Source organism: Suillus plorans (assembly GCF_016647745.1).
Source record: "Suillus plorans strain S12 chromosome Unknown HD556scaffold_50, whole genome shotgun sequence".
Taxonomy (NCBI): Eukaryota; Fungi; Basidiomycota; class Agaricomycetes; order Boletales; family Suillaceae; genus Suillus; species Suillus plorans.
The window spans coordinates 217,867-339,174 of NW_024537434.1; the positions used below are offsets into that span (position 1 = coordinate 217,867).

Consider the following 121,308-nt stretch of genomic DNA (forward strand, 5'->3'; position numbering starts at 1 on the left):
CCAGAAGATACGAGAAGAAGCTCTTGCCTGCCATAACATCGCTATGCAACGAATGGCAGAAAGGTCTCGCCATGAAAAGTACCGACCATGGAAGACGGGAGATAAGGTATGGCTCTCGGCCACCAATCTCCTGACATCATTACCATCCAGGAAACTTGCGCCCAAGAGATACGGACCATTCCTTATCACCGCAGTCTTATCTCCCATCACGTTCACCCTGAAACTTCCAGAACAATGGAAGGTTCACCCCACGTTCCACGCTTCCGAACTATCCTCCTATCGCGAAACAGAGATACACGGGCCGAACTACACCGAACCACCACCTGACGTTATCAATGGCGAAGAAGAATATGAAGTAGAAGCTATTCTTAGCCATAAGGGCACGGGTAAACGAAGACGCTATCTGGTATCATGGATAGGCTATTCCTCCGGAAGCAACGAATGGATACCCGAGGAAAACTTGCGGAGTTCGAAAGAACTCTTAACCACGTATAAGAAGAGACACAAGTTGAACTGAACGAATTATTCTCTCTCCCACAAACAAATCCCAAGTAACATGACTCCACCTTTGACACCTTCCCCTACCGGATCGTCATCATCCTCGCACTCCCTCGGAAACTCATCGTACAAAAAGAACATCCTTAACCTAGACGACGACGCCATCGTCGAGACCACTCTGTTATCCCTTCCCCACGCAGTTGAGCTTGAGAAACAGCTCGCTGAAGCACCCGCGTCCGCTGCCGCCCCCGTCATATCCCAGATTCACATCATACGCGCCACCGCCGCCCTTGAACTCAGATTCAAAGAAATTGAAAACGATGCCCTCAGACTCGCCTGCCAGCACCTCCAGAGACAAATACGCAGCCTTGAGATTCAGCTGCTTCCTTCTGCTTTTAGCACTATCTGCAAGTCAGTTATACAGACTGTTGAAGAGCGAAACCAGACCGAAGTCGGTCGCCCGCCAAGCCCTTTTACTAGCGCTCCCCCCAGCAACGTACCTGCTGCAGTTACGGCTGGAGAAGAGACTCAGCCTGTTGCTCAACCGACACCAGTTGAAGAACCACTCCCCATCCCCGAACCCACCGTCGTCTTCAAACGAAAGACCCGTAGAGGGGCTACCGTGCACGGAGTGTCGAAGACTAAAGCTTCTAAGGGAAAGAAGCATGAAGTCATTGACCTCACCGAAACCCCCGACGTCATCACTGTAAAACAACCCCAGTTTTCCCCAGGCAATTTCGTCTGCCGCGTCTGCAAGAAACTTGGGCACTGTCACAAGAACTGCCCCGAATATTACTGCCGCATATGCCAGGCCCAGAAACCCGGCCACTTCTCCATCTATTGCCCTTACGCTGCGAAGAAAGAACTGTTCCCATTGGTTTATACCGATGACGGCTTCTATGAAGCACTAGCGGCATGGGAGGCCAGGAAAGACGAAGAACTTCAGGAAGAAATAGAAAGGGCAAACCAGGATTACGCCACCAGGTATAATGAACCAGAGTTCTGCAACGCTGACGCGGATCCCATCCACTACGACTACATGGACGAATACTGCAACACCGAAGAATATTGAAGTCGGAGACTTCAACCGTAACAAGGGGGTAATGTTACAGTAACATTTAAAAACCCCTATACTCATTTTCCTTTCACTTCCAAACAGGCCGTCCGTACCACGCTTATCTCTTATCATGCCTATCTATTATCTTGACTCTTATCTTGACCAAGCGGGCTGTCCGCCTCTTTTTGCTTCTATCTTGATAAACGCATTTACAAGCTCCGCTTGAACATTGGTATATAAACTTACCTACCTACGGTTGTATTCTTTACTTTAATCTACTGGGTTTTACCTGGAACATTGTCCTTCAGCAAGGTCTCCAACCTTGCTGCCTAAGAACCACTATTCTAAGGGAGTCAGCGACACTCGCCTTAGCCAGAACACTTGACCTCTCAATCGAGAGCAGACTTACGTCTATCTGGCATCCTGCCGATTGTCTACTCAGACAAAGATAGCTCGACTCATCCCAGTCGTAACAGCCGCTGCATCGGCGCTCGGCTGTCGTGAAACCGGCGGTGCTGGATTGGAAGTCGAAGTATCCAGTAACACGAGTTGGCCAACCTAATCGAATCATCACCATAATTTGATGTTCTGGTAAGAGTACCAGCGCTTTTGTAAATTATATACGCATGGTCGCTAACTACTGAAGTTTTGTTTACTAGTTATAACGTGTATTTTCTAGAAACCTCTTAATATGTGGGTGGCTGTGAGTCAAGCTCAAGCTTCGAGTCGATCAGCAGTCACGGTGAGCCGCTTCGAGTCCATTTCGATCTGAACCAGGATCTGAACCAAACCAATAGTAAGTGCCGCTACCAGTAAAGCTTAGGCGATAATTCAATGAGCCCTAGACGAGTCTTTGCTAATCACAGCGGGAATTAATCTGAACTTCGTCAACAATTTACATTGGGGTTTTCCTACCAATTTAATTGTTCAGGAGCCGGCCTCGAGGTACTAGTAGTAAGTGCCAGCAGCTTCGAACGAGTAAGCATGTTGTAAAAAAGCTGACCACGTTAGGATCATATCACGATAATGGATCACATCATGATCAGCGGCTGCCAGTGGTATGTATCAAATATTAGCTTGAACCTCCGACACTTGTAAGTTGCAGCAATCTTGCAACCATTTATTTCCTCCTGTCTTTGAAGAGTGCTCCGAGTTTGTAACGGACTCCCATCCCAGAGTCGCCATCTCCAACTTGATTCGAAAATTCCCCTCAAAGCAACGGTTATTACATAGTAAGCAATTCATGCTATCCTTATCAGGGACTAACCGCGCACACTTAGACAGAATGGCTCACTGGCACGGCGGCCGTTCAGGCCAATGGCCCGAGTATCCACCTACTAGTCACGATGAAGGTGACCCATCCATGCACTCATCACTGCCTCAGCCGGGGCAGTGGAACACAGTGCCGGCAAGCAGCCTCAGTCATCCTGCGGGGAATACCTTCCCCTTGCAGGAGCCCGCAGGTGATAGCCAGCACCAGCCCGGCATCATAACGCCCGATTCTTCCCACTCGCAATATCCTGCGGGGAATACCTTCCCCTTGCAGGAGCCCGCAGGTGGTAGCCAGCACCAGCCTGGCATCATAACGCACGAAACTTCCCACTCACAATATCCTGTGGGTGGCAGCTACCAAACTTTGGAGCCGCAGTTACAGTTTCCTACAGGTCACGCGTTTCAGCAGGAAGCTTCCAACCAGTTTCACCACGGTACATTCGACGTAGCTCAGACCACCCCCCAGGGACCAACTCTTCCCCAAACCTCCCATTATCTGACCTCGTTTAACCCGACTACAAGTCAGGGCAATGTTGACTACGACTATCGTAACCCGCAGTACGCAGCTACCAGCCTGCACGAGCCCGAGTACTCTAATTACCAAACTATGCACTCGCAGGGTCCCGCACACGTCAGCCACCAAAATCTGCAGTTCGAACCGCAGTCTTCTATGGTTGGCTCATATCAACCATTCGTGAGCCAGGACTTTCATGACAGCTCCGTACCCCATCACACCTTCCAGTTCCCAACCGCTCTTCATCCGACTGACCCGAGTACGAGTCAAGGGGCTCTAACTCAATCGACTTTTCCGGCTTTTGGTGCTGACACGTCACACGACCGAGGCCACCCCCCTTCTTCTCGTCCTAAGGACTTGATTAAAATGCTGGTCGAGAAAAGACCGGTGCACCAGAGGGTTAAACGCGCACACCAAGAGATACAAATCATGAGCTCTACTGCCCCCTCAGCGACGCGGTCCACTCGAAAAAACTCACCCTTGCAGATCGACTCTTTGTTGGTTGACTACTTGAAGGAGGACTCCGCAACTATGATGAATTCGTTACTATTTCAGAATTCCTTATATCCCGCTACAGATGCGATTGATACGTTGGCAGATAGAGCGCTTGACGATGCGATCGCCAAGCACAAGGACAATGGTATTCCTTCATCTTCCTCGCATACATTCTGTGACTCATGGAGGACATAGCGAAAGAACTTAAAAAGTGGAAGTCGAGGCAAGAAGGCCAAAGCACTCTTGGACGGCTGAAAGGGCTGGTTAAAAAGGTCCATAGGGACTCCCAGGGCTGTGCTCGGGGATTAGTGATTGGAGTTTATAACCTATCCCTTCAAGTTCTATTCAAGAACATGGACGACGTTGTACCATCACGCAAATGGGACGCGTCAGTGTTGCTATTGAATGATGATTACCTTGACTCAATCGTTCAGGTGAGCATGTGTCTTAATGTTACTCCGCTCATATTTGATTTTCAATTCAGCGGATCACGAACGATGGGCAAGTCCAGTCAATTCGCATCCCATTCGGGAACGCTGCCGTCATTGGCACTGCAGAATACATACTGATCGATCAGGGGTATCATCGTTACATATTCCTCCATGCGCCTGACTGGGAAGTTGCCCTCAAGAATATGTTTGCCCTCGCCGCAGCAATCTGTGACTGGGTAATACGGCGATGTTCCAGGGATGGCTTGTTCCAGAATGCTGATTTTCACAGTCTGGAAAGCGAGGTATCCTATTTGAGAATGACAAATCGGATGGAATCACTCGTCGGCAATGACAAGGTCGAGTTTTACGGACTGTTATTCTCCATTCGTGAACTAGTGTTATCATTTCGGAAGCGTCGTCGTAGGGCTACCTCCTAACGTAACAGGCATAGTAGTACGTATATACGTAGTAGATCTTGGTTGCGCTGTGATTTGCTTTCGTTTGGCCCGTTCTTATAATATGTAGATAACGATACAATCATTTCAATCAGCTCCAGGGTGATGGCGTCTATAGAGTTTTACTCGGAATAACTGATCAGTGTAGTACGAGCGCGTGACATACTCCCACCGTTCAGGTACGATTTGATCTCCGCACAGACCATTTGAAAATTTATAGCACGCCGGCATACCCGAAGTGCTAGCTTCTGCAGCCCGAGCAAATCAACGCCGTGGTCCGGATCAATCATCCGACCTCTACCTCCCTCATCCGTCTGACCAGGCCAGTGTACCTGAGCCAATAGAGAACCCATTGGACCTTCAGGGATCTGGAGAAAACACTGTCCATACCCGAGATAAGGAAACCATTAGAGCTGGAGGACAGAGAGAGTGAAGCGTCTGACTGTGTCTCCCGCTCACCAGCGGCAGCTGCGCTCGGCGGACCAGCCGGACATGGGAAACGAACATCAGGCAATCTGTACGTTACTTACACTATTCCAAACTGACAGTCGCTAGGATTTCAGCAATGTTGTTGCATTTGTTCGCGCATGCCATTTTTTTTGTTAACGTCAATGCACTTTCTTCACCCCGGCATGTTACATTTTCGGCGTACGAATTTGGACACTAACTTAAAGGGTGAATAAAGCTTTCCCTTATGGGCGCACATGTCTTTTTGCAGCTGACTTTGCCGATGACTATTAAATGAAGCAGAAGTCACCTTGTCTCCAACTCGTATCATCTTCCCGTAGGCTCATCACTGCTTATGTCCCAGGCGGAGGACAGCCCCCATGCTTCGATGTCGTCCCAGGCGGAGGAAAACTCGCAGCCTCCACTATCTTCCCTAGCAGTGGCTACGTCTGAGAGCGCTCGTCAGAGGCGGAAGATTGCTCAATTGGAGGAGAAGCTCCAACTGCTCGAGTCGGGGCAGGCGATGAAGCAAAGGTATGTATGCCACCGACACTAACATCTACATGGTGCACTCACCATCTTCAGGGAAACTAACTACTATATGTCGAAAGGAAGAGCTATCAGGAGAATCGTTACTTTATATGATACCATCGAGGACCTGATCAGCGAGAACGATAGGAGGTGTGACAGCAATGACGACAAGGTGACTCCCGAGTTAGTGTTCCTCCTCTGTCTCGTAGGTGCTACTCATGGGTTGCATTAATGCAGGCAGGATCGCTTGCAAATGGGATATATAGCTCTCAACAACGCTCTCCCCTGGTTTCATGAAAGGGCGACAGAGCTGGAGCACGATGAATACGTGCATATGTTGAAAAAGGTGCGCACAACTAGTTTCAAGATTTGTTTTGTGCTGAATTTGTACTCAGCTTAGGCAGGGAGCGGACAGTGCTCGAGGAGACGACACCTCTAAGCTCAAGAGTCTCGTCCCTGACTGGATCAATCGGGAACTCAAGCCAAATCCCCCAATTGACCGCGAGGATAAATACTGTCGTGGATTCGTCAACGATGCATGCGGCCAACTGCTCTGCCCGACCGAACTAGACTGGAACAATCCAACGTAAGTACTGAACTCAGGATCTTGCGCGATACTAACTATGTGTCAGTGTCAGAGCAGGAATCAGGGATCGCCTAGAAGGTTACATCGTGACAGAAATGTCCTGGCCAGCATTTCTTTACCAAGGGTACACTGCTGATGCGAACAACCTGGAGGAGGGTCTCTTCAAAAGCAGACTTTTGGTTCAGGTTCGTCGTATCTATGTATCTCAACAAAGCTCATTTTTGGTTGGCAGGCGTTTAAAGCCATATTCACCTCTCCCTCTTCCGCAAAGGAAGTGGCCGCTGACGGCGATGGCACCAACATCACTGAAAACAATAGGCGTGCTAAGAAAGATATTTCTGGCAAGAAGGTCAAGACCCACGTCGCACAAATAATCAAGATGTATAAAGTCTCGCCTCGATCGATCGCTTATGTAGCATGTCAAGTAAGTGTCGGTTTTTCCATCTACTTATCGGCATTAACAACCCGCTATAGTTGCGATTTGCGTTATCGTCGGTAACTTCGTGGCGCTCGATGGACGGTGACTTCGACTACGTCCAGTTCTGGTGCAATGTCGTGAACTTTTTTGAAAGGGCCCCTGGTCGAGCAGCGCAGCGCAATGTTGACTGTCTCCTGAAATGGTGGACTAGGTATGTCATTTATAATTTGAAGATGTTCAATTTATCTGTGTTATACAGGAAGGTCTTTGGAACTAGTCATTGCGCGGAACTCAGCGACACGGCGAAGGCTAAGATGTCCGTAAATGCTCTCGCTATGCAGAGGGCGCAACTGGACGACGCCCTTTTCGATTCAGACTAGTCATATCATATTAACCATAATGTTGTCGAGAATATCTCAACTGTAGCTTGATATCTTTTTAATATCATAATGTGATTCAAACATTTTCACATGTGAGGATCTATGACATTGCATTCCCACCATAAGTTATCAACAGAAGCATCCGACTTGCAGCCCTACTCATGATACAGGGATGAAGCCAAGACGTTCTCCATTTATGCACATGGCAACGATCACTGAGGTATACTGGAAGGTGACAAGAATTGTCAAAGAAGTCGAAACGAGCGCTCCGTTCGTGCGTATCGGAAAATTCGAGGAATTCCGTCAGCCTATGCATGGGTCAAAAATTGCTGAAGTAAAGTATAGCCACAGAATTTTGTGAAAAATAGCGAGCGTCGTTACAAATACCTGATATCGCCTTTCAACGCCTGTACGGTTAGATGGAAAGACTTAGTCACCAGGGTCCTAATTTCACTCGCATGAAATTTCGCATCGTCTGCGCAAAGCTACGACTTCTGCAGGACGAGCCGTAAGTGGATACAATTGCCAGTCACTGGGCACTTACACAAGGTCACATGAAGATTTGAACAAAGGCGTAGGTTGGTGCTCATTGACTTGAGTATCCAAAAGTTCCGAACGGGAGAGGTCAGCAATCGGTAAAGTAGAGCGGAATGACGTCGTTACAATACCTAATGTCACCTAATAACAACTTTGTTGTTGGATGGAGCAGCTAAGCCACTGAGGTCGTGAATGTATGTACACAAAATTCCTCTCGTACGGCGCAAAAACACTTAATGTTGCTGATCGGCGTGGCGCAATATCTAAGGTCCTTGTAAAATGCTAAGTAAGGTACCCAGGTAAACTATTACTCACTGCTTTCTACTTCTGCGCCAGGGTACCACACCTTACGGATACTGTATCTGCGCGATGCTATGACTTCTTCGTGATGTGTTGCGAATGAATACAACTGTCAAGTTATGACACGGCGAAGTGGAAGGTTCTCGAATGGCAAGCACATGGTCTGAGTGAAAGATTGTCCTCCACTGTGAATTTTTTAATTGACTTACCGCATGACAAATATGCAACGTTCATCCCCTACTATGACTTCAAAATAACCCATGGCAGAGTATGTGGGAGGGTCCTTGGATGGTAAGCAAGGCGTCCGTGCGAGGCGTGGTCCTAGACCTTGAAGTTACCTATCAAGTGACTGTGCAATGAGCACTCAGCGTCTGTGCACAGCGTAGCGGAAGGTCCGAGAGTGGTAAACACAGTGTCTGAGTGAGGTATGGTCCTGGGCTGTGGAGTTTTCTACCGAGCTACTGTGCAACAACTAAGCGTATCAGTCCATGGATATGGCTTCTTGGGGTGCAATCAAGAACAATGTACCGCTGCTAGTTGTTATTCACCTAAATCAGATTGACCAAGGGCTCCAAGCATGGTATAAATGCATTATTTCCTTCTTGGTAAACATGTGCTGTGCTGCTGTAAAATATACAGCATATTCTCACCAGTTCCCAACTGATATATAGCTCGCAATAATCACCCGTATGAATAAGATGACTTTGATAGCTAAAGTAGGGCGCAAATTAAGGCTTTCTGGCTTGGCGGACACGCTCTGGCCTTCTGGAAGACATGAACCTTAGCTCTCAGTTTCAAAAATGTTGGCTTTACTTCCAAGGAAGCAGCGCTGATTCATCTAGGCTGACTACCAACTTATACTCCATCTCTCCTCCAAGTTTGAGTGTGAGCGATATCGCGGTGTCTTCCGCATCATAAACCTCTGTAGGGCAATCACGAAGTGTTCTTTCCTCTATAAGGCCTTCGATGACAATGTGATCCCCCATAGCAGAATTATGTTGATTCTTGTTATTCTGAACTATATATCGTTATACATGTTCTTATCAAAACTTCAACGGTTCACTGATGTAGTAGTGACATATTAGGGCCACTGACACCATCGCTATCCGCTGACAAATCGCTGACAAATCTACAACCGAGGTCCCTTCTCCATAGTGATGTGCCGGCCTGGCTTGGCCTGAAAGCCGCGGCTTTGGCTTTCGAAAATCTCAGGCCAGGCTGCAAGCCAAAGCCAGGCCAAAGCCATGGCTTGGCTTTGGCCCGGCCATGGCTCATAGTGGAGGAAAGTTAGAATATACATTTAGGAACTACTCTAGACTAGTAATCTGACATTTCAGATACAGATATGTCATCCAAGTCATCACTGTCGTCGTCGTCGTCGTCGTCTTCCAAAACTAATGTGTCCCAACCCTCTTCGTCGTCTGCAACATCACCCACCTTCTCTGAAACACTGGCTTCAGTGTCAGAGTCATTGAACTCTTCTTCTACGAGTGACGATGGCCCGGCCTCGCGAAACAAAAGATCACGACGTAGTGAGCATTTAAGACTTTGGAGCGCTTCCACTATATCACCTTTGAGCCGGTTCCGATGTTTACTGATTGTGATTCCACCTTGTGAAAATGCTCGTTCACTTGAGACGGACGATGTCATGATGGAGAGATAGTCGCGTGCAAGTGATGCCCACGTTGGGTACCTTGGTGCATTAATCTTAAGCAACATCAACATTAGTAACGAGTTTCAGAGTAGCATATGATATACTCACACCCCGTGTATGAGAGAAGATCTGCAAATTGTCCAACACACATCCACTCAGCAGTCGACAGCTGTAGGAAATCTATCCGCGATGAGCCACTCAATCGCAGCTTTTCGAAACAACTGGTGAGAGTAAGGGATGACACGCTCCGAAATCTTGCGCTCTGTCACATGTGCATCAATGGTTTGTTGTGCTTGTGCGACCTTCCTTTTTTCCGCAGCAACATCACCAGGCAATTTCGACACAAAGGAACTGGCCTTGGCCCATTTCCTATATTTCCCTGCAAATCGAGCTTCGGCATGTCGACGGAGTGTAGTTGGCTCGTTCACAATGATACAGTGACCCCTGCAAGTAATAGAACATGTAAGGTTAATGATACAGATAAACACAAAAGATGACTTACGGGCAAACGGTGCATTTACGGTGTTTTTTCACTGTTCCATTGGTACCAGTACGCTCAAAAGGTTTGCCGAAGAATCTGTCAAGGTCGCGAGTCTTGTCCTCTCGTAGGGGACCAGGGTCAGTAATCGGCTGGACATCGACGTCAGCAAGAATTCCATCCTCGTCAACATCTTCTTGATCTGCTACAGTGGCTCGACGGACTCGTTTAGCTGCTTTTGAATGAGTAAAATAGATACATTGATAATAGCCAAAGAACTCACATTTTGGATTCGTACGGGCATTTTCACGCTCGTCGTCGTCATTTTCAATATCAGTATCAACAACATCTTCAACTCGTGCCCTTTTGCTGTTATCAGGAGCAGGTGTAGATGCTGTCATGGTGGTAGTATCGGGGGAACATTGTGATGAGGGAGCAGCAGAAATTTCGTTTTCGTCAACCAGTTGGCATTCAGCAGCAAGCTTTGCAGCTTCGGCAGCGCGGAAGTCCTTGATTGCTTTCATTTGGGAGGGGAGGGCTGCCCTCTCTGAATGCTGGAGAAGGGCAGCTGTAGGTTTCGTTTTGCGCACTGGGCGCGCAACAACACGAAGTTCATCTTCGTTGTCCGTGTGGATTGTACCAATCATCAGAGGCCTCAGACTAGTAGGTAGGGACAGAAAGAAATATCATTTTGGGGGCGCGTGATGCTGTCACGAGCAAGTACTTAGTAAACTAGGATAGAAACATTGAAAATTAGCGTATCATAGGAATAAAGATTCACAATATGGACAAGCACGAGCCGGTGTCAAAGCATCACTCGCTCATCCTACTTTTGGTTCTGCTCGTACAGCTTCATTCTCCCATCATACCCATCTCGGATCCTTCGGCGTTTGATATGGTGGATCGTTGACGAGGAGGTTGTGAAGCAAGCCAACTCGGATAACAATAAATGCACCTATGACACGAAAGTAAGTTATGATGATGTGGAATTGGCGACTCACCGTTTTCTGATATGGCGTGATATGAAAATGAGTCGCAGGTAGCAACAGAAACATCGGAGAAACAAAAATAGATGTGAGGTTACTAACTACGCTTACTAAGTACCAAAGCCGTGGCCTGGGCCGCCGGCTTTGGCTTTTCAACATCCTGGGCCAGGCCAAAGCCGTGGTCAGGCCATGACCTTTGGCCTGGCTTGGCCTGGCCTATTCTGGCCTGGCCTGGCCTGGCCCACGGCCTGAAGCCAGGCCACGCACATCACTACTTCTCCAGCATAGCTCTTTCAATATACAAGAACAACTGTGGTCAAATGAAGGAAAGTCGAGCTCCAGAGGTCGAGTTGGCAAGACTATGGGCGTGGGAACAATGATCCCAGCAGGCTTACTCTCCCATACCATAGTACAGGTGGCTGCTCCATGGAAAACGACAAGAGAGGTACTGATACGCAAGTGCAACTAGACGTCAAGCAGTTATTCTACGAGTCCATCAGGAAAACATCGAGTCCCTTAGTCCCTTAATTTCCTTTGGCAACTCAAAGTTTATTTAATTCAAAAATTCTGATTTCGGGATTTATATTCTCAAGGTGAAACGGAGTACGACGCTCGTTCCAGGTTCAGATAACGAAGACAGATGTACGACTCAGCTACACTTCTCACACAATCATTACCCACTTTTAGATCCACGTGCTGCGTGCATCAGACGATCAACACGGGTTTGAATAAAAAGCACATAAAATTACAGTCATTGGTTCAGTGGCGTTTGTATCACATACATTCCAAATCCCTCGTTCATTTCTAATCCTTCGCAGGAAACCCCTCTAGGCTCCAGAACGTCCCGTCCCTCATATACTCGTCAGTCAATCTCGCGCCCAAAAGGAAGAACGATCCATCCAGCGCCTCTGCGCCCTCCAGTTCCGTATCCTTGAAGTAGGCCTTAGGCCGTGCGCCATAAAGTGAAGAGAAATGTGCAAATGCGCGCTGAATCTTTGACACATGGTCATTTGGGTGCATTATCCCAGACTGGACGATGTCGAGGAATGGGTTATCGACTTTGTTTTCTGATGGAAGATGTGAGGTGGCGCTGAGGAAACCTTGAATGTCCAGTCTAGGGAAGCCGCGTGTGACATGCAACCCAAGAATCGTCGCAAAGTATCCACGAAGTAACAGAACTTGCGAGTCTGTTGGCAGGTAAGCCAACAAGGATGGAAGGAAGAGACTTGAGGTGACGCAATGCATGCTGGAGCACCCCAAAAATCAATATTGTTTCGCAAATGGCAGATTTGACGTCACTCACTAGATGAAGTCTGCTGTGAAGCTTCCGTCCTTGTTCCATCCTCCAAGGGTGTAGAGGATACTGCTTGTCCAGATACATTCTTCCATCTTACGTTCGATTTCACCTGGCTGCGACGGGTCGATCGTCCATTGTTTAGCGTAGTCCCATATAGTATCGCCGTGCTCGGACATCAGGCCATCAAAATTTCTAAAATGCTTCTTGATCTCCTTCGGTGTGAATTTCGGATCTTGCATGATCTTGGCGAGAACGGAGAATGCATGGTTTTTTGGCGGTTGTGCGACTTGAGAGGGCGCAGTAGGTGCCTTTGTATTAAGGAAAAGCGAGGCAAGTTGAGTTGTGGGCTCTTCCACTTCAGTCGTGCCGCTGTGCTCGAAGAGATCCGATGGTAAGAAATTATGCCCATGCACGCTGGTCAATGCAAGACCTTTAGGTGTCTGTCAGGGACTCGTTTACAATGATGTGTCACGTTCCTCGCCTTCGACGATCATGCCTGGGATGCCTAATTCCGCGCCGTATCCTACATGGATGAAGGCGTGTAAAAAACCTCCAAAAAAGCGCGCCAACATCACCGGCTGGGCGGATGCGTCTCGTCCCTCTATAAAGTTGTACTTCTTAGAGAATATGTATTCCTCTAGCGTGGCACTGAGGCTCTTTTCCTCGATAACCTTGATGAAGAAGGATTTGTACGCAGCGTAAAAGCTGACAAGAAATCAATTGAGTAGTGCGTTGCAGCATCAATTTTAAACTCACTTTTCATCACCTATATGTTCGATAAAGTTCTCTTCTGTGATAGCCTCGGGAGATCTGACTGCTGGGCGCTGAATGGCGCTGTCTTGCTTATAAAGCTTTTCGATCAAAGGTCCACTCGCGCCCATAGCGAAAAGTGCCAGCGCGCGATGAGTGATATGGCTTCATCGACGCCCGAATCAGCAACATGAGACGCGGATCAGTTAAGATACATACGCACTTATGAAACTGCTTGTAGTTGAAGAAAATGTGGTACTTTGTATAGTTATCCTTCAAGACATACGACAAAGCTGCAGCTGCTTCTGGGGTAGCACCAGGATGCCGCGGAGGGGAAAGCACGTTCGGCGGGGAAGATGGGGAGGGGAATAGGGCATCGAGTTCGCTGCCGGGATCAGTCTGTTGAACTGCAGCCATCTTTGAGCAGGACAGCCAGAATACAGAAAGGCGCACGCGCTTGGATGCATTCTTACATTTATATCCTTGTCCTATTGTTACAGGGCCTGTGATGCTCGTGCATTTGCGGGATTTCTGCGCCCAAACACCACATGTCAAGTAACAGCTGACAAAGTCTCCGCTACTGTTAAGGGCGCATATCGACGCCGCGGCAACGCGTGTTAGGTACCCAGGTCATCCGAACGATGTGGTGCCTATAATGTACACGTCTGCCAAAGTCCCGGCTATCATGGCTATGGACCTGATAACTTGACGTATCCCATCACTGCGCAGTATTTCATCATATCGGAGAGTGACAAAACTGCGGCAGTACTTGGAACTGAAGTCAGACATGAAGTTGGGCAGATGCGTCTCTTCAAAAGTCTGGACTGGCGCGGCTAGTTGCAATGTGCCTGCCTCTGGGCCCCAGACGGAAGCTGGTGTTAACCTACGGCAACGCCCGAAGACTCTACCCTACTGACTAAGCTACGCAAATGGTGGCAAACAGTGTCAACCGCCTGCGCCACCCCCGAGGGGTACCCCACTCCGACGGAATACGCAAACCTACTGGCAGAAGTTCTCTACCGTAAAAACTAACTCGGGCAGCCATGAGGACTCTCTTTTTGAGCAGCTAGTTTGATGTGGGCTATGCTGCAACTAATTGGTATATACTAGCGAGCAGCTTCGCCGTGCATTGATATCGACATTCAATCACGATGATCTGAGAAGTGGGCGATCGACTGAAGGATCCATTGAAACTTCCGTGATAAAGTAACTGGCGCCCAAGATATCTACCCAAATAGGACTGCGACACGTTATACGTGGAGAATTCAGGTAGGTTGCCGGTGTAAAAATAAGCTCACCGAAGAAATCGTGCGTTTTGTGACGCGAACTTGGATAGTGCATATCGTTTGCATACTAAGTACGTCATAGTGATTCGACCCACTGACGCGACGTCTCGGACTCGGAAGCTAGGCTAACTATAGGAAGGTATGAAAACGTTCCCATTGCCACTGGCTTCGATGATGAGCCAATGATTCGGAACCGCGGCAAGGTCACTGCCACTGAATGCAGCTAGCAACCGTTGAGTTTCGTTATGTACCTAAATGTTGGATGTCAGCTCTTCAAGCTTCATCGCAGGGCCTAACTGTTATTACGACGTGAAAATGGAGGGCAAAAATAGCGGCACAGGTGAGAATCCAGCGATTGGAATCTGTGAGACTCAGGATCACCACAGACTGAGTTCAGCTGGAGAGTACCTGTCAGGCGTTGTAACTCTGAAACAAAGTCACGCATTGGCGTGTGTTTACAATAAGAACAACAACAAAATGGAAGGCGAAAAATGTTAATAAAAATGAACGACCTGGCAATATTGTCCCACAGCACCAAGATTATACTTAGTCTATGACTTCGCCGTCATCTACAGCTTCCATCTTAACCCACATACCACCCTACGAGGCAGAAACTGATTAGACGACTGTAAAACCCCTCGGAGTAAGACTTACCATAGAATAAAGTGTCAAGTGGTTTCTCGGCCTGAATTGCTCGATAGCCTGCCGACCACCTTTTTCAGCCCACCACGCAGGTGGGCGCATCGCGGGCTCGGGGGATAGTGTAATCGCAGAAAAGTTTTGCAGTAAACGAATGACCATGAACGACATTTCGTTGTATGCAAACTGAAGTAGAAATGGGGGTATGAGATGTGTGGCATTAATGAATGAGCGACTTACTTGTTGCCCTAAGCAAATTCTGGGTCCCGCGTTAAATGGCAGGAAAATGAAGGGATTGGGAATCAGGTATTTCTTCACGCGCTCGTCGAGCCATCTATCCGGATCGAACTCCAATGCTAGAGCACGGAGTCGGATTGAATCAAAAACGCATATATAAACGAATTACATTGACTTACCATCTGGTCCCCATAGATCAGTTCTCCGGTGCATAAGGAGCACTGAATAGCTGAGCCTAAAATTGTTCAAGTAATTATGCAATGAATCTAAATGATTGAATATGATGCATACATGGTCCCCTTTGGGATAAATAGCGGCTTCTTCCCATCTTCGGGGGATATCCACGTAGTGTCACATATATTTTCCCTAAAAGCTCATGGCTCAAGTCTAGTATCTTCGAGGAGCCTAAGAACATACCTTATATCAAAGGGGCTATGCGGTTGGGGTATGAGGCAAGGTACGTATGAGTTCAAATTCAATTACTTACACAGCAGGAAAAAGGCGTAGTGTTTCTAAAATAAGTGAGCAACATCCCCGCGATGAGAAATGAGAATATGCACCATTGAGGACAGCCCTGAGATACTTCATCTCTTTGATATCATCATAAGTGGGTCTGCGGGTTAGCCCAACCTTCGATATAATTTCTTCCCTGAGCCGAGTGAGGAACTCTGGATGCATTGCCAACAAATAAACAACTGATGTTAATGTTGAGGCCGTCTATTGATTATCCTTCGTTATATACTAGGTTGATTCAAAGGTAAATGCAACTTACCGTATCTCTTCCGGCCAGTAATATATTTAATGTCTCATCTTTAATAATTTTGAAGTCTGAAAAGGATATTTCAACGACAGAAATTCCGTGATAACATGCTTCTCACCTGACGTCAGATTTACGAGATGGTCTACAAGGGTTTGGTCGTCTGCGAACTCCTTTTTGTCAAATTCGACAGTGGTGCTACGCTTCTCCAGAGCGTCTTTGAGGATCGGATCTAAAAACGCGTTTACGACTTTCATATGCTGCGCGGTGCCGTCGGCGAGAATCTCAACCAGTGGCCAGGTCTGCCCGATAGAAACACGCCGATTTATTGCCTGTTGAGCTTGAGAGAAAGCATATGCGAAGGCTGCAGCAGCGTTGTCTCCTTGAATAGCATCTGTGGATTCTGTCGCGTTATGGGGATAAGGGAGTCCAGCGGAAAGTGAATCGATACAGTGTCCAAATAGGAACTCCGATGCAGAGTCAAGTGTAAACCTGGATATGAGATCCTGTGATGGAATCAAAATATGTCAAAATGCCAGCTTGGAAGAGCCCGTACTTGGAAGTCAATTGCCAAGCCCGTTCTGAAACGTTTCTTCGCCAAAGCGATAGCATGATCCGCATGACGGTCAAAGATCTCAAAGTGACTTATCCGATCATGAGTGAAGAAAGGCCGTGTCATGGTTCGGTGAAGCCTAGAAATACATCTAAGATTCCCCATCGGAGGTAATTCTCAAATATATGGCTTACTTCCAGATTTCACCTGGTGGCACAACCAATCGGTGAATCGGACGCAACATAAAAGGCCCGCTAATGCATGCTTACCATCTGAATTGAATACGCCCGTTCCAAGGACAGAATCAACTGCTTCTCTGAATTTGGCACCTGCATCGAGTCACATGGTACATGTCAACAGACGGCATCTAACGTAAGGTGCATACCTTTAACATAGTTATCGAAGTCAGTTGCGAGAATTGTCTATGTGGCGTTCGATTATAAAATATTTTCTAATATATATATTGAAGCTTGCCTTGATGTGTTGTGGCTCCGTAGTTAAAATGAGATCCTCCCAGAAAAAACGAAAATTGATGGTCGGCCCGAGTACCTTTATCTCATCCTCTATAGGTCGTCCTAGACAAAAGTATGATTCCGTAAAGCACGTATACGTGAGATGGAAGCTGTACCTAGGTATTCATTCTCGTTCCTCAGGACCATGTTCACTACCTTATCCAGATTTCCGGGTAATTTTCCATGGATACGAGGAACAAGTCTGGCACCGAGTCGGTAAGCCTTTCGTTTTTGCGATATCCCATCCGCAAGAACGTAAGCTGCAAACCCGAGAGGCGCTGCACCCAAAACCACTGCAGATATGAGCCAGGGAGAAACTCGAACGCCTTTTAGAGAGGCCAGGCGAACTACGATAATGACGGAGGATGCGGCCGGAACCACGACGGAAAGCAAGCCCCGCGCTAAGTAGGCCACGCCAGGGCTAAGCCAAGTTCGAGACATAGTATTAGGTCAACCGAAGTTTGTTACTAGTTGGTGACCTAGATAAGCAAATGAAAAAAACCTTGAATTGCCACCTACACAGATAATATGATTGATGGTCACTACCAAGTGCCGTTTGAGCGCCAACCAAGTGTTCAACAAACTGCGGTGACAATTTCACAGGGGCGTAATTAAACTATTTATAGTCACATCAGGTACTATATACTTTTCCGCAGTTGACCGGTCGACCAGCTCCCACGTGCACATTGGTTCTCTTAGTGCAACTCGTCCCCACAAACATTTTGGTCTGACTGGAGGTTTTCAGTATCATGCACATCACTTTGGAAGTGCCAACTTGTGCTAGATGCAGCGCTGCTGGAATTTTTCACAATTCTGCATTTTATACTCACGATATTAATTATGATTATGCCAAGTTTTTTTTTGCCTGCAGGTCCCATGTGGCGGTCCCATTACATCATCATCGTCTCATCGATGGGGCATGCATGATCCGAGTCAACTACGCCACTAGAACTCATGGGTTCCCTCATATTTCCATAGTAAGCATGCATATCTAGTAAATATTGTGCTTACTAGTACGAATATTAACTAAACTTGCGCTGCCAAGCTCACTTTGAAACTGACCCTATGGGACATGTGGAGTGCCGAGAGGGATAAACCTCGCAGAGGCAACCCCTGACTCCGATCCTGTGACCGGTCACTAGTTCATTGCTAGCGATGGCTTTCATAACATCGGGCTCCGAAGACAATGCCCGAGCATCTGCCCGATCGCTCAAGGCCAATCCATCCTAGTATTTGCTTTGACAGTCCAGAGTAACCGCATTGTGTTTCAAGCACTGCCAGTGGCACGTACGGAACCTTCCATTCACCCTGAGTGTTTGACAACTCAGCTTAAGGTAATTGTCTCCATGTATAGTCGATGGGAATGAAACCCACCCTAGGAATAGATCTTTCCACTGTCATGTCCATGATGAATGTTGTATCACGTCACTTGAAGTGGGTAAACAAAATCAAATGTTTTGCAACACGGTTTTATATCCGATAGTTTTTCGTATTGGCTCCCACAACTCTTGTTCATCCTCCCGAGTCGCACCCGGATTTGAACTTGCCATCTTCTCACTTGCCGCCGGAAGTAACTCAATATGATCACACCCGGAATCTCTTTCCTTGGTCGCATAGTCCTATCGGCAGGCTCTATATATTTAGGCACCGTCTGCTTGGCGCGATTCGCGACAAAGTTTGGTATATCCTTGCCACCATGGATTTTACTACTGGGTGCGACCAGTAGTTTACCTATCGGGTTTGCATTGCGCATCCTGTATTTCCGTATCATTCACCGCCGACAAGCTGCAAGGATGGGTGCCCGCCTGGCGCCCCCTATCAGGGGCAAACAATTCGGTAACCTCGACGTCATGCTCAAACTGGTTGAACGATTTGATAATGGCTATCCTGGTATAACTATCCGCAATCTCCGCACATTTGATTTTGTATGAATTATTTTTCCAGGTGATGGACTGGCAGAGACCATCACAGAGTTAGGAACGTGCTTTAACCTCAATGTCATGTTCGACACCGTCCTATTTACCGTGGAACCTAGTCACATCAAGGTATACTGATGTTTTTTCTTTATGGAAGGTATCGCACTGATGCCCGTTGATTCCCAGACTATCTTAACCTCCGAATTTGAAAACTATGTCAAAGGTGGATGAGTTGATCACATCTCCAGTGATCGGCGCCTTCTTAAACGTTCTATGCAGGAGATAAGTTTAGGCATACGATGTCAAGTGTCCTCGGGACGGGTGTTTTTAATTCTGACGGTAAATGAACTTCTACTCGGTTCCCAAGCGACTAACAGCACACTAAAACAAATAAGGCGAAATGTGGAAATTCCATCGTTCTATGACAAGGCCCTTCTTCAGCCATGACCGAATAGGTCACTTCAATATCTTTGATCGTCATGCAGAAGATGCTATCTCGCAGATGAAGGCTCGTTTCCGCTCTGGATATCCCGTCGACTTCCAGGTCAGCTTCATGCTAAACATATACATCGTACATTGACACAAAATCATAGGACCTGATATCGCGTTTCACGCTCGACTCCGCCACGGAATTTTTGTTTGGCAATTGCGTGCACAGTCTTTCCGCAGGACTACCTTACCCCCATAACGTCGCGACGAAGGAAGCCCTTACTGGGAAGGCAAAGATAGCTGAAAACTTTGCTCAGGCGTTCGCAGATGCACAGACAATTATCGCCCAGCGTCCCCGCAAAAGTTGGGTCTGGCCCTTGTTCGAGATCTTCGAGGATAAAACCACCGAACCTATGCGAATCGTGAACTCGTTCATTGATCCGATCTTGAAAGAGGCTATTGCCAAGAAGCAAGCGCATGTCAATGACGAAAAGGATGTTGATAACGAAGATACGACATTACTGGACCATCTTGTCCAGATGACAACAGGTAGGGTGCCAGTACTCTCGCGTATCACGAAACTGAATTATCTGGTAATAAGATCCCGTGGTACTGAGAGATGAAATCTTGAACATCCTAATCGCCGGAAGGGACACGGTAAATCTACTGTTTACGTTCCCTTGAATATCAGCTAATTATCATGCACGTAGACTGCTGGGACGCTGACTGTTGCCATGTATCTACTTTCCACGCACCCGCATGTGATGACCCGCTTGAGAGAGGAGGTTATGACACAAGTTGGACCTACCGACAGGCCGACTTACGATCAGATTCGTAGTATGAAGTACCTTCGCGCTGTTCTTAACGGTATACTCGATTATTGTAGCTTGTTTTTATCAGACCTCTGACGTGTTCGCTTTACAGAAACTATGAGGATTTTTTCTCCTGTGTAAGCTATTTGAATCAGGAATGAATCTTTTACCAATCTAATTACGTCCTTCAGACCTTTCAATGTTCGGTACGCTCCACATCCTACATTCTTACGAAATACTCACATCATGATAGCGCAAGTGTCAATGCATCCACTCTACCTGCAACCAACCACATGGATAAACCAATATACGTCCCTCCAAAGACAAGGTACAGTAGTGTTTTCCTCTCAGAATTTCCAACGTAACGCAGATGATGGATTTAGTATCACCTACTCCGTTTTTCTAATGCATCGCAGAAAAGATCTTTGGGGTCCTGATGGTACGCACGTCACTTACTGTTTCGAATGATCAATTTGCACGCACTAACATCTTGCCAGCCGATGAGTTCGATCCCGACCGCTTCCTCGATGAACGGTTACATAAGTATCTTACACCTAAACCTTTTATCTTCCTCCCCTTCAACGCCGGCCCCCGCATCTGCCTTGGGCAACAGGTGATACTCCTATTCATATTCCTCACTTCGAAATTCTCCTGACCTCAACTCATAGTTCGCTTACAACGAGATGTCATTCATGCTCATCCGCCTCCTCCAATCCTTCTCTTCTATCACTCTCCACTCAGAAGCACAACCTCCACACACTCTTCCGCCTGCTGACTGGGCTCAAGCAGAGGGTCGCAAATCACGCGAAAAGTTCTGGCCGAAAGTACATTTGACGATTTATGCCCATGTAAGCACTGTGCTATCCTCCTGCCTCGTTTCTGTGTTGATACCTTCATTGAATAGGGTGGTCTATGGGTCCGCATGGCTGAAGCTGAGAACGCTAATTGAATGATATAATGGCATGTCGGAGAAGTGTATGTACTATCAGCACCGTAATCGTGAAACTGTCTCGAAAATAATGTGTACTATGATAAATTCACTGTCTGAGACTGTAGTCCTCTCGAATGCTGTCCTTTCCTTTCAATAGTGTGACCTGCGACGATTCGCAGAATCTTCGTTGCATCAGTGCTACCATGGATATGTGGTATCGTAATGTAATGTAAATATCGTTGTGTAAATAGCATCTGACGAGTCCCGCTTCTCCCACCTAAAAGAAAGACTCCACTCCACTCCAATGTCATTCAACTCCACGTGCTAGTGTCTACGCCCCGTTCATCTTCCACCACCCCCTTTACCTGACGATGTTGCGCATATTAATAGATGTGTCTCCGTAGTGTGTGGCACGGCGGTCCCAGCGCCCATGCATCGGATCGTGGAATGCCTTATTGGCAATTGCGAACAGTAATGACATCACAAGGAGGGCCAAGACGAGGAGCCAGCCTAGCCAAGTGAATGCAAGCAGTGCAGTGAGGATCCTGCATGCGCTATACGCCCAGCAGGAAGAAAGGTTACCCCACTTGACGTCGACGTCAGGTGGGTTGCTGGTGTGCTGCGCCGTAGCGTGTGAGTATCATGAATCATAGGGAAGCGGGTGGGATGACGTACTGTGGCAACGGCAGCGCCGATGAGCCAAAGGAGGAAAAGGATGAACAACCCGACGAGCTCTGCGGTGAAGCTGTTCATCCTGCGATGTTCGTGTCTGCCGTGTATGGTTCGGGCACTGATGCGAGTGGGGTTAAACTTGGAGGAAATGCAGTGGGTGACATACTTACATAAACATGGACCAGAACATGGTGATGATGGATGTGAAGAGCAGTTCAATCACGATGTGGTCTTGACGAGGTTGAGTGAGGGATCGGACGCCTGTATCGTGACGATCAACATACCATAAAATCGGACGCCTCCGTTGAGAGGATCACGTGGCGACAAGTGTAAGGTGTAGTGCAGCCTTACTGCGCACAGCGACATAAGGACGGCTGAAAAAATAAACTGGACGCTGAAATCAGCATCTCGAAAGACATGCCTTGGACTTGCGACTTACCAGGAAGAAGTATACCAAGACTCGTACGAAGTGGATCATGGCGGTGGTGTGCAGAGAATGACTCGATGAGGTGTGTTTGCAGATAGGCGGGGCTTTATACGCTCGACAAGGGTAGGCACGAGGCAGCGGTCTTCTCTCTCACCTGCCTAATTGAAACCATGCGGCATGGTTCCATTCCCGCTGACGATAAATTACAAATAAGTAGTGGGGCCTTGCGTCATGTGCTTGATGGAATGCGCGGCGATGGAGACATTGTGAACAAAAACGAGACTGCAGCGAATCGAGGGAGCGGTGAATACTTCACATCCATGGAGAGCAAGCTATGTTTGATCGCTGGACAGGCCAATCAAGTTACCGGACGCAAGGAGTCGAGAATTATGCTTCTCGGAGGTGCTTGCCACGTTCATTCGCCTCGAGGCCTTTCAATAGTGGCCTCGTTGAGGTCATGCGCCATTCCACGTGAATCGGCAATTGTCATCATTTGCGTCATTGGTTTTGTCCAGTGATACAATAAATGTACTGTGGATATCAGGTTTGTTGTGAAACCAGTTGTTGCAATTCTCGCTTCAACGGTAGTCTGTTGAGGAGCGACATCGATTCGATCGGCTTGCTCTCCGAGATGGGAAGATCAGAGTGAACCTCAGGTGGCTCACAGTCATTGACAATGCAGTGGTTAATTGCAAATATGATATATGACGGCCCGGATAGAAGCTCACATTTGAGTTCGACGAAGCATCATGTATTTCTAGAACTGTGCTCGCCGCTGCAGAGGACATATGATGAAATTGCGCCAAGGATGAATTCACTGAATGTAAACCTTTCATACGTTACGACTCCTTTCTTCAAGTTCCTGCTCTCGCATGAGTAAACGATCTTCTCGTACCTTCAATTCTTCTTCTCGAATGTTCAGATCCTCTTCCCGAAACATTAAATCCTCTTTACGCAGCCTCAGACCTTCTTCTATCGTTGTCAGACCTTCCTCTCGTGCTATGACCTGATCCTCCCTGAGTCTCAACATCTTTTCAGCTACTTTTAGCCTCTCCTTTAGCACTTGGTTGTCGTTATCAGATACATCACCTTGATTCATCTGGTTTTCCTGTTCATACATATTATATGTCAACGAGGATATATAGGCACACTGAATGAACATACCAAATGGCGTGATTCCCTCAAAGGAGCTTCAGTAGCATGAGTGTAGATAGTTTCCTGATCACTATTGGAAGACATGGTGGGATTAGTGAGCAACTTGAAGCAGAATTTGCCAAGGGTTGTTCCTGATCTGATCTAAACCCATTTTAGATGTTTTATCGTAATCTAAGTTACTGGGAGATTTCGTTGCCACGTCGCTAGTGAAAACAGTGGTCTATGTACTGTGCGTACTAACTTCAAAAATATCCTACGGCAAGCCAACAGCGAGCTACAAGTTTCTGTAGCCTGCGTGAGTCTCAGTCACAATCTTGAAGAACATATTGACTCATTGCATGTACTTTTAGTGCCAGCGCGTGGTTACACGACTCTTGCTGGTTATCATTATTCCCCCACATATCATTCACGCCAGCGCATACCCTTCAGTCCTGTCATTACCGGCCGCCTAATCGTTAACATTCGTCATGCCTGTAGTCTGGCAGAGACATCCTCGATATTTCCTCATCGTGGCTTTGGTTCTGACAACAACTTTCTTCCTACTAAGTCCGTACGAATCTCCGCTTTCCACCGACTCGTATGCTGCCTATATCCGTGACAGTACCCTTCCAGCACGACTTGAGCGAGCAGAAAGGGTCTATCAGAAAGTAATAGCTGGTCGCAAGAACCTAATACACAGATATGGCACAAGCTCTCGCGATATTGTCATGTACGTTCTGCTAGCTCACTAGTCCTGTTGTGGAGGGTTGAAGACGTTTCAGGTTCCCGCCAGACAAGGATCCATGGCCAGCATACACTGCCTGTGAGTTTGGTCGATGAAGATTTCCGTTTGCCATCAGGCATTTACCAACATTCTCAGGGAGCTTCTTTCCTCCGTCTTTCGACTGTCCGCACGAACTAGAGCGCATAGGTGCACTAGGGGATGGCGGAAAGTGGGCATGCGGCATATCCCGACTGGAGCACAAACCCGACTGTATCATATACACTTTCGGTGTGCCTGTCCATTTCATTTCATTTCGGACTAGCACTCATTTACTGCGTAGGTATGAACTATGAAACGACATTCGAGGCAGAGCTCCTTGAACGGACGCGGCACTGTCAAGTCTGGGGATACGACTATCGCTCCAACTCATTTGGATCCCACATCAAGCCCAACTACCGTACACACTTCTTTTCATGGGGCCTTGCCAACTTTGATTCTCATGAGCCGCACAATAATCCTAAGCTATATACTCTCAAGACACTGCTTGAGATTAACAGTTCGTATGCGCTTTTATCTCCGTTCTATTTCTTGCTAATAAAATGTTCTAATCAGAGCATGACCATATTGATTTACTCAAAATCGACATAGAAGGTTGGGAGTTTGAGACACTCTCGCAGATCATCCAGCCGTACATCTTGTCTGGGGAACCACTACCATTCGGACAGCTTATAGTCGAGATTCATGCCTGGGACAAGAAATTTGAGGATTTCTTGCCTTGGTGGGAGATGCTAGAGCAAGCTGGGTTGAGACCATTTATGAACGAGGTACGTACTGATCTGCGCATCCAATATCCCATCCAACATCGTATTATTCAGATAAACCTGGTATACCAGAACTACAACCGAGGAAAGGGCACGGATCTCGCCGAGGTTTGTCGCGCCTCGACGTTCCTGCATAAGAACTAATTAGCCCCGCAGTATTCCTTCATCAACGTCAAAGGAAACAATATCTTCATCTCGGACCCACAAGGTGCTCCTGGGTATTCGGGTGTTACATAAGCACGGTGCTGATTGCACCTTGCGGTGTGCACACGGCTGAAACTCTGCGGTGGCGCGGATATGATGACATAGTGGACAGTTATTGGTCAACTTTGTGTGAATACACACTATGGATATACGCATATATTAATGATCGAGTACATGTTGCAGGTTGTGTAAGACAGCGCTGTGGTGCTCCGCTTTAGCTGCGTTTTCGTCGAAAGGTACTGACCGCAGTGTGAGCGGATTTCATGTGATGTTCTTGGTGTGTTTCGTAAGTGGCAATCCAGCATGTCGGGCTTTCTCCGGGCATCGCCCTTTCCCGAATCATTCCGCCCAGTGATTTAATCATACCAAGCAACGGTCATGTTTTGGAACTCAGATAATGGCCGGCAGGCTGAAGCAGCAGGCTAATTTAGGCTAATATCCAGCCAACGACACCACCAAAAAAATTGGTCATGACAAGGGTGTCCGGGCTCTGCGAGTCTGCGACGCTTATCAAGGTGCTTTCATGGGGGTCACCTTTCTTTGGCATATTTCTTATTCACACGCAGTGCCCATTGTAAGAGTCATGGGAATCAGGTGCTCTGCCATCCGAACAGATGAAAGCCTTGGCATCAGATTTTGGTCAAGCACAGTTAATTTTTCGGCGACTGCGCACAACAAATGCATAGTCAGCCAAGTTCAGGATTCAAAGACACTAGTACGGAGGCCATGAGGTGAGGATTTTCCCGACGATGAGAGGAAATGTCAACGGCGAATGTTATTTTTAATTTGACAGGGTCAAGTGGGTATTGGGCGCCAACTCGCTGATAATCAATAACCTAGGGTCCGGCTGGACCCCCGTGCAAATCGCGCCAAAAAAGATTTAATATCTTTGGCTCCTTTCCTCAAGCTTCTCCCATCGTGGATACTTGATTTGTTGGGACCTGAGCGCTCAGCCCCCATATCATAAATGCCTTGTGGTATACAGCCCCTTCAAAAACGTTTTCTTCTTCATCTCTCTGTATACTGATCGTTTGCTATGGTGGTGGACATTCACGATACGTTTGGTGAGTATCTTGTTCATATCTTTGTCCCTAGGGGAGCAGCTGACCTTCTTTCAGGCGCAGGGTTTATCGGAGGTATGGTGACTGCCATGTGCGTCGATAATCCGTCTCCTCCCGCCAGAACTTGACAATGTGACTGGATAATAGCTTGTATGGTATCACAACTCTGCAGGTATGTCGTATTTCGTCTGTTGAAGGTGGTAACGCTAACTGATTATCTGCGAACCTTGCAAGACATACTTGTATTATGTATATTATCCCAGTGACTCCAATAGTGTGAAAGTATTGGTATGTCGGGTCTAGTTTATGTTGGATTTTGACCTTTTACGAAAGTGTTATAGGTTGGGTTCATATGGTGATCTTCTTTGCGTTTGATGGCATGTGCTTTCCTGATTGCTTTGTAGGGTCTTAGACACTTTACACGTTTCCTTTAGTGAGTGGTTGATTGGCATCTCAGTTGACATCTACTGAATTGCTCCCCGTCCAAGTGTGTCATGCTCTGTATTACTACCTTGTGCGCATTGACGATTGGATCATCATGTTTACGATTTTAATTCAGTATAGGTAACGAGTTTTGGTGACCCGAATAACCTTGGAACGGGAGTTTGGTATGTACTTTCCGAAGACCGCAATGAACCAGTACTGAGTCGTGCACCCCAGGTCCCTTTTCGTGAGTGCTTAGCGTTGTGTAATTCGACGTCTGACATATGGGAATTGAAGATATCGCTCGCTCTAAATGCAAGTCTTTTCCGTCTGAGAGTCTTCCTCAAGCTAACGTTGGAAGTAGCTTTGCATGGCTGTGCTCGTGCAAATGTGCGTGGCCGTTCCATCAGTAGTTTGTAGATTTGTATCCTGAATGTCTTTGTCAGGTACTTTACTCTTCGAATATCCTACCGTAAGCGTTTCGTTTCAGTTGATTTACTTGTCTTGAATCTTTCTGGGACAGTAACACGTTCCAATATCCGATGGTGGCTGACATCCTTTATTGTAAGTTGAAGTTGAAGCTCTCGGGTTCGTATACTGGTTTGATACTGAATGGTGGTGTCTCGTCATTTCAAGATGTTGTTCGTTATCGCACACTTCGGTAAGACTCCGTATATGACTCATCTAAACAGCTCATTGATCTGAGACTTAGCCTTTGGATTAGGTGGGCTTCCTTTTTTCATCTTACTCACACGATGCGCTGAGCCAAAGTAGAGACAGTCATTCTCATGTGAGTACTCTCTTTAATCAGTATCAAATGTAACGAATCCTCTCAGGTTCATCAAGAAGGAATTCAGCGCGCTTTCGCAGATCACTGTATGCTGAAAGACTAGTTTGACTGGGTGTCCTACTGACAGTTTTCAGCTCTATGCTGCCACCCCTTTCGCTGTCACTGCTGTTTTGTCCGACGTCTTCATTGCTGCTTCACTGTGCATTCTTCTCCATGGCAATCGCGGTTCTTATGTCGAGTAGGTCTCGATCCCGCATTGCTGACATCGCTGAGATTGATATTGTCCACTAGGACCAATGCACTTGTTAATACATTGATGGTATACGCTATCAATCGTTGTCTACTGACTTCGTATGTCTCTTGTCTGATAGACATGGGTGATGTTATTCACCTCGCTTCTTATCTTCTAGAGCCGTGGCCGTGGCCGAAGTTATCGCAGTAAGTTCAGGCAAACGAGTTAGGCCAATACTTCTAAAGCTAATATTTGTTTGCCGCACAGTTTGCCATCAGCCCAGGTAGTCTGTGGTTCATCGCGATAGATTTCGTTATCGGAAAGCGTGAGTGCAGCTCCATCGGGTGATAACACGTGGAGTCCTCACCCTTTTATTCTGTAGTATATGCCAATTCCCTTCTTGCATCCTTGAATAGCCGAAGTGCCTTACGAGGGCGCAACCACACTCACAATGACACTAGTTTCCGTGTCAACACCATCAACCTAACTGGCCTACAGTCCTCAAGCGACAGCGCAGGCACGCAGAGTAAAATGACCACCAGCACTGTCTCCCCTCGTGCCCGTGTGAAATCAATTCCAGGTGGAGATATCGACGAGGTGAGTTTTTACTGTTTTTACTCTGCTTCTTCGGTTTATCTGATCAATTAACGACGGAGATGAAGATAGCCAACTCGGGCGAAGTCTGATGCATATGTTTGTGTTTTGCTGTGCATGATTTGTAATATGCTCCTTGCCTGCCGACCTAGCCCCGTGGGCTAGAATTCCAGAATGCTTCCGAGTCGCACTTCGCCATCATCATTGTTATTATATTCACCCTTCATCTTCATGACATCAATCTGACTACTCTTGACTACTCTTACTTGTATCCTTGTATCTTACTACCCTGCAAAGATAAGTTTATTTTCATTAACGAGGTGAGATTAAACCAATGTCGAGAAACAATATCTAGTGTTGGATCCTCAATGATCCGCACCTATATGGCTTGCTCTGGTTCTCAAGATGCTCACAAAATAGCAAAATCAGCTTTCTACTCAAAGTTTGATGCTACTCGCAAGGCTAAAGATGTACCCCCACGAGGAAAAAACATGCAGGATCTGTCAGGGGGCACCTCACACGGCGTTACTACCAGAATACAACCAGCAAGGCCGACCAGTCGGCACAACCTTTTCGCATCACTAGTTCACTTACTAGGGCCGCCCATGCCATGGTGGCAGTTGCTAATCCAAGCTCAAGTTACTCAACTTCCAGCGAATATTATTCTTGGCGAATTCCGATGGAAGATCTCTTTGATTTCTCTCGTCCTCAAAATTGGCTTGGGATCTTTCTACCAAATGGCTGCATCCGAGGCTTGGATTGAGTTATATGAGCTGTTGAATTTAGATGCCAAGGGTATTGATGACAATTTCCGCGGGCGGATGAAAGTTTGGATGAGAAAAACTATGCGTTTAGGATGTGATTATGTAATGTTCGTAGTCGGCCAATTCAAAATCATTTATCGTTCGGGCCGCAGTCATGGGGACCATTCACTGACTTCTGCGAATTTTCGGACTGGAAGAACACTGCTTCCGAATGGCTGGAGGATATCAAAACATCAACATTGCAGAGATACAGCCGCAGTGCATGAAGTAAATGGTACACCACGTCAAATCGTGACTATACTACTACGTACTAACAACAACTTGAAGTGGAACTATCTACGATATATGTCGCAAAGACAATCAAAATGTATAATTTTGATTGAATTGACATTCGTCTTCGTCTCGCAGTGAAGTATGAACAGCATCATCTCACTTCAAATATATACCTGGGTGTATAATGTTGAGAGTATACATAGCGACGGCGACGAAACCCCCGTCGAACCAGTCTGTTGACAATCAATATTCTGTCGGCAACATGTGAAGATAGTGCCGCGACGTACTGAAGTAGGACTCATTCGCAATCACTACCCCGAACCACCCATCGGCGAGCTCGACTGTGCGGTACACGGATCTAAGGACGAAGTTAGCGCATTATAACTATTGATAACGATATGTCCAGAACGCTGACCGAATGAAAATGCAGATGGTGCACAAGCTCATCCCAAAAATCATGCGATGCACATATTTACTCATAGCGAGTTGATCATTCTCGAATTTCATAGTCTGGTGGCGGAAGGGTGTATTATATATCCGACGCAAGAAAAACTCGGCCGCCAAACTGATGTAGACCAATATAGCAACTAAAGAGCGAAGGGAATGAATGTCAGTGAGAGAAAGGTCACAGCGCCGCGCATCACGCACAAAGTTGAGCAGAAATCCCTCCTAACATAATGTTCCCGCCCTGTTTGCATGTAGCAAATGCCACAAGGTACTAGAAGTGGCACGTACCAATGTGGGGTCTTTGTTCTCATTAACGGCTTGTGCGGATGATGCGCCCCCGACAGCTTGTACGATCAAGCAAATAGCATCCTATATGCACCGGAGAATATGAAATATTGGCATCACTTGTACATGTGATACTAACAAATGAGCAAAAAACCACGGTATCTGCGCCAAATCAGTAACTTATAGCCAATATATCAAATTAACACCAACACATATTTGGGGTCAGTCGGCTGAACTGAGATCCAAATTGATTGATTATTTTGCCAAGGATAATAAAGTTAGCTGCAACTAGTGGAGTGGGTGCTAGAACCGTGCCGACGAGCCTGCAGCGAAAATATTCGAGTGTGTATATGAGCGATCCCTTATCGATGAAGACTCACTGCATCTCAAAAGGCGTCAAAAGCTCAGGACTCTGGCTCGACCATAACCTCGCACTCCATCCAAATACTTCCAGGATGCCCGCAAAGGTCGCTGTGGGAATCATCCACCAGAGTTTATATTTGAGCGCCTGGACCATATGGATGGCTGAAGGTGTCAAGCTATGGCACGACTATGCACCGTCAAGAGTAGAAATTCATACCAGTTGAAATGCTATACAACACCACGAACTAAGGAAAAATGTGAAAGGAATGTGAGAGCTCCAGATGATATGACTCACAGAAACACAGATCCACTCTGTAGGGACATAATTGTATGGGCCCACAATGTCCTGTGCTGTTGACCACACACTTGTTCATACATGTCACAGCACAACAATATTGCGGCACTTACGAATCGTATAGGGCACTGAGCTGATGAACATCGTAGCAGAAAAAGTTGCTTCTTGAAGTCAGTGTTGAGTCAGTGCCAAGTGGGTATCGAACAATGGAAGAAGCTTCAAGCAAACCCATTTATACTAAACACAGACAACCTCGGACCGCACAGGGTTTCAAATTAGTATTTTGGTTTGTTGATGATACTCATGGCTACCACTGCGATGTGCATTGTGCATCGTTTTCAATAATCGCTGCGAATGTTGCGTAGGGACCCGCTACGCCACACCTTCGTAATCTAGTACATAGGGACATACCATAACCTCCCAAGCACAAATTCGATGCTCGACGCTATGCAGCTTACTTAGGGCTGGACCCTTACACGTCAATTGGGCAAAAAAGGTGCTTTGTGTACAATCAGCACTTACGTATGTGGAGTTCTGGAGTTCGATGCAGCACATTTACGAATTTGACTGTGCGAATATGTGGTGCGGATAAGTGTCAATGGCAGCGAACAGTCAATGCATACATGGGCTGGAGCACAATTGAGTCGGACCTGAGGATTTTTTGGTCCATGTCACCGTCGAAAGGAATATTGTTCAAGCGTCAGAGGATGGGTCACACCGTGACGTCACAAGTGCGTCGCGGAGGTTCAATAATACGAGCGCGGGGATTCTACTAGTATCCATTCGTTCATGGCGCGTTTACGACGTCTCAAAAGTCGACCACCGAGTACTGAGTACTAAAGCATAATCAGTTTGCAGTTAAGCAGCTTGAAGTCCTTGCTATTGCAGAACTGGCTACAGCGGCAGAGTACGATGACGACGAACTTGTCGACGTTGCTCTCGCAGCCCTTGCAGCAGACTATGGCATACACAGAAATTGCGAAGCAAAAAAATGGAAACACACACACATTCGATACTCCTGAGTATGTATTTTTGGTGGGGAATGTCTACAGGAATTCATCATCCATGACTGTCGGCGTTGGGTTTCGAGCGCTGAGCCTTCGAGCTGCCTCGTTCATATTCTAATCTCAGCGCTCGCTACTGTACGTCGGGAAAAAACGCTCGACCTCAATTAGAACACATTTTTATTTCTCTCACTATCACAGTCTGTCAATCGCAAATTGCCTGTAAAAATAAAATGAGCGAAATAACTCGTTCCCCACGTGCACGACGCCGCCGTGTAGACAGTGTACCCATCAATCTCGGATCATTTGATTGTACCCAACACCTCGTATGCGACATCACCAAAGAGAAAGACTCGGTAAGCTAGGAGCTCACAACTTGAAGTCCTCCATGTGCTTATTCGCGCACCCTTAACCAAAACTGGTTGTGGAGTGGGAGAATATATCCTGAACATGGCTGCACCCAGTTTTAGCCTTCGTTGACACTGTCACTATCGGAAAATTCGACATATTCGATTAGAGAATTTGAGTTGATGTACAAGTTATTTTGTGTGTTATCTACTCGCCCCGATTGTATTTTGATATTGCCGTGTGACGAGTGTGATTATCTTTTGAAATAAGTAGAATTGACCATTTGTGGCACAATGACGAGAACAATGATTCCTGCTCAGGAGATCTGTAAGCGGCAGTCACCCCTTGCCAAGAAGTGGGAGATTCTCACCAAGAAACGGAGAATTGCACTAGAGAATACTGAAAGCCATCTAGAACGGCTGCTCCGCTAAAGTTTCAGAAATCTTGACAACCAACTCATCACGAGTTCGCAATTCAGCAGCGAAATAAGCCTTTACCCCTCCAACACCTCTGCATTTCACCACGCGGACGATATCATCATACGCGTTTGTGTTTCCAGCTCGTTGAACAGTGCACATGAAATCTTTCTTTTTGTTATATATTAGCAAGCCGCCCAAACCCATTGATGTCGCAGTCGGAGATGACGGATCTACGGGTACTTGCACCTTGATGATCATAGACTTCTGATCAAAGGACATTCGGGTAAACGGAGCGTTTTTGGACGGCTTGGACTTGGGACTCGAAAGGCCGAGAGCTTTGCGAGTGATATCAGCACGAGATATTGTAGATGAGAAGTCGCTATAGCTTGGCTTCAGCGTGACCGTGGTTGATGTGGAGAATGGCTGGCATAACGGTTTATGGGCTTTCCAATGCATACCTGGCATAAATCACGTCAGTAAAATACATGGACATGGCAATAGCTTACGCTGGCAGTCAGACGAGCAATATCGGACTGTGTGACACCGTGCACACTGCTTCAGGCCTTTCCCTTTTTTCTTGCAGTACTCGCATTCCTTCTCTTCCCATAGTGCTTTCTCCCCTGATCGCTTCCTTTCCCACCGGCGAACCGCCGCCGTGACTTGGGGGCCAAATACAACACATAACGCATGGGGAGAATCACCATTTCCGTCCTTAATGTCCAGATCAGCGTTGTGCTCCATTAATAAATCTAGGATCGGTATGTCTTGTCCCTGGAACGGGAAGAAGAGAGGAACTTCACCATAACGGTTTTGAACATTTGGGTTAGCTCCACCTTTGAGAAGTGCCCTGGCGAGTTCAAGATGTCCAAGCGGAGGAGTACATGCATGGTGGAGGGCTGTGTGACCGGATATATCCGGCGAATCCGGTGGTGCACCGCACTGGAGGAGATATTTGATAACGTCAAGATGCTTGAGAGAATTTGGAGCGGCTCCTCTGATTCGCTGTGCGCCGAGAACAGTAAATGAAAGAAACCCAATTTTGAAGGGCGTTTCCGCTCCTGTTATATCTGGAGCAACGCCTCCACTGACTGCCTTGACTGGGGAATCAGTATTTCTGCCACGACATGGAGATAGAGACGAACAGCTTTGACGTCTTGAATTTGCCCAGTCATGCATGCGAATGCGAATGGTGAAAGTTTATTAATATCCAGTTCGCCGAACTCTGCATGTTCGGCGTTAGTGTTGTTCTCAGATGGGCTGGAGAGCCTGTGACAGCTATAAGCCGTCAATCAAAATCCGAGGGACTCACGTGTCTGAAACATAGTCCTAAGTTTCTCGCTACCCATTTTAATGCTAATATAGCCTGGCTGCTTGAGGATATCCTCCATTTCCGCCGTCACTTTGAGCCCGCCATGACCTGGCGTGTCATGGTTTATCAAATTATCATGGTGCTAGTGAGAACATAATTTAAGAATCTGTTAAGAGTATTCTCACCTCGTTCCATATCAACCAGCTGTGTCTCCGTTCAGTTGAAAGTAGTGCACAGAAGGTCGCCGACGCTTGGACGGAGTAGCTCACTGGCAAGTCGCTAATTCAAAACCAAACTGAGTGTGGACATGATTTACGTAAGTTTAACAAACTTGCTTTTGCAATTGCATCAGGTGCAATTACACATCATCACCATCACTACTTAGTATGATTCAGCCTATAGGCACGGCCCTATGAAATCGAACAGCGAAAGTAAGTACTTAGGGTCGAGTATCTGGTGTGTGGTTTTTTGATGGCGGCCCTGCACACTGCCGGCGCGCGCACTGGCAGGCACAATTCTTAAGTGCTTCTTTCGTCCCCCTCATTCTCATGAACTCTGAGTCTGTCCCATGGCGAGGCTTAAGTATTTTCCTCTATCACCGGTCGTCCTTACGACGTCAGCATGGCCTCCGAGTCTTACTCCACGGACACTCTATCTCACCCGCGACCCGGGACAACAAGCATTCTTTGTTTCTCCGTCGCCACCAAGGGCACTTAGCTCGCACCTCTAAAATGGTTGTACGGCACTCGCATGCTATATAACATTCCCCATGATCATGGAATACTGGTACGTACGCCGGCCGTGACCGCAGCAGCGTAGTCTAATCTCGAGTAGTCTATTGGCTTATCAATGTGTGTCAGCTTCGGGACCGAGTTTTGTAGGTCAAACAACCAATGGTCACTGGTTTTATTCAAACTCTACGTCATACGTCTTAGAACATAGACTCGTGGAGGTCCCACCTCGGTGCGAATTTCTACAAATTCCGACGAACGACTGGCAGGTGCGGTACGCCTGGTAAAATGTGCGGCACCCTTTCATCATTAATCCCGATGATGTTTTTGCCATTGGCGTGATTGCAATGGAAAGTTGTTTACTAATCACATTGGTTCGGATGCATTGCAGGGTCACTGGGGAATTTTTTGCAACATTGTGGCGCCATATTGCCGCGGCAGCCAATAATTTTTATATTCGGACAGCGTCATTCCGGATGGTGTATTTCTCTCTTTCCGACATGTAAACGAAATTCGTAGAATCCTAGGATCAAGACCGAGATGCAACAAAACTGCCTTTTACTTGTTGCCGTATCATCTTTCGGTCCAGCACCTAGCTGTGATGTACAAAACGGGTTCACCTGTTTTTGCCACCGTTTATTTTTGGCGTGATAGTAAGTACATTCTCTTCAGCCGAATTCATTACGCAAGGTTATGCAACCTCTCTTTAGGCGTACCAATTGAGTTTGATGTCCCCTGGGCCCTGGGACATTCGCTGATACTCGCGACAGTCTAAGCGACAATGTCATGTTTTCCAACTGTCAGGGTGACAGCCGGTCGCCTAGATCCAATTGTATCGCCAATCGTATCATGGTAAAGATACTTAGACGAAGTCTGAAAAGAAGATGAGTCGGTCGCATTTGCCTATGACATATATAAATGCACCTATCACTGATCCCAGCCACATCTAGGGTTGCTGATGATGACTCGAACTGCTGTGAGACACCTGTCATCATCAGGATAAATTTGAATATGTATCTGCGCAGGCAGGTCGGCGCACAAGATTCTGTACTACCTTTGTCCTCCTCACTTATGTATTGGGGGGCGGTCTTAGAGAGAATGATGAACCAAGCGGTAGCAGCGCTTAATTCGTTGTCCCTCTCCCGGCTCGAAACTATTTTTTTGGAACGCTTAATTCCTCACAGTGAGCTTCGACATGTTCTCATGTCCCTTTTTCCAAGTGCTGGTTCTGGGCAGAGTGTCACTCGACCGGATGAATTACGTCACCTAAATTCCTATCCGCAGCCTTAGGCCAGTTACCCATTCATCTTAAACATTCATATGATACCGCAGTCACAATCACGATGTGGTCAGAATTGAACTCAATTACCATGTCCCTGTTGCGGAAGTCTATTTCAAGTTTGCTGCGGAGCTTGAAGTGAAGAACTAAATCTTATTGTGGCGCGCGCGGCAAAAGCAGCTGTTTCTCGCAAGTAATTTCTGGTCTCAACGGTTTCGTCTTTCGCGCAGAAATAACCTACCAGTCACGAGGTAAAACCGGCGCACCCTGAATCGGGTTCCCACGTCAACTGTACACTGGTGATTATTAAGCTGCTCAACCTGTTCACTTTTCATCTTGGTTGTAACTTGTAGATGAGTCTCGGCGCACCTCAGCGCGGTAAATCTTTCTCAGATGAAGCCATGGATTGCACCAATTCAGCCATATCATCGCAGTGTCAGCTCCTTCAGAAATGCTACCGTTCCAAACATGGATTGATAGCAAGTCAGAAGCCACGTCCTAATCCTTCGACATAATTCAAGTCGTTATTCAGGGGTAAGCAGACCAGTTGGGATTGCACTTGTCATCATGTAATGACAAAGTTGACAGACTATGAGGACATTCACTAGGCGTGTTCTGCCGCGATGGTCCTAATTCTGGACGTTTGACGCAAGGACCAATCAATCAGGACGGTAGTTCAATGATATGATCGCGGCAGAAGATGTCAATCGCATGTCACTTTGTTGGAACAAACCAAAGCTTCGGCATGCTTATTCAATGGCAGCCTGATTCACCCGACTTTATTCGTGGGGAATCTACGTGGATGACTACTCAAGTTGCAACCCACTCTCATGTAGGACTCGGATGCCGTGTTTGTGTGTGGCAACATGATACTCAACTTAGCTACGTCTATTGACCTTCTCTAGAACATAGTCCATGCGCTGAGTCGTTCGAATTGACTACGAAGGCAAATAATATCACACGAGCTTTGCCGACCACTTGATTTTGGTACGTGAGAAGGTTCGCCGATCTATCTTCTCTACCTATTTGGACGATCGGCTGATCGGTGCAAGGGGTGTTTTTATAACAGGAAGAACTTTGGCGCGCGAAACGCTTTGGAGCGGGTACCTGGTTGTGGGTCGTCGAAACAAGGTTTGTTCGTCTCATGTCAGGACTTTGTTATCCACGTTGTTCGAGATCTCCGTTCCCGCTTAGTGTCCATGGCAAGCTTGCCTGAGACTATAAAACCCTCTCGTTTGAATGGTGGTTTGATCACTATCTCAGATCATACTTAAAATGGCACACTATTCCAATTCACCTGTTATTCACAACGGACCTCCGACGCATCCTGCTTTACGTGAGTCATCATCTCCTCCCTAGTGGCTCTGTCTTACGAGTTACAAAGATGTCCGGGATGCCAAAGATGCGCACGTTGTCCTCGAGGCCGTGCGCCTCAACATGTTACCGTTGATCAAGCGGCGACTTACTGCTTCAGAAAGAGATCAGCTATCCTCTGGGAACGTCTTCGTCTGGGAGGAGGCCGAGAACGATGGAGGACTCCTACGCTGGACAGACGGACGTAGATGGTATTCAACATTGCCTTCTACGTAGATGTTGTCATGACCTGTGTCTCCTAGGTCGCAAAGTCGGATGCGTGGTGACTACTTATTCTACGAGGAGAAGATGGAGACAACTCAGGAAGAGAAAGATGCTAAAGCTGCTTTAAGGTTTGTCATTTGAATAAGTATATTTTTTAGTGTACTCACTGCATCGTAGAGCGCTTCGTACTGCGGATCCACTCGCCGTGGCTCCTCCAACAAACAGACGAAAAGATCGTCCCAATCGTCCAAACGGTCTGACAAAACAAACTTACTCCGCATTAGTCTACCTTCCGGGCTCAAGTCTCCCGCGTAAATGGCATGTCGTCGCATACTTCACAGTAAGCTTGGTCTTCACGATTCAAGAAGAACTCTTGTTCATTATCGCAACAGGGGGATGACTATGCTCAACTTCCTGTCATCGAGAGTTACGATTACCTTCGAAATTTGAAAGTTCCGCCTAGCGTCTTTGTCTCTAGCAAAGCCAACGGATCTCGCACCGATCGCTTCTCTTATACAAGCGATGGAATGGAGCCATACAATTTGGCAGGTCATCTACATGGCCACACAAGTCAGCATTCTATGCTGCAAGGAATTCCCCGATCCCCAATGTCTTCCTCGTCCTCGTCATCATCAATGCCTTTATCTCCTACCAAGCATCATTCAAGACCTCTGCCATCACCAGGCGCTGCCATAGGGCCTGGGCGTGCAGAGACGTCACTGCCTAGCATTTCGATTCTAACTGGTCTACGTGATACTCCAGAATTTCGACAACATCATCCCTCACAATCTGCACAACTCGGACATCCTTCCTCAACGACTTACACCCCCTTATCCGCGGAAGACAGACGAGTACTCAACAGGTTCAAAGTCGTATTATAGTCCTCCCCCCCTCTTTCGTCCCGAACAGTTTTTTTTTTGCCTCAGACATTATAGATATCCTGCATTCATTTTTGTCCCTTGGTAACCGTCAGTATTTTTCTCACTTATCTCTTGCTGTATCCATACTCTTCCCGACCGTACCAACGGCCGGCGTGACAAGGCATTGTAAAGAACACATCAGCGGCGCTCAGTCCTCGGATAAGTCCCAAAAACCAGAACAAAGGTAATGGATATTTCATTTCCGTGGGTCTCCACGTATCGTCAAGCCCCACACTCAAAAGTAGGCAGGGTAGAAAAGAAAAGGCCCTGATTCTGTTCACGAGCTTTTACGTTGGCAATTACGTGGTCCAGCTCCGGTATACCAGAGTTACATCTTTCACATGATTGATTATAATTATTCACCAGTCTACAACCGTATCACTCGCACGCTGAAGCAAGCGCTAGAGCTAATAGCGCTGGCCTCCACACTCGCTTAGATGTTTAACATACTCGGCCATCTCCAGCACCGTGGCGTTCTATCCTGTTCTATTGAGTCTCTTCACTTTTTGCGCTCGGTCTAAATCTGTACGAGTCATTTGTGGCTTCGAGCATGTGGCGACAATGCCAGTGACGATAGTGCGCTTCTTACATCTTCATTTCCATCTGGTGCACATGCCGTGCGCATGCATTGTACACACGACTATGCTGCGCTACCACGCTGGAGATGAGCCGAGGTCTGGCATCTGGGCAACGACGGTCACAAGTAGCCGATGTAGCTTATGGGAACTTCATGGAGCAGGTAAACTACAGACCCGGACTGATCCTGGGATGTTCCAACTTGGTACTTTTACTATGAATGAGTAATTTCTGACGAGTCCGCAGCGAGAAACAGGATGCTATATGAAAATTTCCTCGTCTCTATGTCATCACTGCGGATTCGTATGAATTTCGATTACATAATATTCAGGCTTAAGTTGAAGCAACTCTAAAGTTAAGGCCTCCGAGTCGCGCGCGGCGAGTTTCCTCGTAGTATCCCTCAGAATAATCTCCACATGTCGCTTCTTTCGAACACTGCCAAATTCACTGCTCTAAAAGATTGTCCTAAACATTTTCGGCGGGTTGTCCCATGCTTGCTTGTCAATGTGTGAATCAACGACCAGGATCGGGGCCCTGAAGTTCATCCTCTGTGTTCGTGAATTCTGCTTTCAGTGAGTAACTGTTTGTCTCCGTGGATCTTTGAATGGCCTTCAATGACACGCGGATGTTTTGAATGAATGCCTGCGATAGTTATTAATATTAATAATGGCCGGATCATGAAGAGGCCCTTTTCATTCGACGACTTTCTGGTAGCCTCGGCCTGACGCCAGCTGAGTTCCTTCCGCGGATTGTTTTTCATTTGTTCTTTCATCTGCATAGAAGAAATTGGCCAGCCTTCTGTGCGGACAGAAATGTTCAGGCACACTGGTTTCAATCACCTATGATACGTTTCATCGTTGTGACTCATGCCTAAACTAATTGGCCACAGCCAATCAGACTGCTCGTTATACCGGTTGTCTTGGAGAGCTTCAGCTTGCAGATAAGGCTCGTGATTAGCTAACTGGCAGAGAATGATATCATATTACGACGCTATACGATGAATCTCATCAGACCTGCTAGATATTACAACACTTGGCGTGTACAACGAGATACTGAATCAGGCCTAGGCCTCAGGTTGGGAAACAATCGCGACTCCGCGATGGCTTACACTTCGCCATGCATTATCCGTTTGCCCTCTTCCACTTTATCCTCCTTGCCAGTCATCTTCCCAGCGATTACCTTGGCCTCACCTCGGAGTTTATCCAGGAAACTCACTCGATGTTCCTTAGAGCTGTCTGCAACGCTCGCTGGAGGCGCAGATGCCGGCGACACGGGAGAGTCAGGCTGAGCTTTCGCCTGGCTCGTGCTTTCACCAACTTGAACGGGCGGCGGATGCAACTTTGCCGGGTGGTAATCGGTATCGTAACCTCCCGTGCGTGCTCCAGCTTTATGAGTGTGTTTGATACCCTCATCGCTACCCCTGTCACCGGTTGCCTTGCCTACATCGCCCGTCCTATTCTTGACGTCTTGATTCTTTGTCAACTCTTTATCCCCAGGCTGCTGTGGCGCGGTTGCTCCCTGACCCCGTGCCGGAACTTCCTTGTTATCGCGAGCTTTGTCCTCGACACCCGCTTGTACCGTGATTAGCTTATAGAACAAGTGTCAATCGATATGCACATACCTTCATTCGCCAACTCACCGGCACCTCCTGCACTTCCCACAACGGCAGTTTTGGCTGCCTGACTCTCTGTTGTCTCGCTTGGTGGTTGATCACGTATTTGAGCCGCTCCTGTGGCAGTTCCGCCAACACCAGCTGTCTCAGTCTCGAGCGAACGTTGCTCTTCCAGCACTTCGTGCTTTGGAGTGTTATCAACAGACATAGACTTTGGATCAGAAAGCTTTGCGGGATACTGATCCGTTTGCTGAGTAGGTGATTTGTCCAGTTGCTGAGGCTCCATCTGCGTCCCATACTGGCTGGACTGAGCCCGAGAGGACAGCTCCTTCGAAAGAATAGAAGGCTACAATGAGGTCAATCGTCGTCAGATTCCAAGCACAACAACTAGGAGGGAATATGTATAATAGACAAACGAGCAAGTCTAACAAAGCGTGGCACTCAAGAAGAAAATCCCGAAGTAGAATATGATAGATAAACATGGCATAGCCAACCGTCCCCGCATCAAGTGCAAGTGGGTTGGAGTCTGAAACATCGACATTTGAAGGGACAATCCGAAAAGTAGGAGGGGAAATTGAAAATACATAAATTGTCATGACTGAATGTCACGACCATAGAATGACAGGAAATGACTCGGTACGGTCATGATCGAACCTGTCAATAGCTCCGCGACATCGACGTCGAAACCCAAAACGAGCATGTCAAAATCCGGAACACGCCAGCTGCCAAAAGGCAGTACGACAGAAAGAATGAGGAATGTAAAGAGAAGTAAAACAAACTAGCCTAATTCCTCATCCGCGGACAATGCACATCATTACAATCTCCCGGGCCGAGTCAGCGCTGCAGTGCACCATGGTTTGCGCCAACTCGCCCAAAAATAAACATCGCGAAGAAAAGGAAGAGACATCAAGGTGGAAACAAACATAGTCGTACTTACCTCTGGCTTCGCAGCAACCGCAGCAGCACCGGAAGGATAGGCGGCACTCTTGGCCTGGTTATCACCTTGTGTTTGAGACTCGTCCTTTGCCAATTTTACCGGTCTTTGAGCATCTTTCTCTGCCCGTTCATCGGGTAGTAAGGCGACACTTGATTCTGAGATAGTTCCTGGCAGGGAACCAACACCGCCAACGTGTTCATGAGGCTGGGCGCCCTTTAACTCTGAACTTGGAAGAGAAGTAGACAGATGTTGGTCCAACTCAGACTGAGTCGCTTTAGGCTGAGAATCTTCCTCGTTCGCTGGTAAAAGTCCGTCAGGACAACTCGAGCACAAGATAGGGGGCACACGCACACCAGTAGGAAGCCACTGTTTTCTTGACGCCCTGAGGAATAGGAATGTATGCAGCTGCTGTCTTACTAGCATAGTCGACCGTGCGCCCCACAGGTTCCGGCATGTACTGCTTCGCGGTTTGAACAACTGAGGCGCCAGCCGCAGGGCCTTCAGACCCATCGCCGCGGGATTTCTCTTGCTCGAGTTCCCTGGGATATGAGCCCGGAAATTCGTGACCTGGGGTGTTCAAGTTCGTCGTGGTTGCGACTGGGTGTTGTCCAGGCTTGGGCGTCGTCCTCATAGCGGGATCAGGGGTAACAACGTCAGACTGGAATATGGACTCAGTTTTGCTCGCCCACTCGGCAGGAGGCGTGCCAGATGGTACAGGTGTGATTTTCGGTGGTAAGTTGCTCGTCATTATTGATAAAGTTGACGAGTGTGTCAGAGCGGAGACGAGGTTTTATACTGGCAGCCAAGAGTGACGTCACACCGCGGGGACCAATAACCAAACTTCGATCACCAAGCCTAAACTTGAACTTTGTGGCCCATGATATTACTCCCTGCTTGACTACTAAAGACCAGATCGTTCAATGTTAAAATACATACAAAATTGTGAGTAGTGAGTTAACAAAGTGTAGGCTACATGCCAAATCAAACGCACGTAAAGACATCCCTATGCTCTATGTGGTCTGCAAGGATTCTAGTTTCGCCTGTGTTTCAGCCATTTCCTCCTCCCAGGCTTTCCAGGCCCGCGGCTCCTTTTCCCAATGTTCATGACATTCATGGCATCGTATGTAGTAAGCTGTGGTCGTAGCGCCATACCCTAACAACACGCTAGAGAATTAGAGATACATTAGGCGAAACCCATCAGTCGAACATCATCATGCACTTACAACTCAGGCAGCACTTCGCCGACGGCATCGATCTCCCCTCCAGGCATACAGTCTTCGCAGAACGCTTGTGGGCATGTTTGGCACCTACACAATATTAGATTGGGTCCTTGTTGAGGATATTTACGCACCTGAATAACATTCCTCCTGCTTCAGCGGTGGAGCGACTGCAAGCTGAGCAGCTGTGTTGGGGACAAGGGATCATATGTAGCCTGCGGAGTTGCGCTTTGGTGATACCATGACACTTGGGGTGAAATACTGGTGATCTGGTGTCAAGAGCAAGCCAAACCACATGCTCGTTTGGTCTTACCTCGGGGACACGAGGTACAGAGGATGACGTCGCCGCCATCTCGACAATAAATGCACCAATCCTCTGTTTCATGCTTTGCTTTCGACTTCTTTCTCGAGGCCGGACTTATTTCCTCCGGCTGATCAAGGTACGAGTCAGTACATCTTCCTTTCCGCAGATAACACCACACGAACCGCGCTCTGGCCCATATGATCGGCGACGACTGTGATACCATCTACCACAACCGTCCTGTCTATGCGCGCCCGTTTCTGCAGTTCATGCCACTCCTGCGCAATCTGATGATTGTTTTGATTGCGTTTAATGAGCTTGCCCTCGAAGAGTCTGCTCTGAACCTGAGCGATGCCACTAAGAAGCTTTCGCTCCTCTTCCTCTGCATCGAGCAACGTTTTCTCATCAATCTCTTCGGCAGTGTCATGTGAAGACACCGTCTCTTTCTTTAGCTTGGCATCCCTTACTCCTTCCCGCTCTCGTGAGTCGTCGAGAATTTCTTGGATTGGTGCTTTGAGGAATGTCCCCAAGTCCATACCTACATCCGACCGGGACAAGGCGCTACTACCCTTGCGCAAAATGTCCAGGAGCTCTGTAGTCTTCAATTGGGTATTATCCTCGTTGGGAGAAGATGATGACGTTGAGGAAGACATGACTTTTAATGATAGGAACATCTTGCGACGAATACGGTCGAGCATCTGATCTTCGACGCTTCCGCGACAGACAAGGCGATACACCTACAGGAACAAGATTTGTAGGGCGAGTTGTGACATAGCAGCGGACACACCTTGACGGTTTTCGTCTGACCAATGCGATGGGCCCGAGCAATAGCTTGTAAATCGTTCTGTGAATGTTTTAACGGACATCGTGTAGACCTGCCACAGAACGCTCACCTGAGGATTCCAATCACAGTCGCACATGATGACAGTTGATGCCTTTGTAAGGTTTATACCTACCAAAGTGTAAAATCAGATCTTTGCGAGCAAAACTTCACGTACCAAGTCCGCCCGCTTTTGTTGAAACAAGGAAGACTTGATATGCTAAACGTTTTTCAGCACAAAAATAGAATGATTCAAACTAAGACCTTACGAGATTTTTCTTGTTGAAACTATAGACAGCAGATATCAGCGAGCAGCTAGCAAGGCAAGAAAATCATCCCACCAGTTTGATATCAAGATTCCGCCGAGGGCGGGTTGTTCCACCATCCAGCCGAGCGTATGGTATTGACCGCAATTCCATGTAATCTTCCAGGAGATCAAGCATGCTAATACCCTTGCATCAAAGCGTAATCAGCGAGAAGTGCAATTGGCCTTTACCTTGTCCATTGCTACGATCGCTCGTTAGTGTCGGACTGGCGCAGGTATTTTTGTTTCAAAAAACTCACAGAAAATATCAAGACACGTTCCCCTTTGGGCAGGATATCGGCAAGAACCTTGTCAATGACAATGAGTTTTGAGGAGGAGGCAACGACGTGTTCGCCAATAATATACGGTGAAGGAGATGCGTCTTTCAGCAGATATGGACTGTCATCTGATCTAAGCAGCATTCACAAAGAGACCAAAATATGACCTACTGATCACAGACTTTACGTAGCTGCATCAACAGATTCATGAGCTTCCGCCATCCTTGGCGTTGTAAGCACGTGATGACGATGGGCAAGTAAAGTTCGAACTCACTGTTTGTCTCTCCAGAAACATTCCGATTTATCGCTGACGCGATGTGCGAAAAGACTTCCTTGCGTCCCTCATTCAGCAGGCCATCCTCCTCTGTAAATATCTCTTTTAGGTCCATTGTATCCATTTGTGTCAACAATCTATAAGTCCAGAACCTCTGGGCCTCCGTCATGGGTATGAATAAAGTAAGTTCTTCGCGTGGCGGTACGGCTATATCGACGTTCGCTTTGGTGCGGCGCATCATAATGACAAGCAAGAGCTCCTGCGCAGCCTTTAGGAATGGTATCGAGTACGACCCACGAGAAAGGTCGAAGGATTCGTGAAATAATCGCTGTGAAGGCGGAGTGAATATGGTTGGGTATAGCCAACTCAAGAGGCCCCATAACTCGACCAGATTGTTTTGCACAGGCGTGCCCGTAAGAACTAGCAGGACACGCCGGTGAGATGACAAAATCCAATGCAAAAGGAAACGCCTTACCGAGTCGGTACAAGGAACCTACGCCCCGGATTTTGCTGAAAAGGTTGGTATCAGAATTCTTGATCCTATGTCCCTCGTCAAGAACACAATAGAACCATCGTCGGCTCTTGAACCAACTGTCCTCACAAACATACGCCTCATAAGTTGTGATGCATAAATCGAATTTCATTTCGTTGTTCCTGACGCTGTTCTTGAGTCGATCTCTCTCTGACTGAGTGCCGTGGAAGCGAAATACGCGCAATGAGGGTACCCAACGGGCAGCTTCCTAAATATATGGCCAACATGAGACATGGTTGAAGTTAGAACGACAAATCTTACATTTTGCCAGGATGACAAAACAGAAAGAGGGCAGATGATAAGATGGGGATCATGACGGCCTTCACAGATCCTTAGCATTTATTAAAACAGAATAACTATAGGTGTCGTACCCGGTTCGTTCTCTTGAATATGTGCAAAGAGGGATAGTGTCTGGCACTATGTCAGAAAAAGAATACGGACTCGAAGAGGGGAAGTACCTGTAGTGTTTTTCCAAGGCCCATTTCTAAGCAAATCGTCACGACGGATAGAATGAAACAGAAGAACGAAAGATTTACCATCACCCAATATACAGTTCATTCCTACAAACGATCTTAGTCCCTAGGATTCATCATCGAGCACAAAAACATACCGTTCTTATACATATAGATAAGGAATGCAAGGCCTTGAAGCTGCAGAGGAGTATTCAGGTAAGCGCTGTGAGGCAAAAATGTACTATACATACTTGATAATCTTTCATTTCACCGCCCTCTACCAACAAAGGCTGTGTCATGAGGACGCAAAGTGGAACATAAGCCGTGTCTCCTCCCGTTTCCTTCATTTCCTTGCGCAACGTGTCGAAGAATGAAGTCGAGGGCAATAGTGGTTGAAATAGGTCATGATGGCGGTACAGCCATCTTCTGCGGGCAGATTCGAGTTGTACCCTTCTTGCATTTATGACTATAGTATTCTAGATGATCGATTACAATAGTATCATCAGCATCAGCCCCACAAGACAGCGATGAACCCTACCGCTTTCTTATCTTGTATCTTCTGCCTTTTCTGAGAGTTCGCGCCATTGTCTATGGCAGAAAATGATGTTGTTCTGACGCGCTTTCCCGCCATCTGAATATTTTCTCCGCTTCGTAAATCATTCCGGGAAGGAGAGACACGTAACCTGATGGTGAGTTTCTCCTCTTCGACTGGGGGTGACCCGTCACCAATTAGAGTGGTACTTGACCTGGAACTGGCGATAACATCCAGCTCGTCGGGTTCTGCATCAAGCAAATTGACTGGCCCAAAGGAGTGAGACATGGCCAACTATCGGCAGACTGCAGGATGTCCGACAGAGCTTCTCGAGAGGTTGTGAATGGCTGAGACTTACTCAGTGCCACTGCAACTTGAACAACGCGGTTCCACATATTGGATTTAGGGCCGGTTATTACGCGCTTCTTGCAATGAACTTGTTCGTCTTCCTCAAACAACCAACATGCATGCAAATGAATATTAGGATAACTCGTATGGTAATATTCTACTCGACTTGGGTTTCATCGGTGTGCTGAAAAACCTCGTAAGTACTCAGTTTTATAAAAAATATCATTCGCGTGTCCGACAATAATAACATGTTGCTTCAGCTCACGCGTTCACAAGTCATCGTATGTCTATTTCAGCACGCTACAACTCTATATCAATCGACGACGTCCAGACTCTAGACTCGAAACCCCATATTAGAGATTTCCTAATGTCAACCACTTTACCATCAACGGCAAGGACTTGGACATCAGTGCCACTGTCACCGAACGTCAGCAGCAGTTGGATGCAGCGTTGTACGAAATCACAGACCTGGAAACCATCATGTATAGTGTAAAATGCAGCTCGTCGACAAGAAGAAAAGTACCCGGCCTATGAATTTTCACAAGGGGCTTGTATTGACTCTGGCGCTTTCCAACCGAAGTCATGGCTCAGATTCCTCAGTGTCTCCCCTAGTAGCCCATCGTCTCCGGGAACGTGGTCATTCGTGGCCGTGCCCAGACCGAGATGGACATGCCCAGTTCGTGGTGTAGACTGCGTTTGAGAGAGTGCGGAGACTGGGAGCGGGTAGCCTTCTGTTATAACCCATGGCTCAACTCGAAGCGATCGCGAGGATTTCCGCTCTTTCTAGAATTTCGTGTGCCATCATGATTGGCTCACGGGGGTGACGAAACCAAACTACAAAACATCATTCAGCCTTATATCTGTCAAGGTCTACTATGGAGCCAATCCCGAACGTCTGTTGAAAGATATTCCAGCTCTTCAGGTGCTCATAATCAGGACATATCACAACCGTATGTCAATTAAATTCACACTGCGAAGTTTCGAGATAGTGGGGCTGGACCTCACCCTTACGCGACGCAGCCCCATATTCATACAATTTACCAACATCGATATCATCTACTCTCCTCCAACCTCTCCTCGTTTATTCTTTGTCTAGGATCTGGGCTTCCTTGTACATCATCAATGTGTGCGCACTACCTGACCTACTTGACGCATTCTCGCTTCCTGGGTTTGAAGGTCAAATTGTTCATTTTCCACGCTGAAGTAACAACAGATCAGCTGCTGCAGGAGAGTGTAATATATTGCTCTCAGGCTTTCCGTTGACATAGCAGTAGATCCCAGTCTGCGGATCACCTTGGCATCATCAGAGAGAGATGAGCTGAAGCAAGATGCCGAGCGACAGCCACCACAGCAACCAAACAGAACGTACATAATTTTGTTTTAGTTCACAAATGCGCCTAGAAGTACAAAGCACTCTATAATTGGCTTCTTGAACTACTTGTATTTCAGAACAAGTACAATGGTGAGGGAATGCTACTGGTACCAACGCTCGCGCAGCCGTTTCCGTTGCACCATAGGCTTCGTCACCATAATCGCAATACCCAAACCAGCAACCGTCAGCACAAGCTGCACTTTATTGAAATTCTCACTGAGAACGTCAAACGTGCCCGAAGGCGCGATGCGCGTGAAGAAGAGGTCCAGGCCGTAGACAAAGACCAGCGATGTGGACTCTAGCAGAGATGGAGAGGTAACGATGCGGCGGACGTTTGCGACCTGTAAAACACGTGAATATTGCGTGCTTCAGGGTCCGAAATGAAACGAACCTCGTAGTTGTGTGAGAGCACGAGTCGGGCATCGTCTGGCAGTACAGCATCATACTGTACGAGCATCTCCTCCTGCTCCTCGCTGGTGGGCTTGTGTTTCGGCCGTCTTGGATTAAGCAATCGGCGAGGAATAGACTGAATACTGTTCTTGCGATTTGCAACTGCGCAATCACCATTAAAAAAAGGCATCGCTCAGTCACAAGGGAATCGCACCTATGATGTCCTTCGTTGATACTCCAAACTTCGTCGAGGTTGGCGATATAGCAGTGATGCCGTGAGGCATGATAAACGATTGTTCGTATGTGCTGACATGCAGCGTCTTGTTGGAATACGATGAAAGCTCGGAGCTATTTCAAAACGTCAGTCTCATACCCGAAATTCACTAGCAAAAGGGCCAACCTTCTTATCTTGTCATCTGGTCCATCACCCTCGTAAAACTCAACAGAGACGACACTATATCCTTTGCTCTGCCCAGTCCCAGAAAAATCGTCGTCAAAGTAATGGTATACCAACCAGTTCTCAGTGAGGGTCGCTTGCACGTCGCACACGCCACTGGCAGCAGGGACACTAGCATGGTAAATCACACTGCCTTTGACCACGTCCAACACATATATCCCACACGTGCTAGACGGCGCGGAAGACGTGAGGACCAATGTCAGGTGGGGGTTGAGATACTTATACAACGTCATTCGGTTTCCGAGGACCTTTCCAATCGATGCAACGGGACCGCGTGTATTCGGAATGATATTGTTGATTTCCTCTTTTGGGGGCAGCGAAAGTGTCCATGTTGGATAGGCGACATAGAACTGGGACAGCTCGAGATTGAGGGCTAGTTGATGGCCCAAGATCTGGCGCCGGCCAGAAACATCCGCGCGGAGAGCGAGATGTACGGACGGGACGAATGACTCAAACTCAGCCTGAGCTGATGGAGTGTCTGGATAAAGGCGCGCCTATTGACCGTCAGACTCGCAGATTCAAGCAAAGAACCACAACACACCTGGAGGTATTCATCGAGCATGACTATGGTCCTGTTCTCATTGGGAAGCATGAAAACATCAACTAATGGTCCCATGACAGCATCGAGGCCTTCCAAAGCAGTTCCAGGAATAGACTGATGCTCATCTCTGACGTCGTCTCCCGTAAGTGCATTCACATGGAATAGCACGGTGTCAATAAGAGACTGAACCTCATCAACGTAAATCTTGGCACAAAAGAGAATGTGGCTCACATTGTCAGCCCGACGTTGTGTGACGAGCACTATTTGAGGTCCTTCTGGATCGCTCACTGTCCGTGTGACGAACATTTTGATGGGAATTATTGTCCCGCCAACCTTTGCTGCCCAGCCAAGGCCAAGCACGCGACTCCATAAGACTCGACCATTGCTAGAATCAATACCAAAGATTTTCCCATACGCTGTAGCTGCCACTATGATCTGTCGGAAGCCAAAAGCGTCGCGCGTGAGCGTATCCTCATCCGAGGAAGATGCAGCCGACGTAGTCACAGTAGCATATGAGCCAGTCGCAAAGCGTCGGGCAAAGTTTGCTAAGTATTGAGGAAGGTTCTTGAAAAAACTTTTAGCGCGAGCGACTTCAATATACGCGAACCTTGTACCTTGGCGTCAGATAACTGACGCTGAAGCCGCTCAAAGTAACCTTCCTCATCCACAACAGCATGGGACATAACAGCCTTCTTCTCAGGAAGTTCCACGAACTCTGCGACTTGGATGGATGCCAGAGCTTCTTCCCGAACCCACTGCATTTTGTCGTGTTGCCAAAGCTGTATTGAGCCTGTCGTGGTGGTCAGCAACGTACGAGTGTTCTCGTGCGTATTCCCCGTGCTCGAGCCATCAAACGCCACCTAGATCCAACTCAGATCTGACCCTGGAATAATTGTAGAGTGGACTCACGTGCCGGATGACACCATATTCACGCGTCTCGAAGGGGAACGCAAAACCAGAGGCAGAGGCTTTGCCCTCAGATAAGTCGATGGCCAGAGTTTGGTGGATGACTTTCTAAATTTCTAGTTGCATAGGAAACACTAGTGGATGCAGAAGGATCTTACATTGTGAGCGTTCGACCAATAAACACGCGCAACTTGCGGTTGGCCATCTCGGCTAAGACTTCCTACGAAATGAGAATCCGATTGAGCCTGCGAAGGGGCCTGAGGTACCCCTCAGTAATTGATGGTACGGAGATGGATTGTGAAACATACCGCGTCACCGAATTCCCAGATTGGCCGAAGTGAAGATGCCTGTACGTCAAAATGCATAACGTGCGCAGCACCTCCTTCCTTGATCGCGAGAAATTGTCCGTTATTCGAAAGGCCGAACTCACTAATCCTAACGTACTTGACGCCCGGAAGAGCCATAACTTGACCCTTCAAATCAGGCGTTAATATGGCAGCTTTAAGAACATCGTCTTCAAGCCAGTTGACGCAGACAGTAGTTGTAGGTCCTATCTGAGAGCTAACAGCAACGAATTTGGATGTTTCATCTTTTATGTTCGCCGGAATGTTGACGGACGCGATGACTTCGCCCGTGTTCGCTGACAAGGTCGTTACGTGCAGAGTGTAGGACGCAAATGATTTCGCGAGTCCCACAAGATACACGGTTGAAGGATCGGCAATGATGTGAGAATACAAAACCAAGGACCTGATTAATCGACATCAATGAAGTGAGAACTGTATGATACAAAAAACACACGCTTGGTCGGGAGAGTTCCATGACCACAAAGTCTCCCCAGTCTCATCCAGACGGGTGACAGAGTCTCCATTTGTCAATGCGAAGTAAACCGTTGAGTTAAGGGAGGGGTCAGTAGAACGCAGTAGCGATATTCCAAGATTTTGAGGTTCGTGAAGTCGACCATCTACCGGTTTGTGTAGTTGTTTCTCCAACGTGAGGTGGCCTGTTTTCAGGTCATACGTGCGCAAAATTGACCCTCCCGGTCCAGATAGAGAAGACACGCCTAGTACCATGTTTGATCCGTAAACTTACTTGAAATTAGCATCATGACGCACTATTATCACTGTGGCTGAAAGCCATGATCGGATCCTCCGTATCATATATACTTCTCCATACTGCAAACGCGTTAGTAGAGTCAGAGTCAGGATGGGACACACACCTATAGAGCCATCCGTGGTGTTCAACGCTGCCAATACATTGTTGTTCGTAGCAGTCAGAATATAATCACCATAGAATGCAGGTGCAGTATGTGGAGAGCCATGAAGCGGTACACCGATCAATTTCGTATTCCAATCCACTACACCCACGTCGGATTCGTGTAGAGCCCATGCTGTGACACACAGCGAAGCGAAGGAGAGTTGGCGCAGGCAGCGCATGGAAGAAAGGATTCAAATTCGCGTGGGCAAATGGATTCTAGTGTCGCCAGAGGGATGACCAGCTTATAAGAAATGGTGAGAGCACCTATGTAAGCCTTTGACGTACGTCTAGGTTGCACTTGGGTTGCACGTTGACATTTACTTAGCAGGTTAGGACTTGCTTTCTCACGACCTCCTTTAGTTCCTTCTGCACGATCCTTCAGCTAATATATTGTACAGCACAACACCGAGTCAGACACGACAATAAATCATCTCTAATATTTATCATCTACATGCCCTCCTATAACCCTGACAAATGGATAGACCAACTCATGGAATGTCGCCACCTCCCAGAGCCCGATATGAAAGTCCTTTGCGACCGTGTTCGCGCTATACTCATGGAAGAGTCGAATATTCAGCCCGTTTCGAGCCCAGTCACCATCTGCGGCGACATTCATGGTCAGTTCTGGGACTTACTCGAGCTGCTACGAAAGGGTGGACAGGTCCCAGAGACTAGCTATATTTTTATGGCACGTATGTGTGCTTGTGATTCGAGGGTTGAACATGCTTAATGTCGATCAGGGTGACTTTGTCGACCGAGGGCATTATAGTTTGGAAACCGTGTCCTTGTTGCTGGCACTGAAAGCTCGGTATTGTCACCGATAACCAATCGCTGTATCTGTATTGAATTTTTTTTAGATACCCAGATAAAGTCACTCTCCTCCGTGGAAATCATGAAAGTAGACAAATCACACAGGTGTATGGGTTTTATGGTGATGCTCATCGGCGCAGTGCTGCTTTCCTGATAGTACTGATAATTTTGTTGCATAGATGAATGCCAACAAAAGTACGGTAGCGCTGCTGTTTGGAAAGCATGTTGTAGTGTATTCGATTTCCTCAATCTTGCTGCTGTAAGCTTCGCTCCAACATATCCTGGAAACGCTCAAATCTTCTATAGATAATAGACGGAGAGACTTTGTGCGTGCATGGTGGCCTATCACCAGACATTCGAACTCTAGATCAAATTCGTGTCCTCTCGCGTGCCCAGGAAATCCCTCATGAAGGTGCCTTCTGTGGTCAGAACTTATTGCTGTGCGCTCGGCTCCTCCTGATTTACCTTCGCAGACCTCATGTGGTCTGATCCGGAAGACATCGACACTTGGGCTGTCAGTCCACGCGGAGCTGGTTGGCTATTTGGCAGAACTGTAACGCGAGAGGTCCGTCCATCTATCCCTAAATCTAATGTCACCCTGACCCTTCTCAGTTCAATCATGTTAACTCTTTGAGTCTCATTGCTCGTGCACATCAGCTTGTGCAAGAAGGGTACAAATACATGTTTGATGACCAGCTCGTTACTGTGTGGTCCGCACCAAATTACTGCTACCGATGCGGTAACATGGCGTCGATACTAACAATAAAGGAGGATGGAAGTAGAGATTTTACTGTTTATGATGCCGCCCCCGAGAATGAGAGAGATAAGGGAATGCAAACAAAAAAGATGGTGAGTAGATACTCGCTTCCCAGAAAACTATCGGAATACACGCTAACGGTTTTACCCGCAGAATACAATGCCCTACTTTGTATGACATAGTGTATTACGATGTTTGTGTACAGCGCTATCATATTGTCATTTCAGTTGTTCGTCCAGTAGGAGTATCGCCGGATGGTATACAGGATGTTTTACCGACCAGATTGCGCCCAGTATGTTGATTACTTCAAGTTTTTCGTGGGCCCAGAGCCGATTTCAACATCTTCATAGTCCTGCAATAAGTATCAATGACCTAACGTTATTTTATCCTTTTTGTTTAGATCTAGCAAATGTCTTGCATCCATGCACTATGCAGGTAAACAATATTATTCCCAGTACTGCCCTCAGTGGAAAAAAAATAAGTTGCAAGATGATTGCACGAACTAATAGGCGTTGTTATCTTACCCGGGTCAAGTGTCCCAGTATGGTCAAATACAAAAAGCGAAATTGGTGGTGCGTTTGATTCTATCAAGTGTAACAAATACGGACAGAGACCCTGTCAAAAGCATCGCACCTCGCTTTCCAAGTGACAAACCACGACGTATAATCAACCCCGCTCAAAACCAAAAAAACCTCCAGATCTTCTTCAATAACATCAACCATCCCAGTGCCAGTACCATCTAGTACAGTAGCTTATACGGCCTGAACATCGAATCAGAGCTCTAATTTTGCAAAATAAGGAGGATGAAACACACTAGCCTCTACATGCCACACATGCTAGCATGGACCTGAGCGGCTTCGGCATAAACTGCGTTCGCATTGCAGGAAGCGTGAGTCAAGTTGCCGTACGCCTGCTGGGAGATAGCGTATACGGTGGCGTTAACGTCTTCAGCAGTGTCAACGACGAAACTGGAATCGTCATCGATAACAGTGAAGTAGAGGGCAGTTTGGCCGCTGCAGGGTGGGGCAGGCGTAAGGCTCCAGCAGGAGCCGCATGAGGTGGAGTTCGAGACAACACCTGGAATACCTCCGATGTTGGGGAAGGAAGGCAGGGAGGAAAAGTTGGCGTAACGCAGTGACAAACGCGAGCAAGTGACGGTAGAGAGGGATGTGTTGGGGTTGCTGTAATTAGCATTCTGTACAACAAAAACGGAGTCTGCGAACACTGGGAGGGCGAAGGCAGAGAGAAGAGTGACAGCTAAATAAAACTTCATTGTAGAGGAGCTGTTTGATGTAGATATCTCGTGTAACCTGAGATGATGGAAGTCTCGAGATTTTCTGTTCACTTTTATAGGGCAAGTCGAAGCGTTAAACACCAAATTAAGCCCACTCAGGAGCAGCTAAAAGGAATGGCGCCATGTCTTCAATTTGAAGTCTGGGTTGACCATGTTAGAGCATGTCATCTGACGAGCACAGGCAAATGATGATAAAAGAAGTCCCATCTTCTGTGCAAGTTCAAACAAAATCCAACTCAGTCTGTCGAAGGTAAAGTCAACTTGAAATTGGCCGAAGCGACTTCGCCACTAAACGTCAATTGATCACCCTCCCACAGCACCATATTACCATTAGCATCCTCATCACAAGCATAACCAAAAAGAGGCTCACCCTGTCAGTCGCGCGTAACAGGCGAAATGACATCAGATTGTGACATGGAGCATCATAACATATGCATTGATGATGAATGCTGGTCCATGATGCATGGTTCGGTAAGAATTCGGTGATAATGTTGGGAAAAGTCAAAGGTCATTTTGGCCCCTCCCGAGTAGAGGCAAAGACATCACGGATTCCTGGCAGTCATTTTCTCTCAATAAGTTGGATCCGATTTTTTTTCAAGCACGCGCGAAAACGAGATTCGGACACAGCCCGTTCTCAAGCTGTGAAGCGAACACGAGGATACTTAGTAAATAGTAGATACAATACGGAAGACATACCTTAAGTACAGGACTTTGTTAGCGACCCCAGCACTTTGAACATATGTTCGGTCCATTGCAGTATTAATTTTGACGCGCTCTTTCTGTAGGTCTGTGAACTGAACAAGTCTTTCTCAGTATTAATCATCAATATGCATCAATGGCAACTTTTTGATTGACGTTTGCCAATATTAATGGTAAGAGCTGAAGGCAAATTGGCAATTAGGTATATGCCCGAGAAAAAAACACGTGGGCTCCCCCCACCCCAGGCCTACGAAGCAGGTACGGTGACAGTCAAGAGATAAAAAGACTCGAACAAACTGAATTCGTAAATTACGTCATAGGCGGCCGGCTGCCCGGAAGACGGCGGATCATGCATCATGTCCTGTTCAGAGAATAGCAGCTCACTTTGAGTGACAGTGGCATGCAAATCGGAGAGGCATGGAAGGATAAAATCCGTCCAGCAAGCACTTCAAGCCTCAAGGGAGCGAGAGTAGCGTGGGATTGTGGGACATCATGTGACACGGGCAATTTCAAAAAAGGATTGAACTGTGTTTGCAGTGCCACTGTATGCATGCTACAGCTTGCCCGAATGATAGAATCGACGAAGAAACAATGTGAGAAAACAAAACTTGATCAGCATGCTTCTCGGGTGCACCTTCTGATTTAACGCCGTATTATCGAGTGAAACGTTCATTCCACTGCAATTCTCACTCCGCGTGCGTTCAATTTGTTCTGTACACAATTTGTTGAGTGAGTGATGTTATTTTTTGGATGGGTCAGAGTTGAAATCGTCCATTAGGTGAAGCCCCCAAGTCAAAAACATGTCTTCAATGGCCACTGCAAGGCAAGAGCCTGAGAAACCAGTGATAAAGCACATCAAAAAGATGCAAGGACACACTAAAGGTGTCACTGGCATCCTACAGCTACCCAGTCGCCGACAGCGGATTCTCACCTCTTCAAGCGATGGTTCGATTCGAGTCTGGGACTTGCGGAGCGGTACACAGGTCGGGAATGCCTGGAAGGATGAAGGAAGTGGAGTAGTGGCCACCATCTCATTGTCACCGGATGGCACAATGGTAGCAAGCGGGAGTTTTGATGGCACAGTGAGATTGTGGGATATCGACACGGGTAAGGTTGTCAAGAAATGGATAGGTCACACAAGGTTGGTGTGGTCTGTGTGCTGGAGTCCAGACGGAGGGCGAGTGGTGAGCGGATCCTTGGATCATACATGGAGAGTGTGGGACGTCAAAAGCGGAGACACCATTGTCGGACCAATCAAGGCAACATCAAACATGCCTGTCTTGGTTTGTTATTCTCCCGATGGCACGATGATCGCGACGAGCGGACTCCGGCTCAAAATCTGGGACGCCAACACAGGCGAATTACTCAAAACAATCGAGGGAAAAGTTTTGCGCATTGCATGGACCTCCATTGATGGCCCGGGAAAGACACTTATCCTCACCATGAATGGCGGAATCAGGAAGCTTGAGACCGCTACTTGGACCCAAACAGCTTTTCTCGAGGGGCACAACAGACTTACTGAGATTATATTATCTGCGAATGAGCGTATCCTTGCAAGTGTATCGAACGACAGTACAGCACGGATATGGAACCTTGAAAACGATCAGCTTATCGGACCACCCCTCCACCATGAAAAGTCGGTGAAAGGCGTGGCTTTTTCTGCAGATGGAAAGTATCTCATCACCGGCTGTATCGATGGCCGCATATACACATGGGATATCTTCGCCATCGTCAAAGAAGCTGGTCTTGATAACCTTCTGTTGGACAATGTAAGCTTTGCTAATCTGATTCATCTAATTCTCAATCACACTGACAACATATCTGCTCCATCCTTTCAGGTGGTATGTTTTGTCAGGTCTCTTCAACAGCCTGAGTACCCACTGATATTTGTCCATTACAGCCTGAGAATGTCATCAACAAATCAATGTCGAATGTATGTGTTATTTTTCTTGACATTATCCATGACTTTGATCGACACACAAGGCTGATGCTACACGACAACGAGCCCAGAAAATCGAAGGCGTTCGTCGAGTACCGCAAGGATTTTTCGATGATGTACGTGATCTCCGTCGATATTTGAGCGGTTCCCTTGACCGATATGTCTACAGTTCTCGACATCGCGTGATCGCCCCACAACAGCGCCACGTCAACCCACCCACCCTAGTCGCAACCCTATCAGTTGGGCTCAAAATTTTGTCTCGGGTATGCTACGCAAACGAGACAGATCGGCTATCCGGTTGCCACGAGTAGTCGAAGTTCCATTAACAGCGGGAAAGCCTGTGCGTTTGTTTTTTTACTTTCAAGTGTATTTGTAGTCTCATGTCAACGCAGAGGAATTACCACGCAAGAAAGAAGCCCTCTGCGAAATCTTCTCAACCTACCAAACCTCCTACCACGCAGCAACAAAGCGGCACGGCGACTCAAAGCAATATGTCATCATCACAGCAATCACCTGCCACTGCCACGACATCCACGACGCCTACCGGTGTTACTGGTACTGCAGGTGTAGCCGGTACAAGTCACGATATCACCATACGACAGGCTGGATGGCGGGCTCGTTTCCTGCTCTGGGTTTGCTGCGTACCCACTCAGCCCGCAGGTGGTTAAAATTGGGAAGCAATGTCTTGCAACATCAGCGGGTTAAATCGTGCTACAGGATGCTACAGAGCGTTCTGTAGCACTCTGTAATCATGTGTAATGAATTATGAATCCCTGATGAACTCTTAGTGCTCTATTACTCTCCTGCGGTTGTTGTATAGTATGGGTTGACTAGTTCACCAACGTGTAGTATTTGCGGACCGATATGATTCAAATGAACTGTAATACTATTTCTGACCTAACACAGCACTCTGAGAAGTAATTTCAATTGGTTGGAGGTGAAGCGAGTGGGCGATTTGCTTCACACTAGTGACATGACAATTGTGACAGGTAGGTTTATCTGAAAGTATGGGATATGAACTAGGACAGACATAAGTTAGTGCTCTGAGTGGGAACAGAAACAATACATAGCATTACGACCTACATTGCCATATATCAAGGCAACAAGGCCTTGAATCGTGTGCAAGCTTGCAAATTCAAGACAGTATGATTCTGTGGCGTTTATAAAACGTTCACACGAGAGAGTCGATTGGGTCGAAGGGACTTAATGCTCGAACAGAGTAACTGTCCTAACTAAGTCGTATTCGGGGGTGAAAGATCAACTGCCCTACAAGTAGATATACGTCGGTTTATATACTGTAGGGTAAGAATACTATGGAATAAGAGAGAAGGAATGGGTCAGTAGCAAGCTAACAACGAGAATATTGGTCGCCATCGCCAATATTCGACGACGGCTTTTGACGAGCGTTACAGATTCCCCACCATCTTTGTGATCTCAGTGGAATACATCATGCTAAGATTGGGAGAAGCCGAGACACACCTCCTATGCAAGTTTTTCGGCGAAGGAGACAATGCTGACGAGTCTTCGAGTTCTAGATCATCCGCCGAGTCGTCAACGTTCGAAGTATGATAGCAATCAATCAACCGAAACGTAAACAAGCCAGTCCCTGTCACCTGCACTTGCACGGGTTCTGCATGAGATCTCCTATAGCTGTTCAGACAGCGGCGCGTACGAACCCAAGCGACGATCCAGCCAGAACGGTAGAGTTCACTCAGTTCTTTGACAATAGCATAGCGTGACCTTCGATTCATCAAATAGACAAACCAAGGTAATAGGATAAATCACGGAGAATTCCATGCCGCTATTGGGGAAGCCATAATGAAGAGCTAGAGTAGGACGTTGGAAATAAGGGTTGGAGAAAGTGCGAAAGCATCTGGCCATCCTATTCGACTCTGAGCCGATATGTAGCTCGGGAACATAGATCAAGATTCAAGACCGGGAAATCATATCGAGCCAGTTATAAACACAGATTAGCAACCATTTTGCTGTCGAAGAAGAAGTTATACATATCGTGAGAAGACTTGGGCGCTCGATCTGCACAACCTGTGCTTAGCATTGAAAGTAAACTGTGACAACCTGTAGAGGACTTAAATAGCGACCTTCCTCCTGACTCAACTCTGCGTCGAGAAAAAGTTCACTTCGTTGCAGCTTTGATTCCGCACACGAGCGTTCTGTGTGCAAAACAAGTACTCTAAGTAAGTGATAGCATTCATGTGAGGGTAACCTGTATTAACTTGAAGAGCTGAAAGTGACCCGCACCCATCATGTGAAGCCTTCCCGAGCCAACATCATGTCTTCACCAGCCATCGGAAAACAAAAGAAGTCAGCCGTGAAGCCTCGCCAAAAGATGCATCTTGAAGGAGAAATTCAACCTGTGAATGGCATCATAGAGCTACCCAATATGACACGACAGATCATTACCTGTTCAATGGAATCTAGCTCACTTCGAGTCTGGGACTTGGAGAGCGGCATGCGTGTCGGGGAGTGGAAGGATGAAGGAAGTAATAAAGGAGTATTTTCCATGGCATTGTCGCCAGACGGCAAGACAGTCGCATGCGGGTGTGAGGATGGCATAGTGAGATTGTGGGACATTAGCAGAAGCAGGGTCATCAAAAAATTGACGGAGTACACAGCTGCTGATCATCTCTACGCAGTGATATCTATCTCCTGGAGTCCAAACGGAGGGAGAGTGGTGTGCGGAAACATGGATGGCATGTTCAGAGTGTGGAATGTAAAGAGCGGAAAGATCATCCTTGGACCAATCGAGATTGGGGAGTATGTGTATGGTGTTCGCTACTCAACTGATGGCAAGATGATTTCCACCGGAGGAAACATGCTGAGAGTTTGGGATGCCAACACAGGTGAACAGCTCAAAACACTCGAGTTCGGTATCGTTGCAGACATGGCATGGACCTCGGATGGAAGCACGCTTATAACCGGGAGCAGGAGGTTCGAGACTGCAACTTGGACTGAAATCAATGGCGAATGGCTTGCCGGTTCCTCAATGGATACTATGTTATCTCCAAATGAGCGCATCCTTGCAAGCGTACCGACAGCTGACAAGCACACAGTACAACTATGGAACCTCGAAAACCATCAATGCATAGGGCCACCCCTACATCATCAAGATGAAGACGAGGTGTCCAGCGCCGTGTTTGCTGCAGATGGTAACTTATTCGTGACTGGCTGCGACTCCGGCCGCGTATACGCATGGGATGTCTCTGCTATCGTGATCGAAGCTGGGCTCGATGGCCTTCTAACTGCAGTAAGCTAGCGGGCATTTCATCCCAAATTATATTGATAACGAATCTGTCTTCTTTCCAGGCGGTTTGTTGTATGAGATCTCTTCTTCAACAGCCTTATTGATCTTTGTTCATCACAGAAGGCTGTCAACAAGCCATTCGTAGATGTGAGTTGTGTGTTTCTTGAAATTCTACATGGTTTTGAGTATCTATATCCTAGGTCAATGTTACACAACGACGTGCACCCAAGATTGAAGGTGTTCGTCGAATACCACCAGGGTTTTTTGACGACCATGTTAATGTACGCGACCTCAGTTGATAATCGATCAGTCCCATCGGCTAATATGTCGACAGTCGTCAACATCACGCGGTCACCGTACTGCAGCACCACTGCAGCCCAGTCGCTCATCCTCCCACAATATTCTCAGCCTGGCTCAAAATTTCATCTCTAGTATGTTACGCAGACGAGATGGATCGGCTATACGGTTGCCACCAGTAGTCGAGGTCCCGCTAACAGCGGGCAAGCCGGTACATTTGTTTCTCTATAAGTTCTTTAACACTAACACATTTTGACAGAGGAATTATCATGCCAGAAAGAAGCCCTCTACCAGCTCCTCTCAGCCTCCCAAGCCTCCTACCACGCAACAACATAACGGCGGAGCAACCCAAAGCAATCTGCCATCATCACAGCAACCAAATACCACTGCCACGGCATCCACTACATCTCCCGCAGTTACTGGCACTGCAGCGGCAGCTGGAACCTCGCATCCTGACATCACCATAAAACGAGCCGGATGGCGGGCTCGTTTTCTGCTCTGGGTTTGCTGTGTGCCCGTTCAGAGGGCAGACGGTCAACATTAGGGAAGTTCCATGCTTCATTGTTATAGTCTCATCTAATTCTCCATGGTTTCCAGTATAGATATATCCTGCAATACTTGTTACTGCATTCTTCGAAGGCTGTCCATCACCGTCCACCTCCATCTCAATCCCCCTTCTTCGAGATCTCTGGCCAGTCTGACAATGTCATAGACTCCATCCACTATGGCCATCTCACCAAAGCCGTCTCAGCGTTCTCAACATCTTATCCGGATGTTCGTGCGCTCGTGCATGAGGTCACTCAGAAAGTGTTCGCTTTGGTTGGAGATGCCGCGCGCGTTGTCATCGGTCTTCCGAAGCAGATTTTACTTGCGAACGACTCTAAGTTTGAGGTGATTACACCGAGGGGCCAAGATATTTTGCAGCATGCAAAACCTTGTCATGCCCGTATTGATTGGCGTGAGTTCCCCCGAACACCTGGCAAAGCAGAAGATGGTCACGATCATTACATTCTACAAGAAATCTGGTATACACAAAGTAGACTACCCTACAATCATCACAGACTCTCTTTTTCCCGCCGCTTACGGAGGCCTGAACAGTCGGCGGCCCAGCATAAAGGTGGGTATCAAAACGCGATCATTGACTGCCTCAACGTTAGCAAGGCAGATTATTCCAAACTATTGCACGCACGACTGATCACATTGTTCGTCTGAAGAGCGTAAAAGCAGGTTGTAGGCGGACATTATATTGCGACTGACTCTGCCGCCTAGCTTGGACCAACGTGACCTGGGCCCTACAGGCCCTCCTGTATCAGTAGTTGTAAGTATTCTGCGCAGTAAGTATCTACGGTACTACCCCACTAGCGTGGGAACATTTCATGACGGCATGATGATCAGTACTTCCGATCGAGCATGTTTCAAAATACCTTCACGCTATGAGAGAAATCATCTACATCCAAGCAGGCTCATTTGCAAACTACGTAGGAACACATTTTTGGAATACGCAGGAGAGCTATTTCACCTACGAAGATGACGATGAACCTATCGTAAACCACGACCTTTCGTTCGAAGAGGGACGAAGTCCTCAGGTGTGTGTACCATTTCCAAGTGAGGTCCTCAACTTAATGTGAGCTACCGTTGCGTCTCTTAAGAATCAACCAACTCTTTGTCCGCGCCTGTTGACATTCGACCAGAAGTGTATGCCTTCGTTGGCGCATTGATATCCTATCGTCTGAGCTGCATCTGAGCAGCAAACTTCGGGACACTCGCAAAAACGAGCCAAGCTGATACAGTTACCGATGCTTCACTTGATACGACCTGGTGAGTGTTGGTTGTAACAGATGTTTGTCATACGAACTGATACTTTTCAGGCAAGGAAGGGTCGTTTGCGAGACACAAGATCCAATTCCTCAAAGCGAATATCACGCTCGTCTTGAAGGTGAACCAGAAGAAGGCGATTTGGAACGCACAGATCCAAATATCAGATACTGGTCAGATTATAGTCGCGTATTCTTTGATCGAAAATCCATACAGGCCATCCCTGACGCACTGGAAAGTATCGAGGCTGGGTGGAGTGTCGGTCAAGATCTCTTCCAGCGATATAACGAGGTACATTCTTTTTCTCCCCGTTTTGTGGTATTTATAACACTTCTCTAGGATACAGAGCTTATGGAAGGGGCGTTTCGTCTGCTCGTCGAGAACTGTGATAACTTCCAGGTAGGCTCTTTTTCATGCTATTTCCAGCCCTCCGCTAAGTCAACCCCCCACTGCAGGGCTTGCAAATGATGCATGATACACCCTCTTTCGGGGGCTTTTCGCATGCTTTCCTGACTTCCTTCCGCGACGAGTTTCTCAAGGCTTCTACGCTAAACTTTAGTTTCCTTTCGGGCGCAGACCCAAATCATGCTGGCATTGACAATGTGAGTGTATGCGCCTCCACGTAGATGCCACACAAACGTTTGAAAGCAGTTTCTCGACACCAAGAGAATTATAAACGACGCATTATGCTTGCAAAGCTTGCATCAGCTTTCGGATATCACTTTCCCAATACTAAATCCGTCCCGATGGTCTGCGTTGGAAAGTAACCTATCGCGGGGACTTTCCTATAATGTTTGTCTACTGCAAAACTCTACATACACTTACCTGACTGAACGTTGCAGAAAAACAGCTTGTATCATACGTCTGGAGTCATCTCGTCGCTGGTAGAGACTGCTACGTTGCCACTAAGGCATGCTATTTTCATTGACAGGCAATGAACATATCATCAACTGATTCCACACAGACTTAAAGGCAGTCGGGAGGACATCGCAATGATCGCTGACCACTTGAACTGGCGAAAATGTTCTCGATTGGGACAACTGGGTGGCATAGTCCCCCTACCTTTTTCTGCGACAGAGGGAACGTTCGCCGATCTGTACTGCAACTTCTCGACTGGTTTGTCAAATAAGGTAAGGATCATGTTGACGCCTTGATTGCACGGACCATGATGAAGCAATAAGTAATCATAGGACGAGCGCGCAGTTTTTGCGAGACGAAACGTAACTCGAGGGTTGCAGGATCAAGATCTGGCAGCATTTGATGCATGGCGTGACTTGTCATCGCTACAGGAACCTCTGGATTCCAGGTATGGCTCAATCGTGTGGCATGCATCTGAACTCATTTATGTCATGGGGTTAGCATCCATGCACCTGCTTATCCCGTGCCGACATCATTTCCGTCCATGTTTCGGCACACTAAACCAACGTCGATTAGGATGGCTTCATCGCTTGTCACAGCACCTTCTACATCGATCCCGCTTATGGGGTATGCTAGGTTTGTGGAACAGACTGCAAGGATGAGAAGGAGTGATGGTGTGCTTATGAGCATGGGCCTCGAGAATGATGACGTGAAAGAGCTTGCTAGTGCGTTGTGGGAGATCGTCGATGGGTACGGGAATGACAGGATGGATGAAGGGAATGACAGATAATGAAACGCATCATCTTATTCGAGAAAGTACTCTGCAGCAACTCGAAACAAGTGGCATAGGACTATGCATAAATACTCAAAGAGCAAATACAGGGTATATGTTGAACGAATCCTCAAATCTCAGTAATGGAGCACCCTATTCGTATCTCATGTTAGGTCAATTGGTCCGATTCACCCAGAGAAACAAAGGTTATTTTACCCTCAGATCCCGTTTGCGTCTTGCAGAGTCGCCAGTCCATTGCGTGACCTCGATCGATGCACGAGTACTACGAGCGCTATCTGGTGTGTCCGTGTTTTTGATCACTGCTACATTATTATGCTACCTTCAAGCTCTTCAGTATGGATTCCAATGCAAAGAAACAGCGCGCAACAACGAAATTCAAGTCTGGGTGAGTTACATCAATGATTCGGGCGTAATTGGAAGGCGCGAGTCGGCTCCTACTATCTAAGTACTCAAGCAAAAGACGAGTCGAGTACACAAGAACTTTGGTGAAACATTCTAGTCGACAAAAACGACAATAAATACGAAATAGACTATAGGTAGAGTGTAAGAAATATGCATCAGGGTCATTTGTATAACAGAATGAAAGAGGATCGCAGATCAACATGTGCACTGAATATATACCAGACGACAGCAATACGACGTAGGACTATACACCAATATGAACAAAAACCATCCTCTGCTCGAGCGGCACTTTCGTCTTCACCGCGTGCGTAGCACAGTTGAGTGCCCAGGCTGCCCTCGAACAGTCCATGACACCGCCTGTCTTCAAATCTCCAAACATATACCCGTAAAAGGCTTCGACGACGTGTTTTGCGACAGCATCGTCGACCTCCCACAGCGTGCCAACGACGCTCTTGAACCCTGAGAACTGGAGACCAGCTGCGAGGTGAATTACTTCGTCCGGCGTCTCCTCATCCCCTACAGCTGTGTGACAAGCCGATAAGAACGCGAACTCGGCCTGCGGAAGATGTGTTTCCATTATATCGAGCAGTGTGAGATGTTCGTCTCTCATGACGAAATGCGAATCGTAAGGCTGTTTAGGATCCTGCTTGCCATGACAAGCGAGGTGCACCCAGGTGTTCTGCTGCAAGGCTGACAGTGCACCTGCTCGTGTGGCTTCGTCGCCAGATATAGTGGTGCGGTTGGCCGTCGCAGGGACGAGCTTATGGACAAGCTCGAGCTCGCTATCGACCGCCAAGAGCGCCTTGCCTTTCCCTGCACCCGGTTGACCCTGTCCGATGGCCACAAAGGATGGAGGCACGCGCTTCTTCATCAACTGTCTAGATCTGATCAGAGCAGAAAGTGTCGGCGTGTAAGAGCAGATGTAGAGATCCTCCAGGCATGGCTCCTTCCCAGAACGATCCGCCTTTGTTTGAAACGGGTGAGCTGCATGAAGAGGAATGGACGTGAAAGCCGCAGTGGGACACAGCCAGATTCGAGAGCGGTGCTTTAGTTTTAGGACGTGCTCGAGTACGTGGACGATTGGTAGCATGATCTGGTCCCATATTATCCGCAAGAGTACTATGAGATCCGTCCTCGACTCCCGTGGGTTCATCCGAGATGAATCTCGTATTGCCCTGGTGAAGCGATCCTTGAGAATCTTGAGATCTGCGAGAGCGATGGACGGCAAAGGAACATGATAGGGGTCTCCTGACGTCGGGACGATGACGGCGCTGCACGAGTATTGACTAGCAACGAGGATGATAACTGGGCCCTGGCGCGCTGCGGCTTGGAGGTCTTCATATGAAGGTGGAAGCAGGAACCGCGAGAACGCAGGAAGATCGCGTATCTCAGCTACAGCTGCTTGCCATTGCCTTGTACGTCTCCTATACTCCATTGCTTCCCGATCGGCAGCAGCTCTGTCGGTGATGGTTGCAGAACTCTGGGCTGCATTGGAAACGAGTTTGCTCAGCTCCAAATAATTGTGGGCCAGTGTCGGATTTGCCGACTCGAGGTCTTCGACTGGAGTTCTGAGTCGAGATGCCAGCGACCATTGCTGGCCACGACCCTGCTCCACAAGTTCAACTGCTTGTCGTAGATTGTCACGACGTATGGCACATGAGGCTGCATCTACAGGAAGTGACCGCGCACCACGAAAGGCGGTTGCAGCCTCACGCCGCGAGGTGATCGACGATCGTGTCATCACATGGCTGTCAAAATGTTCAAAGCACATCTGGTATGCTTCTAGGGCTGATTCATGTCCACAGACTTCTGCTTGGCGAGCCCACTCAATAACCTCTATGATGCGTAGCGGAAATCCTTGAGTAGGATGTCTTGATGCAAATCTGAAGTTCTCTATAGCGAGCGACAAATCAGCAGGATCGTGTAGAATCTGGTAACGAGACATATAGGCTTCCCGCAGCTCGAAATATGAGTAGTATCTGTCTGGGTGCAGTGAATGCAAAGCCGCCAATGATTGTTGGCAAAGTTTAATGGCCTCCTCGACATCTTCATTCTCCTGAGTTTGCGTGAAACGAGAGCAGAGCGCTGAGCTCAAATTGGAAAGATTTATATGGCGCTCTGGATGGTCAAGCCGCTTTAACCGAAGGGATTCGCGATACAAATCGATGGCCTCGTTAAGATCCTCCCTAATATGTGATTTGTCATATCTGGTTTGGAGCGCGAGGGCCAGGTTGTTAAGTATGATGTCACGACCTGGATGCCCAGATGGGCGCAAAGTCAGTGCCTCGCGATGGAGGCTGATAGCTCGGGTGATGTCGTCAATGTCGCCGCGTTTGTTGAAACGTTCCGCGAGGACGCCCCCTAGGTTGTCCAATAAGTAATAACGAGATTTATCCCCAACAGGGCACAGGCGCAGCGCCTCTTCGTGCAAAGATATGGCCTCATCGAGGTCATTAGGTTTGCCTTGGTGATCGAAGCGAGACTGGAGGGAGTAAGCCAAGTTGTTCAGGTAGGTATCACGGCCAGCATGTCCCTCAGGGCACAGAGACACGGCTTCGCGACGAAGTTGTATGCTCGTGTCAATATCATTGATGCTGCCGTGCTGATCAAAGCGTCCTTGAACTGCTCGTACAAGCTTGTCGAGAGCTCTGGGACGGAGTTGATGGCCCAGAGGACAGAGCTCGAGGACGACTCTTCGAAGACGGATGCCTTCATCGGATGCGTCTATTGGAAGTTTGTTGCATGCGCCAATCACATAATCAACACCATTTTCCCCTGCCGCGATACTACGAAGGTAGGTGCCCTCTGGACAGAGAGGCAGTAGTTCACGATAGAGTTGCGCGGCTTCACGGATGTCGACAGCAGTCCTCTTCTTGTTGTGGCGCCAACTCAGCGCTTTGGTAAGATTATATAGAGATAAGGGATGATCGGGATGGGACTGCGGACGCAATGCAAGGGCGTCGCGGAAGAGGGAAGTGGTGGCATCGATGTCCTCAAAATCATTTCGGATGCAGCCTTTGAGGCGGGCCCACGCGAGGTTGGTGAGAGCCGTAACATGGTCTGGATGGCCGACCGGACACTGATCCAGAACCAACTGAAAATGGTCTACAGCACGTTTCAGGTGAGAGACCCTCTTGCGTCTCACATATTTGGCAAATTGTACGTGGCCCGCATCTGTGTCTCGAGCAATCTCGCAGTCTATGAGGGACTGCAGTTTGCGTTCTGTGAGCAAAAGCTAACAGGACAGATATCAGCGTCACTCACATCAAATAGTGCTTCGTCCTGATCGTCGCAAGCATTTACAATGGCAGCCTTCAGCCGAAAGGAAGGGTGGAGACCATGCACGGGTGGGAAGGATATATCTACGAGACGTTAGTGTATGTGCATGAATAAGAAGCGAATCACTCACCAAATGGCTCATCTCCATGATCGAGTACCTCATCCCACGCCATCTGAAGTTCGCCGATGACCTCTCCACCGCCTAGTGTTCGACCAAGCTCAAAGGATGCCCTGATCTCCACTGACAATGCAGGTGAGGAGTGTGATGATCTATAAACCGATGATCAGTTCTCGCATCGCGTCAGACAGTGTCCATGGACTTTACAGAGTGACAGAATTCCTCCACAGGACAGATTGATCAGACGATGAGACACTGATGGCTGATTTCCAGCGCCTCCTGGAGTTGACATTGATGGATATGTAGATGCCAGCAGGAATGCGCTTGGAAGGAACTTGAATATTCTTTCCGCTGATGACTGTAGATATTGTGTGAGGATGATAACATATGCGAAGATAATATAGAGGGGCTCGCCTTCAAGTCTGATATATCGGCTTTCTGAGCTATCAGGCATGATGGTGTGATGGAGCAAATTGATGAGAATATTGAGGTTGGGCTGAGTGGTGTGGACGGAATCAATGAGAAGTAAGACGGGGGTAAGGATATGGTACGTGGATAGAGTTTAGCTGAGAGGGTGGTTGAGGTTCAGGTCATGCTACACGTGCATTTCCATATTGTCGAAGGCTGTTTGGCACAATATAGACGCTGGTATGCCAGTGATTGCACTAAGCGCTGGGAATGAAGATCACCAGGATTAGTGGAAGAATTTAGAGTAGACAATGTCATGGCCAGTCTTCAGCGAAAGTGGACAGCTGAGGTCGAGCGAGTCTCAGAGTAATTGGACTTGTATCATGTTACTCGTCAGCACACCAAGGCGAGAAGATGTCCAGTGTACTTTGTATGGTAATGCAAACAATGTTAAAGCCACTGAAGAAGGCACGCCAAGAAGAACCAAATGATTCTGTACGACTCGTCCTATTGAGCTGATGACGGGTGGGAGGATCATCTTGCCTGGACAGAGGAATTAGAAAAGGATGTCAACTTGGATGCAACCAACCATATGAGGCCTAGGCAGAGGCAACCACGTGCAATATTATGCTGAGGCGTACACAAGAGGGGTGCAAATGGCAAATCCCGGATATGTGGCACCTAAACTTTTGAACCTTAATACTTGCAGAGTCTTGAGTCCGTTGCGTGACCTCGATGCACGAGTGGTGCACCTTTGTTTTTTTATCACTGCTACATTATTATGCTACCTTCAAGCTCTTCAGCATGGATTCGAATGCAAAGAAACACAAGAACCAAATTCAAGTCTGAGTGAGTTGCATCAATGATTCAGGCGTAATTGGAAGGCGCGAGTCGGCTCCTACTATTTAAGTACTTGAGCAAAAGACAAGCACTATGAAACCGGAAGGAGGTTATTGTCACCCCTTCCACAGGTGAAATGTCCGTTTCACGGTGGTGTCATCACTCCCGGACGTAGTAATGGCGTTTGTATTTGGTCTAGTGTTCGGCGAATCGGCATTGGAGCCATAACAGCTAAGCAGCGGACCAAGACACTTGATGGAGTTCAACCATATGGTTGATATGGGGACGGTGAACGGATTTCGATACTTATACACCACAACAAACAACGGAAACTGTCAAGACGCGGTGCTCTATGAACTGTCCTGGGAATTAGTGCACGAGGGGGATGGGTGGGGACATGCAAGATGGACTGACCGCTACCCAACAGTCCACCACTCCATCCCGCTCATGAACGGAAGCATTCAATCTGAGGATCTCGGTTTCAGGAATCATAGCACCTCTACACAGAATACTCGCATGTTTGCATTTACATATTTCCTAGCCCTGGTTCATCGTCTAGCCATCCCCGGGCCCAATCGGAGCTCTACAATATATTTCGAATGTTATATGGAACCGCGAGTCACAGTTGATGGAATAAATCATGGCCATGCGCAGCCTAAGACGCAGCAGCGACGATGGCATCGGAACACTTGTGACGTGAGCGGAGGTGTTATTGCTACTCGAGTCAGAACATCGATGGAGTATGATTGGGTTTCGCCCACCTCTATGCCAGAGATACAGGGGAATTTTTTCCCCTCATTCTATGCTTTCATATCCTGCTTGCCAATATCGTCCAATGAGTCTGTTGATCCAGTGACGTTATCAGAGAAGGCCGATGCTTGGTGCTTCCCAAAACGCTCCAACTCCAAGGCTGGTAAGTCGTCTGCATCTGCAACTGTTGATTGCTCAGCACCCGTCTCAGCATCTCTTAGCTTGTTCTCGTGGCCGCGGATGATCGTACGTTTGAGTGTGTAGCTACGGAGGAAGAGAACTAGAAAGAGACCGAATGCAGATAGTGGAGTGCTGACTATCCAAATCGTGCTGATCGATCGCGAGTAAGCATGCATAACTTCGTGGCGCACTATTGGGTTCTGGTGGGAGTGATCGTTAAGCCAGAATCGAGACCATGGTAGCGTGCTTACAGAAATGGAAGAGATCCGCTTTATGTTACCGTTTAAAGCCGTGGCAGAAGTGTCGATTGTGAGGCCTTGGATGCCCTGCAGTTTCTGCTGGAGGACACTGGAAATAACAGCTTCCCCCATCGCCATGCCTACCGTATTCCCAAGAGTTCTCGAGACCAATAAGTACCTACGAAAAACAAATCGTAAAGTCACACCCACCGGAGGAACATAGAAGTGCTTATACTGGTAGCCATATCCTTTATAGGCACGGCTGCCTGTATGGCAATAAGCGGGCTCTATTGCAGAGGTGATGAAGACCGTGCATCGTTATGATGTGGTAAACTCACCTGGAACAAGCAACCGACGCCGAGGGAAGCAATAACAGGGTAGATTTCCTGTGCTGCACTAAATGAAAAAGCTATAACGACCGCGTGAATCCGACACAAACTAAATACGTACACAGTGGTCGTATTATCCAGCATAGTCATGAGCCCCCAACCAAGCGTCATGGAAATCCATCCGAACCATATGACAGGGCGGTAGGATCCCGTGCGAGTCATAACCATTCCAGAAACTGATGACATGAGACTACAGCTTAACGAGTAAGGAAGCATTCTGCGCATATCAGCAACATAGGATAACAATGATACATGGGTTCAATACTCACTTGATGCCAGAACTCGTTGCCGATGCGCCAAGAACTTGTGTCGAGCTCAGCAAAATGCAGATTCGAAGGCTATAGGACAGGCCTACCTTGGTAGTACATTGGAAGGTAGCTAGAAAACACATGGTGATGACAAGTATAAGCTCTGTCTGAACGTACTCACTAAGCACCTGGAATAGTCACGTAAATGATTGTTAGTACTCCCGAGACAGATTCGCGTGCATGACACACCTGCGAAGAATATCGTAGCATGTATGAAGACAGAAACTAATGCAAAGCCTGTCGTACGTGTCTGAAAAACCATGAGAAACGATATTGATATGGAGAGCTTTCTCAAGAACTCGCCTGGAAAAGACGAGGAGGAATAATGGGCGACCGCTTCGTATAAATCTCATTGATTCCACCGATGATGAGCAGTGTACCTCCCACAGCAAGGAGTGCAATGGTTTGTGGGGTTTTCCCTAAAGAAAATAATAATGGGCTTCGGTTCTGTAGAGCAAGAAGATGAAATTACACGTCGTTGAGTTGATACCAATAAGGAGACAAATAACCCCTATAACGATCACAAACAGTCCAACGAAATCGAATTCTCGGACATGATCGCGGAACGGCCTTCCTTGGTGCGGATTCAGATTTAAGAAAAAGAATAAAACTGCCCCAGCTAAGCCACCAGTTGGTCTGTCCATAAGACGTGTTAGTAATAAGCTTCTGATCTCGTAGCAAACATTAGAAACATATCAAGCGCACAAATTAATCCAGAAGCACCTGGTACGCGTCAATCGTGAACCTTCGGTCAACAAATAGCACACGCAAACTTACCACCTCCAAGATACATGATCAGTGAAAAGCTGTAACGCAAAAAAATCAATTCTCAGATCCCCTCAGAAGATGGGAGACCTCACGCCGCCGATTAACGGTCCGATAACGCTGAGAGATAAGTTTCAGGCTTTGGAGGCTTAACGGCGGTGTGTTATTTAACCTTACCTTGCTGTGCCCCAAGTGGCACCAATGAGACCACTGTACTTGCCTCGCCTGGAAAATAAATATGATCAACAATGACTTGGTACTGGTAACACATATTCACTCTTCCAATGGAACGATGTCGGATATGATGATCTGTACGAGTTGGAAGATGCCACCGGCGCCAACCCCCTGTACGGTACGAGAGGCAATCAACCATGTCATGTTCTGAGCTGCACCACACAGCGCTGATCCAATCTAGTCTATGAGGTCAAAGCCTAGTCGGACGCGCGTGCTAGCAATAACATACCAAAAATACGAGGATGCATCCATATAGTATGGGTTTGCGGCCTGCAGATTCCAGTCATAAGTTGATTCCCGAGCAACACTCCATAAGACTCAAAGAGCACTCGCCTAAAATGTCGGATAGTTTTCCATATAGCGGACTCAAAGAGGAGCACGCCAGCATGTAAGCACTACGTGGAAAATAGTACCATGTAATAACACCATATGTAACACATACGTACCTCCCCACCCAACTATAGTTCTTACCTCCCCCTAGATCAGCTACAATTGTGGGCAGGGCGGTGGCAACGACAGTCTTATGGTATGTCAATTTGACATTCATCAATAAAATAACACATACGTACTTCATCTATGGCTACCAAGAAAGTTGTACACATCCAGCCAATAAACACAATCCCTAGGCGATTTTCAGGGATGACGTGCTCCTCAACATTTTTCCAGGATGGACCTGGTCTGTCTTTGGCCTCCTCGACTGCTGGAGATGGCGGCTCTGCCATCTTTGTCATGTTGTAAAAGTCTCGTTCACGAGGGCAGCGAGTGAATTTGAAGAACGGACAATGTTAACAGAAAATAGACAAAGGTGGGTTGGTAACTTCGTAACACATCCATGTGTAATAAAGGTATAGATGAGTTTTCACAAGGTCTAAGATCTAAGGCTTCGACCTTCCGAGAAGGTGAGACTAGTGGAGTCTCAACAGTTTACTGATCTGGGATTCGGAGTATTGTCGAAGTTCTATTGGAATTACGCCATAGGACAGTTCGTAGAGGACCGCGTCTTCCTGACGACTCAGATAAAGATAGAAATTATCTCTCTCTATCGAAATTACGGTCGCTATCGGTGACTCAGGGCACAAGAGTCACGACTTTGAACGAGGTATCACTTGCAGTGAAAATGGCATATCATGCTAATGCAGACAGCGCTACTAGTACTGGGCCGAGTACGCCGGATCATGTGAGAGGTTTACTCCCGAGGACCTCCAAACGTTCTCACTTGGTACGCTACACTAGTACTATATAGTGAGTTGTTAGCATGTCAGCAGAGTGCTTCTCATCAAAATCACGTAGACGGCGACATGAATTATAGGGCACTGCGCGTACCAGAAACGGAGTCCAAAACATGGCAGCGATGCAGGGCAAGAAACTTGGATAGTTTAGGGGAGGTGCAGAGTGGAGGAGCAGATAGATGTCGCGGTAACCTGTCTGAGAAGATGAAGATCAAGAAGGTGCGGACCTCCCCCAACTAATCACACGTGTGAATATACATATGTACTAGTAGATGAATTATCAAAAACGGATTGGAAGCATACCGGTACCGCATCATATCTTCTCCAGCACAGAAACTGCATGCCATCTACCACACCAATCATACTGCCGCGTGGTCGCCACCAGAGCATCCGCGTCCGCATTAAAAACACAATCAAACGATGAATCTGCACCGACTCGGCCCTCTTCGTCGTCGTCATTGCCGTTGTCGTCATTATCCAGCTCGAGCATTGAAGTCGGCGGGCTCTCAGGAGTCTGAACGACCTGCTTTAATGCGGGAACAAGTTTGGGGTTGGGTTTCCTGAGCAGTGAAGGCTTGAAAGGCTATAGCATAACTTGCCTTCGCACGTGAAGCCACATAGGCAATTGCACGGTAGCATAGTAGCACAATTGAGACGAAGGGAACTTGGAATTGGGGAGGTCGTGTTGCGGGTGCAATGGGACCTCATTGAGTCGGCACCACGGCAGAGTGTACATGTCTCGGCGGGGGTATCTTGCCTGAAACAGCTGTGGATATAGAAGTAGTTGTAGTTGCGAGAGCTTTGGAGGAAGGCAGAAACTCAGAGTTTGGGGAAGAAGCCGTAGTAGGACGACTAATAGATGGGGCCATGACGGTACTGGGTGTCCTCCCCTTCGCACGCTTCCGAGTCGGTGGTGGCACAATGTCGTTCACGTGCATCGACCAGGGAACCAGCCTCAAGATACGTATCTCGGTCATCAATGCATCAAGTGTGATGGAATTAAAACGTACAGATAAGTAATCTACGGAATGTAATACAAATCTAGTAAAATCAATACTGGTCAACCGTACTAGTTACTCACTCTCAAACAAAGGTGCCTTCTGGAAAGATGGCGTACAACATCTGCATATCATGTTCGGGCATGACCAACTGTCCGTCTTCCGCTCCATCAGGTCTCCAGAGACGTTCTCCTTGATATACGTTCACTGGGTATCGGGCTTCGCCTATCGTTCCAGACCAGTCGAAATCCACCAACATGAATCCAGGGCTGAAGTCCTTTTTTACCATAATATTTGTATCCCGGATGTCTCCGTGAACATAACCTCCTCGATGAAAGAGACTGGAGTTCCGTAGCGAGCGCATCATGATGAGGGTAAGGGACGGTAATATCCTGGAGACGACAGTAATCATCCGTGATCATCTCCATCACAATCATGTACCATCCGCCTGGTAGCTGTTCGAAACCCAGAAGGGCTGGAGCGAAGCCGTCCGAAGCACATCGTTCATGTACTTCCTTAGAGTAGCGACGGACAAACTTGATGCAGAGCATCTTGTCGTCGGTTGTCTTGACAGCGGAAGAGTAGTCTGGAATGATCCATTTGATTGTAGTACGTGAAATCACGTCAACGATGTCTCGATGCAAGTGAAAGAATACGGGTATGGAAACATGGGATCTTGAAACTTAGAGTCCAGAAATTCGAGGTCTTGATCGGGAGAAGGGGACGTAATGCCCTGGTAACATGCCAAGAGGAACCGAAGAGCCTTCCTGAGCGCACCAATGTGCCGAGCGACCATCGCACGCATTTTGCTATCAGTGGGGTGGTGAAAGAGAGGTAAACCAGTCGAAATCACCTGCATGTTCGGACGAGTGCTCCAAACAGCAGCTGAGAAATCGATGTGCGGACCTGTTGAAGTTATGATCAATGCATCGCGAGTTGTGAAATACTGCAAACCTACCAAATAGAGTGATTGTTATACAGGGAAACCTAAATGTAGGCTTGGCCTTCGCGAAAGACTCAGTAGAATGTATATAATATAGAATGGTTTGCATGTGGGGTTCGGTCGCCGTGGACCCTAACTCGTTCTTAACTTTAGCGATTGCGTAACGGAAACCTTTGTACTGTCCGTCTGGGAGGCAGCCATCAGCTCAGTCACCGTGTCAAAGCGGTGTCGACCGATAACTCACAAAGAGGTGGTTGGACAACAATATGCAGGTGCTTACGCTGAGGAGGAGTGTCGAGAACCTCAAACATTGAGTCCACAGGCGATAATGCTTTCTTGTGATCTGGTTTGAGATTGTCGATATTACTCTCGAGGGTGTCATCAACAGGCAGGTCGACCTTGCAAAGTATTAGATTGTCCGCACCTGATTGTAGGTATCAGATCACTCACTTTCCATAGCCGGAGAGCGTCTGCATCCAGGTCGCGAAATGCAGGCTTATTTTCCTTGATCAATTCTTTCAGGTCATAAACTAACTTCGTCGATACAATCTTGACCGGGAATATGTTCCTGGTGTGGTCGCCTAATACTAAGCAGTTGAGGTTGAAGTTGGACTACATGTTGGGAACAAGAGCAGGTGGTGGGCAATGCGAACAATGTTAAAAACACTGAAGACGGCACGCTAAGAAGAACCGAATGATTCTATACGACTCGTCCAGTTGAGCTGATAACGGGGGGAGGATGATGATCTTGGCTGGACAGAGGAATTAGAAAAGAATCTCAACTTGAAAAAAAAGGATGCAATCAACTGTATGCTTATTCGGTGCATGACGATTGATGAATGTTCAACAAACTGTGATCGCTGCCGCATTCACCTGAACAAGTATTGCGGGAGGGAAATACTCACTATATCGTTGGCACCTGTAGGTAAGCCTTGAAGGTGATGGGAATACACTGTTTGGCCGAGGGCTTGTGGGCTTCGATGAGGGAGAGATGTAATGTACAGGGAATCACCAAATACTAGATGGACTCATCGACTCGTGGTTCCTTGAGGTCCTCGGACAAGGTTAGGTTCAACCAACACGTCCGCATTCCAGGAATTCAATTTTCTATTTCAATACAACTCCCGTGACCGTGTTGCTCATGTGACGCAACTGCCACCGATATCAAGTATTATCAACCATTTGAAACACTTAGGTCCTGTTTGGACAGCGAATATTATAATTCAATTCAAAATTCGACCATCATGTGACACTACACGTAAGCCAGCTGTGAACCTCGGGTTCACCGTGTCGAGTGGCACACTAATTCCATCACAATGTCTGATAAGTCTGGTACTGGTTCTACACGCTCCCTTCGGTCTCAAGGTCCTGCTGATAAGAAAGCTGAGGGGACTGGCACATCCCGCAAGGCTGCTGCGATCTGGACAAAGGAGGAGGAAACAGCATTGCTTGAGTCTCTTCTGGGCGCTCTTTCTTCCTCAGGTGATGGTGGCTTCAAGGCACCTGCTTTCAATGCAGCAGCAGAAGATCTGAAGAAGAAATTCCCTGATCAAAGGGGTGCAGTAAAGACTGGGACAGTGTGCAAGAACAAATGGACATCGGTATGTTTACATAAAAGAACTCAAATTTCTTATCGGCGCTGGCACTAACATCAGTGCAATATCTTTCTAGTTGAAAACATTGTATAATGCTGTAGTTGATATCAAGAATACATCGGGATTCACATGGAGTGATGAAAATGGGGCAGGTATTGCATTGAAAGATGATGACGTCTGGGTCAGATACATCAAGGTGAGTATCGTACAAAGGAGCTCTGTTAAGACCATGCACAAAGGGTAGGACTGATTCTGAGGGGCTTGGCTTCAGCTCGTGCGCTGCGCCCCTTACCCGAGTATGTGCCCTTAATTTCAGAGTGATGTCCGAAGAAAGTCCAAGGACGTCCGAAGGACGTCCGAAGCGCGGGAAAGTTCGGAAGGACTTTCCGGACGAGTGCAAGTAACTTCCGGACGAGTGCGGGAAAGTTCCGGAGGAACTTCCGGAAATTACGATGAGGTTTCGTCCTGATACGGATACGTGTAATGGCTACTTATGACAAGTCCTAAGTAGAAGCAAACAGAGGAAAGGCTGCAAGGACAAAGTCCGAAGCAGAATAGGTCCGGAGGACCGCGGGAAAGTTTCGGACGAATGTCCGGAAACTTCGGAGGATCGGATGAGCGGATAAGCGGATAAGCGGATGAGCGGATAAGCGGAGCTCTGGCCTAGGGAATTTCTCCCTAGGCCCGAGATGGATATTGACTAAGTCGATAGACTAGAACTGATATGAGGACTTAGAGTGAGATCTAGTGCGAGGACTAATATGATATTCAGACTGAGGAACTACAGGACATATACAAGAGTTTATATACTAAGGAAATAACGGAAAGATCAGTAAGCAAGCGTCCGAGGCTATGTATGAAGCATAAGCAAAGTTATCAAGCGCGAGTCGGAAATGAAGCATAGGTTAACGGATCAGTAAGCATACCGGTAGTAAGTATAACCGAGATACCGAGGACAAGGAATACCGAATAGAGGAATAGGCTGTGTTAACGTTATATGCACAGGAATTGAATTAGGAAGCTTATCGTATATCGGATCGGATCGGACCGGACCGGACCGGACATCCGGATGAGATGCGTGGATTGAGGTATGGAGGTAAATGTATGTGGATGTGGATGTGGATGTGCAGGGGTGCAGGGATCCGGATGGATAGAGGACTGGAGACATGAATAGGGTGTCCGAAGGTCCGGATGAGGCGTGGGAATATTGTCGGATGTAGGTCCGGAATACGGGATATGACAGTATCCCCCCTTTAAGGCCGAGCCCTCGAGGCTGAAGACTTAGGAAGTTCGGAACGGAGATTGCTGGTATATGGCAAAGGATAATGATGGATGGATTCCGGAGGATTGGTTCCTATGAGTGAAAATTTCCGGAGGTCTCGGAAATGTTCCTGACACATGCATGGTTCATTATTATGCCTAGTACTTCATCTGGAGACTGGATGTCATAGACGGTGATGAAGAATGGCGATGGGACGCGAGGACAAATGGATTTCCGGAGCGGAAGTCTGGAACACATTGAGGATAATTCCGAAGGTGACCGGAAGTCCGGAACATGCGTGGGAAAATCGGAGGAAGCTCACGGAGCGGAGGATTTCATGTCAGGATAACGGAAATGCAGCGAGTGCAGGAAAAGAGGGCGAGAGTGAATGCAGAAATGCAGGCTTCTTTCTGATGTGACGGAGGAGTCCTGTGAGACATATCTATCTCCACGAAGCAGAGCTTGTGCTGAGGTACAGCTAAGGATAAGTGCATCATCGGAAATCCGGAAATTAGCCCCTATGACCGGAAATGTTCCGGAGCACGGATTGCACACTATCAAAGGTCGTGGACGGAGTTTCTAGGTGTACTGAAAGTTAACGCAAATAGCAGGGTTTTGCATCCGGTGCGAGGCTTTTGATAAACGCGTGTGGTGGATGGAAATCCTTATGATGGGACGGACGGATGATCAGAAACACGGATACCGGATATCGGAAACTCAAAGCATCGGAAACACAGAGAGTCGGAAACGTGGATTGACGATATCTGCAAAGACGCGATTTTCGGATGGATCTTCGGAAATGCTTTCCAGGCAGTTCCGGAAGGGTGCAATGGACAGGAAATCAATGGTCCGAAGGTCAACACTGGTCAGGTGGAGGTGTATGCTGAAATGGACCGGATCCTTCTAGCTCGCAAGTCCTGCAACAGGCAACTGCGTTAACTAGGGATATATAGTCGGTTTTATCAGTGGAAGTGACTCGGTGGACTTGGGTTTTTCGGATTAGGGTCGGATGTGGTCGGAAAACATGATAGGAGGTCCGGACGTAAGTGTTTGGCAATGCCAGGGTCTATGGTGAAATATACAATGGGAGTCGGAACGGAGATTGAGTCGGAAAAGCAGAGGAAGAGAATGGATCATCGGAGGAGATGTATATAATAGGACAGAGGTGTTTGCGAGTGGTTCGGATTTTCGGAGCTTCGGAGGATAGAGGCTATGGCGCGGAAACCCATAGGAGGTGGATCGGAACATAGGGAAGTGAGGTGGAAGTGTCGGATGACTCTTGACAGGCTTGATAAATGAAGGATGGATGAATCCGGACATGTTCCAATGATGTGCAATGCAATGTGCGTGTTTTCCATGGTCATCCGAAGCAGATCCGACTGGAGAATGCATCTGGATGGTCCGGATAGGTTACGGGTCGGATAGGAAAGCTGCACATGTATGTATGACTGCACGAGATGGTGAAAATTGTTCCGTTATGGGACGGAGCAAGCAAATTCCGGATGGAACACAAGCTGAAGAGGGTGAAGTGAATACTCAAGCGGAGTCCCTATCCCCCCTTTTGGGAGAATTTTCCAAACATTGATGGAGGAAAAATGGGCACAGGGTTCCAGCAGGAGCTTTGGATTTTCGGAAGAAACTGGACGTGAGTCACAAGAACGGAATGGAACGGAAGATATAACACAATGCAGGACTGTAGTGCTAAAAATTTCGGAGGTATCACCAGTGCTTTTCCGGATCCGAAACAGATTCCAGAGAAGACAATATTGAACGGTGAGGGACTTTAAGACAGGAGCGGAAGCGGGTCCGAAGCAACTACAAGCTATTGCAAAGTATATCCATTCCGAATGGAGGCGGTCCAGAGACAAAGGGTGCATCGGAGGTAGGAGCAGGAGCTTCCATCAAGAAAGCCATCGGAAATCCGGACGATTGAGTTCCGGAAATAGGGGTAAAGGTCGGATATTGGTATACTGAGGAAAAAGGACAGGAGGACGGATGGAAGGATTGCAGAGTGGAAAAGTGAGGACGGAGGATGGACAATTGTATAAAACATGTCCGGGCCATGGCATAGAATACCCATAGGAGTGTTTCGGATCCGGAGCGGGTGTAACTTGTCCTGGAGCGGAGGAGTGAACAGATCTTTCGGAAACATGGAGATTTGACAACAAAATGGACGGATGAGCTATAACGCGAAGGAATGCTTTGATACTGAAAAGTCCGGACGTCCGAAGGTATCCAAAGATATCCGGAGCTTATCCGAAGCTATCCGAAGCTATCCGGAGCCATAACACGAAGGAATACTTTGGTACTGAAAAAGTCTGGACGTCCAAAGCTATCCGAAGCTATCCAGAGCTATAATGCAAAAGAATACTTTGGTACTGGAAAGTCCGGACGTCCGAAGCTATCCGAAGCTATCCGAAGCTATCCGGAGCTATTAATTTCCTGGACCCGGAGGAAATATGGGCAGGAACTGGAGTGGACGTGGTACCAGTAACAGTAAAGAACAATCGCAAAGCATGTTTATTCTGATCCGGAAAAGTTCAGAGATGACAAGGAGCAAACCAGAGTTATAGATCGGAGGGGCGGAGACCTTCATCAAGAAAGCCAATAGAGATCCGGAGTTACAAACTTCCGGAAAATAGGGGTAAAACGCGGAGGGGTTCGGAAAGTTGTTGATTTCGGACGGGAAGTCGGATGTAAGAACTGACAGGCTTCTGGAGAGGAACAGATGGTTTTCCAGGACCTACTTCCAGAGAATGAATCGGATGAGTTCCGGAATTTCGGATCAGAGGCCTGGAGGTGGATAATGAAGCCAGGAAATGGTCAGGAATTTGCATAGGACGTATTGGAAGCAAAATTCTAATCTGCCCTTTCGGAAGACATTCCTAATGTCGGAGGAGAATCAACAAGGCGTTTCCGGATGGTGGAAGGAAAAAATAGGGGCTAGAGCGGAGGAAAGAGTGCCGTCCGAATTTCGGAGGCAGGAACCCGAGCGGGCCATTGTCAGAGGAAGCAAAACCCGAACACTTGGCAGAAAACCATCATGAAAGACGGAGTTCCTCTACAAGGAGGGTAATGGATACCAATACAAGGTGAATGCTAAATGGGTGGCGGATATGAATGGTAGATAGGGGTCCGGACTTTGACCGGAGGAGGTGCCATCCAACATGGAGGCGGACTGGAAATCAACCAGTGGAAAGAACACGGCTAGTCCGAAGATAAGGGTTCCGCAAAAATGCGGATCCGACGTCAGAAGTCTAAGGCATTTCCTGTAGTACCAATCAGAAAGAAGGTTTGCACAATACCCTATTGATCAATGGATCATGGTGGGTGAGCAAGTATATTCTAGTTGGTACAAGGAGAATCCGAAGGAGTTGAATGTTTGAGGCATTCCGGAGTTGACTTTGCCAGTTCAGGAAACGGTTCGGAAACGGAAAACATCGGAGGTGTAAGGATGTATCGGATATCGTAAATGATAGGATCGGATCAGGGAATACAGGACATCAAGTCCGAAAACCTATTTGTTCTGCCACGGAGGTGACAATCCTGTTTGGTTTCAGGAGCGGAGTTTCATGATACTGAAGTGGAAGTGACAGCAGAGCATGAAGGGTGGAACTTGAGTGTTCCGGTGGGTGTTTACAGATGCAGGGAACGGAGAAATGAGTTCCGGAAAATCCGGAGTTTTCATCGGAAATGGGAAACGGGAAAATGGAGGGTTCGGAGGAGGAATACACAGTTTCCAATGGACGGAGTTGGATCCGATTTCGGGTATGATCTAAGGATTCAGTATACTCGGTAAGGTGTGAGTCTGAATATACTGTTAAGACCGTGCACAAAGGGTAGGACTGATTCCGAGGGGCTTGGCTTCAGCTCGTGCGCTGCGCCCCTTACCCGAGTATGTGCCCTTAATTTCAGAATGATGTCCGAAGAAAGTCCAAGGACGTCCGAAGGATGTCCGAAGCGCGGGAAAATTCGGAAGGACTTTCCGGACGAGTGCAAGTAACTTCCGGACGAGTGCGGGAAAGTTCCGGAGGAACTTCCGGAAATTACGATGAGGTTTCGTCCTGATACGGATACGTGTAATGGCTACTTAGGACAAGTCCTAAGTAGAAGCAAACAGAGGAAAGGCTGCAAGGACAAAGTCCGAAGCAGAATAGGTCCGGAGGACCGCGGGAAAGTTTCGGACGAACGTCCGGAAACTTCGGAGGATCGGATGAGCAGATAAGCGGATGAACGGATAAGCGGATAAGCGGATGAGCGGATAAGCGGAGCTCTGGCCTAGGGAATTTCTCCCTAGGCCCGAGATGGATATTGACTAAGTCGATAGACTAGAACTGATATGAGGACTTAGAGTGAGATCTAGTGCGAGGACTAATATGATATTCAGACTGAGGAACTACAGGACATATACAAGAGTTTATATACTAAGGAAATAACGGAAAGATCAGTAAGCAAGCGTCCGAGGCTATGTATGAAGCATAAGCAAAGTTATCAAGCGCGAGTCGGAAATGAAGCATAGGTTAACGGATCAGTAAGCATACCGGTAGTAAGTATAACCGAGATACCGAGGACAAGGAATACCGAATAGAGGAATAGGCTGTGTTAACGTTATATGCACAGGAATTGAATTAGGAAGCTTATCGTATATCGGATCGGATCGGACCGGACCGGACCGGACATCCGGATGAGATGCGTGGATTGAGGTATGGAGGTAAATGTATGTGGATGTGGATGTGGATGTGCAGGGGTGCAGGGATCCGGATGGATAGAGGACTGGAGACATGAATAGGGTGTCCGAAGGTCCGGATGAGGCGTGGGAATATTGTCGGATGTAGGTCCGGAATACGGGATATGACAAGCTCTAATACATGTACTCAATGTCATCTCTTTTGGCAGCACCATCCCACCGCAAAGCCCTTCAGGAACAAAGGATTCTCCCACCTCGCCCTTATGGAGCAGCTGGTTTCTAGTCAGGGGAAAGGCAAATACGTCTTCCGACCCCATTCCACCAGTACTAGTGCCGCCCTCAACTTGAATCCCACACCAAGTCCCACCACATCTACTACCACTGGCTTTATCGTCCCCCAGACCCCTAACTGTAATTTCACCACCATGCGCACTCCAGACACAGGCTTACTGGCCAGTGCAAATTCAAGTCAGGGTATGGATCCGGAATCCATCTCACCATCTGTCCCATCCACCTATCTTTCTCACTCTGCTGGCTCCTCAGTGGGAGCATGGACAAGTGTCAGCGATACTAGTGGAGCAAAGCGCAAATATAGCGCACTCTCTCCTGAAAGCGCTGCAGGCTCCAGTCACTCGAAACGGAGTCGTCCTCCATCTGCAACGCTGAAAGTTCAGCAGGAAGGCGCGGAAAGTATGAAGGATCTTGTCACTGTAGTTCGTGAGATGCAGAAGAACATGGGGCTGTCAGCCCCCCAGCAGTTACCATCACCACCCCAGCAAGTTTCAATGGCCGGGCTCGTGCAGGCTATCGCCCTCCTCAACCAATATGCTAACAGCGATCTTTTTGAAAGTGTTGAAGAGCAGCTGGCTATCGCTAACTATTTAGCGGATCATGAGAGCCAGGCGGTCCTTTTCTGCTCATTAAATGAGCAGACAAGACGTGCCTGGTTGGAGCAGAAGCGGCGCCAGCTGTGTGGATATGCATGATACATTCATTGTCGTTTACCAAATTACATGATAGACTGTTGTGTTTCCGACGCAAGTCACTTTGTGCTTCGAGGTCCATGCTTAGTTGCGGTGATGGTTGCAGTGCAAGATCTAATTCAGTAGTATTAAGTTAATCAATAATCAGAATCAGTCGGAACAGTCGGCGGAATCTAGGTCACCAAATACATCACGTGCAGTGTCACATGATGGTCGAATTTTGAATTGAATTATAATATTCACTGTCCAAACAGGACCTTAGCATGGCTCCTGGACGCTGCACCTCGTGGAATTCCACAGCAAAGGGTACTTATGGTGTGTCTTTTTTTGTTCGCGCTCTGAATCTTGTTCAAGGGATGTCGATGAGTCCTCTAAATCACGGCGCATGCGATACTGTCGTGGGGTTAGACAGAGTATAGGAGCGGCGGGCAAACGCGTGTTTTGTAGATAAACCGCTAAGTATTAATAATACCTATGACACAAGTCTAGAGACGAAAGGTCATAAGTAAGAGCCGGCGAGGAGAGAAATATGAACTGTACCTCAGCGTTGTAGATAAACCGCTGAGGTACAAACAACGTGACACATCGAGACTATATAGTACAGTATATAGAGTCCGAGAGAACAAACAAAAAGGAATGCTAACATAGTCGAAGTTGGAACGCTCAACTAGCTCATCCTCACTGATCGTCTCATCATCAGTTGCTTGGCGGGCCAATCTGTCTGAATTGAAGGTATGTTGCTCCACATATGACCTTGTCATGTGTTTGCTGAAATGTAATAACACGAATTCATCAGCACGAAAATTAATCAAGTCCTCCTGCACCGCAAGCATATCTATGTTCATAAAGCTCAACTCAAGAAGACGATGGAACTCAACCGTTTGAGTTTCATCGTCAGGTATACCTCATATTGCACTCCAATGCCACAGCCAGGGCGACTCACATGACTGAAGGGATAGGTCACTAACATTCTTTCTGCGACCAGCGACAGTTTACTGCTGCTCATCGAGAACGTTCGCATAGTGGCAACAACCTGTTGGAGAGAGCAGTAGAGATGTCTTGAAGATAGTCAAAGAGTTCACAAGCGATACCTATATGGAACATGGATATTGAAAGTTTGTCCTACGGTTATGTTTATCTCGTGCATCTAACGTCTACCATAAAGCGGCCTAGCCCATATATCACCATCTAGTTTCGTCATCCGCAACATACTGCATTAATGCCAAAGACAGATATCGAGCGTTACCGAAAGAGCTATCCCGGACGACAAGACAAGGATAACGAGTAGCAGAGGGCATCGAACGCGGGAGTTCCCTTTCACATTGGCTTTGGAGGACGTGGCCACTAACTCTAGAGCTCCTTGATGTTGGTGCTGGATGCAGGCGGACCAATGTTCGACAGGAGCACACACGACACTTTGATAGGTTCCGCTTGGTGTATCTCCCAAGCTAATCTAACTTAGCTAGAACGCAAGAATGTATCAGGGTCATTTTTACAACAGAATGAAAGAGGATCGCAGATCAACACGTGAATATATACCAGACGACAGCAATGCGGCGTAGAACTACACGCCAATATGAACAAAAACCATCCTCTGCTCGAGCGGCACTTTCGTCTTCACCGCGTGCGTAGCACAGTTCAGTGCCCAGGCCGCCCTCGTACAGTCCATGACACCACCTTTCTTCAAATCTCCAAACATATACCCGTAAAAAGCTTCGACGACGTGCTTTGCGACAGAATCGTCGACTTCCCACAGCGTGCCAACGACGCTCTTGAATCCTGAAAACTGTAGACCAGCTGCGAGGTGAATCACTTCATCAGGCGTCTCCTCATCCCCTACAGCTGTGTGACAAGCCGATAAGAACGCGAACTCGGCCTGCGGAATATGTCTTTCCATTATATCGAGCAGTGTGAGATGTTCGTCTCTCATGACGAAATGCGAATCGTAAGGCTGTTTAGGATCTTGCTTGCCATGACAAGCGAGGTGCACCCAGGTGTTCTGCTGCAAGGCTGAGAGTGCACCTGCTCGTGTGGCTGCATCGCCAGAAATAGTAGTGCGGTTGGCCGTCGCAGGAACGAGCTTATGGACAAGCTCGAGCTCGCTGTCGACGGCCAACAGCGCCTTGCCTTTCCCTGCACCCGGTTGACCCTGTCCGATCGCCACAAAGGACGGAGGCACGCGCTTCTTCATCAACTGTCTAGATCTGATCAGAGCCGAAAGTGTTGGCGTGTAAGAGCAGATGTAGAGATCCTCCAGGCATGGCTCTTTCCCAGAACGATCCGCCTTTGTTTGAAATGGGTGAGCTGCATGGAGAGGAATGGACGTGAAAGCCGCAGTGGGACACAGCCAAATTCGAGAGCGGCGCTGTAGTTTGAGGACGTGCTCGAGTACATCAACGATAGGTAGCATGATCTGGTCCCATATTATCCGCAAAAGCACTATGAGGTCCGTCCTCAACTCCCGTGGGTTCATCCGAGATGAATCTCGTATTGCCCTGGTGAAGCGATCCTTGAGAATCTTGAGATCTGCGAGAGCGATGGACGGCAAAGGAACATGATAGGGGTCTCCTGACGTCGGGACGATGACGGCGCTGCACGAGTATTGACTGGCAACGAGGATGATAACTGGGCCCTGGCGCGCTGCGGCTTGGAGGTCTTCATATGAAGGTGGAAGCAGGAACCGCGAGAACGCTGGAAGATCGCGTATCTCAGCTACAGCTGCTTGCCATTGCCTTGTACGTCTCCTATACTCCATTGCTTCCCGATCGGCAGCAGCTCTGTCGGTGATGGTTGCAGAACTCTGGGCTGCATTGGAAACGAGTTTGCTCAGCTCCAAATAATTGTGGGCCAGTGTCGGATTTGCCGACTCGAGGTCTTCGACTGGAGTCCTGAGTCGAGATGCCAGCGACCATTGCTGGCCACGACCCTGCTCCACAAGTTCAACTGCTTGTCGTAGATTGTCACGACGTATGGCACATGAGGCTGCATCTACAGGAAGTGACCGCGCACCACGAAAGGCGGTTGCAGCCTCACGCCGCGAGGTGATCGACGATCGTGTCATCACATGGCTGTCAAAATGTTCAAAGCACATCTGGTATGCTTCTAGGGCTGATTCATGTCCACAGACTTCTGCTTGGCGAGCCCACTCAATAACCTCCATGATGCGTCGCGGAAATCCTTGAGTAGGATGTCTTGATGCAAATCTGAAGTTCTCTATAGCGAGCGACAAATCAGCAGGATCGTGTAGAATCTGGTAACGAGACATATAGGCTTCCCGCAGCTCAAAATATGAGTAGTATCTGTCTGGGTGCAGTGAATGCAAAGCCGCCAATGATTGTTGGCAAAGTTTAATGGCCTCCTCGACATCTTCATTCTCCTGAGTTTGCGTGAAACGAGAGCAGAGCGCTGAGCTCAAATTGGAAAGATTTATATGGCGCTCTGGATGGTCAAGCCGCTTTAACCGAAGGGATTCGCGATACAAATCAATGGCCTCGTTAAGATCCTCCCTAATATGTGATTTGTCATATCTGGTTTGGAGCGCGAGGGCCAGGTTGTTAAGTATGATGTCACGACCTGGATGCCCAGATGGGCGCAAAGTCAGTGCCTCGCGATGGAGGCTGATAGCTCGGGTGATGTCGTCAATGTCGCCGCGTTTGTTGAAACGTTCCGCGAGGACGCCCCCTAAGTTGTCCAATAAGTAATAACGAGATTTATCCCCAACAGGGCACAGGCGCAGCGCCTCTTCGTGCAAAGATATGGCCTCATCGAGGTCATTAGGTTTGCCTTGGTGATCGAAGCGAGACTGGAGGGAGTAAGCCAAGTTGTTCAGGTAGGTATCATGGCCAGCATGTCCCTCAGGGCACAGAGACACGGCTTCGCGACGAAGTTGTATGCTCGTGTCAATATCATCGATGCTGCCGTGCTGATCAAAGCGTCCTTGAACTGCTCGTGCAAGCTTGTCGAGAGCTCTGGGACGGAGTTGATGGCCCAGAGGACAGAGCTCGAGGACGACTCTTCGAAGACGGATGCCTTCATCGGATGCGTCTATTGGAAGTTTGTTGCATGCGCCAATCACATAATCAACACCATTTTCCCCTGCCGCGATACTACGAAGGTAGGTGCCCTCTGGACAGAGAGGCAGTAGTTCATGATAGAGTTGCGCGGCTTCACGGATGTCGACAGCAGTCCTCTTCTTGTTGTGGCGCCAACTCAGCGCTTTGGTAAGATTATATAGAGATAAGGGACGATCGGGATGGGACTGCGGACGCAATGCAAGGGCGTCGCGGAAGAGGGAAGTGGTGGCATCGATGTCTTCAAAATCATTTCGGATGCAGCCTTTGAGGCGGGCCCACGCGAGGTTGGTGAGAGCCGTAACATGGTCTGGATGGCCGACCGGACACAGGTCTAGAACCAACTGAAAATGCTCTATTGCATCGTTCAGGTGAGAGACATTATTGCTTGTCACGTATGCGGCCAATTGTGTGTGGCCCGCATCTGTGTCTCGAGAAATCTCGCAGTCTATGAGGGACTGCAGTTTGCGTTCTGTGAGCAAAAGCTAACAGGACAGATATCAGCGTCACTCACATCAAATAGTGCTTCGTCCTGATCGTCGCAAGCATTTACAATGGCAGCCTTCAGCCGAAAGGAAGGGTGGAGACCATGCACGGGTGGGAAGGATATATCTACGAGACGTTAGTGTATGTGCATGAATATGAGAAGCGAATCACTCACCAAATGGTTCATCTCCATGATCGAGTAGCTCATCCCACGACATCTGAAGTTTGCCGATGACCTCTCCACCGCCTAGCGGTCGACCAAGCTCAAAAAACGCCCTGATCTCGACTGACAATGCAGGCGAGGAGTGTGATGATCTATAAACCGATGATCAGTTCTCGCATCGCGTCAGACAGTGTCCATAGACTTTACAGAGTGACAGAATTCCCCCACGTTACAGATTGATCAGACGATGAGACACTAATGGCTGATTTCCAGCGCCTCCTGGAGTCGACATTGATGGATATGTAGATGCCAGCAGGAATGCGCCTGGAAGGAACTTGAAGATTCTTTCCGCTGATGACTGTAGATATTGTGTGAGGATGATAAAACAGATGAGAAGGCAATATGGAGGAACTCGCCTTCAAGTCTGATATATCGGCTTTCTGAGCTACCAGGCATGATGGTGTGATGGAGCAAATTGATGAGGATTGAAGATGGGCTGAGTGGTGTGGACGGAATCAGCGAGAGAAAGTAAGACGGGGGTAAGGATGTGGTATGCGGATAGAGTTCAGCTGAGAGGGAGGTTGAGGATTTGGGTCATGCTACGCGTCTATTTCCATATTGTCGAAGGCTGTTCAGCACGATATAGACGCTGGTATGATTGCACTAAGCGCTGGGAATGGAGATCACCAGGATTAGCGGAAAAAAATCAGAGTAGACAATGACATGACCAGTCTTCAGCGAAAGCGAACAGCCGGGGTCGAGCGAGTCTCAGAGTAATTGGACTTGTATCGTGCTATACATCAGCACACCAAGGCGAGATGTAGAATCAAGTGTATTTCGTATGGTAATGCGAACAATGTTAAAACCACTGAAGACGGCGGCACGCTAAGAAGAACCGAATGATTGTATACGACTCGTCCAATTGAGCTGATAACGGGGGAAGGATGATCTAGGTGATGGGAATATATCGATGGCATTATGGCTGAGGACTTGCCAGTGGGCTTCGATGAGGGAGAGACGTCATGTACAGACTCTTAGTTCCTGCCAGGAATTCTATTTTCTATTTTAGTACAACTCGTGTTGCTCATGTGATACCATTGCTACCGCCCATATCAACGGAAACACGCTCTCCTGGACGCTGCACCTCGTGGAATTCCATTAAAGCAAGGGGCACTTTTGGTGTGGTTCGCACTCTGAATATTGTCCAAGGGAATTCGGGCTTGTCTCTGTTGGTTTTAAGTAACAAAACCACATTGTTGACCGCCTTCAAGTTTGCAGCGTGCGTATAGTAGGTGTGTGGCGACTTGAAGCTTGACTCTTTGCTCATTCTAACTGTTGTTCCAGGTCTCAATATTCAATCATGTTCTTCGTCACTCATAATATTATCCATCGCACTCTCCCTTCTGACATGCTCTCGCAATCCCTCGCTGCTGTTTCCACCTTTTTTGCGCGTCCTTCCCTCAGTTTATATTGTCTCTAGCATGAAATACACTGGATTTTACTACTGCTGGCATTTACCTATGCGTCGGTGTCGACTCGAAAAGACCCTGAGATCAGCCGTTCAAGTCCTATCATCCCACGAATATCACTAGGCTAAGACGAGACCATGACCTGATGATGTCCACGGGTACTTTCGGATGCATCCATGACGGTGCTTACATCCGTTTCAGCACCGGGTACCGGCCGAGGCCCAATATGCAAACGAGGCGTTCTGACCAAGGTCTTCGTCCTAGACGATCTTGGGCCCTACAATCGTACGGTCACTCGAGTTTTGAAGAGTGGGTGTTGGAATGTTCACCTACATGGTAAGGAAATGGTTTCACATTGACAGAGTGATCGCGAGCCAAATCTCCTTGTGTATCAATAGAGCATCGTCTGTGCATTCAATTTACATCATATTAAAATGCACTCAAATATACAGATGTCCCATAGGCTCGTGACCAGGCCGGCACAAGTTGATTGCGAGTCTGGTGGTACGCATGAAAGTTCTGGCTAAAAATACAACAGATCTAGTTACAGTGAAAGCGCAAAACCCAAGCCATTGAAATTCACTCATCCACCATCGTATGAAGCCTGCCGAATGTGATTTGTAAAGCGCATCGACACCACATTTGGTATTTTGCCACTTCGCATGCGACTTGCACCATGGAACAATCATATACTTGTACATCCCATCTTTGTTATCCATCGGTAATTTTTCATCAAGGTGAATTTCACTCTACATTGGTTCCCACTTATACTCAGTCATCATATCCGCAGTGTTTGAGTGTTTGTTTCTATACATGCAAGTACTCATCACTCTTGGACTTCGGAACTTCACGCAAGTTCGACACACGCGCCGACTCAGACACAGAATGGACAATACGCCTCACATGTACATTTGCATTGCACCCTTGTGAGTGCTACTTATATTGTATTTGATATTTCTTGTAGACTGGTTCTGCATACAGGTCCGATTCCACATAATATTTGCCTTGTATACAATGCGGCGTGAGTCAACACGATGGGATTTGATACGAAATAATTCTTACTAGCCATTGGGGCTTGATTCCAGAGAGTCCTTGCCTACAACAAGGCTTGCGCGTGCCCTGCTTACTATGCGGTAGGGGTAAGTTTGAAAAGTTCAATACGAAACAAGGCTCACGCGGGCATCGGGTTGCTTGGTGAAAGTCTCCTACTGCATATAACACATGGTGAGTGTGAAATATACGCGACGGGCCACCTCGGTAGGTTCAGCCTGCATGTATCTCATGATAAGTTTGAAAAATCCGGTGCGAAACAAGGCTTACGCCAGCATTGGGTCGCTTAGTGAAAGTCTCTGACTGCATATCACACATAGTGAGTTTGCAATGTTCGGTGCAAAATAAAACAATGCTTACACGACGGGCTGCTTCGGTAGCTTCGGCCTGCGTGCATTACATGATAAGTTTGAAAAGTTCGATGCCAAACAAGGCTGTAATACGCGGGCATCCGGTTGCTTGGTGACTGCATAAAGCACAACATGAGTTTGAAACGTTTGGCGCCAACTAAGCAAGGCTTGCACGATGGGCCACTTCGGTAGGCTCGGCATGCATGTATATGAGCTTGGACCTGGAGAGCGATGTCATGAAAAAGCTTGCTGGTGTGTTGTGGGAGATCGTCGATGGGTACGGGAATGACAGGATGGATGAAGGGAACGACTGATAATGAAAACATCACCCTATTCTAGACAGTAGTCTGCGGCAACCCGAAACAATTGGTACAGGATTATGCACAAATACTTATAAGACGATCAAATACAGGGTATCTTCAAATCTCAGCAATGGAGCACCCTATTCCTATCTCACGTTAGGTTAATGTCCGATTCACCCAGAGACACTGTTTTACCCCTAGGATCTTGCAGGGCAGTCTTCCGTCGTAAATCCGTTGCATGGCACAGCTGAATACGAGGACAGTCGAATGATAGAGCGAAGGTGGAGAGTCAAAAGGGCGTCCATAACACACAATTTACCACGAATAAGAGAAGGAACAATGTGACATGTACCTCAGGGTCCCATGCTTGCGTGGTGGTATCAGGAAAGAACTCCCTTGCCGCATACATGCATAACGATAGCAGTATTGGGAAGCGGATCTAGATATCATCATAGAGCATGAGGGGATTGACAAGCGAGACGCTCAACTCCAACATCTGTATAGTCCTGACGACCTCCGGATCGCATACGCTCACGAGTTCATTGGCTCCCACAAGTGTTCCGTGCAGTTCTGGCATGGGATCATCAGTGGACACGGAGATGTACTCCACAAGTTAAGATGTTGCAGCACCCCAAGGCGAACAAAAGTTGACGAGAACCTTGGTATTTTGAGAGGATTAGGATGCGTAGACTCCATCTTTGGGAAGACTGTATGATTATACTTGAGAGTTGTGCGCGCTTTCTGAATCGCAAGGTAATGTAATGTGAGGCATCGAAGTTTGAGGCTATAACAGACCTTGCAATGCGTTCCCTGCAGAATTATTCAGGAATTGTGAGGCTGCGACTGGGTTGATTATAGAGACCGGACGTATGTGAAGACAGATAGTCCATGACTCAGGCTGTCAAAGGCTGTCAAGCACCACGGAGTGAGACTGAGCCCCATGTCTGAATAGCCCAAGTGGCATCCTTGGAAGGGTTCGGAGCGGAAGAAGTTTTTCTGGATGAACTCCATCAAGGTTCGGTCACTAGTGCGGCGGCCCGGCCAATGACTACATATGGGTTTCCGCAACTTAACGACCCGGCTTCTAACTGGGCGTTAGTCGAGGTCCTATGGTACAGAAAGCTTGAAAGCTTGAAAATTGAAGAATGCCTGGTATGACCAGAAGGCGCGAGTCGGCCACTACTATCTCAAGTGGCAGACGAAGTTAAACAAGTCGAGTACACAAAAGCTTTGGTGAACATTCTAGTAGACAAAAAACGAGAGCATACAAAAACAAGATAGCTAGAGCGCAAGAAGAGGTACCGGTATATATCAGGGTTATTTGTACAACAGAATGAAATAGGATCGCAGATCAACAACATGTGAATATATAGCAGACATCAGCAATACAATGTAGAACTACACGCCAATATGAACAAAAACCATCCTCTGCTCGAGCGGCACTTTCGTCTTTACCGCGTGCGTAGCACAGTTCAGTGCCCAGGCCGCCCTCGTACAGTCCATGACACCACCTTTCTTCAAATCTCCAAACATATACCCGTAAAAAGCTTCGACGACGTGCTTTGCGACAGAATCGTCGACTTCCCACAGCGTGCCAACGACGCTCTTGAACCCTGAAAACTGTAGACCAGCTGCGAGGTGAATCACTTCATCGGGCGTCTCCTCATCCCCTACAGCTGTGTGACAAGCCGATAAGAACGCGAACTCGGCCTGCGGAATATGTTTCTCCATGATATCGAGCAGCGTCAGATGTTCATCTTTCATGACGAAATGCGAATCGTAAGGCTGTTTAGTATCCTGCTTGCCATGACAAGCGAGGTGCACCCAGGTGTTCTGCTGCAAGGCTGAGAGTGCACCTCCTCGTGTGGCTTCGTCCCCAGAAATAGTGGTGCGGTTGGCCGTCGCAGGGACGAGCGTATGGACAAGTTCGAGCTCGCTGTCGACCGCCAAGAGCGCCTTGCCCTTCCCTGCACCCGGTTGACCCTGTCCGATCGCCACAAAGGACAGAGGAACGCGCCTTTTCATCGACTGTCTAGATCTGATCAGAGCTGAAAGTGTTGGTGTGTAGGAGCAAATGTAGAGATCCTCCAGGCATGGCTCTTTCCCAGAACGATCCGGCTTTGTTTGAAACGGGTGAGCCGCATGGAGAGGGATGGACGTGAAAGCTGCAGTCGGACACAGCCAGATTCGAGAGCGGGGCTTTAGTTTTAGGACGTGCTCTAGTACGTGGACGATTGGTAGCATGATCTGGTCCCATATTATCCGCAAAAGCACTATGAGATCCGTCCTCGACTCCCCTAGGTTCATCCGAGATGAATCTCGTATTGCCCTGGTGAAGCGATCCTTGAGAATCTTGAGATCTGCGAGAGCGATGGACGGCAAAGGAACATGATGGGGGCCTCCTGACGTCGGGACGATGATGGCGCTGCACGAGTATTGACTAGCAACGAAGATGATGACCGGGCCTTGGCGCGCTGCGGCTTGGAGGTCTTCATATGAAAGTGGAAGCAGGAACCGCGAGAACGCAGGAAGATAGCGTATCTCAGCCACCACGTCTTCCCATTGCCTTGTGACTCTCCTATACTCTGTTGCTTCCCGATCAGCAGCAGCTCTGTCGGCGATGGTTGCAGAACTACGTGCGGTATCGGAAACGAGTTTGCTCAGTTCCAAATAATTGTGGGCCAGTGTCGGATTTGCCGACTCGAGGTCTTCGACTGGAGTTCTGAGTCGAGATGCCAGCGACCATTGCTGGCCACGACCCCGCTCTGCGAGCTCAACTGCCTGTCGTAGATTGTCATGATATATGGCACATGAGGCTGCATTTACAGGCAGCGATCTGACACCATTGAAGGCAGCAGCAGCTTCGCGTCGTAAAATTGTCGATGATCGCGTTGCCAAATGACGATCAAGAAGGTCAAAACACGTGTTGTAGGCCTCTAATGCGGATTCATCACCATGCTGCTCCGCGGCTACGCTCCATTTGTATGCTATTATAATGCGTGATGGGAATCCTTGAGTGGGGTGCCCCGATGCAAGTCTGAAGTTCTCTATAGCGAGCGACAAATCAGCAGGGTCATGTAGAATCCGGTAACGAGACAAGTAAGCCTCCTGCAGCCATATGTAGCTGAAATACCTGTCCGGGTGCAGTGAAGACAGAGCTGCCAATGATTGTTGGCAAAGAGTAATGGCCTCCTCGACATCTTCATTCTTCTGAGTTTTCGTGGAACGAGAGCAGAGCACCGAGCTCAAACCGAAAAGAGTTGTGGGGCGCCCTGGATGGTCAAGCCCCTTTAACCGAAGAGATTCGCGATACAATTCGATGGCCTCGTTAAGATCCTCACTAACGTGTGATTCGTTATATCTGGTTTGGAGCGCGAGGGCAAGGTTGTTAAGCGTGGTGTCACGGCGTGGATGCCCAGGTGGGCACAACGTCAGTGCCTCGCGACGGAGGCTGATAGCTCGGGTGATGTCATCAATGTCGCCGCGTGTCTTGAAACGGTCGACAAGGACGCCCCCTAGGTTGTCCAATGAGTAATCACGATATTTGTGCCCAACAGGGCACAGGCACAGTGCTTCTTCATGCAAAGAGATGGCCTCATCGAGGTCATTAGGTTTCCCTTGGTGATTGAAGCGGGACACGAGTGAGTCGGCCAAGTTGTTCAAGTAGGTATCACGTTCAGCATGTCCCTCGGGGCACAGAGACACGGCTTTACGACCAAGTTGTATGCTCGTGTCAAGATCATCGATGCTGCCGTGCTGATCAAAGCGTGTTTGAAGTGCTTGTGCAAGCTCGTCGAGGGTTCTGGGATGGAGTTGATGGCCCAGAGGACAGAGTTCGAGAACGACTCTTCGAAAGTGGATGCCTTCATCGGATGCGTCTATTGGAAGACGGTTGCACTCGTCGATCACATAATCGACACCATTTTTCCCTGCCGCGGTGCTACGAAGGTAGGTGCCCTCTGGACAGAGAGGAAGTAGCTCCTGATAGAGTTGGACAGCTTCGCGGATGTCGGCAGCAGTACCTTTCTTGGAGTGGCGCCAAATCAGCGCTCGGGTGAGATTGTATAGAGATAAGTGATGATCAGGATGGTGCTGCGGACGCAATGCAAGGGCGTCGCGGAAAAGGGAAGTGGTGGCATCGATGTCTTCAAAATCATTTCGCATGTAGCCTTTGAGGCGGGCCCACGCGAGGTTGGTGAGAGCCGTTGCATGATCCGGATGGCTGACCGTATACTGGTCCAGAACCAACTGAAAATGCTCTACAGCGTCGTTCAGGTGAGAGACTGTCTCGCCCGTCACGTATGCGGCCAATTGTGTGTGGCCCGCATCTGTGGCTCGAGCAATCTTGCAGTCTACGACGGACTGCAGTTTGCATTATGTCAGAAAAGGCTAAAGGACAGATACCAGCGTCACTCACATCAAACAGTGCGTCATCCTGATCGTCGCAAGCATGTACAATGGCGGCCATCAGCTCAAGGGAAGGGTGTACACTGCGCACGGGTGGGAAGGATATATCTACGAGACGTTAGTATACGTGCATGAATGAGAAGTGAATCACTCACCGAATGGCTCATCTCCATGATCGAGTAGCTCATCCCACGACATCTGAAGTTCGCCGATGACCTCTCCACCGCCTAGCGTTCGATCAAGCTCAAAGTGCGCCCTGATCTCCACTGACAACGCAGGTGAGGAGAGTGATGATCTATAAACTAAAGATCAGTCCTCGCATTGCGTCAGACAGTGTCCATGGACTTTACAGAGTGACAGAATTCCCCCACGTCACATATCTATCAGATGATAACATACTGATGGCTGATTTCCAGCGCCTCCGGGAGTCGACATTGATGGATACGTAGATGCCGGCGGGAATGCGCCAGGAGGGGACTTGGATATTCTTTCCGTTGATGACTGTCGATATTGTGTGAGGATGATAATAGACATGAAGGTACATAGTTCGGAGGGACTCACCTTCAAGTCTGATATATCGGCTTTCTGCGCTACCAGGCATGATGGTGTGATGGAGCAAATTGATGAGGATTGAAGATGGGCTGAGTGGTGTGGACGGAATCAGTGAGAAAGTAAGACGGGGGTAAGGATATAGTATGTGGATAGAGTTCAGCTGAGAGGGAGGTTGCGACGTTGAGGGTTCAGGTCATGCTACATGTGTATTTCCATATTGTCAAGGGTCGGCACGATATAGACGCTGATATGATTGCACTAAGCGTTGGGAATGGAGATCACCGACCGATTAGCGGAAGAATTTAAGGTAGACAATGTCATGAACAGTCTTCAGTGGAAGTGGACAGCCGAGGTCGAGCGAGTCTCAGAGTAATTGGACTTGTATCATACTACTTGTCACACCAAGGCAAGATGTAGAATCCAGTGTATTTTTAATGCGAACAATGTTAAAAACACTGAAGATGGCACGCTAAGAAGAACCGAATGGTTCTATATGACTCGTACAGTTGAGGGGAGGATGATGATCTTGGCTGAGCAGAGGAATTAGAAAAGAATGTCAGAATGTCAAGGATGCAATCAACTGTATGATTATTCGGTGAATGACGAAACTGTCTGCCAAACTAAACCCCGCAATGTGGGAAAGAAATACTCAATATATCATTGGCCCCTGTAGGCGCCTTGAAGTCATCTGTTTGGCCGAGGACTTGTGGCGTCTCCGACACGTCCGATAACCGTTGTCCCGCAAGAAATGACGATAGGTCTACTAAGTACTTCCGGCTCACACAGTGTTAGTAAACATAAGCTCAACACATCATTCACTGATCACTCACCATCAGAATCCAACTCAGGCTCGAGCTCTACATAACGATCGGCATTGGATCCAACTTGCCGCCGTGAGTATTTCTCTTGAAACTCTTCCGCCTCCTCCGAATCAGGGTCGAGATCGACCACTTCTTCGCCCTCTAGCACTAGGCGCTGGTGGAATTCTGCTGGACGGCCACCTCAACCACGGCCTCGTGCGCGGAGGTACTTTCCTAGCCCACCACGGGACTTTCCACGACCCCTGCCGCGAGCGCGCGATGCTTCTGAGGTTGATGGAGAATTTGTTTCGGTCATGTTACACGGGTAGACTAATATGGGCGGTCATCATACAGGTAAGTACACTGCGGTAACTAAATAGAAATCTATGCATCGAATAAGGAAGGCAGCACCTTGTGATTTCAATAGGTAACAAACAACTGGCGACCGACCGAGCATAATAAGTATTGATTTACACAATAGTACATCGCAAGTTAAGCGCTAGATAGTAGACTTCTCGATCCCCTGAATACCAATGGCAGCTACTCTTCATCCGGAAAATCCCCACTAAAGAAACAATAGATGCCCCAAATATAAATACACATGTAAATGGTAAGTCCAATGCATAGCGAAATCAGCATATCAGTGACATCGCATGCAATCTGCTCATGCCAACTGAGAGTTACTGGTGTGGGCTCTGGAACGAAAAGTCGTGGGGGTGTCATCGGAATGACTGGAGGTTCCTGAACTGGTCGCTCAGTAATCTCCCGGCTAGGCCAGCGTAACGTCATCGGATGGTCGTAGACCACCTTTCTACACCCTTCGATGTCTTGTCGTAATTTCTTCTCTGCTTGCTTAGCCAAGCAGAAGCTTAAATAATCTTGCGGATCTATCTTCGTGCAGCCAAATTCAGTGAGCTCCCAGGAAGGAGAGCGAGACTTTTCAATCTCTATCTGCTCGAAATGTTCGCGCTCTAGAAGATCCTCCATGTCCCTGAAGAATCCAGGGTAGGATGTAAGGCAGTCTTCATATACGGAATGGTCGTCGTCATCATCCGAAAGAAATTCTCTGAAGGGGTCGGTATTCTAGAAGCGGTGACGTCAATTGATGTAAGAAATAATGTTGAATAGTACACAAACATTTATGACAAGACAGGAGCGCAATGCCCCCTTTGGAGTGGGGGACCTGTGAGGTTTGATTCGGCGCCTGGTGCGGAAGTACGTCGGCGACTCATCGAAACGGACCAGCTGTGCAGAACGGATCAGAAAACTATCAGTTATAATATAAGAGTAATAATCACTTTCGGACTGGTCAATTTCTCCTGGATCGGAGACCCGACAAGTGTCTCAGACGATGAGGTAAGATCTTCGGTGAGATGTGTTTCGCCATCACAGGACTTGTTCTTTCGTGAGGGACGAAGCAATCGTCTCCACGAAACCGCAGAAATTCTCGAAGATTGAAATACTAGTGCCATGGAGCGCCATGGAGATGTATTTTTAACCTTTGGAATATTAATTCTAAGCACGGGGCGGGAGGATGCCTTCGGGGATGAAAAGGGCTTCATGGTGACACCCAAAACTCCAAGATCAACTCGACCGCTGGAAAGTGAGCTGGGCAAGCGGAATATGGATCAGTGATCAAGTAGAGGCGACAAGAGCGACGAGGGTTGTGTAATAAATAGAAACCCCTCTGCTGGGGATGCAGATGGAGAGATATACGAGGCAAGTCGAACAGGTAGAAGTTGGGCGGATGAAAAATGCACGCATATTGAAGCCTCTCCATTTATTCTGTGATCTCCACTCACTGCGGCTGTGGACAAATCTCTGTGGACACAATTCTTCTGCATTATGCATAGATTTAAGACTCCGGCCTCATCCGGCTGAGAGTGTATGCGAATCAAGCGTCGTCTAGGACATCAAATGTGATGTTGTGGGATGTGGACGAACAAGCGAATCACATCGGGGTTTCCCTGAAGCACGTTTTTGATGGAGACAAAGCAAGAAGCACTTTCCGACTTCCGAGTGGCACTAGAGTGTTTGTCGAGATGCTGCAATGCCGACTTTCTGCTAACGACTGTCGTCTCAGTTGCAATTGAACGACTGTACATACGATTTGGTAGGTCTGCATATTTTGGCGCCATTGAATCTCGATAGCGTAGTGCATTCGATTCTTGGAATGACTGCCTTTCTCCTACTATGTGGTTTGAAAACTTTCCGTGTACACGGAGGTGTACAACGTTGAAGGACGAGATGCGGCATTCACTTAGCCAAAGATGTTGGAGGGCATCGGACATCGACTCGTGGTTCCTTGAAGTGGCCACCTATCCGCGTCATCCTCGGACAATTTCAGTATAACTCCCGTGACCGTCACGGTGTTGCTCCGAGATGTGACGCAAACATCAACGATTCAACTTCAAAGCTTCCGAATCATCATGATGCGTCATGCATTCATGCTCCAGCTAGACACTGCGGCGCCTCGTGGAATCTCAAAGCAAGGGGCACTTTCGGTGTACATGTATCTTTTTTTATTCGAATTCTGATTTTTTTCCAAGGCCCGGTGTTTGGGCTTGTCTCTGTTGGTTTTGCGTAACAAAACCACATCGCCATGATGCCGCTGGCCACCGTTGCAGCGTGTGTATATTAGGTATGTAGTGACTTGAAGCTCGACTCTTTTCTCATTCTAACTGTTGTTCCAGGTGTCTCAATCATATTCCTCGTCGCTCATAATATCAACCGTTGCATTCTACTATCCCCTCTGACATGCTCTCGCAAACCTTCGCTGGTGTTTGCACTTTGTGGCGCGTCCTTTCAGCAGTTTATACTATTTTTATATGAAATATACATCTCACCTTACCATCTAAGTGAATGGTACGACTCAGCGATAAAAGTACGGGAGTAGCAAGCCTCACAGGATGCGCATGTTCCCTTCAGACTTGGCGTGCTACTTTCGCTGATGACATTGCTCACTTCTTTAGCATGTACATACTACAAACTCTCCCGCTAACATTCTCAAGTCGGCCATCGTTCTCAACGCTTTGTATAATCACACGTCTATCGTGCCAAACATACAAATGCCATGGAAATACACGCGCGACAAGACCTGGACCACCCACCTCTTCTCCTACCCCCGTCTTTTCATACTCCTCACTCATCACTGCACCTACCACTAGGCACATCCTTGATCCTCTGATCACTTGAAGGTGAGTCACTGCATATCACCTTCGCACTCCTTTCATGATCCTTATGCTCGACTCGGACCTACAGTCATCGGCGCAAAAAAATATGATTGTCACCTCCCGGTACATACCCGCTCACATTGAGCTATACATCAGTGTCGACTCGAGCAGACGATGAAATCAGCCATTTGAGTCATATCTCACTAAGGTAGGACGAGACCATGACCTTGTGATGTCCACGGGTACTTTCGGGTGCATCCGTCATGTACGGTTAACCTTGTGGGGTTTGTGTGGGGCAGTACAAATGCCGTGACGTGTCCTTAAAATCGCCGCGCACGCGCACAACTGCGACTGGCTGTACATGGTAATGGTAGTAGGACTATACTACTAGTACGTAGATGATCTTTATGGTCAAGTAACGAAGCTGTCGCCATGCAAGACACTACAATGTTGTCAAAGGTAAGTCACGCTCGTCCGAATCAGATGAGACTCCACCGTGACTTAGGTTCTCTAGCACTTTAGCGAGATAGTCTCTTGGTCTACATCGGAGAAAACGGGTTTCTTGAACCATGCTTGTGCGTCGATATTTCCGTGCCTTCCATTTCTACTCAGTAATCATCCCCGTAGCATTTGAGCAGTGGTTTTTTATACGTGCAAGTACTTGTCTCTGATGGACTTCGGAGCTTCACATATGTTCGATAGACGCGTAGACTCAAACGCAATACATATGGCATTCGTTTTTTTGTGAGCACTATTCTAAATCGAGGTCCCTTGTAACTGGTTCTTCATAATAGTTTGGAAGTGCATAGAAGTCGCCCTGTGTACAATGTGCCGTGAGTCAACCGCATGGCAAGTTAAGCTGAAATTTTCAATGCGAAAGAAAGCCTTACGCGCTGTTTTCCTGGCTGGCGTTGAACTGGTCCAGAAGACTCTTCCTATACAATATATAGTGAGTTTGAGATGAAATTCAGTGTGAAAAAAGTCTTACGCGCGCAAGTACTACATAATTGGCCTATGCACATTGTAAGCTCAACAAGGTGAGATCAAACGGGATGCGAGGCTTACTGGCACTCCAGCGTTTACGAGGGCCGTCAAGCCGAGGAGAATAGCAAAAACAGTAGAGATGCGGATAAACATGATGGTGAGTTGATTTCACTTGAGGAGAGGTTATTGGCAACTTGATTGTTGGTGCTGTTTCTTTTATGCTCCACAAAAGAGGCCGTAAAGTCGTGTTTTGGACACATGTACGGTATCAGCTGAAGTTTTTGATGGTATTCGTCCAAAGAAGGAGTCAGTTGTCAACGCATACGTGGTTCGAACTGATTCGATTGAATGTTGTTAAAATTGCCGCAGGGATCCAACATTCGTGGAACAACCAGACCCAAAATACTTGTTGCAGTTCGTGTACTTTTGTTTCGAAGAATCCCTGACATCCGAGTTAGTTGGGAGGAGGGCCTTGAGGCAAACGATTACGTTCCTATCTGTCCCGCAGCTATGACTCACTATCTGGCTGACTGGAATAGCACAAGTCGTCGATAACTACCGCTCCCCCGTTACGAGCATTACCGGCAGAAGCGAAGACCTCGTTCATCTCTCAGGAAGCAAGAACCTTGCATATTAAGTCTATTTCCACTTTCGCTTTTTTCCCCTTGTAAATGATGTGCAAAGTATTGGCTAGTATACACTCCCAACGTCTGATGCATTGTGGCACTTGATAGGCTACAAGATGTTCTACTAGTATTTAGTGTAGCTCGATATATAATTGTGAGCCCACTACACAGGGAGGCTCGAGCTGTTTGGTCATGCCTTGCTAGCTTTCAGGAGCGTATGCATGCCACTTTTTATGTAATGTTCAAATCACACCATGAAACCGGAAGGAGCTGTTAATAGCGGTTCTCAAAGTCAAACGTAGAAAAAGATTCACAGCAAGATTTTGCGAAATTGGATGTTGCCGGTACGGCAGCTTTCAAACTCCGCTCTGCCCTGTCAGCATCTGTCAGCGTGTGTGCTCGACATCGTCATTGCTGGCGTCGACAGCGCCAAAGCATCAATCCGATCATTAATCGTTGTCGTAATAAACGCCCTGAATCATGTCACGCTCTGGACAGAGAGGTCGAGGTGGTGGAGTCCGAGCCAGTGCGTCTGCCAGTATGGACACTGGGAAGAAATGCACTATCCATTGGGAGGGGGTTCGTAGTGCTCGTACGGAACGTCTACTTGCCTGGTGCAAGGAAAATGAAGACGCACGCATCAAGCTTTTCTCCGATTCTGCAAAGGACGCCAAGGAGCAAGGTCGGAAGAAGAAGCAGAGTGGAACTTCGAGAGATACCTTCTATTCACAGGTCGCACAAGCTGTATTTTCAAATGACGAGGATCCGGAGGTCCAACGACTCTTCAAGGAGGACCCAAAGGCATTTATTAAACCAGTTTCAACTCGTTTTGGCACGTACGTATCTCAGCCCTGCATTGTCCCCCCTCCCACTAGAATCACTGATCAGATGTTTTAGGCTCAAGAAAAAATATAATGAGTTCAACAAGGAGCTCAAGCAGTCAGGAGCTGGAAAGACGTATGCGGAGCTGCAAGAGGATCCAACGATGAAGTCGTTGATCGGTAAGTTTTAGCTGCTGTTGAACTGCACATGTCTTAATAATATCTCTGTCAGATACAAAGCTTGAAAAATTTCCCTGGTGGCCTGAGCTTCACGGCTGGTGGCGCACAAACCCAGCTTTCAATTACGCCTTCTCTACTGCGGATACAGGGCAAGATTTTGCAGCCGCTGCATTAGAACACTTTGCTATTTCAAAGCAACCACCAGCACCAGCCACAGGCGACGACGACACTCACACAGATGAGGATATCGAAGACGGAGAAATAGTTGAGATTAGCGCTCGTACTACAGGTGATGCTGGCGTTATAGATGCGCCAGATGATATGATGGTTGACCAGCCCCCCTGCATGGAGTCACTCGAATCACCGTTGTCAGCACCATCGCCGCTGTTATTTTCGGACCATGGTCCTAGCGACACGCCCAACTCATTCTCACTAGCTCCATTACCACACTGGTACCAACGACCCCAACTCCCTCCCATCGCAACTTCCAACACACACGGCGTGATATCATTGAACTCTCCTGAGCGCTCACCAGTACCCCATCACAGCACCACCCAGAATTCACCTTTTTTTTCTGATTTCAAGGAGTCATCACCTAGCCCCCAGTCCACACCCATTGACTCGGAAGACTCGGACATTGGTGCTAGCCGAGCGCTGCAGTCTCTTCGTGTCAGCTCACTCAAAGGAAGTCGCGCAAGTTCACCTTCTCTTTCTACAAAGCAGTCTCGTGCACATGCACCTACTCAGAGTGCTTCGCCTCAATCTAGTCGCCCCCCCTCTTCATCACGCAAACGCCCTGGTGGCAGCGTTCTTGATCAGACCTCTGCTGCTGCAGATAGGATGTCTCAGACGGCAGAGTCCCTAATGACACACCTTAACAGCAAACGTGAGGGTCGTGTGGAGCAAGAACGCTATAAACGCATGAAACTTGAGACCGAAATTTGGGCTCGTGATCTCAAGGCCCGCAGTGCTCGTGATGAGCGGGAGCATGCGATGCGTCTATCTGACCAAGATCATCTCCACCAGCAGGAGAGGATGACTCAACAAATTGAATTTGCAAGAATTGAGATTGAGCTATCTCGTGCACGTCGGGAGGAGGAGGAGGCTCGAATTCGTCGTATTGCCTTGGAGCGTGGTCTTGATCAAAACTAAGTAGGTTTGTACTATGTCGTCATGTAACAGGTTTTCAGGAAATGCATTCCATTTTGTACTCGATGGTGCCAACTCAGAGAGCTCGCCAAAACACTCCTTTCTCAAGAAAATCTCAAGCGCAACTGACCCCTCCTAGATCTCACCAAAACGCTCCTTTCTCGAGAAAATCTCAAGCTCAACCGACCCCTCCTAGAGCTCGCCAAAACGCTCCTTTCTCAAGAAAATCTCAAGCGCAACTGACCCCTCCTAGATCTCACCAAAACGCTCCTTTCTCGAGAAAATCTCAAGCTCAACCGACCCCTCCTAGAGCTCGCCAAAACGCTCCTTTCTCGAGAAAATCTCAAGCATGACTGACCCCTCTTTAGGTACTAAAGAGGACGAAGAACTTCTACTTGACAAAGAGCACTCACTAAAACGCTCCTTTCTCGAGAAAATCTCAAGCATGACCTTGCGAGCCAAAAGGAAGATGTATAGGTACAAGTACATTTAATATAATACTAACTACCTTCGCTCCAACGACGAAAGCAACCGCGTCTTTAACATGTTACGAAAATCCTGCCCCACAGTTCCAATGTAAGTCTGATCACCTACTGCGCCACCCTCTTGCTGATCATCCTCTCCTCCGTCACTGTCAGCTCGCCTGGACCTCCGAGTTGGCTGATAGAAGCGTATGTTTGAGTCTTCGCGGTTTCTTTTTTCCTCAATTTCAACAATTAAGTTGTGCAGAATGAAGCACGAACGGATCCACATGTTTGCATAGTCGAGGTCCTTCTGGCTTTGGATCGGGATGCGAAGCTCCCGCAGTGATTGGAACCGGCCCTTGATAGAGCCGAAAAAGTGCTCTGAACGAACACGGACCTAGACACTGGGTGAGGACTACGAAAGTATATTAGTATCGATGCTCACTGTTGACAGGTTATAATTGAATGTCTTTTGCTCGGCCGTCAAGCACCCTCCCGCTGGCCGTTTATACGGCGGCACACACCAAGTTCGCGCAGCATACACCGAGTCTGCCCACAACCACTCTCCCGCACCAAAAAACGACTTGGGATCCCGGGAGACCCTCGTTCGTGCAAATACGTTCGAGTCGTGAAGACTCCCGGGTACGCCAATGACATAGTCGACGATACGCAGATTGTGGGGAAATACGACGACCTTTCGAATTGTAAGTCACTGCGCTGCACACTGAGCCGATAGTAGATACTTACCTGCGCTGTTAGAGAGTAGTCAGAGTTCTTGTCAAAGAACCCTTCACCGTGCCAACCAGGCTTCTCGTGTAGAGGGGACGGAGTCCCATCTACACAAAGAAAACTGCCGCGCCACTCACGACATGTCCTCTGCTCCACGTACGCTTTTGCCCGCTCTCGCTCGATCTGATCCTCACGATCGAGCGGATCAAAATGAATGGCGCGATCGTGCAGTTGCAAGATCGCGATCATGACTCGTTTGTAGCAGTTGTAGACGGTCCCTACGGACACTCCAGCCCAATCAGATATGTCTTCGGTAGTCGCAGCATTGCCATAATGGCCGACACCATTGAGAAAGATCGCGAGCTGGACTGCAACAGGAAGTTGTGGATTGTTCGAATTATTATGGAAAATGGGGTGGGCTTGGATTAACGTCGTGAGTTCATCGAACACCTCTGCATCAACGCGAAGCTTGCGGCGAAACTTTTCAGGTGATAACAGCGCCCATTCTTGCAGCAGGTGTAGCTGCGGTGCGCGAGTCAGAGATGGACGCACGTCAAGTACCCGACACTTCTCCACTTCATCGTGCAGTGCCCCGATCGCATCAATAAAATGCGTAAACACTTGATCACACATGTCCGGGATATCGAGCGATAGAACATCGGAATACGCTGTCGAAAGCGATGTTAGAGAGCTGATGGACAAAGTGGATATGACGGATGACGTAGGGGACTCTGGCCATGTTGGCGACGCAGTCCGTATGCTGACATCTGACCCTCCATGACTACCGGTAGTATCATCATCCGATCCCTTATCAGAGCCATCCTCAAGTAGCTCATCAACCATGAATTCGACGAACTCCATGTATCGCGCGACTGTAAGATCATTTGTGGTTTTCTTCAGGCTACGTAGTAGCCTTTTTCGATCCGATTCTCGAGGCATGTTGAAGATGTTATTATTGAAGTCCGGAGACCGTGTCTGCGCCCTCGAAAGTCAATAGTTATAGATATGATGGTCACCGTAGGGTACGATGATGATGGGTCACGGTATGTATGAGTTTGATTTGTCATCGTCGGAGATTTAATTATCGGCAACTCGCAAAACTCTTACCTCTCGCAATTTCTATGATTTTAACTTTGAGGACCGCTAATTACTGCTTGTTTCGTCGCTGGCTAGTGATCGATTGATCCCGCACTTGCCAATAAGATGCCTCAGAACGACCCGTGACTCCAGCGTGCACGACCGAGGCGAACAAGTTTTACACCAAGGTCTCGCGGTAATTAGGCAAGCGCATCTATGCTCGGAGGGCTCGGACAGGTCTTAGTATTGTGGAGTATTGAGAGTATAGCGAGACGGTCACGCGCAGCTAGACACAAAGGTACGAATATCTCAGTATTCGAGTTGAAACTCAGTTTAACAAATCGTTGTACCTAGTGATGTGCGGGCCCGGCTCGGCCTGAAAGCCCCGGCTTAGGCCCGGCTTTGGGGGGCTTGGGCTTTGCAAAAGCTCAGGCCAAGCCGTGAGCCCAAGCCAGGCCAAAGCCGCGGCTCGGCTTGGGCTCAACGACGGCTTTCAAGAACAAAATGATCTAAAATTCAATCTAAGCATATTTGTAATGGTGAGCAATCAACGACACGCGCATACCAATGTAAATCGGTACTCTGAGTCGCACGTGAATTCACCCAGGTAACCAGGTTGAGAAGCTCCACCACGCCATTCCCAACACCACGAACGCCATGCGCAAACGCCCAGCGCACGTCAGCAACTGCTGATATGGCTCAAACAAGTGCGGACGACAGACGTGAGTAGGAGGAGGGAAGAGGATGAGGAGATGATGTCAGGGTCACGAGTGCTGAGGTAGACCCAAAGCAGGAGTATGTTGTAATAGTAGAGGTACCAATCGAAGTATAGGTGATCGAAGAGAACGCATCCCCACTGTGTGTAATTGGCGATGTCGTGCTTATGACATTTTTTGCAACTCCAGCGAAGCTTAGAATCACACAATAAGGTCAACACATTCGGTCATAGCTCTAATGACTTACGGTGAGTGAAGAGTAGTGTTCACAGGACTTCCGCACGGAGATTGTGGGATATGGGAAGATTGTGCACCTGGCACTGTTGTTGGAGAGCCTCCGGGGAACGTGGTTGGTAACGTGGGAGTTGGTGAATCAGAGGAACTAGTCTGCGAGGATTGCGGAGTAACATTTTGGGGATTGTCTGAAGTTGACTGTTGGCTGGATGTCTGTTGCCCCAGAGTAAAAAGATTCGTGACCGACGTTGTAGATGGAGAAGAGGTTCTTGTGGTCAATGTTTCCGGTATGGATGGTAGAGAAGTTGGTATAGATGAAAGTAGCGAAGTGAGTATGGAGTAGGAGGTGGTATCGAATGGAGGGATGTACATGGTTGGTGGATTAGCTGGACTGACCCTGTTTTCATAGTTACATGGTCGCAAATATCGAGGCCGATAAGGGACAAAAAGCCGCGGCCTGAGCCACCGGCTCAGGCTTTTCAACACCTCAAGCCGGGCCCTGGGCCGTGGTCAGGCCCTGACTTGGGCCCGGCTTGGCTCGGCCTAATCAGGCTCGGCTTTGGCCAGCCCACGGCCTGAAGCCGGGCCGTGCACATCACTAGTTGTACCTAGACACAAAGGTACGAATCTAATATAACGTTAGACCTCGAGTCGAACATTACGAAAATACTAACTTACATCTCAGTATTCGAGTTGAAACTGAGATGTTTGGATGCGGGTACCTGGGCTTATAAGGTGAGTCTCCCAGGTACAGTAATTTACGCTAAGCTAAACTAAAAGATGGACAGCGCACGAGTTGGCCACGACACGTCGACCTCATTCTCCGTTTGGATGCGCTCGCACTTGGTGTCCTCTCCCTTGGCTCTACGCTTCGGCCGGTTGCTGCCTCTCCCTCTCGGCTCTCATCCTTTCGGCCTTGTCTCCTTCGGATTCGTCGGATCCCAACATGGAGGAGAATGTAAACCCCGACCGAATTGAGCCGAGCGGCTGACACTTCCCCACCCCAGACTTAGCCCCACACTGTCCGTAACTGAGAGACAAAATAGTAGTATATGACGCGGCAGCGCAAGGCAAAGTAGTTACGATCAGATACCAAATCCCCGGTCACGTTTGCATTGCGTCCTTTGATATAGGCTTCACTCTGAGATCTGTGGAATGTTGGATTGAAAACCGCCGATTCAGGCCTCAGGTAGTGCTGCCGTGGTTCGGTCCAGAACCACGGTCCGAACCTGACCAACGGTCAGGTTCTTCCTTGGTTCGGTCCGTGGTCCATGAATTGGGGCGGACCGGACCTGAGTGAGGTTCACGGTCCACCATTTGCCTGAACGGTTCTATGTTGGTTCGAACCTTCCCCGAACCGCGAGAAGTTCTGTCGCATTGTCGAAGCGTGTTTTGACACTGCCTTTGATGATTCGCCTTGGCCTCAAGGATTCTCGAGCTTCGATACTTACTTGTTTCCGTCAAATGCAGAGGCTCATTGACAAGGTAAGTCATGATATGCACTGTTCAAACTGAACAGTGTGAGTGTTGTGCTCATAATGACCATGTCCTCGCCCAGATCCTTATCATACCAACACCCTACGATGCTATTACGATCCTCCACCGGCTGTTTGTCCACCGGCTGTCTGATTTGCTTGCACATAAAATGTGCAAGCCTCAGCAGGTAAGCACTATATTCAACATGGCTCATTCAGACTCATGCGCTGTCAATGCTGACGGTTCTCTCAAGGATGCCAAGGACATCGTCTTCTACCACGATCCCGATGATTCTGTCCCCCTTGACACCACGTCCTCTGCCCCCCAGCCATCATCATCTACTAATCCTCCTCAGGATGCCTTCTCTATGCTACTGAATACTGGGTGCAAACCAACACCAGTTACAGCTGGTGCTCGACGATCCATTCGGACCTCTAAGCCATCTGCTCGCCTCCGGGATGCTGAGAACATTTATTCAACCTCGACCTCCACCAGCTCAACAAACCGCAAATGTGCATTGTCTAGCACTACTGAACTTCAACTTTAACCGGCTCACAAAAAGGTTTTATCATGTCTATTATCAGACGAGGATAGTCTTGATGACGACGACGCTGGTCATGACACCGATCCTTTGGAGGACCAGCCCGAAGCCGAACCTGAAGCCGAAGCCGAACCTGAGGACGCCATCCAAGCCACTTTGCCGAAGACTGAACGTACCGCTGACATTCGCACTGTCTTCACTCGCCATGAAACACACTGGGTATGCAACCCTTGCAAGTATGTAATTAGAACTGCGTGTATTGTGTTCTGCTAATGTTTGGTAGGGACGCTGGTGAACCTGAGAGTAAGCATGTCTTTCGAGGAGGTATCTCTACACTCCGCACACACATCAGTCGGTATGTTCTTTCAATGTCATCTCTTACTTTTGCTGATATCTATTAGTAAAAAAAATCACTTTCAATTCTACAAGGCTCGCTGTCAAGCGGCAGGGATTACTATGCACCCTCGTGCCATTCCGACTAGCGAGGATCAGGCTCTGTAAGTTTCAGCTAACGTTTTGCATCAAGTGTTGCTGAATCATTGACAGTTCCAGACAATCCACCCTTGATACGATCCTCGTCACCAAGGTGCCTATATTTACCAAGGAAGGACTCCTGGAGTACATAATGGAACTTATTGTGACCGAAGACGAAGCGCTGCAGCTGGTCGACAAACCAGCCTTCCGAAACTTACTTCGCTATGTTCGGCCTGGCCTTACTGAGAGAGACATACCTCACTGCACCAAGCTTACTGAGACCATCAAGGCACGCGCATTAGCTATAGTCAATGTCATACGTGAACGTCTCGCAAAGGTCAATAGCAAAGTTTCCATGACGTTCGACTCTTGGACTTCGATTATCGGCGACCCATTTTTCTCCGTCACTGGCCATTACATTTGGAACCCGGATGATAAACCCCTGCAATGGGAGTTACGTCGTGAGCAGCTCAGTTTCGAACACATTGAGGGCGATCACAGCGGGCAAAATATAGCTTGTATGCTTATTAACTCAATTGACACATATGATGTCCGAGCTAAGGTAAGGTCTGGCCTCTTCTATCTAATGGTAAAGCTAATGGTTTGCTTCGTGCAGGTTGGATGGATGACTTCCGACAATGCCAGCAACAACGATACGGCAATGAAGGAAGTTGCTCGCGAAATCGATCCAGAAGGTGTCCGATGGATACCTGCCACACACCGCATTAGATGCCAGGAACACATCCTGAACCTTGTGGCACGACACTTTGTAGATGCAGTTACGAAGAAGACCCATCAGGCGCTTGATAAGGGAGATGATGCTGAACTCGACATCTTAAACAAGGAGCTTGCAACCTTAGAAGTTAACAGTGACCGTGACCGCGAAGATGAGTTCAACACTGGTGATTCGCTTGGCAAAGCGCTTGCACTTATAGAGCAGGTACATTATTATCCTTATCCTTATCCTATGCTCTTACTGATTGAGATTGTTAGATACGAAAATCGCCTCAAGCTCGTGCCTTCTTCAAGAAGGCCTGCAAAGAGGAGAACGTACCCGAGCTGGAGTTATTGCAGTGGATCAGAACTCGTTGGGCTTCCTTATACAAATGTCTTGACCGCATGCTACTCTTACGTCGGGTATGTTTTTTTTCTATTCAGTGTTTGTGAATCTGATATTTATATTTTAAACAGGCCGTCAACCGTTTCACCAATCTCGCTGACGAAAGCAAAGAAGTGCCAAATCTTCGTAACAAGTCTTACGATGATTTCAAGCTCGGCCGGAGTGACTGGAGACACCTCAGACTCGTTCATCAAGTCCTGAAGGAGCCGGCTACCGCCCAGCAAACTTTCTCCTCCACGAAACACCCTACTGCATGGCAAACGATACCTACATTGGAGTGCCTGGCTGACCGGTGGCAAGAGATGGCCAATGATATACAGTATGCACCAATCGCCGATGCAATCAAGCAAGGACTCAAGAACGTCAACAAATACTACAAGAAAACAAGCGACTCGGATGTATATTTTATTTGTCTCGGTGAGCATTCATAAAAACTTCACTTTCCTCCCATCTTTCCCTCCCCACCATACCTACTTCACCGCCTCGTATGAAAAACTTCACTTCCCTCCCATCTTTCCCTCCTCACCATACCTACTTCACCGCCTCGTATGAAAAACTTCACTTCCCTCCCATCTTTCCCTCCCCACCATACCTACTTCGCCGCCTCGTATGAAAAACTTCACTTTCACTTCCCTCCCATTTTCCCTCCTATTATATAACATGTGCCCGCCTCTCATATAACTATTAACTACAGTCCTTGACCCCAACTATAAGCTTGCTTATGTTGAAGAACGGTGGGACAGTCAAGACGTTGCGGATGGGAGGGCTCACCTCGAGACTGTTGTAAGTATTTGTTCAGACTCATCATTGTCCTTTGGCTTACATTCTTCTACAGTTTGATGAGTACTATAAACCACCAACTCGGACGCCTGTCGATGAACCTGCTCCGCCAACAAGACCCTCGCTGGAAAACCGGTATGGTGATGCATGGATGCGCGAGGCCATTAAGGCGCGTCAAGCTGCAGACCAACTTACTCGCAATCCTCGTCAAGAACTCACGGTGTATCTGTCTTCACCACTAGAGGAGGCCAATGATGTTGTTGCCTGGTGGGGGCTTCATTCTTTACAATTCCCTACGCTTGCACGTATTGCGCGCGATTATTTGCCCATCCAGGGCAGCTCCGTCCCCTCCGAACAGGCTTTCTCAAGCGGAGGGATCACCTCCACCGTGCGACGCAATGCACTCGCATCGTCCACGTTTGGCTCATTACAGTTGTTAAAGGCGGCGTATAGGAATGGCCATGTTTCTGCGACAGTCGAGGCAGAAGCTGTGTAGTTGGATGTGTAGCTATGAGTACCTACTTATGTTTTTTTTTGCTCATTGTAAATAAATTTGGTTCGGTTCACGTTCGAACCTGAAATTAACCAGACCTGACCATTCTGAACCGTTCGCCAAGGTCCAGTTCGAGGTTCGTTGAGTCTGGTAGAACCGGACCTAGGTCCAGTTCTTGGTTCTCGCTCGACCCTCTGTGAACCGGACTGAACCGGACCACGGCAGCACTAGCCTCAGGGGATAATACTACAAAGACCAAATATGGAAGAATGTCGAATTTTGTCTCATCATCAGATCAGACATTGGGGAGTCGGTGGATAACGATGGTGAGCGTGTGTCGAGGCGGGTGTCTGTGATGACCGGCTGCCTTCAGGCTAAAATATTGGATGATGACGCTGATAGTTCCAGACCCTTCAGTCACTTTCCATGTAGAACCCTGGCTCCGGATGTGCCAAAAGTCTGTAGAATCATGGCCAGCCAGTCACTGGCCGGAGTATGCAAACTCCAGCTGGCCGGAGTATGTGGAATCAGTGTTGACTGGTGTAGATATATACATATTAGAATTACTGTAAACACAATAACTAGCCTTATGCCTACAAAATGTATAATACAGCTGGCCGGAGTATGTAGAATTAGTGTTTAGTGTTAATATATATATAAATGATTACCATCAGTGGTAGTGACTAGCTTTATGCCTGCAAGATATAGAATTCAGCTAGCTAGTTGGCTGGCCTGATTTCACTGCAGGTAGAATCAAGCTTGCCAGTATGCAATTCTGTAACCAATGACTGACCAGCCTTGACTCCACTGTTGTAGAATCAAGAATCAAACTGGCCAGGACACAATGTTGAAACTGATAACTGGCCAGTCTTGGTTCTACATGTTGTAAAATCAAGTCAGCCAGTCACTTGTTATTAAGTTGCATACTGGCCAGATAGCCTGTACAACATGTAGAATCAAGACTGGCCAGTTATCAGTTCCAACATTGCATCCTGGCCAGTTTAATTCTACAACCGTAGAATTAAAGCTGGCCGGTTTAATCCTATAGAAGAATCAAGCCTGGCTAATTATTGGTTTGGGATTTCTATACGAGTACTAGTCATTAGTTACAGAATGTCATACTGGCCAGTTATCAGTTTTAATATTGCATCCTGGCCAGTTTGATTTTACACCAGTAGAAACAAGGCTGGCCAGTTATCAGTTCCAACATTGCATCCTGGCCGGTTTGATTTTACACCAGTAGAAACAAGGCTGGCCAGTTATCAGTTCCAACATTGCATCCTGGCCGGTTTAATTTTACACCAGTAGAATCAAGGCTGGCCAGTTATCAGTTCCAACATTGCATCCTGGCCGGTTTAATTTTACACCAGTAGAATCAAGGCTGGCCAGTTATCAGTTCCAACATTGCATCCTGGCCGGTTTAATTCTACAACATGTAGAATCAAGACTGGCCAGTTATTAGTTTTAATATTGCTCGGTTTAATTGTACAATAGTAGAAACAAGGCTGGCCAGTTATCAGTTCCAACATTGCATCCTGGCCGGTTTAATTCTACAACATGTAGAATCAAGACTGGCCAGTTATTAGTTTTAATATTGCTCGGTTTAATTGTACAATAGTAGAATCAAGACTAGCTAATTATTGTTTTGTAATTTCTATACTAGTCATTAGTTACAGAATTTCATACTGGCCAGATAGCTTGTACAACATGTAGAATCAAGACTGGCCAGTCATCAGTTTTAATATTGCATCCTGGCCGGTTTAATTGTACAATAGTAGAATCAAGACTGGCCGGTTTTCAATCACAACATTGCATCCCGGCCGGTTTAATTCTACAACATGTAGAATCAAGACTGGCCGGTTTTCAATCACAACATTGCATCCCGGCCGGTTTAATTGTACAATAGTAGAATCAAGACTGGCCGGTTTTCAATCACAACATTGCATTCCGGCCGGTTTGATTTTACAACAGTAGAATCAAGACTGGCTGGTTTTCAATTCCAACATTGCATCCCGGCCGGTTTAATTCTACAACATGTAGAATCAAGACTGGCCAGTTATTAGTTTTAATATTGCTCGGTTTAATTGTACAATAGTAGAATCAAGGCTGATCAGTCATTGGTTTCAGATTTGTATACTGGTCAGATAGTTCCTACGACATGTATGATCAAGACTGGCTGGTTATTGGTTTCAACATTTCATACCGGCCGACTTGATTCTGTCTATTGTAGAATCAAGGCTAACCAGTTATTGGTATCAGAATTACATGGACTGCATAGGGTAGATATAAGCTAGTTATATACTCTTATAAGGGCCAGCCATGTACATACATGCTGTAGGAACCATCTGGCCAGTCCATATCTTAAATACAATTATCTCGGCCAGCTGTGGACTACATAGAGTGGAGCTAGTGCTAGCTAAGCTACCTTGTCATTCATTAGCATTGAGAATTATCCTGTCATATTTTTCCTAGCAAAGACAGTATACCAGATCAAAGTATAAATTGACATCCATTGAAATTTTTCTCTGCCTCCTCAACAAATCTTCCCCACATCAAGACCTGCTGATAAGCATAGGCTTGATGACCAGGTCTGGTGGCTTGGCCACCCCTTCTCTCCCATTCATTCTGGTGGTACTTGAACCAGTTTATGGTCCAACCCATTTCATGTCTTACCAGCCTTAATTCCTCTTGCCATCTATTCCATCTAGCCTTAGCCTTCAACCAGTTCACCCTGTAGACTAGATCGGTTGGAGCTTTAGTGACATATCATAGAGATAAAGATTTTTTCTTACATTCATCTATCCAGGCATCGTCTTGACCTTGGCTTGCATTATTTCCCCTCCAAAACCAAGCCAGCCTGTCTGACCCTTGTCCAAATCTATTTTCTTCTGTCACCTCTTTGTCTATACTGAGCTCTGTAGGCGATATTGGCTGATAAAGACTCCCCAAGGTGGCTTTGTCCATGCCTAGACCTTCCATTGCTGACCTTGCCCTCTGATAGCTTCTTACACACTTGTCAATTTTGAGCTGACAGCGTTGAGCTTCTTGCTTTGACCTAGTCCCAGCCCATGTAGAATTAGCACTTCGAAAATACTGACGATAGATGATGGCCTTATGACCAAGGGCCATTCGAAGCTTTTCGAGGCAGTCATTGGCTTGGCCCTTTCGAAGTTCTAATTCTTCAGCTTGGAGGGGACCCAGTCCGAGAGCCAATGCATCCTGGTAGGGCACTGATGATGGCATCCAGATACCCATCTCTTCAGCCAAGATTTCTTCGTCAATATACTCTGAGATCTCTTCATCTGAGACCTCTCCCCAACCATTTTCATCATGACCTGCATAGCAGAATCTAGGATCGTCGGAATGCACTGTTGCAGTTCCAAGATCCATACCAGCAGTCATGGCATCAGCTGTTTCATGAAATTTAGCTATCCTAGCTGTCAATCTCTGTCGCTTCTCTTCTATAGAAACTTTCTGTCCTGGGGTTGCATCAGTAGGAAGTTGTCGAATATCTGCCCTTAGTCCATCCCTAAAATAGTACTATGTCAAACGGTTTCTCTATTTTTATTGGTTACATACTGTAAATCCTCCAGATTGATGCCAGTAATGAGCCAAGAGACTGTCCCAGGTTTGCTAGTGTCGGTATTCTCAGACTCAGTTAATTTGAGTCTAATCTCTGCCATAGTTGGAGCTAGATACAAATACTGATCAGATGTCTATACAAGAATAGCAGCCTCACAACTAGACAGAGTTCACTTACCTTTGTTCATCTGCAACTGATAGATGTCAAGATACTCTCCACGTTGTTCCATGGCCTTTTTCTCATCGATCTTCCATATCGAAATCTTCTCAGGGTCCAGAGACAGAGTGAGCTCGTCAAAGGGAGACTTTGTGTCATCAACACCTTTGAGAGCCCGTTTGTACTTTTTCAAGAGAGTCTTCACTGGAAGCTCAATTGTCAAGCTTGTTCAAATGCAAAATTTGGAGGGCTTACTTATTCCCACTATTTTTTTCCAGTTTGAGTCTCGCATATGATCATCAAGAACTTCTTGACGGTGAGCCTGACTCATTGACCGAGCAGTTGGGGAGATCTTATTGAATGGTGCCCACAGAGTCTCCAAAATCTCCCCATCAACATGTCCAGCCCCTTGAATAAAGTTGAGGCTGTACCTTGCAAAGCAAGCTAATTTGTGAGCGCTAAGATGGAATTTTCCAACTGCTGGAACAATGTGCATATTTTCAGGTACAGACAAGCCCTTGCTCTGGGCTACTCTCTGTAGAAAATTAATGCTCCACTGACACCCCACATCATAAATGATGAGGGAAGAGTCTATACCAGCTGAATGATAATTCAATGCATTGCATATTGAGTAGTCGATATTCATGTGTCTAAAAATTACCTGAGCTTGCATAACATGTTGATTTGGAGGACATACACAGACCTTTCGCCCTTCTGAAAATCAACTATACTATGAGGAACAAAGCATCCATGTCGAGCACAAGCAGTTGCTCCTACACCTGTAGCTCGAAGATTGCTCCTGCTGATATTGGCTGCATTTACTGCACGATGATTGCTGCAAGAAGACCGCTACAAAGATAGTGAAGCATGAACGAAAAGTGGTTGTCATGAGCCAACTCACCTCTTTACTTTCTACAGCCGATGACAGATGAGTCTGGTATTCTTGATCTTTCACCATATACCCAAGCCCGTCTGACAAACTAATGTCCAACTGTGGTTTTCTCATTACCATATGTTGAGCAGTGAAGTTCCCGTCTACCACATATCTTTGTGAAACAAGCCAACTGTACAAACAGGTAAGCATAAGGTTAAAAATGTGCAAAAAAGAAAAGTAGAAGTCTCTCTCCGGACCAACTCTCTGGCTGGCATGTCTTTGAGTGACATCTATGCACCTCAGTTTAACCGGCCAGCATGGTTATGCATGCTATCTGTGTCAAGCTAGCAAGCCAATTTAATGTGCCGGCCGGCCTGGTTTTACATCCAGTCTATGCCATGCTGGCCAGCTTGATTAGAACATAAGTCAGTCCGGCCGGAGCTCTCGTACACTATGCAGTGTAGGGCTAGCCAGTGAGTATGATATTCTCAAGTGTGGTAGAGAAATTGAGTCGCCTCTCCTTAGAATGAGATGGATAAATGACTTGCCTTTCATATCTGGCTTGCCAGTCAGGAGGTAGGTTAATCCCAGGCTGTGGACAAGCAGGGCAAAACCAAGCCAGATCACCCTTGTCCGGTTTCTGCTCATCATTATGGGCAAAGCCAAACCATTTTCGACTCATCAAGTCTCTCCACAGTCGAGACACTCTCATAAGTTCTCGATATCGATTCTAGAAAAACAAATTGGTACTGTTAGTTTAACTTTCACCAAGAAGACTTATAAGACTTACAGGAACAGTATCTGGGAAACAGTTATTGGTCATTCGACGGATTTTTTCAAAGAAGCTGGATGCTGAAGTCTTGCACTCCAGTGCATCAATTAGAAAATGATTGAGGACATCAAAAGTAAAGGCAGTCTGTGGTCGAGTGGTACTGGCTGGAAATAATTTAGCTTTCAGCAATTGCAAATGCTGCTGACAATCGACCCCAGGACAGCTGCACCAGACAACGTTGTGCAAAAACACTCCAGTGGAATGTACAATGGTCAACTTGGTTGGTATAGTTGAACCATGAACTGTCTCCATTGGTGAAAAATTGGCCTCTGCGTCCATGGGAATATTCTCCCATGCATGCATGTCGTCAGAAAATGGACATGGTTGTCCCCCATGGCCCATATACCAGATAAACCCAATTCTTCAAGTGATGTGTCGTTGAAGCATTTCCCAGTCCACTCTTGAACCTTGTGGAAGGGCAAAAAACTGGTGAGCATTGACAATGCAAGAACGACAGAATGTCTGATCTCCACTGCAAGTCAAACAGCGGAATTTCCCTTCACCAATCTGACAAGACTGGCACTGGGATACATCGGAGGGTTTCTCCAAGTCAAGGAGAATATCCAAGTACAAGTCTCGGAAAGGCAGATATTCTTGGATGAAGTCATTTTGTGTCTGGTCGTAATAATCTCTATTTAGTACATCATTAAAAGACACTGAATCACTATGCTTGCCTTGGTTTTTCTTTGTGAGTTCTCTACATAGGAAACAAAGTCACCAAGGGTTTGTCTATCAAAATCTTCATGACTGTTTTGCAACCCTTGAGTGTCTTCTCTAATACGTTTACGAGGGCTGGAGGATGGAGATGGTGTTGGGGCAGTGTCATAAAGGCTATCAGCGCATGATTCCACCCAGGTTGGCTTCCTTCTCTTCCAATGACTTGTTTATGAGACACATAGGCAACATCAAGGTCCTTGCCTTTAGACAAACGACCTCTTCCTTGGAAGGAAAATGTAGCTGCCTTGAGTCGAGTTTTTTTCTTGGGAGACATAGGGTTACGTGTGGGGGGAAAAATTGATATTATCAACATTCTATTTTTTGATAGTTGAAACCATTCATAGGAATCACTAGATCACATCAACTAATCTAGTAGGTATACTGTCAAACACTTGATTTGTCCCATTCCACCCCTCCTCCTCCAAGAACCACTCCTTTCTTATCATCTACTTGTCACAACAAATAACTATCCTGCTGCCCCACCATCTGCAAAAAATAGGCCTGTGTTGGAAAGGGGGGTCTGGATACCCCACATCTAGAGTGGATTTTATCCTCATAAAATGGGCAATAACGAGCCTTTCTCCCGAACCCATGGACCAATAGAATGTTGTAAAACCTTCCCGGAAATGAAGACCATTGTCCCAGGGTAATAATCCAGTTCGGCCCCAACATCTGCTAATGTCAACTTAGCCTCATGGCCACTGCCTAAACTAATCAGAAGATCAAAAAGAGAAGGTGCGCCACCAGAATCTCTGTGTGATAAAGTTGTACGATTTTGCAATTATTTCCAATCCTGAGAAGATCGAGGGCCAATCACAGATGGGTGGTGATGTTCTATCAGAACCTTGAAGTTCCTCAATAATACGAGTGATTGCCAAGGTGCCTGCTTCGAATAGATCTGGAGCCGATACAGCGGTAATGGCATTCCAGAAAGATTCAGTAGCTGATAAAGCAGCTAGCCACTCTTGGACTTCCACAGACTTATAGGAAGCCGAGGTAACCATTGGGTCTTCCAGTCTCTGCAAATGAAATCAAACAAAGTCAAAAGTAGCTAAACAGCCACTAAATTTGGCCTATACCTCGTGTCTTTGCATAAAATATGCTGGTGATACTGTGACTCTGCCTGCTCCAAATTCTCCACCCCCCTCTGGGACAACAAAGCCTTGAGATCGCCAAGACTGTTGGGTGGAGGACGTAATTGTTTCAAGAAGTAAAGTCCGTAAACCCTTAGTGGCTGAGTTCACATATTCCTAATTTAATTTATCAATTGATGAGGGGAATTCCCAAGGAAGAATGAACATACAACCCGAGAAGAAGACAGAATATTTGGCAAGTAAATTGTTAAAATTTTACCTTGCCTGTCCACAATAGTAGCTGGTGCTGAAATTTTACCGATCATAGCTGCAGAAAAGTACTTTGGTAGCTGATTGGTATTAGCGAGGGGACCATCAGATTTAGGTGTAGAGACTTTGGCCATTTCGGCAAATCTGTCAACATCCCAATCCACATAATCTGCAAATGATGTGAATTTAAAACCAGGTGATATCTTGCAGAGTGAAACAACTCACAAGGATTTACCATTGCATGGGCAACTGTCAGTGCAGCTCGATTGATCTCATATTCTGAGATTGACGCAGAAGCATGGAAGTTGACATCACGTGTTGCTAAGCAACTGTCTAGCTCATGTCCAATTCTTAATCTTAAGTGAGACCATTTAATAGAGCGGATCAAATAAGGCCCTAAATATAACCTCTCACCTTGCTTTGTGTAGAAGGTGAGTTTGCAATATCCCCCCTCTGAAGATCCCTGTTGCTGATGATTTTCCCATAATTTCCTTGATCCTTGTGGTCAGAGCTGCTCTCAGCTTGATTGATTGACTCATTTGTTGGTCCATGGTGAGCAAGGAAAATTTTCAACCAGCTCGTTCGGATCAAGACTCAATTTAACTTATATGAAATGATTCCGAAAAAATTGTCCCGCGATCAAATTTGGATATATGAATGGAATCTACTGATGGAAGACTGATTAAATGAAGTTTCCGAAAAAATTGTCCCGCGATCAAATTTGGATATATGAATGGAATCTACTGATGGAAGACTGATTAAATGAAGTCTTGCCCAGATTGTGACATAATTAGTACTGTAATAACTCGCTCAGATGCTGGAAGAGTGAAGACTAATATTGGCAGACTACCACAGAAGAATGAATGATATTCTGAATCTGGGACTACACTGTGGGATCCCTGTCTCAAATAACAGGAGACACTTCCAGCTGGAGTTCAACGCCTTGAGAGACAGCAAGGACTCACTTATTAAGAATGCAATCACAAAAACAGTAGTGTATAATAGTAAATTGGCATCCGGAGGATACCAGGACAAGTAGCAATGACGCCATATGATACAAACTGCCCTGCACCATCAGAAGGCTGACTCTTCCCTTCTGACCATGGAGGGGAGATACCTCTGAGGTTACCTCTGAGGCATATACTGGCTAGCCCGCCCTCAAAACTGTTCGTGTTAAGAGTTCTGCCTCAGAGGTAATACTTCGTTAGCTACACCTATACTGTAGGGTATTGAAAATGTTTTCTTTGTTAACCGAAGAAAACATTCTCAATACCCTGCAGTATAGGTGTAGCCAACTTACCTCTGAGGCAGAACTCTTAACACGAACAGTTTTGAGGGCGGGCTAGCCTCTAAGTGGCCTGTAGGGTATTGAGAATGTTTTCTTCGGTTAACAAAGAAAACATCTTCAATACCCTACAGTATATGCCTCAGAGGTAAGTTAGCTACACCTATACTGCAGGGTATTGAGAAACCCTGCAGGCCACTTAGAGGCTAGCCCGCCCTCAAAACTGTTCGTGTTAAGAGTTCTGCCTCAGAGGTAAGTTGGCTACACCTATACTGCAGGGTATTGAGAATGTTTTCTTCGGTTAACAAAGAAAACATTTTCAATACCCTACAGTATAGGTGT

The 121,308-nt window shown here is 47.5% G+C and overlaps 36 protein-coding genes across 36 annotated transcripts; 13 read left to right on the forward strand and 23 right to left on the reverse strand.

Moving 5' to 3' along the window:
* Positions 1-2,246: 2,246 nt before the first annotated feature.
* HD556DRAFT_1310645 (uncharacterized protein) lies at positions 2,247-5,155 on the forward strand (the record flags this gene model as incomplete). Its single annotated transcript, XM_041300439.1, has 10 exons — positions 2,247-2,297; positions 2,333-2,351; positions 2,487-2,509; positions 2,602-2,613; positions 2,661-2,787; positions 2,815-3,981; positions 4,032-4,270; positions 4,321-4,654; positions 4,692-4,720; positions 4,943-5,155. 10 exons carry the CDS (start codon positions 2,247-2,249, stop codon positions 5,153-5,155), a joined length of 2,214 nt encoding a protein of 737 aa, XP_041157405.1.
* Positions 5,156-5,557: 402 nt separating this feature from the next.
* HD556DRAFT_1242329 (uncharacterized protein) lies at positions 5,558-7,084 on the forward strand (the record flags this gene model as incomplete). Its single annotated transcript, XM_041298271.1, has 8 exons — positions 5,558-5,703; positions 5,755-5,889; positions 5,938-6,046; positions 6,096-6,286; positions 6,333-6,471; positions 6,519-6,647; positions 6,761-6,915; positions 6,964-7,084. The coding sequence occupies 8 exons, from the start codon at positions 5,558-5,560 to the stop codon at positions 7,082-7,084; spliced, it is 1,125 nt and encodes a 374-aa protein (XP_041157406.1).
* Positions 7,085-9,730: 2,646 nt separating this feature from the next.
* On the reverse strand, positions 9,731-10,006 carry HD556DRAFT_1242278 (uncharacterized protein; the record flags this gene model as incomplete). Its single annotated transcript, XM_041298265.1, has 1 exon — positions 9,731-10,006. A coding segment is annotated over one exon (276 nt), but the record flags the coding sequence as incomplete, so codon positions are not given.
* A 1,674-nt stretch (positions 10,007-11,680) lies between these two features.
* On the reverse strand, positions 11,681-13,903 carry HD556DRAFT_1391931 (uncharacterized protein). Its single transcript, XM_041303571.1, is given in 7 exon segments — positions 11,681-12,285; positions 12,343-12,766; positions 12,818-13,041; positions 13,093-13,251; positions 13,310-13,532; positions 13,822-13,867; positions 13,884-13,903. 5 exon segments carry the CDS (start codon positions 13,501-13,503, stop codon positions 11,844-11,846), a joined length of 1,443 nt encoding a protein of 480 aa, XP_041157408.1. The 5' UTR covers positions 13,504-13,532; positions 13,822-13,867; positions 13,884-13,903; the 3' UTR covers positions 11,681-11,843.
* A 1,015-nt stretch (positions 13,904-14,918) lies between these two features.
* Positions 14,919-17,511, reverse strand: HD556DRAFT_1446171 (cytochrome P450; the record flags this gene model as incomplete). The annotated part of the gene is made up of 16 exons (XM_041307042.1): positions 14,919-14,972; positions 15,027-15,197; positions 15,252-15,367; positions 15,428-15,483; positions 15,540-15,614; positions 15,666-15,680; positions 15,736-15,760; positions 15,809-15,965; positions 16,021-16,076; positions 16,127-16,511; positions 16,562-16,697; positions 16,753-16,765; positions 16,828-16,887; positions 16,944-16,980; positions 17,108-17,133; positions 17,187-17,511. The coding sequence occupies 16 exons, from the start codon at positions 17,509-17,511 to the stop codon at positions 14,919-14,921; spliced, it is 1,707 nt and encodes a 568-aa protein (XP_041157409.1).
* A 1,148-nt stretch (positions 17,512-18,659) lies between these two features.
* On the forward strand, positions 18,660-21,661 carry HD556DRAFT_1490447 (cytochrome P450; the record flags this gene model as incomplete). Its single annotated transcript, XM_041308787.1, has 14 exons — positions 18,660-18,960; positions 19,015-19,115; positions 19,173-19,209; positions 19,266-19,325; positions 19,382-19,530; positions 19,580-19,964; positions 20,017-20,072; positions 20,126-20,304; positions 20,419-20,433; positions 20,481-20,555; positions 20,611-20,666; positions 20,725-20,840; positions 20,896-21,075; positions 21,132-21,661. Coding segments are annotated over 14 exons (1,755 nt in total), but the record flags the coding sequence as incomplete, so codon positions are not given.
* HD556DRAFT_729037 (uncharacterized protein) lies at positions 21,350-22,698 on the reverse strand. Its single transcript, XM_041311443.1, has 5 exons — positions 22,270-22,698; positions 22,115-22,217; positions 22,001-22,061; positions 21,834-21,948; positions 21,350-21,777 (listed from the first exon to the last, which is right to left on the reverse strand). The coding sequence occupies exons 1-5, from the start codon at positions 22,306-22,308 to the stop codon at positions 21,520-21,522; spliced, it is 576 nt and encodes a 191-aa protein (XP_041157411.1). The 5' UTR covers positions 22,309-22,698; the 3' UTR covers positions 21,350-21,519.
* A 388-nt stretch (positions 22,699-23,086) lies between these two features.
* Positions 23,087-23,541, reverse strand: HD556DRAFT_1391981 (uncharacterized protein; the record flags this gene model as incomplete). The annotated part of the gene is made up of 1 exon (XM_041303572.1): positions 23,087-23,541. Exon 1 carries the CDS (start codon positions 23,417-23,419, stop codon positions 23,090-23,092), a length of 330 nt encoding a protein of 109 aa, XP_041157412.1. The 5' UTR covers positions 23,420-23,541.
* HD556DRAFT_729262 (methyltransferase domain-containing protein) lies at positions 23,522-25,618 on the forward strand. The gene is made up of 8 exons (XM_041311445.1): positions 23,522-23,707; positions 23,763-24,121; positions 24,174-24,214; positions 24,272-24,403; positions 24,456-24,671; positions 24,728-24,939; positions 24,991-25,044; positions 25,093-25,618. Exons 2-8 carry the CDS (start codon positions 23,880-23,882, stop codon positions 25,171-25,173), a joined length of 978 nt encoding a protein of 325 aa, XP_041157413.1. The 5' UTR covers positions 23,522-23,707; positions 23,763-23,879; the 3' UTR covers positions 25,174-25,618.
* A 187-nt stretch (positions 25,619-25,805) lies between these two features.
* HD556DRAFT_729204 (uncharacterized protein) lies at positions 25,806-28,470 on the forward strand. The gene is made up of 23 exons (XM_041311444.1): positions 25,806-25,871; positions 25,934-26,204; positions 26,259-26,292; positions 26,349-26,373; positions 26,436-26,489; positions 26,543-26,556; positions 26,606-26,634; positions 26,690-26,715; positions 26,766-26,809; positions 26,862-26,871; positions 26,922-26,939; positions 26,989-27,014; positions 27,071-27,096; positions 27,148-27,188; positions 27,261-27,285; positions 27,399-27,414; positions 27,461-27,500; positions 27,549-27,652; positions 27,706-27,765; positions 27,825-27,852; positions 27,914-27,971; positions 28,029-28,243; positions 28,309-28,470. Exons 2-23 carry the CDS (start codon positions 26,177-26,179, stop codon positions 28,330-28,332), a joined length of 945 nt encoding a protein of 314 aa, XP_041157414.1. The 5' UTR covers positions 25,806-25,871; positions 25,934-26,176; the 3' UTR covers positions 28,333-28,470.
* Positions 28,214-29,538, forward strand: HD556DRAFT_729336 (uncharacterized protein). The gene is made up of 2 exons (XM_041311446.1): positions 28,214-28,243; positions 28,309-29,538. Exon 2 carries the CDS (start codon positions 28,609-28,611, stop codon positions 29,413-29,415), a length of 807 nt encoding a protein of 268 aa, XP_041157415.1. The 5' UTR covers positions 28,214-28,243; positions 28,309-28,608; the 3' UTR covers positions 29,416-29,538.
* Positions 29,425-31,001, reverse strand: HD556DRAFT_730147 (RTA1-like protein). The gene is made up of 11 exons (XM_041311447.1): positions 30,781-31,001; positions 30,668-30,723; positions 30,590-30,617; positions 30,390-30,534; positions 30,220-30,332; positions 30,149-30,171; positions 30,013-30,093; positions 29,926-29,965; positions 29,693-29,864; positions 29,565-29,635; positions 29,425-29,510 (listed from the first exon to the last, which is right to left on the reverse strand). Exons 1-11 carry the CDS (start codon positions 30,809-30,811, stop codon positions 29,434-29,436), a joined length of 837 nt encoding a protein of 278 aa, XP_041157416.1. The 5' UTR covers positions 30,812-31,001; the 3' UTR covers positions 29,425-29,433.
* Positions 31,002-32,429: 1,428 nt separating this feature from the next.
* Positions 32,430-33,610, reverse strand: HD556DRAFT_1433369 (uncharacterized protein; the record flags this gene model as incomplete). Its single annotated transcript, XM_041305211.1, has 3 exons — positions 32,430-32,896; positions 32,945-33,530; positions 33,581-33,610. The coding sequence occupies 3 exons, from the start codon at positions 33,608-33,610 to the stop codon at positions 32,430-32,432; spliced, it is 1,083 nt and encodes a 360-aa protein (XP_041157417.1).
* Positions 33,611-37,032: 3,422 nt separating this feature from the next.
* HD556DRAFT_1446179 (Gti1/Pac2 family-domain-containing protein) lies at positions 37,033-38,216 on the forward strand (the record flags this gene model as incomplete). The annotated part of the gene is made up of 5 exons (XM_041307043.1): positions 37,033-37,093; positions 37,142-37,322; positions 37,374-37,463; positions 37,513-37,675; positions 37,728-38,216. 5 exons carry the CDS (start codon positions 37,033-37,035, stop codon positions 38,214-38,216), a joined length of 984 nt encoding a protein of 327 aa, XP_041157418.1.
* Positions 38,217-39,935: 1,719 nt separating this feature from the next.
* Positions 39,936-42,011, reverse strand: HD556DRAFT_1242409 (uncharacterized protein; the record flags this gene model as incomplete). Its single annotated transcript, XM_041298275.1, has 4 exons — positions 39,936-40,198; positions 40,477-40,741; positions 41,327-41,667; positions 41,732-42,011. 4 exons carry the CDS (start codon positions 42,009-42,011, stop codon positions 39,936-39,938), a joined length of 1,149 nt encoding a protein of 382 aa, XP_041157419.1.
* Positions 42,012-42,235: 224 nt separating this feature from the next.
* HD556DRAFT_1392084 (P-loop containing nucleoside triphosphate hydrolase protein) lies at positions 42,236-46,448 on the reverse strand. The gene is made up of 23 exons (XM_041303573.1): positions 46,097-46,448; positions 45,810-46,034; positions 45,717-45,756; positions 45,643-45,666; positions 45,565-45,590; positions 45,478-45,517; positions 45,368-45,426; positions 45,050-45,314; positions 44,575-44,994; positions 44,472-44,523; positions 44,283-44,421; positions 44,215-44,225; positions 44,060-44,162; positions 43,988-44,006; positions 43,897-43,938; positions 43,792-43,850; positions 43,686-43,742; positions 43,084-43,635; positions 42,911-43,028; positions 42,732-42,858; positions 42,604-42,687; positions 42,372-42,544; positions 42,236-42,281 (listed from the first exon to the last, which is right to left on the reverse strand). The coding sequence occupies exons 1-22, from the start codon at positions 46,376-46,378 to the stop codon at positions 42,391-42,393; spliced, it is 2,898 nt and encodes a 965-aa protein (XP_041157420.1). The 5' UTR covers positions 46,379-46,448; the 3' UTR covers positions 42,236-42,281; positions 42,372-42,390.
* Positions 46,449-47,837: 1,389 nt separating this feature from the next.
* Positions 47,838-51,674, reverse strand: HD556DRAFT_1392090 (uncharacterized protein). Its single transcript, XM_041303574.1, has 13 exons — positions 51,321-51,674; positions 51,217-51,276; positions 50,903-51,164; positions 50,413-50,851; positions 50,263-50,361; positions 50,108-50,212; positions 49,813-50,058; positions 49,430-49,762; positions 49,199-49,381; positions 48,601-49,151; positions 48,415-48,548; positions 48,202-48,362; positions 47,838-48,151 (listed from the first exon to the last, which is right to left on the reverse strand). The coding sequence occupies exons 1-13, from the start codon at positions 51,535-51,537 to the stop codon at positions 47,912-47,914; spliced, it is 3,030 nt and encodes a 1,009-aa protein (XP_041157421.1). The 5' UTR covers positions 51,538-51,674; the 3' UTR covers positions 47,838-47,911.
* Positions 51,675-51,809: 135 nt separating this feature from the next.
* Positions 51,810-53,102, forward strand: HD556DRAFT_1433373 (Metallo-dependent phosphatase-like protein; the record flags this gene model as incomplete). Its single annotated transcript, XM_041305212.1, has 8 exons — positions 51,810-52,046; positions 52,099-52,166; positions 52,216-52,289; positions 52,348-52,427; positions 52,475-52,592; positions 52,642-52,733; positions 52,781-53,017; positions 53,079-53,102. 8 exons carry the CDS (start codon positions 51,810-51,812, stop codon positions 53,100-53,102), a joined length of 930 nt encoding a protein of 309 aa, XP_041157422.1.
* A 306-nt stretch (positions 53,103-53,408) lies between these two features.
* HD556DRAFT_731004 (uncharacterized protein) lies at positions 53,409-54,920 on the reverse strand. The gene is made up of 4 exons (XM_041311449.1): positions 54,916-54,920; positions 54,566-54,858; positions 53,744-54,276; positions 53,409-53,686 (listed from the first exon to the last, which is right to left on the reverse strand). The coding sequence occupies exons 2-3, from the start codon at positions 54,620-54,622 to the stop codon at positions 53,746-53,748; spliced, it is 588 nt and encodes a 195-aa protein (XP_041157423.1). The 5' UTR covers positions 54,623-54,858; positions 54,916-54,920; the 3' UTR covers positions 53,409-53,686; positions 53,744-53,745.
* Positions 54,921-56,685: 1,765 nt separating this feature from the next.
* Positions 56,686-57,764, forward strand: HD556DRAFT_1392119 (uncharacterized protein). Its single transcript, XM_041303575.1, has 4 exons — positions 56,686-56,851; positions 56,902-56,973; positions 57,027-57,197; positions 57,250-57,764. Exons 1-4 carry the CDS (start codon positions 56,843-56,845, stop codon positions 57,523-57,525), a joined length of 528 nt encoding a protein of 175 aa, XP_041157424.1. The 5' UTR covers positions 56,686-56,842; the 3' UTR covers positions 57,526-57,764.
* A 1,346-nt stretch (positions 57,765-59,110) lies between these two features.
* HD556DRAFT_730995 (quinon protein alcohol dehydrogenase-like superfamily) lies at positions 59,111-60,728 on the forward strand. The gene is made up of 6 exons (XM_041311448.1): positions 59,111-59,440; positions 59,491-60,122; positions 60,182-60,184; positions 60,240-60,266; positions 60,320-60,400; positions 60,454-60,728. Exons 2-6 carry the CDS (start codon positions 59,562-59,564, stop codon positions 60,670-60,672), a joined length of 891 nt encoding a protein of 296 aa, XP_041157425.1. The 5' UTR covers positions 59,111-59,440; positions 59,491-59,561; the 3' UTR covers positions 60,673-60,728.
* A 1,073-nt stretch (positions 60,729-61,801) lies between these two features.
* On the forward strand, positions 61,802-64,039 carry HD556DRAFT_1274243 (Misato segment II tubulin-like domain-containing protein). Its single transcript, XM_041299212.1, has 11 exons — positions 61,802-62,002; positions 62,066-62,111; positions 62,165-62,234; positions 62,285-62,522; positions 62,571-62,630; positions 62,687-62,833; positions 62,883-63,023; positions 63,074-63,141; positions 63,196-63,361; positions 63,422-63,537; positions 63,591-64,039. Exons 1-11 carry the CDS (start codon positions 61,850-61,852, stop codon positions 63,877-63,879), a joined length of 1,494 nt encoding a protein of 497 aa, XP_041157426.1. The 5' UTR covers positions 61,802-61,849; the 3' UTR covers positions 63,880-64,039.
* Positions 64,040-64,236: 197 nt separating this feature from the next.
* Positions 64,237-68,238, reverse strand: HD556DRAFT_1274248 (CHAT domain-containing protein). Its single transcript, XM_041299213.1, has 5 exons — positions 68,096-68,238; positions 67,889-68,039; positions 67,694-67,833; positions 67,549-67,646; positions 64,237-67,492 (listed from the first exon to the last, which is right to left on the reverse strand). Exons 1-5 carry the CDS (start codon positions 68,133-68,135, stop codon positions 64,529-64,531), a joined length of 3,393 nt encoding a protein of 1,130 aa, XP_041157427.1. The 5' UTR covers positions 68,136-68,238; the 3' UTR covers positions 64,237-64,528.
* A 1,491-nt stretch (positions 68,239-69,729) lies between these two features.
* On the reverse strand, positions 69,730-72,525 carry HD556DRAFT_1433375 (MFS general substrate transporter; the record flags this gene model as incomplete). The annotated part of the gene is made up of 18 exons (XM_041305213.1): positions 69,730-70,258; positions 70,309-70,385; positions 70,437-70,494; positions 70,549-70,704; positions 70,757-70,790; positions 70,843-70,865; positions 70,981-71,045; positions 71,099-71,214; positions 71,268-71,431; positions 71,501-71,518; positions 71,573-71,601; positions 71,656-71,680; positions 71,738-71,785; positions 71,838-71,971; positions 72,024-72,064; positions 72,128-72,189; positions 72,241-72,314; positions 72,364-72,525. 18 exons carry the CDS (start codon positions 72,523-72,525, stop codon positions 69,730-69,732), a joined length of 1,815 nt encoding a protein of 604 aa, XP_041157428.1.
* An 811-nt stretch (positions 72,526-73,336) lies between these two features.
* Positions 73,337-73,892, reverse strand: HD556DRAFT_1446189 (uncharacterized protein; the record flags this gene model as incomplete). The annotated part of the gene is made up of 2 exons (XM_041307044.1): positions 73,337-73,597; positions 73,758-73,892. 2 exons carry the CDS (start codon positions 73,890-73,892, stop codon positions 73,337-73,339), a joined length of 396 nt encoding a protein of 131 aa, XP_041157429.1.
* A 12-nt stretch (positions 73,893-73,904) lies between these two features.
* HD556DRAFT_731545 (uncharacterized protein) lies at positions 73,905-74,536 on the reverse strand. The gene is made up of 2 exons (XM_041311450.1): positions 74,034-74,536; positions 73,905-73,977 (listed from the first exon to the last, which is right to left on the reverse strand). The coding sequence occupies exon 1, from the start codon at positions 74,431-74,433 to the stop codon at positions 74,107-74,109; it is 327 nt and encodes a 108-aa protein (XP_041157430.1). The 5' UTR covers positions 74,434-74,536; the 3' UTR covers positions 73,905-73,977; positions 74,034-74,106.
* Positions 74,537-74,640: 104 nt separating this feature from the next.
* Positions 74,641-75,421, reverse strand: HD556DRAFT_1446190 (uncharacterized protein; the record flags this gene model as incomplete). The annotated part of the gene is made up of 4 exons (XM_041307045.1): positions 74,641-74,927; positions 74,980-75,150; positions 75,209-75,388; positions 75,415-75,421. The coding sequence occupies 4 exons, from the start codon at positions 75,419-75,421 to the stop codon at positions 74,641-74,643; spliced, it is 645 nt and encodes a 214-aa protein (XP_041157431.1).
* A 9,298-nt stretch (positions 75,422-84,719) lies between these two features.
* Positions 84,720-88,837, reverse strand: HD556DRAFT_731844 (CHAT domain-containing protein). The gene is made up of 5 exons (XM_041311451.1): positions 88,626-88,837; positions 88,417-88,567; positions 88,222-88,361; positions 88,075-88,172; positions 84,720-88,018 (listed from the first exon to the last, which is right to left on the reverse strand). Exons 1-5 carry the CDS (start codon positions 88,663-88,665, stop codon positions 85,055-85,057), a joined length of 3,393 nt encoding a protein of 1,130 aa, XP_041157432.1. The 5' UTR covers positions 88,666-88,837; the 3' UTR covers positions 84,720-85,054.
* Positions 88,838-89,293: 456 nt separating this feature from the next.
* On the reverse strand, positions 89,294-90,397 carry HD556DRAFT_1310668 (uncharacterized protein; the record flags this gene model as incomplete). The annotated part of the gene is made up of 6 exons (XM_041300440.1): positions 89,294-89,555; positions 89,728-89,756; positions 89,869-89,955; positions 90,012-90,084; positions 90,129-90,201; positions 90,262-90,397. 6 exons carry the CDS (start codon positions 90,395-90,397, stop codon positions 89,294-89,296), a joined length of 660 nt encoding a protein of 219 aa, XP_041157433.1.
* Positions 90,398-92,591: 2,194 nt separating this feature from the next.
* HD556DRAFT_1274257 (CHAT domain-containing protein) lies at positions 92,592-96,821 on the reverse strand. The gene is made up of 5 exons (XM_041299214.1): positions 96,349-96,821; positions 96,138-96,288; positions 95,943-96,082; positions 95,798-95,895; positions 92,592-95,742 (listed from the first exon to the last, which is right to left on the reverse strand). Exons 1-5 carry the CDS (start codon positions 96,386-96,388, stop codon positions 92,779-92,781), a joined length of 3,393 nt encoding a protein of 1,130 aa, XP_041157434.1. The 5' UTR covers positions 96,389-96,821; the 3' UTR covers positions 92,592-92,778.
* Positions 96,822-97,679: 858 nt separating this feature from the next.
* HD556DRAFT_1446193 (uncharacterized protein) lies at positions 97,680-98,701 on the reverse strand (the record flags this gene model as incomplete). Its single annotated transcript, XM_041307046.1, has 3 exons — positions 97,680-98,222; positions 98,277-98,384; positions 98,438-98,701. 3 exons carry the CDS (start codon positions 98,699-98,701, stop codon positions 97,680-97,682), a joined length of 915 nt encoding a protein of 304 aa, XP_041157435.1.
* Positions 98,702-102,462: 3,761 nt separating this feature from the next.
* On the forward strand, positions 102,463-103,124 carry HD556DRAFT_1242430 (uncharacterized protein; the record flags this gene model as incomplete). The annotated part of the gene is made up of 3 exons (XM_041298279.1): positions 102,463-102,758; positions 102,820-102,923; positions 102,976-103,124. Coding segments are annotated over 3 exons (549 nt in total), but the record flags the coding sequence as incomplete, so codon positions are not given.
* Positions 103,125-107,041: 3,917 nt separating this feature from the next.
* Positions 107,042-107,664, reverse strand: HD556DRAFT_1446196 (uncharacterized protein; the record flags this gene model as incomplete). Its single annotated transcript, XM_041307047.1, has 2 exons — positions 107,042-107,252; positions 107,306-107,664. 2 exons carry the CDS (start codon positions 107,662-107,664, stop codon positions 107,042-107,044), a joined length of 570 nt encoding a protein of 189 aa, XP_041157437.1.
* A 1,035-nt stretch (positions 107,665-108,699) lies between these two features.
* HD556DRAFT_1310673 (ribonuclease H-like domain-containing protein) lies at positions 108,700-113,065 on the forward strand (the record flags this gene model as incomplete). Its single annotated transcript, XM_041300441.1, has 10 exons — positions 108,700-108,777; positions 108,851-108,955; positions 109,022-109,280; positions 110,796-110,920; positions 110,975-111,320; positions 111,598-111,686; positions 111,739-111,950; positions 112,550-112,693; positions 112,790-112,798; positions 112,993-113,065. The coding sequence occupies 10 exons, from the start codon at positions 108,700-108,702 to the stop codon at positions 113,063-113,065; spliced, it is 1,440 nt and encodes a 479-aa protein (XP_041157438.1).
* Positions 113,066-114,138: 1,073 nt separating this feature from the next.
* HD556DRAFT_1310674 (uncharacterized protein) lies at positions 114,139-117,924 on the reverse strand (the record flags this gene model as incomplete). The annotated part of the gene is made up of 14 exons (XM_041300442.1): positions 114,139-114,203; positions 114,380-114,397; positions 114,420-114,446; positions 114,506-114,601; positions 114,684-114,929; positions 114,969-115,705; positions 115,756-115,867; positions 115,937-116,119; positions 116,171-116,565; positions 116,619-116,764; positions 116,817-116,979; positions 117,404-117,519; positions 117,580-117,725; positions 117,768-117,924. The coding sequence occupies 14 exons, from the start codon at positions 117,922-117,924 to the stop codon at positions 114,139-114,141; spliced, it is 2,607 nt and encodes an 868-aa protein (XP_041157439.1).
* A 967-nt stretch (positions 117,925-118,891) lies between these two features.
* Positions 118,892-120,232, reverse strand: HD556DRAFT_1310675 (uncharacterized protein; the record flags this gene model as incomplete). The annotated part of the gene is given in 6 exon segments (XM_041300443.1): positions 118,892-119,090; positions 119,110-119,357; positions 119,418-119,572; positions 119,692-119,850; positions 119,907-120,037; positions 120,096-120,232. 6 exon segments carry the CDS (start codon positions 120,230-120,232, stop codon positions 118,892-118,894), a joined length of 1,029 nt encoding a protein of 342 aa, XP_041157440.1.
* Positions 120,233-121,308: the final 1,076 nt, after the last annotated feature.

Coding starts and splice junctions, on each gene's coding strand:
- HD556DRAFT_731004 (XM_041311449.1), bottom strand. CDS start 54,622: ATGTCATTTCGCCTGTTACGCGCGACTGACAGGGTGAGCCTCTTTTTG. Junction 54,277..54,565: donor GCCTCTTTTTGGTTATGCTT/GTGATGAGGATG, acceptor TCGACTTGCCCT/ATAAAAGTGAACAGAAAATC.
- HD556DRAFT_1392119 (XM_041303575.1), top strand. Junction 56,974..57,026: donor CGCAAGGATTTTTCGATGAT/GTACGTGATCTC, acceptor ATATGTCTACAG/TTCTCGACATCGCGTGATCG. Junction 57,198..57,249: donor CATTAACAGCGGGAAAGCCT/GTGCGTTTGTTT, acceptor ATGTCAACGCAG/AGGAATTACCACGCAAGAAA.
- HD556DRAFT_1391931 (XM_041303571.1), bottom strand. CDS start 13,503: ATGGCTGCAGTTCAACAGACTGATCCCGGCAGCGAACTCGATGCCCTA. Junction 13,252..13,309: donor AACTACAAGCAGTTTCATAA/GTGCGTATGTAT, acceptor GCGTCGATGAAG/CCATATCACTCATCGCGCGC. Junction 12,286..12,342: donor TTCACAGCAGACTTCATCTA/GTGAGTGACGTC, acceptor GGGGTGCTCCAG/CATGCATTGCGTCACCTCAA.
- HD556DRAFT_1392090 (XM_041303574.1), bottom strand. CDS start 51,537: ATGCGCTGCCTGCGCCAACTCTCCTTCGCTTCGCTGTGTGTCACAGCA. Junction 50,059..50,107: donor AATATGGTGTCATCCGGCAC/GTGAGTCCACTC, acceptor AGTTGGATCTAG/GTGGCGTTTGATGGCTCGAG. Junction 48,152..48,201: donor TGCTCTCACACAACTACGAG/GTTCGTTTCATT, acceptor CGTGTTTTACAG/GTCGCAAACGTCCGCCGCAT.
- HD556DRAFT_1274257 (XM_041299214.1), bottom strand. CDS start 96,388: ATGCCTGGTAGCGCAGAAAGCCGATATATCAGACTTGAAG. Junction 95,896..95,942: donor TCATGGAGATGAGCCATTCG/GTGAGTGATTCA, acceptor AACGTCTCGTAG/ATATATCCTTCCCACCCGTG. Junction 95,743..95,797: donor AGGATGACGCACTGTTTGAT/GTGAGTGACGCT, acceptor TGCAAACTGCAG/TCCGTCGTAGACTGCAAGAT.
- HD556DRAFT_1392084 (XM_041303573.1), bottom strand. CDS start 46,378: ATGTCTCACTCCTTTGGGCCAGTCAATTTGCTTGATGCAGAACCCGAC. Junction 43,851..43,896: donor AACAAAAGCGGGCGGACTTG/GTACGTGAAGTT, acceptor ACACTTTGGTAG/GTATAAACCTTACAAAGGCA. Junction 42,859..42,910: donor CTGTACCTCGTGTCCCCGAG/GTAAGACCAAAC, acceptor CCAGATCACCAG/TATTTCACCCCAAGTGTCAT.
- HD556DRAFT_730147 (XM_041311447.1), bottom strand. CDS start 30,811: ATGTTCATCAGCTCAGTGCCCTATACGATTC. Junction 30,724..30,780: donor CTCAGTGCCCTATACGATTC/GTAAGTGCCGCA, acceptor TGTGGTCAACAG/CACAGGACATTGTGGGCCCA. Junction 29,865..29,925: donor AGGGATTTCTGCTCAACTTT/GTGCGTGATGCG, acceptor TTCGCTCTTTAG/TTGCTATATTGGTCTACATC.
- HD556DRAFT_730995 (XM_041311448.1), top strand. CDS start 59,562: ATGGATGGCATGTTCAGAGTGTGGAATGTAAAGAGCGGAAAGATCATC. Junction 60,267..60,319: donor TCAACAAGCCATTCGTAGAT/GTGAGTTGTGTG, acceptor TCTATATCCTAG/GTCAATGTTACACAACGACG. Junction 60,401..60,453: donor TTTTTGACGACCATGTTAAT/GTACGCGACCTC, acceptor ATATGTCGACAG/TCGTCAACATCACGCGGTCA.
- HD556DRAFT_731545 (XM_041311450.1), bottom strand. CDS start 74,433: ATGATTACTGTCGTCTCCAGGATATTACCGTCCCTTACCCTCATCATG.
- HD556DRAFT_729262 (XM_041311445.1), top strand. CDS start 23,880: ATGCCTGTAGTCTGGCAGAGACATCCTCGATATTTCCTCATCGTGGCT. Junction 24,672..24,727: donor GACACTGCTTGAGATTAACA/GTTCGTATGCGC, acceptor TGTTCTAATCAG/AGCATGACCATATTGATTTA. Junction 24,940..24,990: donor TGAGACCATTTATGAACGAG/GTACGTACTGAT, acceptor CGTATTATTCAG/ATAAACCTGGTATACCAGAA.
- HD556DRAFT_729336 (XM_041311446.1), top strand. CDS start 28,609: ATGATCCGCACCTATATGGCTTGCTCTGGTTCTCAAGATGCTCACAAA.
- HD556DRAFT_1274248 (XM_041299213.1), bottom strand. CDS start 68,135: ATGCCTGATAGCTCAGAAAGCCGATATATCAGACTTGAAG. Junction 68,040..68,095: donor CCGATATATCAGACTTGAAG/GCGAGCCCCTCT, acceptor CAATATCTACAG/TCATCAGCGGAAAGAATATT. Junction 67,493..67,548: donor AGGACGAAGCACTATTTGAT/GTGAGTGACGCT, acceptor CGCAAACTGCAG/TCCCTCATAGACTGCGAGAT.
- HD556DRAFT_729204 (XM_041311444.1), top strand. CDS start 26,177: ATGGTGGTGGACATTCACGATACGTTTG. Junction 26,205..26,258: donor GGACATTCACGATACGTTTG/GTGAGTATCTTG, acceptor ACCTTCTTTCAG/GCGCAGGGTTTATCGGAGGT. Junction 27,853..27,913: donor CCGTGGCCGAAGTTATCGCA/GTAAGTTCAGGC, acceptor TTTGCCGCACAG/TTTGCCATCAGCCCAGGTAG.
- HD556DRAFT_1274243 (XM_041299212.1), top strand. CDS start 61,850: ATGAGAGAAATCATCTACATCCAAGCAGGCTCATTTGCAAACTACGTA. Junction 63,362..63,421: donor CGACTGGTTTGTCAAATAAG/GTAAGGATCATG, acceptor AAGTAATCATAG/GACGAGCGCGCAGTTTTTGC. Junction 63,538..63,590: donor CAGGAACCTCTGGATTCCAG/GTATGGCTCAAT, acceptor TCATGGGGTTAG/CATCCATGCACCTGCTTATC.
- HD556DRAFT_729037 (XM_041311443.1), bottom strand. CDS start 22,308: ATGATCCACTTCGTACGAGTCTTGGTATACTTCTTCCTG. Junction 22,062..22,114: donor CGGAGGCGTCCGATTTTATG/GTATGTTGATCG, acceptor AACCTCGTCAAG/ACCACATCGTGATTGAACTG. Junction 21,949..22,000: donor ATGTTCTGGTCCATGTTTAT/GTAAGTATGTCA, acceptor CACTCGCATCAG/TGCCCGAACCATACACGGCA.
- HD556DRAFT_731844 (XM_041311451.1), bottom strand. CDS start 88,665: ATGCCTGGTAGCTCAGAAAGCCGATATATCAGACTTGAAG. Junction 88,362..88,416: donor TGGGGGAATTCTGTCACTCT/GTAAAGTCTATG, acceptor ATCGGTTTATAG/ATCATCACACTCCTCGCCTG. Junction 88,173..88,221: donor TCATGGAGATGAACCATTTG/GTGAGTGATTCG, acceptor AACGTCTCGTAG/ATATATCCTTCCCACCCGTG.